The sequence below is a fragment of the Manis pentadactyla genome, chromosome 8, assembly GCF_030020395.1.
Source record: "Manis pentadactyla isolate mManPen7 chromosome 8, mManPen7.hap1, whole genome shotgun sequence".
Lineage (NCBI taxonomy): Eukaryota > Metazoa > Chordata > Mammalia > Pholidota > Manidae > Manis > Manis pentadactyla.
The window spans coordinates 114,445,694-114,589,872 of record NC_080026.1 but is presented as its reverse complement, the minus strand read 5'-3'; the positions used below and the strand labels follow the sequence as shown (position 1 = coordinate 114,589,872).

At 41.2% G+C, this 144,179-nt stretch overlaps 2 protein-coding genes and 2 pseudogenes across 5 annotated transcripts; 1 reads left to right on the top strand and 3 right to left on the bottom strand.

Moving 5' to 3' along the window:
* Window positions 1-7,086: 7,086 nt before the first annotated feature.
* Window positions 7,087-9,102, bottom strand: LOC130684632 (inositol 1,4,5-trisphosphate receptor-interacting protein-like; annotated as a pseudogene).
* A 46,666-nt stretch (window positions 9,103-55,768) lies between these two features.
* On the top strand, window positions 55,769-127,886 carry CFAP43 (cilia and flagella associated protein 43). 3 transcript variants are annotated; one of them, XM_057506285.1, is made up of 38 exons: window positions 55,769-55,972; window positions 57,329-57,582; window positions 59,232-59,328; window positions 64,429-64,596; window positions 65,586-65,736; window positions 69,878-70,037; window positions 73,205-73,272; window positions 74,191-74,322; window positions 78,712-78,828; window positions 79,525-79,605; window positions 82,594-82,742; window positions 85,577-85,680; window positions 87,806-87,946; window positions 88,742-88,914; window positions 90,386-90,535; window positions 92,560-92,690; window positions 94,618-94,765; window positions 96,843-96,944; window positions 97,724-97,801; window positions 98,986-99,111; window positions 102,641-102,745; window positions 103,770-103,886; window positions 104,830-105,057; window positions 106,292-106,498; window positions 108,131-108,220; window positions 108,495-108,575; window positions 109,190-109,315; window positions 111,668-111,787; window positions 114,789-114,896; window positions 116,443-116,529; window positions 117,205-117,293; window positions 118,869-119,082; window positions 120,203-120,315; window positions 121,412-121,445; window positions 124,859-125,023; window positions 126,631-126,711; window positions 127,387-127,540; window positions 127,708-127,886. In XM_057506285.1, the coding sequence occupies exons 1-38, from the start codon at window positions 55,908-55,910 to the stop codon at window positions 127,872-127,874; spliced, it is 4,881 nt and encodes a 1,626-aa protein (XP_057362268.1). In that variant the 5' UTR covers window positions 55,769-55,907; the 3' UTR covers window positions 127,875-127,886. The 3 variants fall into 3 exon arrangements, with proteins under 3 accessions (XP_057362268.1, XP_057362266.1, XP_057362269.1); XM_057506283.1 differs by having other exon boundaries at window positions 55,771-55,972; window positions 121,286-121,445; XM_057506286.1 differs by lacking the exons at window positions 55,769-55,972; window positions 57,329-57,582; window positions 59,232-59,328; ... (1 more) ...; window positions 65,586-65,736; window positions 73,205-73,272 and having other exon boundaries at window positions 69,885-70,037; window positions 121,286-121,445.
* Window positions 118,531-137,619, bottom strand: SFR1 (SWI5 dependent homologous recombination repair protein 1). 2 transcript variants are annotated; one of them, XM_057506287.1, is made up of 4 exons: window positions 137,486-137,619; window positions 136,558-136,679; window positions 135,632-136,036; window positions 118,531-118,609 (listed from the first exon to the last, which is right to left on the bottom strand). In XM_057506287.1, exons 2-4 carry the CDS (start codon window positions 136,651-136,653, stop codon window positions 118,544-118,546), a joined length of 567 nt encoding a protein of 188 aa, XP_057362270.1. In that variant the 5' UTR covers window positions 136,654-136,679; window positions 137,486-137,619; the 3' UTR covers window positions 118,531-118,543. The 2 variants fall into 2 exon arrangements, with proteins under 2 accessions (XP_057362270.1, XP_036768213.2); XM_036912318.2 differs by lacking the exon at window positions 118,531-118,609 and adding an exon at window positions 134,436-135,174.
* Window positions 129,700-131,216, bottom strand: LOC130684631 (double-stranded RNA-binding protein Staufen homolog 1-like; annotated as a pseudogene).
* Window positions 137,620-144,179: the final 6,560 nt, after the last annotated feature.

Below are 144,179 nucleotides of genomic sequence, written 5' to 3'. Positions count from 1 at the left end.
CCCCTTGGGAGATCTGATAAATACTCACTCACCAATCACTTTGAAGATATTTACCTTACCAAGCGTTGCCCTCCTAGCTTTCCCCCTACTGTCCTATAGTCACATTTTGACATGAGAATTATGGCCATTAAACGGATTTCATCATGGAGTCTTCAGGATGGTCCTGTAATCCTCAAATATTGACAAGTTGCATTCGAATATTCATAGGGAACTCTGGGTTGTGATTGGTGAGCAGCAGGAGAGGGCTTGTGCCGCAGACCCTACTTCTAAGGCTTCTTACTAGAGAAGAAATGGATTTGTATGGTTTGTTATATATCCTTGGTTTGTTTTATAGGAAATCGGTTCACCGTCGCTACCTCAAGCCTCAGCTATGGATCGGTGTAGCAGGGACCCGAAATTTGAAAACTTGAGAACCTCCCTTTATCTTTTAGGAACTCCAAAGAGCCTCCTAGGGGAGCGGCGGCGGGTGAGCCTCACCACAGCTGGCCACAAGGGCGCACCCTTCTGCTGATGCTCTAGCGTGCATCTGCTTTCCGCCCCCAGTGGGAGCCCAAGAGATCCTCCCAGAGGATGAAGGGGCCCTTCACCCAGGCTTTTCACGTCCAGGGTATAGAAATAGTGTCTCCTCCTCGTGCCAGATAGTCCCTCCCTCTTCTTTTGCATGCTCACTCCTTATCCCTTATCACATCCAAAAAAAGCAGGGGAAGGCTCTGTAGTCATTTTTCAGTGAACTGGAGAACAGAACATTTTAAAGATAGATTTTTCTAATAGTCCAGGACATCGAATAGCTTTTCCCACAATATCAATGCTTAAGCCTGAATGCAAGCTGTGTTAATACTTCTAGGAAACCTCAGGGCTAGAAGCTAGAGCCTCATTCCCCTCCCCTGCGGTGTGTGGCCTTGTGGGGGACGTCGGGGGCCTCCTCTCTATGCTGTTTTGCCTTGCTTGTTGATACCAAGGACGATGGTCCTGAAAGTGGGGGATTCCACTGTGCGAGCAGCTATTTGACATTAAGAATGGCCATCATTACATGTGGCTAGTGGGTGACAGAAAGAACTCAAAATTGAGTTTAAAAATGATGCTGGGTATTAACCACTAAGTGGGTGGAGGTATAACAGCAGCTTCCTATTCCATTTTGATGATAAAGCACTTAGTAAAGATAAAACTTTTGAAATTATGACTGTCAGTTTATTGTACTTCTGACTGTCCTAAAATCTTTCCAGTAGCTAATAGGCTGTAAGCAAAGGCCCTAGTCTGAGAACATGGAGAACTACTTTAGTGAAATTGCCTGAAGGCCTTCCTATCAATGGAATAAAAGAGGAAGCAGAGAATTTGCTAAGCCCTTTTACCATTATTGTGTCTCACCTCCCTGTTAGGTGCTCTGGCAGAGCCCCTGATTGAGAGAAAGGGAGAAAAGCAGACAGAGTTCTCACGGGGAAGCTCAGAGCTGGGCCAACCCTTGGCTGTAGAGCAGCAGAAGCGTTCAGAGTTTGCTGATTATAAGCTTTTGTCTGATACTTAAATTTAGAGAACAAGCAAAGAATTCAGAAGAGACTTCCGTGATTGAAGTCCTCATGCGTATGTATTTGAAGTTGAGTGACGCAAGGGCTCACACTACTCTGGTAATTAGGAGAATGGTGTTTTTGTCTTAGCTCTGGCACAACCAGAGCCCCTTTACGTCCCTGGGACCGAGTGCCCTGCTCCATAAAGTGAGTCTCTTGTGCTTCCATGAGAGAGACAGGGACCAGGTACCCAGCATGTTTTCCTCTCCACTTCACCTGCCAGGAAGCTCAAGTCAAACTCAAAGCTGTATTTAAGGAATTCTGCAGGACCCTTGGCTTGATATCTTGATGTTATTTTTCTTCCTGGTTTTGACCTTCTGTTCTTCTATTTTCCCTAATCTTAGCACTTTATTTCTTTTCATATTTAATATTTTATTGAACACTTTTTTTTTATGCTGCACTTGTAATCCTTTTGTGTAGTGATCATGGTGTAAATCAATAGCAAATGGGAGGGCAGTCATGCTAGATGAATTCCAGCCGCCCTCCCAGTACTGATGGCCTAGGATTCTAAGGGGATGAGTCAGTTCACAGGTCTGAAAGGTATCAGGTCTGCATCGCAGGGAGCTCTCCTACTGAGGGCCCTGAAGACTTCGATAAGCCTCTAAGGAGGTGTAACTAGGAAGTCCTCCTACATCCCTGGGATGTGTCTGTAAACAAGCCAGTGCTTTGTGCTGGTTTATAGGAAGACAGCTTTCTTACTGGAGTTTTAGACTTGACCTGTGAGGAATCTGGTAGATTAATATCTGTCTGAGGCAGGGCTCTAATCTGCTGTATCAAGAACTTTAAGGAATTTTGACGTCATACTTGGATTTAAGAAAGTCCATGGGAATGTGAACATGTATCTTGAAAGTGGGGAGAGGCTGGCAGAAGATAAGTGATGCTTCATCCATTTCATCCATATGCTACTCTTGACTTTATTGTACCAAGTAGACCCTCTTAGGGCTTGAATTACTTTATGAGTACTTATATAAAAGTTGCTCATACTCATAAACATCACATAAACTTAAAGACATTCTCCTACACTGAGTAAATGAAAAGCTTTAAAAACAGATTCTAAACATCAATTACTAAGCAGCTGTTTATTTTCAAAATACCTCATTACTTTCCCTAAGGACCCATCCTGGGTTCCCTTAAATGCCCATATATGACTTTGTTTTGATTCCCAAGAGGACCTCTGCTCTGTAAAGCAGAAGAGTTATATAGATGTTCCAGAGTTGATCCGTTGATTAGATACGGTTCTGATTTGTGCCATGAAGGCCAATCATAAGCTGGAAGTATGTATTTCTAAGCCAGTGATAAATGTTTGAGTAATTACGATCTATTCCTGAACATCAAGAAGGTTTGGGGCTATCTGGAATCCATAAAAACTGAACAATTCATTCCTTTACCCTTGTAGGTAAGATTTTATTTATACATGACTTAAAATAGCCTTTGGTTTGAATTTTCATTAGCCAGATTCTGCTGTTTTAGTACCATCCTATTAGTTTCTTCAAACAAAGTGATGCCATAGTCATTTTTTCAGAAGTCCAGGACACTAGTCGGGGGGGTTCACCTATGCCATACTGGGGTATAATGAAGTCTTAGACCTTAGGACAACAAGGTTTGCTTTCTTTTCCTCAGAGAAGGGTGGTGGGTGGGGGACACCATTGATCTTTCTGTCAGGGATGGATTTGCTTCTGCAGACTTGCTTTCTCGGATCTCCATGCCTTCTCCTCATGAGAGCTCACATTCATTCATGCGTGGCTATGCCACTCCTCACCATAACCTCTGAGGTTGGCACTAACACTGCCACCACTTCACAGATGAGAAAATTGAGGGTTGGTGGAGGAAGCGGGTAAGTTGCCCTGGGTTCCATGTTGAATGGAGCCCAGCATGGGGCCGGGTCTGCGGGCTCCAGAGCTCACCTTCTTAACTGCAATCCTACACTGCATGATACAGTGCACAAGCTGGTCAAGCCTGAGTGATAAAGATAGGAACATAGAAACCTAGATAAAGGGCTTGTGCTGCTCTAATCTCAGCCAGTCATGTAGGAATCTAGATCTATAGCTATAGGGGAGTCCTTAGTTGATTATGAGCTATATGGGATAAAGAGAGTCCTTTGCTTGATTTAACTAAGTAATTGGCACCATACTTTTCTCTTTGGGAAGATCTGGCCCAACCATAACTTCTGCTAAGCACTTTTTCTTTTAAAATTTTCAGTCTTTGGCTATCTATAAATGTATCTGTTTTCCTTTTATTTATTTTTAAAAATCTTTTATTAAGGTATGATTGATATACACTCTTATGAAGGTTTCACATGAAAAAGACCCCACCCATACCCTAATGCAGTCACTGTCCATCAGTACAGCAAGATGCCACAGATCCACTATGTGCCTTCTCTGTGCTACACTGTTCTCCCCATGATCCCCCACACCATGTGTACTAAACATAATACCCCTCAATCCCCTTCTCCCTCCCTCCCCATCCGCCCTCCTACACCCCTCCCCTTTGGTAACCACTAGTTCATTCTTGGAGTCTCTGAGTCTGCTGCTAGTTTGTTCCTTCAGTTTTGCTTCATTGTTACACTCTACAAATGAAGAAAATCATTTGGCACTTGTTTTTCTCTGCCGGGCTTATTTCACTGAGCATAATGTCCTCCAGCTCCATCCATGTTGTTGCAAATGGTAGGATTTGTTTCTTTCTTATGGCTGAATAGTACTCCATTTTGTATATGTACCACCTCTTCTTAATCCATTCATCTACTGATGGACACTTAGGTTGCTTCCATATCTTGGCTATTGTAAAAAGTGCTGCGATGAACATAGGAGTGCATATGTCTTTTTGCATCTGCTAAGTTGTTTTCTTTGGGTAAATTCCAAGGAGTGGAATTCCCGGATCAAATGGTATTTCTATTTTTAGTGTTTTAAGGAACCTCCCTATTGCTTTCCACAATGGTTGAACTAGTTTACATTCCCACCAGTAGTGTAGGAGGGTTCCCCTTTCTCCACATCCTTGCCAGCATTTGTTGTTCTTAGTCTTTTCGATGCTGGCCGTTCTAACTGGTATAAGGTGATATCTTATTGTGGTTTAAATTTGCATTTCCATGATGATTAGTGATGTGGAGCATCTTTTCATGTGCCTGTTGGCCATCTGAATTTCTCCTTTGGAGAACTGTCTCTTCATATCCTCTACCCATTTGTTAATCAGGTTATTTGCTTTTTGGGTGTTCAGGGTGTGTAAGTTCTTTATATATTTTGGATGTAAACCCCTTCTCAGATATGTCATTTACAAATATATTCTTCCATACTGTAGGATGCCTTTTTGTTCTGTTGATGGTATCTTTTGCTGTACAGAAATGTAACTGTTTTCTTTACAGTCCTTCTATTGGTGTTGATTTGTCCTGTTTGGGAATGAGAAATTTGTTCTAATGGAAAAAGTTGATAACGTTGAGTGGTCTTCAAGTGTGAAGTTCAGAGAGCTCAAATAAAAAAGTAAAATATGATAGACAGTGTTGGAATTTGAGGGAGCCCATTAAACAGCGCTGTTCTTTCCTGCTTTAGTTTGAATCAGTTGAGAACTCAGGCAAAAGAGGGAGCATGTGGAGACTGTGGTATCCCCTTTATTCCAGAGGAAGTGGATCCCAGAGAAGGGGGATCACAATTGCAACAGGTGGGCTTCCTTATGTGGCCTCCATCCTCCCCGTGATGGGCAGCGCTGGCCTGAAGCAGGACATCCCCCCTGCAGGGACTGAGCTCCTCCATGGAAAGCTTAGCACGTGGAGGAAACTCTTCTAGACTAAGAGCGAGGGGCTGCAGTCTCTTCCAGATTCTCTGATCCAGTGAGCCACAACTTTGCTGCAGTATGGAAAGGAGAGAGGGGCTGAGTGTGGCATGGAGGAGGACCCCCCAAAAAGGTGGAGGAGACCTCAGGAAAAGGGAAGAAACATGTGTTAACAAATCAGAAGGAGACTGAAAGCCTTAGCTCCCTCTTTGGGCTTAATTCAATATTTGTATTTAGCACTTATAAATATGTCAGCAGGTAAGTAAATTAACTGCTTTTGTTCTGTTTGAACTTTTAGATTCTTAGCTATCAGAACACCATCTCCTTGAAGTTAAAAAACAAACACTGCGACTAGTTTCTACTCCTTGGAAGAATTTAATTCATCCTTTAATATAAATAAGGCACCATGAAACACCAAGATCCCCACTGCTTTCTGATTCAGAAGACCCCAATTTCCCCACTGAGTTGTCCTCTCCAAGTAAACAAGAGGCCAGAAGATAATTTTTCAGCTCACTTTCTCCTGGAAGCAAAGAGGAAGCGGATGAAGACATAGGCTTGGTCTTGGCTTCTAGACGCTGGCTCTTGGCTGTGGGGCCTTCTCCAAGCACAACTTGCCTCATTGGAAAGTTGAAGATGAATGGGATGAGGAGGATGGGAAGGCACAGGTGATAATAAATAAGGAAATTCACCCCACTTCTGGAAGTGATCCTGACAGAATGGGGGGCTTGGGGCTTCAGTGGGAGACCATGTGGGCAGGCTCATTCTCTGGAGCTCAGTCTGACTCCAGCTCACATGCAAGGCTTCCTACAGGCTTCCATGCCAGCAGAGCCCAGCCTCCCGCTGTGAGTTAGCGCTGTCAGGCAGACTGTCCGTTTTCTAGAACACTCCGAGGCAGGCGAGAGCACCTCTGGAGTAGGATCCTTCTTCAGGCCCCGGTGAGCCTGACACCCCCTGTAAGTGAGCATGGCGTCTAGGAGGCATGGCCAGCTTGAACTCTGGCAGGAGAACGTAGTGCTGGTGCAGGTGCCCTCATTCTTGCTTCCTCCTTGGCCCTCACAAGGGTTACTGAGGTAACACCAAGAGAGGAACTCCCCATGGGCCAGTGATGCCACCAGTGGAGGGAGGGGCTTCCCAACCCCGCTGACCCAGGCTGGAGACGAGGCCAAGGCCCGCGGGCTGGGCCCTGAGGGCTGCCCTATGTGTTCCCAGTCAGCTGGCCCTTTTTTTCAGCTCTATGGGTCCTGGTCATCTATGTGGCTGGCAAGGTTCATCCAGAAAGGGGGGTTCTGTGTGGTGAGGGAGCCCCACTGGAGTGAACAGCTAGGGGCCTACAGATGGAGCCGGGTTTCCACAGTGGCTCTTGTTTCCAGGCATGCCCTGCTCTAGGATTAGGATCCTGAGGAAAACTCTGGGCTGCGGCTTCTCTCACCGCTCAGCTCTGCACTTTGTCTGATCCGGGCATCAGAGGCCAGACTGTGAGCTATATAACTCAGCACCCTGGGTACCAGGCTCTATCCTTTGCCCCAATCACCCTGTGTCTCTCAGCTTCTGCCTTTAGCACCTGCACCACCACTGGGTTCTCCTGAATTAGAGACATGAAAACATCCATTTGGGTATGATTCTTTTTACATCCCAGGTCAGCCTTTACTTGAATATCATAGAGGATCTACAGGAATGCAGACGGATCCATGTTAAGACCACACACCCTGATTTCCAATAACGCTTGGCCCTAGGCATCTGCAACCAAAGCACTAATAGGGACACATGTGGGGATTTCCAGCCTTCATTCATAGTCCACACAATAGGGGTCCCACTGTGGTTACTATTTTTTATACTATTTGGAGAGAGTCTCTAATTCAGTGTCCAGAGTGTTCTGTCACCATCCTGGCCATTCGTGGGGATCCAAAGCAAGCTGTAAGGATTGGTCTCCAAACCCAGACAAAGCCTCACCAGCAGACTCCCATGGCATGAAAGTAATCCAGCTTCTAGCTTGGAATTCTGTTTCCCCTGCACCATAGGGCCTGGCTTCTCTGGGAGCCGAGGCTCCCAGCAAAGCCTGCCATTCTCCCAGGACAGGGCCTGCTGATGCCCCCGAGGTGTGGACGTGGGTCCTGGATCCTGGATGTGCTATTAGACAGCAGCTTTTTGGGGCACGCTGGCATGGTCTGAGGGGATATGTAGGGAATACTCGCTAATGAGTGCTGGTGCATTCTTGAGCAGCTCATAGAACGAGTCCACCATCTTGCAGTAGAGACTTCGCTGCAGGACGAATGGCCGGAAGAGGTTGAGAGGCTGTGCCCTGCGAATGGCCTCGGGCAGTCCCACGGTGTCGGGCACCTTTCGGTTGCCAATAAAGAAGTGATGGAGCTTCTTCTCGAGCAGGCTCTTCTCCAGGAAGCAGAGCAGCTCATGCAGACGCACATCCAGCTGCCCAGCCTTCCAGTCAGTGGCCTGCCGGGAGAGCAGGAGGTGCAACAGGGCTGTTTTCACGTGGTAGCTGCCAAGTCTGCTGGGGCCGGTCAGGCGGCTCTGCTTGGAGAGCAGAAAGGAGGTGATCTGCAAGCAGGTGAGGTGGCAGGGACCTTCAGGCAGCCTCTTTGACATCATCCTAAGGAAGTGTCGCTCGTAGACAGCAAAGGACAAGAGCCAGTCAATGCTGGATGCTGGGGTCCCCCCAGAGGACTCCCTGGGAAGGTGGGAGACAAAGTACAGGTCCGAGTCATCACAGTGGATCACAGGAATCATGTTGAAGGGCATGAACTTGCCTGAGCGGAACCTGATCTTGAGGGACCCTGGGGTGTCCAGCTGGTTAAAGGCCAGGTCGAACTCGTATTTGCGGGCAATGCGGTGCCAGGCTCTGGTGAGGGCTGTCTGGAACCACTTCATGACCTGCACCGAGTCTAGATATGGGGAATCTCGGGCACACAGTGGGTCTTCTGCCTCACAGCCAAGCTGCACCAAGTTGTTTTTGCCGTGGAGGAGACACAGCATGTCCTCCCCAAGTTTGGTCTTGCCACAGATGCAGCCCAGCATATCCTCAGCCCAGACCACCTTAATCTGGCCATAACCCTGGCGATCCAAGGGCACGGAGTGGTTGGAGCACCAGAGCCCTGGATAGAAGTAGTAGGGCTCTGGGGGTGTGAAGGGCACAAAGAGTTTGCACAGCAGCAGCCTGTCCACCTGCCAGTTCTTATACATGCTGTCCACGCCAATGAAATCCTCCACCTCCATGTCTGTGTCCCGGTTGCAGAGGCTTCTCAGAGCTTCCAGCAAGTCATCCACGAAGCCTTCCACAAACTCGCGGGTACGAGTCGCATCGGCTGTGGCTCCCCGTATGCAACTCTCACGAAAGTGGTCGAGCATGGCCTTGTTGGGAGGGTGAGGCCCCGGAGGGGTGCACCCTTCAGGCCAGGCAGCTCATTCTTGGTGCCGCCCAGGCACCGGGTGAGGGCCCGTCCTGGTGGTCCTGCCGCCACAACTCGATCACCAGGAAGAGGATCATGCAGAGGGTGCTCCACAGGTCCCAGGTGATGCGGTTCTCATTCTGCTGCCGGCCCTCCTCCGCCACCTGCTCCAGGGCCTCCTTCTCGGCCGCCAGCCGTGCCATCTCCTCCTCCAGGCGTAGCTGCTCCAGCTGCAGCTCCTCCTGGTACGCCTGCATCTTGCGGATGATCTCCTCCTCATTCTCGGGCACGGTGGTGTTCTCCCGAGGGAACAGCAGAGGGTGGTTGACGATGGCTGTCACCACCACCAGACACACCCGGAAGAGCTCCAGTGCCATGCTGGGGCTTTCCTAGGGGGAGAGAGAGAGACAGACAGTCACACCAAGCTCCCAACAATGCCAAGTCTTCCCTAGACCTGCACACCGACCTCCACCTCCCCGAGCAGGTGAGTGTCTTAGAGCTCTGCTCCCACCGAACCCACTATCTCTTCTCCTGCTTAAGTCTAGTCCTGGGAACAAGAGCCCGAAGTTCTGCGCCACCGATCCTGGCTGAACAGCCACTGTGGTGGATCTCTGTTCTGTATGTCCAGACATTCCTCTTTCTGGTAGCAGTACCCCATTTTGCCTGGGAATCAGCCTTTTTCTACTCCCAGTCCTTATGGCTTGGGTGGGGATAACCTTGCCCCACCTCCAGGGACGAACATATGACTGTGGTCTAGGGTTTCCAAGGGAACAGGGAACAGCTGGTGGTGGCTCTGTAGCTGCCTCAAAGTAGGGGTCTGCCTGAGAAAGATGCCTACGTAGAGGAAAGCAGACTCCCAACCCCTGGATCCAGCTATGTCTGAAGCCATCACCTCTGAACTCTTTAGTCATACAAATCAGTAAATTCTCCTTTTTGTTTAAGTCAGTTTGAGTTATTTTTCCGTCATTTGAAACCAAAAACAGTCCTGAATAAGCCATTCCCTTCTTCTCCTAGTGAATGCCTTGTGGTGAACACATTTTCCTCAAGGTCTAGTGGAGAAGAACAGGAGGGCTGGATTCCAAAGTCAGCCCAGTCATTGACTAGCTGTGTGACCTTGGGCATATTAACTCACCTCTCTGAGACCGTTTCCTTACTGCAGCAGAGGAAAGCCACCGTACCCACAGGGTCACCACACTAATGGATGGATATCCACACAAACTGCATAGACAGCACACTGAACGGGGGACAGCATGTATTCAATGAATAACAACTTTGTGGAAGCAGTTTTGTGAACTGATCTTCCCCCACTGTAAACCTGTCCTTCTGATCTGGAAGTCTGTATCCCAAATTCAGACACTGACCTCCTGGGTCTTCATCCAGGACAATTTTGGAGACAACCAGGGTGACCAAGTCATTGGTTTCCCTCTCATGTGTCATCTGAACTTTAAATCTGATTTAATTGTGGAAGGAGACACTCCATTCCTCCAGGATAAAAGGATTTTTAGGTCTCAGGTGACTTCTGGGGAAGGGCTAACCCCTTATAATCCTTGCTGTTCAGACTGCACACCTGCAATGTCTCCTGGGAATTTGCTGGAAATGCAGAATCTCAGCCCCACTCCAGGCCTACTGATCCAGAATCTGCATTTTAATATCATCTTTAATACATTAAAGTCTCAGAGGCACCATCCTGTAGTATAAGCCTGACATTACACCCTCTCCTCTCCCTGGCAGGTACTGTGGGAAACAACAATTGGCTTTTTCCACACTTGTTCTGTCCTGTCTGGGACCGCAGCTAAGAGAGCAAATGGCCACATGAGACCCTGGCTGGACAATAAAGTACACGGGAGAGTTCCTCCCACTGCCCCACTGACGCATGCCAACACATGCTGTTAGGAGCTACTGTGTTTTTACCGAGCCCCATTCCCTGACCTTGAATTTGCACCCTAATAACCACCTGTTCTGATTTTTACCCTCATGGCACCAAGGAGCAGGTATTTGCCACCAGGTAGGGACCTCTGTAGATTCTACCCGGCAACGCCAGGATGCAGACGACCTGAGTGCCACACTTGGATAGAGCCTACTGCCGAGAAGCGGGTCCACACTGTACACAGCTGCATGCGTCAGGAGGAGCCAAGAGGGCTGGGTGGGAGGGATGTCCAGCAACAGCAGAATTCAGAAATATCCAGGCCTCAGAGGTGAACTCTGAGGCACTTTTGTGCTTCCACTTGAGGAGGAAACGGAGGACAGGAGAAAGTGGAGGAAGCCAGACTGGAAAGGGAGGGGGTGAGGAAAACGTGCAGGGGGCAGCCATCCAGCTTTTCTTCCCTGAGACAAGGAGCAGCTTGCTAGATAATTGCAGAAACAGGTCAGCCCTGGCTTCTACATTAGTGAAACATCAATGGAAAGTTTTGCCAGGGTGGTCCGCGGCAAACCGCCAAGGCCGGCTCATCAGCGTGGACCAGAACGTTAAGACACAGGTGTGGCACACTCATTCTAGAATACCAGTCAGCAGCCAGTCTGGAGATAACTTGTGGATTTTGAGACCTTTTGGAGCCCCCATGCCAAATGCAGCCACCTTCAGGCACAGCAGGTCCTGACAAGTCACATAATAGCTCTTGGGAACTCCCAGCCAGGAGGTCAGTTGCCATGTTAATTCCAGGTAGGATGACACCAACTGGGGTCAGTTGCCATTGCCAATCCCTATGCCTGGGGAGTCCCTCATCTCTCTGACAGCCTCCCTAGGGCCACCTGTGCTGGTGGATGAAGGGCTGTAAAGGCCTCCTTGTACTGGGGCAGGCAAGGCTCAGGACTTCAGACTCCAAACCAAATGCAGCAATCGACTGTGTGTGCAAGGGGCTAAGAGGACTCTGGAGGGGAGAGAAACTGGGTTGGAACCTAGCACGTGTACCTATGAGATATGTGACCTTGGAGAAACCACTCCACTACCCAGCACCTCAGTCTTTTCATCTGTAAAATGGGAATAAAACACCTGCTGTGGTAAAGCTTGAATGACGTAATGCATATAAAGTCGTTAGCACAATGCTTGCCCCTTGGGTATACTTTCTCATAAAAGGATAGCTGTCATGGGATGGGAATATGCAGATGAAGTTGCCTTCAGGGGTTGGTGACCGCCACACAGATAGCCCTATGAAGTACTCTGGAAAGATGCAGGAAGCTCCAGAAACACTGATAATAGTAGGGTTACAGACAAGACAATGGGGGCCTGAGGGAAACGAGGCCACATAGTGCAAGAGGCCTAGGCTGTGGGTGAGTCACTTAGCTTCCCTAGGGCTCCAGCGCTTTACCTGTGAGAGGGAGCTAACAGCAGGCCCTCCTTCACAGGAAGGCTGGCTTAGGGAGTAACCCCTGTCAGGTGCTGAGCTCAGAGCGCAGCCCCAGCAGGCACCCTACAAAACCAGCTCACTCACCAGAGCCTTATTCAGTGAATGTCACTGAGAGTTGTCTAACAGCAGCACACTTCTGTTTATCAAGCCTTCACGAGGATGTGCTGGGTATGTGGCCCTGTAACCTCAGCAGTGGGTGTTATCCCAGTTTCACAGATGCTCAAAAGACTAAGTAATTTTCCAGTCACACAACCAGAAAAGGCACAGCTGGGCTGAGAGTCATTCTGTTGTGTCTGCTTCCACCTGCCAAGCCCAGGTTCTTTCCACTGTGCTGGTGCTGCAGGGCCCAGAGATGAGTGCAGCTGATTCTCAGGAGGAAAAACACCATAGCCCCTGTGGGGAGGCAACAGGCCATGAAAATGCAGAGGAAGAGTTTCTTTTCTGTTCTTTGGGGACCCCTCATCTATAGACCGTCCCTGTGCCCACCTGATCGGGAGATCTGGGTGTGCAAGCCCTTGGTTCTATGTCTACCTCCTTCCAGACAGAATTCCCACCGCAAACCGGGAGCACTGTGAGCCTGTGTCCAGCCTCACAAAGTGTTCATCAACCCGCCTTCAGCTCTATCATCCACCTGCCCCCACCCAGGGCTGGCTCGGTGGCCTCCGCAGCAGGGGCACCCAGGACCCATTTCTCAGCAGCCCTGTAGGCCCCCTGGGACAGCAGTTCTCAAATGTTGTCCCCAACTCAACAGTACTAGCATCTTGGGAACTTGCTAGACATGCAAATTTTCACATGCAATCTCAGACCTGATCATCAGAAACTCCAGGACTGCGGCCCAACACCTGTGTGTTTAATGAGCCCACCAGGTGGTTCTAATGCACACTGAAGTCTGCGACCCACCCCTGCCCAAGCCAGGCAGGCTTCCAGGGAGGAGGAGGTGGGTTTCCCACAGTGTCGCTGCAGCCCAGATTCTGAAGCTTGCTGAAGGTTTGTCCCACACCCAGCCTGTCGGATGCCATTAGCTCTGCTCATTACAACAGCAAAAAGCAGCCCGGGCCCTGGCGTCATCTTCAGAATTAAAAGGAGCAGCTGATGTGTTTCCTTATGAAATGGAAAAAAGGAGGTGGGTCGGTGGCACTTGTAGTTCTGTCCCCATGGGGTTGCTGTGTCCCTTTCCCACTGCTTAGGTTCTGGGCCCTCTGAGAAAGAAGAGGCCAAGGGAGACCAAACTGTTGATAAGTTTCGGCTGAAGCCCGACTGTGCACCTGGCCTTGAGCTGGGGTTTCACAGTCCCAGCTAACACGGTATAGTTGTTTGGGGAAATAAAACCAGAAATTTAAAAAAGTCGGAGTTTAGAGCTGTACTAATCTAAGCCCCGTTTTTTACAGATGAGGAAGCAGACCTAAAGAGAAGACACGCTTGACTGGGAGAGTGGGTGGAAGCGATCCTGGAGGGCTGGACATGACCTGTGGACCCCCTCAGGGACTCCCACCCAGACGGAAGAGGAGTAGGGAAAGGTAAGCCATTTTCATTAGTAGTGGCGTTTACATTTACGAAGATAAGTTCTCTGTGTGTGTTTTGCCATTTAATTTTCAGAACATCAGTTCGGTATTTGCAATATCCCTCCCTGCTTTGTAAGGAGACTGATAAGGAAGTCCACTGGGTGGCTTCTCAAACTCCCTGTCTGCAGTGAGTGGGTTCTCCTCCCTCAGCTCTGCCAGGGGATGAGTGAGCCCTGCCAACTCTTCCTGCCTGGTCGCACCTCCCAGGCACCACTGCCCGGAGTGTCCACCAAAACCATTCAGGTCTGCTGTCCTCCAAGCTTTCTAGCCTTGGAGAAGCAGGACTATAAGAACGCAGAGTACGTGTCTGACCCTGAATCTTGGTGTTGGAGTTTGGGCCCCATGAACAGTCTGTCTGAAGCCCCGGTGCGGCCCTTCTCCCATGGTCTTGCCTATCTTGCCTAATCCCCGATTACACGCTTCTCGGTAGTGGAGACCGCAGCCTACCCTGGAGTCGGTCCAGCTTTCCCGCCCATCGTCATTCAGGTCCGGCTCCAAGGCCCCTCCTCTGTGGAGCCCGCCCCTTGTCTGCACTCCTGCAGGCCAGGCCACCTTCCTACTCTTTACTGTGTCAGGTCACCCACCAGTCCCTGCCTTCGCAGTCCCGGTTCCAGGGAGCTACAGAGGCTGAACATCTTCCTGCCTCCTCCAGGGCACCAGACTTGGGGCTGGCATGCTGCAGGAGCCCATAAGTCAGCAGGAGTTGACTTAGCACCCACTTGGGAGGAGATGGCCAGCTGTGGGAGTGATGTCTCCAGAAACGCCTTCCTCTTCACCTAACTCAGGGCCAGGGACAGGCAGACTCAGCTCAGATGGTTCAGTAAGGGCAGCTCTGAACACATTACCACTCGACATGATTGGCTCCCGCCCTTCTGGGATGGAGAAGGGCCCTGCAGAGCCGGCCCACGCCCCAGCCAGGGCAAGGCCGTAGTGCTACCACTGGGCGTCTCTGGCTGAGGTCTCCTTATCTGCACCCCAAACAGGGACAGGGAGGGGTCAGGGGGACTATGGCAGGCCTCAGGTCTGGGTAGGAGAGGGAGGGGCAGGCAAAAAAGGAAGAGAGGAAAGAGGAAGGAAGAGGAACAACAACAAATTGAGGAAGTGGGTAGGAGGTGTGGTTCCGGGCCCCCAGCCCCTCCTCCTTTAGCATCTCTGCAGCCGCCCCTCCCCCTGCCCAGTCACCTTCCAAACCACACCCACTGGGAAGAACCTGTACTGGGCTCCGTCCCATACCTTCTTTCAAGTCACGTCTCCTGGGGGCAGGGGTTGTAACGCCAAATGCCAGGGAGGGGAGCACCCCTGCAGAAAACGGGCAAGGCTGCAGGTGCTGGAGGTCCAAATGGTAGGGATGGGGTCAGCTGCGTCACACATGCTTTATCAAAGGGGCAGAGCCACCACATCACATGTTCTGTGCACCAAGAATAGCATCATCTTTTTTTCTATGAGAAGCCAGAAATCTAGATTATCAAAATCCCCCAATTTTACAATGTCACTGCTATTGTAAAAATTCTTTACAAATCATGTGAGCCAAAATAAAATATGTCAGTGTGCCACGTACAGCCTGCAGACCTGGTCTACGGCGCCCTCCCCATGTCTGCTCTCCAGTCCCTGCGGCTCCCCACCCCTCCAAGCATTCCTCAAGGCTGCCCTTGACCCTGGACCCTCCTCACTTGTCCCCCTTAGTGATACCGCTACTTGCTATTCCCGTTGCATCCACCTCTGAAACACCCCCACTCTGGCCTGACCCTTCTCCCCAGACCCAGTCCTGACTGCTCCAGTGTCTCCCAGTTGGTCCCAGTAGCCGCCCTCAGAATGATCATTGCCAGTATTATGAGGCCTGTGTGCCAGGCCTGTGCTAGGGGCTACATGAAAGCCCTCCCTGTGGCCTCTCTGCGGACTAAGAGACCTTGTAGTCTAATGGGTATTACAGCACCAGGGAGTACTCGGTATTACCGTCTAAGGTCCCAGGAATTGGGGAACCAGACCCCACTGCCCCTCCCTAACCCTGGGGAGACCCCAGACTGACAGAGTAGAGACCTGGGCTCAGCAGACCCAGGGTGGGAGGAAGGCAGAGAGAGAGCGTGCAGAGAGGAGACCCCTGCCCCATGCCCGGCTGAGGTGGAGCCTGTGGGAAAGTGCACACTGTGAGAGGAGTGGCCTCCACACTAAGGTGAGGTCCTGCAGCTCTGCTGTCACATGGCCACACCTGCCAGATTCACAGAGCACATCCGGTCACACCCCTGAAGGCATTAAATTTCCCCAGGCTCACTCTTGGAAGACGGAGTTTCCAAAATGTCACCAGAATGCCAACCCTGTCCTCTGGAGTGGGGTCATGCAGCTGGTCAGCCCAGATGCAGGAAGGACAGAGGCCAGGACTCTACCAGCAGGGGTGGGAGAGCCTACATCCTTCCTTTCCCAGCTCCTCCATCAGCAGCTCACGCATGTCCCTTGACAAGCAAGGGATGGAGAAGGCAGGGAAGCCATCAGTATCCCAGGAGGGACACAGCGTCCTTTTGTCCATGGTGCCTGACTTCCCCACTGCAGAGGCCCTGAGCTGCAGGGCCTAGAGGGAAATCAGTGTCTTGGGACAGAGAGACAGACATACTGAGGCCTGGTGTTGCAGAGGCTAAGGGACGACAAGAAGGCCTGAGCTCACAGAGACAAGGAAGGGCTCCCCTGAAAGCCCTGAGTCCTGGCCTACATCCCCTTTTCTCTTATTATTCTCCCTGGGCACCTCAAATCCAACCATCACTGCACGGTAAGTCCATGTGCTAATACCCAGGCCCTGTGAATGTGACCTTCTTTGGAAGGAAGCATCTTTACAGATGTAATTAAATTGAGGTCCTTGAGATGAGCTCAGCTGGCATTACCCAGTGGGCCCTTAATCCAGGTAAGTAACCTTATAGAGAGTCAGAAAAGGAAAAAATGGCAAAGAGGAGAAGGTGAGAGAAGCCGCAAGCAGAGGCTGGAGCGATACTACCACAGCCCGGGGATGGCTGGAGTCCTGGGAAGCTGGACAAGGAAAAGAAGTATTCTCCCGTAGAGCCTTAGGAGCGAGTATGGCCCTGTGGGTACGTTGAATTCAGGCTTCTGACCTCCAGAACTTTGCGGGGAGACATTTCCGTTGTGTTCTGGCAGCCCTGGCACACTAATGCAGTCTGAGAGTGAGATGCAACCTCCTGTCCTCACCCAGCTTCCCCACTGACTGTCCCATTTCTGCCCGGCATTGGCAGTCTCTGCAGCCTGGGGGTTCCATACTGACTGGGCTCCCCATCCTACTGGCAGTGGTATGGGCCTTTGGAATCAGCTCCTCTGAGCAGTCATAATTCCTGGCCACCGCAGGTAGCGTCCTCGGCCCTGGAGGTCTCCCTTCCGCATTTTAGTGGGTTTCTGTTCCCAAGGGACATAGGTCAGAGCCTTAAGCCTGATGTTCAAGGCCTGGCCCCAGCAAGCCACAGGGGACTCCTCAGTTCCCTTCCCACCTGCCTGGCCACTTCAGATTATCGAGCGTTCCCTGAACCCCTCATATACTCCCCCGCCATGTCACACCTCACATCTCTGAAACCAACACCCTACACCCAGGGGTCCTCACAGGGAGCACAAGAGCCTTCCCGACCCTTCCCCAACCCCCAACTCCTGAGACAAATGCTTCTTTCTTGAAAGGGACAGAAGAACAAAGGGAGGGAGATGGCATGTTTACTAAGCCCCTCTGAGCGCAGCATCTGGGGCCTTGTGCAGATGTGTGTCCAGACACAGCAGGCACCCTACAAAGGCTTACCCACCTCCCCATCCTTAGCTGCCGCACATGCGCAGCAGCCCAAGGCATTGAGGCCGAGCAGAAGCTCGAAGTCCCACCAGTAGGCAGAGAGCCGAGGAGCCACACGCACTTCTCGAAGCCCTTCCAGACCCACCAGTCCCCGGGCACCCGTGCTGCCCCTTCATCATAGTAGGCTGCCTGGGTCTGCTCTCACCCCACTGCCTTCCTGGGCGGTGAGCTCCTCCAGGGCCAGGGCGGGCTTGTCTGTCAGGACATCCCCAAAGCGTCTGATGGAGACCAAAAGCAGGGCTGCCCAGTCATTGCAGTGAGGCCCCACGAACGATGTGTTTCCTGCAGCGAGTATGCACCAGGGGGCCTCTCGTGACCCTGAGAGATTCCCACCTTGGGTTTCTAGACATGAAATCATGGGAGCATGTTAACTATACAAATGCAGCCTAACCATTTCCCACAGCGAAGCAGCCCTCACATGCAGTCTGATGTTGGCTTGGCTTGAGCTAGTATTTCTCCTAATTTCCAGCATCCCCAAGCTCCATGTCACCCTCAGAGCACTGGCAAGGAGGGAACATTAACATCCATCTCAGTTCAGGGTTACCAGGACTCCCCAAACCTGTCCCCATTCTTGCCCCACCACTGTGTTCTCTGACCCCTGCCTCTACACAGAGTAGCGAATACCAAGAACAGCCACACTTTCACTGTGGGGAGGGGAGGGCGGGAGGAAAGCAGGCTCCAGACAACAGCAAAAAGGGGCTTCATGGGGAGAGACTGGAGGGGGTGGAGTAGGAACCAGGGAGTAAATACAAAGGGAAACAAAGTGGAGACAAAGCGCTCCCTTGGCCACCCGCTTCCCCTCTCACAGATGAGCAGGGGATGGAAGGAATTAAACAGACTGCTGGCACCACCTTCCTTGTGACCCTTAGATGGGAACAAGAGACCAGGTCAGAAAGTCAACCTGGCCTCTCAGGCACAGGGAGGACGGCCCCCAGCGCTTTTCCACAGCCACAGCAAAAGGCCAGTTTCCCCACCGGCCCTCCAAACCCCACTGCCCACCCCCTACGTCTTACTCACGTCCTGGCTTAGAGGGTTGCTAGTCCCCAAACAGTGCAATCCTAGGCTCTCTCCCACTGTGGTCCCCTGAGGCTTGGGCAGTACCTGACACAAAGCCTGGGCCACAGCTGGGCTGGGGAGAGGGGGAGAGGGGTGGGGAGGAAGGGAAGCCCTCTGGGCCTCACACACACACACTCACTCACATACTCATGTTCTATGCCTGCAAATATCTAAAAACCCTTTCATCTTAATAAAGGCGGACAGCAAGAGACACAAAGGCAAGAGGGAGGCCAACCCAGCTGTAAAAAACGTCAGGGTTTGTGGCTGGCTTCTCTGCTTGTGTTCTGGGCTGCTTGGGCCACACAACAGAGCCAGGCGTCAGCCTGCACTCCCACACTGGGGTCCCATTGGTCAGAGCAAACCAGTTCTCTTTCTCCTTGGAAAGCAGAGCACCTAGACACAAGGCCAGGAACAGTCAGCAAAATTACCCCCAGGATCATCCATGAATGCAGTCACACTTCCTGTGGCTGCACAAAATAACAACCTACAATCACAAGGTTTTCCAGCCACGGGGGTGGAGTGATTCCTGTGCTCTGCCGAGGCTGCACCCGGCACACAGGAGGTGTCCCTAAACTACAGGTACACATGAGTAAGGCTGTGCAGCAAGCAACCCTGCCTGCCACCAAGTTCCAAGTTGCAGGATATAAGTCCTGTTCCAAAACCACCCAGAAGGAAACAGCCCAAAGGTCTTCCACTCAGAAGAGCTTAACACTTTGCAGAGGCTTAGCATACAGCAGGGAAGGAATGGGCCAAACTCTGCAATCAGAAGGCCTGAGTCTGAATCCTGATTGTCCCACTTGTGACAACAGTACCTACTTGATGGCATGGTAGTTGCATGGCCGTGCTCTGCACAGGATGTGACCGGCATTGGTATTAGTGACAAGGGCAGGTCTCTTTGATTTGTTAAATCCTGTTTGGGAGCATCACAGGGACTCCTCTGGGAAGAAGAGGTGACCAACATCCCTGCCCAGGTCCAGAAGCCCAGGGCTATTGCTAAATTGCCTCCTCCACCTGCCCATTTCCTCCTAAAGGCTCCAGGGGCTGCCACAGAGGGAAGCAGGAAACATGGCACCTGGGACGCTCACAGCTCCCTCCCTCCCATCTGGCCGCATCCACACTGACACCTGCACAATTTCTGAGCACCTAGAAGGAGGAACCAGTGTTCATCTCTGATGCCTGGCATTAAAGATGCAGGCGCTCCAAGAATACTTGCTGAATGAATGAATGAATGGAGTCAGGACTGGGAAAAGAACCTCCCCTCATTGCTTTTACTCCCAGAAGCAGGAATTTGAAATGGAAATGGAATGGAATTCTTAGATTATGTAACTTCTAAGCATTTTTTTTTTTTTTTCCTGGGAGGCATGTGGAAGTCAGACAAAGTGCTTACAGTGGCTGAGTTCCTTGGGAAATGTGAGCAAAAAGTCCTCCCAGACACAGCCCTTGGCCACTTTCGGTCTGGAGGGCCTTCATCTATCTGCAGACTGACTTACTAGCAATGTTACCAACTAAATGACCTGGGAATGATCCCTGACAGAAGTTTAACTCACCAACCCCACCCCTCCACCACCGCCTCTCCTCTTGACACCTACCTTCTTGCTTGGGAGTCTTACACAATCTGAAGATAAATGGAGGATTACAGGGCAAACTAAGAGAAGCAGCAGAGAAGCAGTTGGTAGAGTGATGAGCAATTCTCTCTTTCTGGAGAAAACCAGACAAGTCGCATGGCCCCAGCACCCCATGGGAGGGTTTAGTAAATAGCAAACAATGCACCTCATTTATTGAGATTTAAGCATTGTGCAAAATGCTTTACATGTATCATCCTCAAAGTAAACCTCTGAAAGAGGCACTGTCCTCATTTTACACATAAGGAAACTGTGTCACAGAGGAGTTGAGGCCACTTACTCAACATCACAGAGCCAGGATTTGAACCCAGGACTGTCCAACTTTCAAGCCTTTGGTCTTGCCATAATGCTGCGCTCAGTGACCTGGTATCTGTGAAACATCAGACGTGTGTCTATGGACTTCCCCTGGTATTGCTTAGGGAAAGGCAGGTGACAATTTAGGAGAAATATGGGCATGAAGCAGGGAAATGAGGTTTGAACTTGAGGCTCCTTCTGCCCAGAGGTTCTGGGAGTATGACCAGGGATATCTGAGATGGCTTTTTTGCTGACAGGACGGGGCAGCCTTCTCTGCAGTGGATTAGAGAAAGGGAGTGAGGGGTCTTCTGATACTGGCTGGTGCATTTTGGGGTGAGGCATCAGGGAGGATATAGTATGGATGCCCTGGGAGCATTTTGGGGTGGCACATAGTGGTGGGGCCAAGGCATCCCCACTCTCTCCCTTTCCAGCACACACATGCAGTCCTGTCTCCTCAGTGACCCTGGAACAAATCTCAGCAAAGGACCTTTTCATGAACTTCAGGCAGGTCCCCTAACTGCTAGTAAGAAGCCTACTGAAGCAGGTTCCCAGGAGAACAGTTTGTTAGGAGCATGTGGTTTTGCACCAACAAGCAGGGCCAAAATGATGACACCTTCCCTTTTGTTTGAGGCAGGCTGGTAGGAGACTGTCTTATGTCTGGTGCAGGGAAATGACCTGGAAGAAAGCAGGAGCATCCCAGGAGAGCTTCAAAGCTGAGCCCTCCTCCCACTCTGTTACTGATCGGGAAGTGAGACATTTGAGAATTATGGGCTTTGTGTTTTTTCTAGAGACTTCCACCTGAGGGTCTCAAAGTAGTCTGAATATTATCAGATACTGGCTGTTACTAAACCCAGTAAACAGAAGGGAATCTGAGCTCCAACTCCTGATATCACAGACTGACTCCAGCAGGAGGGCACCTGGCGGGAGTGACGGCTGATCGTTGTCCGCTCACGTCTGACACTCAGACTGGGGGATTCTTGTCTTTGATAGGACACAGTTGACACCCTTGGTTGTCCCCTCTACCACCACTCCCCAGATCTCGAGTATATCTCAAACACCTCCGAATTACTGCATGAACTACCTGGGAGGAAGGGATCCTGCAGGTTTAATTTAACCCACCTAGATGTCTAGGAGCCTGCTAGAGCTGGTGTGAGACCGTGCTTCCATTTCCAGTTGGTGCCTACTCTTGGGGCAGTGGATTCCGGGCATTCCTTCTCTTGGTGTGCATTCAAAACTCCACGAGGCCACCAGATTGCTAGCACAGCACCTTGCACATCATAGGTGCACAATAAATACTTGCTTCATTACAGAATGAAGGCTCTCTTTGACCCCCTGAACCTCTCCACCCATCCAGTAAGGACATGAGTATCCTTTTCTCACTTTCCTTCGAGGGTGAGGTTGAAAAAGGGAAAGCCCCTTTTCTGATCTCCCCATCACGGCTCCAGACTGCTCTTCGCCTACTCCCGTCACATTCAGGCTGTAGAAAGGAGGCTCAGAGCCATGGAAGCTGCCAGAGGCCCTGGAAGAAGCTGTGCTTTGTTCCAGGTCACAGCTCAGAGAACTAAACAAGACTGCAGCTGTCTGCACTGCACTGTACTGTATTCCCTGCGGCTGACCCCAAGGCCTGAAGACCCTCCATCTGCCCTCTTTCCCTTGCCACTCTCTGCCAGACACACCTGTGGTACTCCTCCTGTGCACCTTCCCTTCAATACGCGTCTTACAGTTGGGGTGCTTCTTGTTCCTCCCTGTCTACCTTCAGGTGAAGGATTCTTCTGGTTCCTCCCTGTCTACCTTGAGGTGAAGGGGTTGCCTTGGCAACAGTGATGTCCCTTGTGAGGTGCTTGCATTCCACTGATGTCACAGAGTAGGCCACACAGATGGAGGGGGGATGCACATTCTACAGGAAATATTCACAGACCCCGAAACTGCACATGAGGTTCTTACAGACCTCTTGGGCGCTCCAAAATGACCCTCCTTCCTCTTCTAGAAAACCTTCCCTCCTCTCTGTCCCCTCTGGCTGCCTGTGCAGGACATGCATCAAACCTGACTTTCCCTTTCCAAGAGTTGGCCAAAAAGTCAGGACAAGCAGCTTTGTCCTCCACTCTGAACAAACCAAGCGCAAGAGAACCGATAACTCCTTCCTTCTCACCATCTGGGGCAGTCTGGGTCCCCAGTGCCTTGCCCTTTCTCCAAGCTTTAGAGGAGGGAGCAGTGGCACTGATGGGGACGTTGGGGGCCCAATTCAGTAGACAATATAGATCCTTCATTGACCACTGTTGTCTTGAGACGCTACTGCTACCTGGATTATGGGTCTGTGCCGGGCACGGTGCTCAGCGCTACCTATGCATGTCCTACAAAGGGTTATTCCCATTTTACCAATGAGGAAACTGAGGCTTGGAATAGAACATTTGCCCAAATACAGAGAACATCCAACTACTGAGCAGGGAGTCAGGACGCAGCCCAAGTCTGCCGTACTTCAAAGCCCATGCGAGTGACACCTCCTTGGTTCTGAGGCTCCTGGAGACTGGCTTACTAGAGATGACCCATGAGGGGAGCCCTTAAAGCCCAAAGAGGCCATTTGGGCTGGCCAGCTGGCCTGAGGCAGCCAAAGCAAGCATGACCTTAGGATGGCTTCACTGCATTCGCATGCTGGGGCTGCAGTAAGTGGTCAGCCCCGGCCCTTCCACTTTCCCAAGCCTTTGCTCAGATAGGGACCACGTTTCCTTGCTCTGTGCTTGGCTTCCTGGTGACCCATCTGGGCCACCTAACCGTCTTCTTGATTTTCATGAGCATTAACCCCTGTGGCCTGGCCCACCAATCCTGAAACTGTATAGGAGTTACTCAACTTAGGCAAATGCAAGTGTGTGTAACTGGGAGATAATGCTTATAAAACACTAAACAAAATTAGTAAATAAAATAAAAATCACAAAATTATGAAAGAGGAAAAGGAGGAATGCTACCAAGTAAACCCTGCCCCTGAGGCACTGGCCAAAGGGATATACAGGCTAGACTGACTGGATTACTGGTCTACCTTGCCAGTATCTGTCCACTGGTTAGAGGACCACAGAAATGAACAAAGACCCCGCTATTGGACCTCATTCCCTGACTCCTCCTGCCCTGCTCCTGTGCTGCCTTTGCCAAGCATAAGCTGCCTTCTCATCTTTGGTTCCCATGTGGCTTGCCCAGGACGCAGGGAACATATCTCTTCTAGTCTGCATGATGTTCTAAAAGTCTTCTTGCAAATTAATAAATTAGCTTTGTTTTATACACCCACTTGTGTGAACTTGTTGAGGTGACTCAGTATCCCAAGTCCAAACTATCCTGAGAATACTGGAGGTAAAGTTTCTCTGAGTGGGCATTTTAATGAAGATATTTAGATTCAGCTAACTTCTGTTGAGCAGCCATTATGTGTTATATATCTTTTTTGGGACTTATATCCTGTCCTCTCCAGATTGTTATCAGCTTTAGCAGTTTATTCGAGTCAGGCTGTAGACTTTTTACGTTGTTTATCCCTAGTAGCTGGTCACTGGGCAAGTAATTTCATTTTTCTAAGGTTGCTTTCTATTTTATAAACTAGTAATCATACTAGTTGTCTAACTGAGTAGTTTGGGAATCAAATAAGGTAATCCATGGAAATCAGTCAGTGTGAGTGAGACATATACTTTTCTTTCCTTCTTTACCTGTCAAATCCTACAAAATCCATTTATTTACAAGCAGTTCCTCTTTCACCTCAATCCTGAAAAAGTTGAAATTATCTTTCCACCTGCTAAATTTTAGGACCTCAGCTGATCAGGGTCAGAGCAAAAGCCAGCTATCTCCTTTATCTCAAGTACTTGGAAATGCTATCCAAGCGGATCCTGAATTGCTAGGCCGTTGGCAATGTGACCTTAGAAACTGAAAGGGTTTTCTCTGCAATTTATGCTGGGGGTTGGAGAGAGCTTACAAATTTGTCTTTGCATCTAAGTATCTTGTTTCATCACCAATTTTTCAGAGCCAGAACTAGGGTGAGGCAAGTGAGGCAGTCACTGTCAGGACAGGGCAAGAGGTCAACACGGACAAGTTTTTCTTAACTGCTGTATCATGTAGAAGTGTGGCCTTATTAAGAAAAGCGAAAACAAAACAAAACCTTTCTCATTTTACAGACATGTGGAAGTGTCGTAGAAATACAGCAGGGAGGGCTTAGAATGCGAAAGAACATATTAGCATTACCCTGGTCAATTCTCATTAAACCTCCTTGAGATATGTGCTGGACTTTAAGTGCCCATTCTTAACAGATTTTTTATGTGGAGGTGACCCCCCGCCCCCGAATGCTCTACTAAAGAAGGGGTTTTCTTGCCCACTCTTCCTACTCTTTAGGCTTTCGAATAATCTAGGGTGATGCCTCTCTTGGTTAAGGTACCCTAGCTCTCGGCTCAGATCACGTCCCCTCTGCCCCCCAGAGCTCAGTGGCTCAGTAATTGAATTTGGGGCAGGAGGGGCGCGCTGGAGCGCAGCTGTCTCTGGGCCCTGGCGCGGCGGCGTTGGGCGCTGGGCGCTGCGCAGAGCCCAGGAGGCGTGGCTGAGGAAGCGAGCAGGACCCTGGGGAAAGGTGAGGCCTGCGGACAGCGGCCTGCGGGTGGGGAGCACTGCCAGGCTGGGGGATGCTGGCTCTGGATGGGGTGGACCGGCCTCGGCTCCCTTACCATCACGGCGGGGAGGAACTTGATGGGTTCCTCCGCGCAAAAGCCACCTGCGAAACGAAAGTGATGTCTCTGGGCCTCGGGAAGCGAAGCGCGTGCAGCCGGCTTGGGATCACTGGAGGAGGGTGAGCCTATCCAGCCACCGGGCTACATCCCTCCCTCTCCCCTCCCCCGCAGGACGCATACCCCCAGGGCCGGTGCCAGAGGGCCTGATCCGCAGCTATGGCACGAGGTTCTGCTCCTAAGCGCTCAGGACGTGCCTTGTCCTCGGGGCCAAAGGCATCCGGTGAGAAGCAGGGGGCCAAGTGCCCCACAGGGGCGGTTCAACATTAGGGGCACCCTGCTCAGATTCCAGAGGGCTCTCTGTTGCTTTCTTCTGAGGCAAAGTCAATAAATGGTTAGCAAAGTGTTCTTTAGCGGCCTTCCTGAGATAGAGAGCTTTTTCTTAGAGTTGTGTCTGTGCCTTAAACTTTTAGGACAACTCAGCATAAACTGAATGATGGTGCTGGTGAGTGGGTTCGGGTTCCCCACCCCATCCCTCCCTTAACCTGGTGAAGGAAGGACATAGCTGAGAACCCGGCTTTCTCTGACTTCACCATAGTGGGTACCCCCGCCCACATCTCAGGCACCTTTAGATCAGCTGTTCTCTTCATTTCGCTTTCCAGCTCCAGCATTTTCTTATTTGTTGATGACTTTCCTCACACCCAGCCCCACCTCTACACTCACCCCCACCTCACCACCACCCCACCCCCAATGGTAAGGTTTTAAGGTTAAGGACTTTCATCTCCTTTGCTCTTGGTCTAGAAGAGGGCCTGGCACATAGTAAGTGCTTAAAAATATTTTTTTAATGAACAAATACTTCCAAACAATGAAATAAAAGAGACTGCTATTTTCAGGTAGCTGCGTCTGGGGAGGTCGTTCCCTGAGCACTAGGTGAAACCTCAACCCAGGTCCGGGAGAGGTCTTTTCTCTGACTAAGAAAGACTTCTCGAGCAGGCCAGAGGAGTGTCGGTAAGGAAGGAATTACTAAAGTGAGACTTAGCAGCAAATGACAGCAGCTGTGCTGGCAGCAGAGCACAAGGAAGAGCAGAGGGAGGGAAGGGAAGCTCATTGCATTCCTGCTCCTCATAGGGCAGATCCCTTGCCCACTCCTGAAGCCAGGGTCCCCTTGAATCTGCACAGCGTGGGAACTGAGCTCCTACCACCCCAGGATATGGGGGAGCCGCAGAGCACTGGATGGAGTGAGATTATCTTCTGAGAACTTCCCAAAGGCAAAGAAAGGAGATCTGGGGGCAGGCTGCTAAAGAGCGTGATTGTACAGCTGCAGTCCCATCCTGATCACCCAGGTGATGGGAACTTGCAAGCCCAATTCAGAGATCTCAGCAGCCCTTCTCTACTTGTCTGAAGTAGGACAGAGAGAGAAGACTAGTGCTTAAGTCTAGAAAATTGAATGAAGTAGTGATACAAGAAAGACATTTACCACTGGAAGACCACAGAAACAAAATGCAGCAAGTTGAGCAGCAAGAAGTCTTTATTTAGGGCAAAGTACACACTTGAAGAAAGGGGATTATGTAAAACCAACCTCGGAGAGGAGGTGCGGCTAAGGCTTTGGATTCTGTCTTTTAAGGTTTTCAAAAATGGGGCAAAGGGCTGGAGCAGGGGTGTGGTTAGGCGTTACATGTTGCCTCATGATGTCTGTCTGGTCAGACATCCAGTCTGTCCTCTAGATATTCTGTCAGCTTAACTTAACACAAGGAATTTCTCGATCATGTTCTCCAAGATAGTGTTCCCCTCAAGCAGTGGGAAGATATCATTTAGGACTGCTTGCCCTGCCTTAAGATAGGGTAGGTTATTGGCAGATTACCAGAAAATATGTTAGGAATCTTACCTCCTACCTCCCTGGTTTTTAAAATGAAATGGAATCTTGGCCTTAAGATGGAGTCCCTGCTGTTCTTACTGTGCTACTTATATCTGAGCATTTTCATCATAGGCAGGAAAATTAATCATGATGCTTGTTCCATGTCTCTGCCCTACCTCACTATCAAGAGGTGCCTTGAAGGTTCTGACATAGAAATGGGTATATGTCCTTCCAGAAGGAATTTTGCAAGACCAGCTCCTGCAGGGAGTTCTGGATTTGGAAGGTAGAGCAACTTCCCTGGAATGCGGACTGTGTAATGCCGCTGGCCTCAAAGCCAGTGGGTTGAGAACGTGTTACTCCAGACTTTCGGCTCTTGTCTCGGCGAGTCCATCATCAGGAGATAACTTCAGAGTTTCAGATTCATGTCAGAGAAATACAGAGACATTTTACATAAAATTATGTAATTCTGTTGTGTGATGTGTATAGCATGTATGCCCTGATTCTTCCCTCTGGCTCAATTCTAGTTGACCCTAATGTTCTCTATTTGAAGTAACAATCGCTTGATGTTTTACCCAGAATGAGAAATTGGCAGCTTAGAAATTATTGTAAATATTTCTTTAGGGCAGAGTTTTTCAATGCTTTCACTATTGGCATTTGGGCCAGACAATTCTTTATTATGTGTTGGGGGTGTGGGGAGGTTTTCTGAGTGTTACTGGATATTTAGCGGTATCCCTGGTGTCTACCCTTAGGAGGTAGTTGAATCCCCTCTTCCTCCAGTTATCACAACCAAAAACATTATATCTCCAGACATTGCTATGTGTCCCTGGGGAATGGGACAAGATCACTCTTGGTTGAGAACCACTTTAGAATTTAAGACAATTACCTGAGCAAAGGATACACACACTTATTTCCTTTAACCTTTTTTAAACATATGTGAGCACCTCAATAAACTTTGTAGGCTTGAACCTCTAATAATAATTAAGAAGAAGAATTAAACAGTTACTGCATGCTTATATACTAGGCACTGTCCTAAGCACTTTATAAGTACTCACTTATTTGATCTTCACAACATGCCAAGAGGTGGATATAACTATTACCCCCAGTTTACAGTTAAGGGCACTGAGCACAGGGAGGTTAAGGAATTCAGCCAAGATCACAAGCTAGACTGTCCAGACCCCAGGCGGTTTGATGCCAGAATTCATGCCCATAACTGCTAACACTTAACCATATGCTGCGGTGAACTGTTAAAGTCAGAGTTGTACTTTTTTTTTTTTTTGAGAGGGCATCCCTCATATTTATTGATCGAATGGTTGTTAACAACAATAAAATTCTGTATAGGGGACTCAATGAACAATCATTAATCAACCCCAAGCCTAATTCTCAACAGTCTCCAATCTTCTGAAGCATAGTGAACAAGTTTTTACATGGTGAACAAGTTCTTACATAGTGAATAAGTTCTTACATGGTGAACAATGCAAGGGCAGTCATCACAGAAACTTTCGGTTTTGATCACGCATCGTGAACTATACACAATCAGGTCAATTATGATTATTCGTTTGGTTTTTATACTTGATTTATATGTGAATCCCCATTTTTCCCTTATTATTATTATTATTTTTATTTTTAATAAACTGCTGAAGTGGTAGGTAGATGCAAGATAAAGGTAGAAAACATAGTTTAGTGCTGTAAGAGGGCAAATGTAGATGATCAAGTGTGTGCCTATAGACTAAGTATTAATCCAAGCTAGTCAAGGGCAACAAAACATCCACGGATGCAGAAGATTTCTCTCAAAACAGGGGGGGGTGAGGTTCTAAGCCTCACCTCAAAGTTGTACTTTTGAGTTCTAAAAGCATGTGAGCTCTGAGTCAGACCTACTGGGCTCCCATTCTTGGCTCTGCTACTTCCTAGTGGTGATTTGGGGCAGGAGATTCAACCTCCCAGAGACAGGAATCACAAGGAGCACAGGAGACAAGGCACAGGCAACATTCAACACACACAACTGTAGGAAGGAAGACAATGATATGGCTGTGCATTTTTCTTTGTAAAAGACCTAGATGTTAAAAAACTTACTGCAAATTCAAATTTTATAAATCGATTGCTTCTGCCTGGGTAAGCCTCTCGTTTTTGTTCTGCCTTATTTTCCCTCTGCTTTCTAAGACATGAAGTTATCAACATTAACGTGAGAAACAAGCCTGAATGGTACTACACAAAGCACCCTTTTGGCCAAATTCCTGGCCTGGAGAACAGCCAATGTCACCTGATCTATGAATCAGTCGTCGCTTGTGAGTACCTGGATGGCACTTACCCGGGAGGAAGCAGTAGCCCCATGAGCCTTATAAGCGAGCTTGCCGGAAGATGTTATTGGAGCTATTCTATCAGGTATATCCAATGTTTAAAACAACTTACACTCTATTTGGATGTCTTTCCCAAATTTCAGTCCATTTTTAAAGCTAAACGATTGGTGAAATTGTTTTGTTTTAATACTATGTGTGCCTTAGGAGGATAAATGGCATAGAATCATAGTAGGTCTATCACCTGGCTTAACTGATAGACACTCTTCCATTTCAACTAGCAGTCTCAAGAGGTATGGTTGTGGTGTAGTTATGACTATGTGGCTTGAGATAGGAACATTGGACGGGCTGAAAACTGGTAGTGCCTGTATATATCTAAGGGACCTATCTAAGGTTTCAGGTAAAAAAAATAATGGGGTGTGAAGAAGGTAATGCACAGAAGGGGGTTGTCCTTTACGCAGAGCAAGAGTGTCAGCTCTTGGAAAATGTGGAGAAGAAAGACAAGGTGACACCTGTTGATAATGGGAAAAAAATGATGGAGAAATTTAAAAGTAGTTTTCTTTGAAAAGAAGTAAAAATAACTCAGTGATATTAATAGCTGACATGTATTGAGGACTTACGTTGTGCCAAACACTATCGTCACTACTTTATAAATGTGAACTCATGTGAGCCTCACTACTGCCCTTTAGGGTGAGTGCTATGATCGTATCCATTTTTCAGATGGGGACACTGAGGCGTAGAGAGATTAATTGCCCCGCCTAAGATTGTACAGCACGGAAGTAGCTGATGAAGTAAGAAAACTGGAGAACCCCTTTTAAAGGACCTTGTTTTATCATGGTGCTGTGGTAAGGGGATTCCTGGCACCACCGGGATGCCCCTCAGAGACAGCTGAGGAGCCTGGGTATGGGTGTCAGCCTGTTAATTAGGGTGACACAGTTTCGGTTGCATTTTAGGTGGAGCAGGAATGTGGAGTTCCCTCAGACTTCTCCACTGAGAGCCTCTGTCCTTTGATTAGGCCCCACATTTGACCAAGCAGTGGCTGGTACCATTGAGATGTGGGAGACAGTGTGCTGATCTGAAGCCAGCCCTGTGTCAGGAATTCAGCTCTCTTGAAGAGATACAAAAAGAGGCCCCTCTCCTGGTCAGATATAGTGGAAGAAGTGATGCAGCGTCCACAATCTGCTCCCCCAGACACCCACTGCTTTCACGCACTTATTCTTTCTGCCAAATTTTGATAAGTTTGGCTACTAATCATCTAATTTTAACTTGGGAATGTTTACTCTCTGCTAACTGGCTCTGGAATTATTCTTGAAAATCTGGCAAGGAGTTGGGAAGGATATGTGGTGAATTTCTTCCTTTCCTGGAGTCACCACATCTGTTAACCACATACAGAGATCTGCTAAGTATGTCTGTATGGCTTCCTTAGCTTCTGCCAATGGGGCCAAGGTTTGGCTGCTAGGAAAAGAGACCTAACTACTGTAAATTTATCTTATAAGGGTTTATTCTCTCACATAAAAAAGGTAGAGGTAGGACAGTTCAGGGCAATTTTGATGGCTTCTTCATGAAGTCACCAGGAACTGAGTAATTTTCTTTCTGCTCTGTCATCTTTAGTGCAAGGCTATTCATCCTCACAGTGAGAAGACAGCTGTTGGAGCTGCAGCCATCACATCTAAGTTTCAGGTTGCAGAAAGGAGAACAGAAAAGAAAAAAATGGCCAAAGGCCATGCCCCTTTAGAGGGTTTTGCCAGAAGTCCTACTCAATGACTACTTAACTATCATTGGCCAGGACTTAATTGTATGGTCATAACTATCTGCAGGAGAGCCTGGGGAAATTACTCTTTCTTCTTGGGACACCCTAAATAAAATCAGGGTACTATAATTAAGAAAGAAGGGGAAAGTAGCTATGGGTGAGCATGGAGCAATCTCTGCTAGCAGATCCTGCATTAACCTGGCAGTAATTGGGCTAGTTAACTCTTACCTCTAGAATAATCTGGGAGGTGGGTCTTTGACTTCCTTCATCTTTGTTCCAGAAACTGACATATTCCTTTTATGGTTGGGTTGTTACTCTGTGGGCAGCCAGACAATGCTGTTCTTATCTCCTTAAGGGAAAGCTGATATTAATACTCTTCCATTTGACCTTTGTCAAGTGGAAACAGATTGAATTATTTATACTTCCAGCTACCTTGGATTTGTACAGTTGCAACATTTATAGACGATAAACAGTCATGTGTAGTCAACCCTTGGTCCTGAGACCACAGACTGTGGTCTTGACTCTGGAGGCAGTATGATGTGGTGGAAAGAGTATGAGATCCTCGGCTGGCTTTACTGGATTCCAGAACCTTGGGCAAGCTTCTAGACCTCTCTCTGCTTGGTTTTCCACATTTATAGAGTGAAGGAGTGTTTTGAAAGGTGTATTTTCTGAGCCTCTAGGTTCTGCAAAGGAATGGCCCAGCAAGGGGAGGTCTGGTGGGTGGTTCAGATCCTGCTTCACCCAGAACAGCCCTGCTTTTAACATCTTGTTTAACATGACATCTAATAAGGTAGCATCTGGGGAAGGAAATTTGAAAGCTCTTATACATAGAGCATTTTTAAGGTCTTTATTTTAAAGATTAGCCGAACTGATTCCATCATGCCTGGTTAACCTTCTTACAGATAAATGCTGGGCCAGGGAAAGGAATTTTGAATTGAAACAAAACCCTCTGAATTCAAAGAAAATTGGAAACATATTTTGATCTGTCGCTCTCCTTCTGTATATTTGAATGATGGATGAACTCTGTAAATTGCAGATTGCTGCATAAATGTATAATGTGTTGGTTCTTTTGTTGGGGCTCTTCCAGGGAAAGAGAACCCATCTTTTTGTGCCATGCACTATGCTGCACGTGTTTGCATGCACCATCTCATTTAATCTTCCCAATAACCAGCTCAGGTAAATGGTACTGTGCCTACTTTACAGATGGGAGTAGCCTCTCTCTCTGCAGGCCCTGAGCTAGGTACTACATACCTAGGGATACAAAAAGTAAGCCAAGCTCTAAGAATACAAGAAGCTTGACTCTGGTCCTAGGACTGCAGAATGCAAAGACATTCACAGAGCTCAACGCCCCAAGTAGGGAGAGACAGACTGTTACACCCATTTAAAACTATGGTGTACGAAGTACTATGCTGCAGACATAGCTAAGAGAGAGACCTGGTGGTTTGCTGGGTGCAGACTAAGGCCTCTGTTGACTTCTCCAGGATGAAGCAGAGGCACAGAGCAGAAAGACTGGTGTGTCCAGCAAACAATAAGCAGAGAGAGGTTAGTGACCAGGGAGTTATTGGTAACAGAGAAATGTAGAGGTGGACCAGAGTCTGGTGCTAAAGGGCCTTTTCCACTGTGCCAAGGAAATTTGCGCTTTGTACCAAACTTGATGGAGAGTAACGAGGAATTATTAAGCAGGGAATGGCGTGCTCCCTCTTGCTTTTTCAAATGTTCAGCCCAGCAACCTACTGTATAAAGGTTGGATGAGAGGGGGCAATATGGGGGATGGTGGGGGATTTGGGGGACCACATCAAAGTGAATTGGAGAGGGGATTTGATTGGAAAGATTAACAGGGAGTGAAATGAGCAAGGTCTGCCAAGAGGTTAGCATTGTTGAGGATGGTTTCCAAGTTTCTGCTCAGGAAATGTGATGCTTTTCAGAGAGGTGGAGGGAGGATCCATTTTGTCCAGTGTGAGGTGCTGATTGGCTATTCATGTGGAAATACACTGAGGAAGGAAACCTGGGGGCTGTTCCAGACCTTCAGGAAGGTCCTACTGCCTAAGAGCTTGGCTCCTTACAGACCACGCCCTTCTTCACACATGCAGCTTGGCAACAGCAAGCAGGAATATCTGTTTTTGTTGAAGTCACGGCTAAGTGGGGGAGGCAAAACCACTGAACAGGGCCACAAAATGCATCCATCAGTCATAAGAACAAGAACTGAGACTCAGTGTTTAACCTTTGTGACTGCTGTTTAACCAGAGATATCAGGAATATAACCAATGGTGTGGTGATAAATGTTTGACAACAGACTGAGTAAAAGGGGGGGGAAAGCCCTGATATGTAGCATTCACTGATTTCATGGTGCAAAGACTCCCACTGAAGGCTGGTGCTAACCTACCAATGTGATGTCTTTAAACTCAGAGTTGGGAAGATAACTCTGGAAAAACACTGAGGGAGTGAGAATGTGTGCCTTCAGTAACCAAGGCCTTCAGCTTCCAGAGGCCACAGGACCCTTTATAATTCTTGGCATTCACTAAATTCACCTGTGGCACTTGACTTTTCATTTCCATGCAAAGTTTCACACATCACCAAATTTGATTACATGCCCCTTATGTGTAGCAGTTTGCAAGAAATCAAATTTGCATAAATGGTTCATTTTATCACCCAGGAGATTCTGTAGTTAAATATCTTCAAGATTCAAAATTTTCCCTATAATCTTAGTTTTTAATCTGTCCTTTCTCCTTCCCAAAATGAATACATTTTTGCCCAATTAGATTATACTGCCTTGGTTAAGTTTTGCTATTTTTCTTTCATAAGTTTTATTACTTTCAATAATAAAATTACTTATATATTGTTTAATTGTTTCTCCTTTGATGTCATCAGGATATGAATGAAAAAAAGTTTATATCTGGCTAATTGTTGACAGAAAATAATTTTCAGTAGTAGAGCAGACTATTTACAAGCTAAATTAATTTTATTTTTATATATAACAAAAATTTATTTCTCAGTTCTAGAGGCCTGGAAGTCCAAGATCAGGGTGTAGGCATGGTCACGTTCTGGCGAGAGTCCTCTTCCCAGTTCACAGCCTGTACCTTCTTCCTTACATGGTGGAAGGGGTAAGGGAGTCCTCTGGGGTCTTTCTCAAAATTTTATTTTGGTATCATGAATCTACAATTACATGAGGAACATTATGTTTACTAGACTCCCCCCATCACCAAGTTCCCCCCACATACCCCACTGCAGTCACTGTCCATCAGCGTAGTAAGATGTTGTAGAATCACTACCTGTCCTCTCCGTGCTGTACAGCCCTCCCCGTGCCCCCCCCACATTATGCATGCTAATCGTAATGCCCCCTTTCTCCCCCTCCACTCCCTATCCCTCCCTTCCCACCCATCCTCCCCATTCCCTTTCCCTTTGGTAACTGTTAGTCCATTCTTGGGTTCTGTGAGTCTGCTGCTGTTTTGCTCCTTCAGTTTTTCCTTTGTTCTTATACTCCACATATGAGTGAAATCATTTGGTACTTGTCTTTCTCCACCTGGCTTATTTCACTGAGCATAATACCCTCTAGCTCCATCCATGTTGTTGCAAATGGTAGGATTTGTTTTCTTCTTATGGCTGAATAATATTCCATTGTGTATATGTACGCTAAATTAATTTTTTATCAACTACATTTTTATCAACTAAATTCATTGTTACTTGCTATTTTCTATACCAGCTTTATTGGGATATAATTCAGATACTATAAAATTTACCCTTTTAAAGGGTCCAATTCACTGGTTTTAAATATGTTCATAGAATTGTGTAACCATCACTATCTTATTTCAGAACATTTCATCATCCTAAAAAGAAACCCTTAACAGTCACTCCCATTTCTTCCCAATCCTGCAGCCATGGGCAACCACTAATTTACTTTTTTTTGTCTATGGATTTACCTGTTCTTGTAAGTGGAATCATACAATGTTATGGAATCAAAAATGCTAGCCTTTCATGAGCTTCTTTTACTTAGCGTAGTGTTTTCAAGGGTCATCTTTTATTCCTTTTCATGGCTGAATAGTATTCCATTGAATAGATATACCAATTTTGTTTATGCATTCATTGGTGGATGGACACATGGGTTCCCACTTTTTGACTATTACCAATAATGCTGGTGTGAACATTTGTATACAAGTTTTTGGACATATGTTGCCAGTTCCTTTGGATTTGCTACCTACGTTAACTGTCTACCTACACGCCATATTTAGTTGAAACCACCATTCTTTCACATTAGGGAGCTGATTATTCTCTATTCATGTCGGCTAGTTGAGTGGTCTAAATGCTGTTGCTAGTTTGGTAACTTCATTTGTTGTTCAATTCTGACAGCTGCTTTCTAAATAAACCAATACTCTGTTTCTTTCAATAACCTTCAGCTCTACCATCTACCATCATGTAAGTAACAGAATAAGAATGATTATTATTTAGAAATTAATTTTACTCTTCTCCCATTATAATGTAATACTTTTTCACTAGAGAGGATTTGGAAAATACAGAAAAATTTAGTAACTGACAGAAAAACATCTATAATCCCACTACTCAGAAATAACTACTGTTGTTATTTTAGACTTTTTGTTTGTTTTCTGTCCTTTTATACAAAATATATTTTTGTATAGTTGAAATTATACTGTATGTAGAACTTGGTTACCATTGTGATGTAAGGATTTTCCCTGTATATTCATAAACTCTATAAATGCTTATATATATATACACACATATATATATGTGTATACATATAAGGGTGTTTATTAGAGCAACATTATTGTGATGGTGACAAGTTATAAACCTTACTGTACATCAGACAGGGAATGGTTAAATTATATTCATCCTGTGGGATTCCAGAGAGCAGTTAAAAATGAATGAGATAGACCTATGTGTACTGACCTAGAAATATTTAAGTGAATTACACAGTCTTACAGATGGTGTGAGCCCATTTTTATAGAAGAAAACAAGACTATGTATATGCACATATACATGTAAATAAATGCCTAGAAAAACGTCTAGAGAGGATCCACATCAAACTTCAAATAGTGGATCCTCCTGGGAAAGGAATTAGATTTGGGAAAGGAAAGGAAAGTGGTAAGGGCAGGGATGGGATGGGAGGGTCTTTGCCTTTTATGCTGCTTTCTGTGTTTGAATTTTTTAAGATAACGAGAGTGTATTTCTGTATTATATTTGTAATTTTTTAAAAATACAGAAAAAATCATTCTACATAACTTGCCATGTGTATAAACCATAGTTATTTATCCAGCACACTCATTAGGGGTGTTTAGATTATTCCCAGTCATTCACCACTGTGAATGGTGCGGCAGAGAATAACAGCTTCTTCGCATTAAAAAAGCACTTTCTTTATTTTAGAGTATGTCCATAAGCTAGACTTCCAGGAATGGAACTACCAGACCAGAGGGGATGAACACTTTGGAGGCCTCAGCTGTATGTTGCTAAATTGTTTCCCCAAAGACTTGGGCTGTTTGCCTTCCACCAGCAGTACATGAAAATGCTCTTTGCACTATCTCAGTGTTGGGAGATTTCATTTAAAAAGTTATTTGCCTGTTTTGGAGAGAAACATAGTTTCTCATTGTTGATTTTAATACATATTCCTTTGGTTGCTGTGCAACAGAAGATTTTCCTCGAAGTATACCATCTCTCTATGTTTATGAAAATGGCCTGTTATCCACCCGTATGTCAAGGACTTAACTGCTTTTCCTTGTTGATTTGTAAAAGTTCCTTTTAAAGAAGTTCCTATATATAAAGGATATTTGCCTGTTTTTTAAAGCATTTTTTGGGTTCTCTTCTGTTTTTCCTTTAAGTTTGGTGTATCTGTGTATCTTTTTTGTACATATAGAAATATAACATTTAAAAATACTGCCCTATAAAGTGTTCCTGTTGTGATTTCTTCCACAGCTTTTATGCGTGGCAAGTCCTCTCCCCCTTGGGAGATCTGATAAATACTCACTCACCAATCACTTTGAAGATATTTACCTTACCAAGCGTTGCCCTCCTAGCGTTCCCCCTACTGTCCTATAGGCACATTTTGACATGAGAATTATGGCCATTAAACGGATTTCATCATGGAGTTTTCAGGATGGTCCTTTAATCCTCAAATATTGACAAGTTGCGTTGGAATATTCATAGGGAACTCTGGGATGTGATTGGTCAGCAGCAGGAGAGGGCTTGTGCCGCAGACCCTACTTCTAAGGCTTCTTACTAGAGAAGAAATGGATTTGTATGGTTTGTTATATATCCTTGGTTTGTTTTATAGGAAATCGGTTCACCGTCGCTACCTCAAGCCTCAGCTATGGATCGGTGTAGCAGGGACCCGAAATTTGAAAACTTGAGAACCTCCCTTTATCTTTTAGGAACTCCGAAGAGCCTCCTAGGGGAGCGGCGGCGGGTGAGCCTCACCACAGCTGGCCACAAGGGGGAGCCCCGTGCGCCTCTTCCTTCTGCTGATGCTCTAGCGTGCATCTGCTTTCCGCCCCCAGGGGGAGCCCAAGAGATCCTCCCAGAGGATGAAGGGGCCCTTCACCCAGGCTTTTCACGTCCAGGGGATAGAAATAGTGTCTCCTCCTCGTGCCAGATAGTCCCTCCCTCTTCTTTTGCATGCTCACTCCTTATCCCTTATCACATCTAAAAAAAGCAGGGGAAGGCTCTGTAGTCATTTTTCAGTGAACTGGAGAACAGAACATTTTAAAGATAGATTTTTCTAATAGTCCAGGACATCGAATAGCTTTTCCCACAATATCAATGCTTAAGCCTGAATGCAAGCTGTGTTAATACTTCTAGGAAACCTCAGGGCTAGAAGCTAGAGCCTCATTCCCCTCCCCTGGTGGTGTGTGGCCTATTGGGGGACGTCGGGGGCCTCCTCTCTAAGCTGTTTTGCCTTGCTTGTTGATACCAAGGACGATGGTCCTGAAAGTGGGGGATTCCACTGTGAGAGCAGCTATTTGACAGTAAGAATGGCCATCATTACATGTGGCTAGTGGGTGACAGAAAGAACTCAAAATTGAGTTTAAAAATGATGCTGGGAATTAACCACTAGGTGGGTGGAGGTATAACAGCAGCTTCCTATTCCATTTTGATGATAAAACACTTAGTAAAGACAAGACTTTGGAAATTATGACTGTCAGTTTACTTTACTTCTGACTGTCCTAAAATCTTTCAAGTAGCTAATAGGCTGTAAGCAAAGGCCCTAGTCTGAGAACACGGAGAACTACTTTAGTGAAATTGCCTGAAGGCCTTCCTATCAATGGAATAAAAGAGGAAGCAGAGAATTTGCTAAGCCCTTTTACCATTATTGTGTCTCACCTCCCTGTTAGGTGCTCTGGCAGAGCCCCTGATTGAGAGAAAGGGAGAAAAGCAGACAGAGTTCTCACAGGGAAGCTCAGAGCTGGGCCAACCCTTGGCTGTAGAGCAGCAGAAGCGTTCAGAGTTTGTTGATTGTAAGCTTTTGTCTGATACTTAAATTTAAAGAACAAGCAAAGAATTCACAAGAGACTTCCGTGATTGAAGTCCTCGTGCGTATGTATTTGAAGTTGAGTGATGCAAGGGCTCACACTACTCTGGGAATTAGGAGAATGGTGTTTTTGTCTTAGCTCTGGCACAACCAGAGCCCCTTTACGTCCCTGGGACTGAGTGTCCTGCTCCATAAAGTGAGTCTCTTGTGCTTCCATGAGAGAGACAGGGACCAGGAACCCAACATGTTTTCCTCTCCACTTCAGCTGCCAGGAAGCTCAAGTCAAATTCAAAGCTGTATTTAAGGAATTCTGCAGGACCCTTGGCTTGATATCTTGATGTTATTTTTCTTCCTGGTTTTGACCTTCTGTTCTTCTATTTTCCCTAATCTTAGCACTTTATTACTTTTCATATTTAATATTTTGTTGTACACTTTTTTTTTTTTTACTGCACTTGTAATCCTTTTGTGTAGTGATCATGGTGTAGATCAATAGCAAATGGGAGGGCAGTCATGCTAGATGAGTTCCAGCCGCCCTCCCAGTACTGATGGCCTAGGATTCTAAGGGGATGAGTCAGTTCACAGGTCTGAAAGGTATCAGGTCTACATCGCAGGGAGCTCTCCTACTGAGGGCCCTGAAGACTTCGATAAGCCTCTAAGGAGGTCTAACTAAGAAGTCCTCATACATCCCCGGGATGTGTCTGTAAACAAGCCAGTGCTTTGTGCTGATTTATAGGAAGACAGCTTTTTTTTTTTCTCTTTTCCATCTTTTAGTACTCTTTATTTTTTCTATCCTTCAAGATCCCATAAACTTCATTCTGTATTCCTTAAGAGAACCTATTTATAAAGCATTTTCAGAATTCTTACAGTATTTAAAACATTTACAGTTTGAATAAAGATGAAGTGTAGTAGAAATTGTGGGTATTTTAAGGGTCAAGGAAGAATTCTTACTAATTTGTGTTGATACTGTGTTAGAGGTTGAGCTCCTAAAGATAGTTTAAGTAAAGAAACAATGGCTATGGGGCTTAGAAAAGGGAAGTTATATGTGTTTAGTTTAAACTGAAGTCAAAGATATGACAGTTGAATTGGAGGACCGTTCAATGATTCAGTCTTAACCATGCTATTTTATATGCTCGTTGGCTCAGAAACTATGCATAGCTCAACATTTTTGGAGGCATTAAATTTAAAAATTGGAGTTATCATACCTAAAAAGTTAGTTTTTTTTTTCTTGGTATCATTAATCTACAATTACATGAAGAACATTATGTTTACTAGGCTCCCCCCTAGTCCCCTTCAGCAAGTCCCCCCCACATACCCCTTCACAGTCATTGTCCATCAGCATAGTGAGATGCTGTAAAATCACTGCTTGTCTTCTCTGTGTTGTACAGCCCTCCCCGTATCCCCCACACACTATACATGCTAATCGTAAAGACCCCTTTCTTCTCCGCCCTTGTTCCTCCCTTCCCACCCATCCTCCCCAGTCCCTTTCCCTTTGATATCTATTAGTCCATACTTGGGTTCTGTTATTCTGCTGTTTTATTCCTTCAGTTTTCCTTTGTTCTTATATTCCACGTATGAGTTAAATCATTTCGTACTTGTCCTTCTCCGCCTGGCTTATTTCACTGAGCATAATATCCTCTAGCTCCATCCATGTTGTTGCAAATGGTAGGATCTGTTTTTTTCTTATGGCTGAGTAATATTCCATTGTGTATATGTACCACATCTTCTTTATCCATTCTTCTACTGATGGACATTTAGGTTGCTTCCATATCTTGGCTATTGTAAATAGTGCTGCGATAAATATACGGGCGCATCAGTCTTTTTCAATCTGGAGTGCTGCTTTCTTGGGGTAAATTCCTAGAAGTGGAATTCCTGGGTCAAATGGTATTTCTATTTTGAGCATTCTGAGGAACCTCCATACTGCTTTCCACAATGGTTGAACTAATTTACATTCCCACCAGCAGTGTTGGTTCCCCTTTTTCCACAACCTCACCAACATTTGTTGTTGTTTGTCTGTTCAATGATGGCGATCCTTACTGGTGCGAGGTGATATCTCATTGTGGTTTTAATTAGCATTTCTCTGATGACAAGTGATGTGGAGCATCTTTTCATGTGTCTGTTGGCCATCTGAATTTCTTCTTTAGAGAACTGTCTTTTCAGCTCCTCTGCCCATTTTTTAATTGGATTATTTGCTTTTTGTTTGATGAGGTGTGTGAGCTCTTTATATATTTTGGATGTAAACCCTTTATCAGACCTGTCATTTATAAATATATTCTCCCATACTGTAGGATACCTTTTTGTTCTATTGATGGTGTCCTTTGCTGTACAGAAGCTTTTTAGCTTGATACAGTCCCACTTGTTCATTTTTGCTTTTGTTTTCCTTACCCGGGGAGTTATGTTCATGAAGAAGTCACTCATGTTTATGTCCATGAGATTTTTGCCTATGTTTTTTTCTAAGAGTTTTATGGTTTCATGACTTACACTCAGGTCTTTGATCCATTTCGAATTTACTTTTGTGTATGGAGTTAGACTGATCCAGTTTCATTCTCTTACATGTAGCTGTCCAGTTTTGCCAATACCAGTTGTTGAAGAGGCTGCCATTTCCCCATTGTATGTCCATAGCTCCTTTATCATATATTAATTGACCATGTATGTTTGGGTTAATATCTGGAGTCTCTATTCTGTTCCACTGGTCTGTGGCTCTGTTCTTGTGCCAGTACCAAATTGTCTTGATTACTGTGGCTTTATAGTAGAGTTTGAAGTTGGGGAGTGGGATCCCCCCCGCTTTATTCTCCCTTCTCAGGATTGCTTTGGCTATTCAGGGTCTTTGGTGTTTCCATATGAATTTTTGAACTATTTGTTCCAGTTCATCGAAGAATGCTCTTGGTAATTTGATAGGGATTACATCGAATCTGTATACTGCTTTGCACAGGATGGCCATTTTGACGATATTAATTCTTCCTAAGAAGGAGCATGGGACAAGTTTCCGTTTTTTAGTGTCCTCTTTAATTTCTCTTAAGAGTGTCTTGTAGTTTTCAGGGTATAGGTCTTTCACTTCCTTGGTTAGGTTTATTCCTAGGTATTTTATTCTTTTTGATGCTATTGTGAATGGAACTGTTTTCCTGATTTCTCTTTCTATTAGTTCATTGTTAGTGTATAGGAAAGCCACAGATTTCTGTGTGTTAATTTTGTATCCTGCAACGTTGCTAAATTCTGATATTAGTTCTAGTAGTTTTGGAGTGGAGTTTTTAGGGTTTTTTCTGTACAATATCATGTCATCTGCAAATAGTGACAGTTTGACTTCTTCTTTACCAATCAGGATTCCTTGTATTTCTTTGTTTTGTCTAATTGCCGTGGCTAGGACCTCTAGTACTATGTTGAGTAACAGTGGGGAGAGTGGGCATCCCTGTCTTGTTCCCGATCTCAGAGGAAAAGCTTTCAGGCTCTCTCTGTTCAGTATAATGTTAGCTGTGGGTTTATCATATACGGCCTTTATTATGTTGAGGTACTTGCCCTCTATGCCCATTTTGTTGAGAGTTTTTATCATGAATGGATGTTGAAATTTGTCAAATGCTTTTTCAGCATCTATGGAGATGATCATGTGGTTTCTGTCCTTCTTTTTGTTGATGTGGTGGATGATGTTGATGGATTTTTGAATGTTGTACCATCCTTGCATCCCTGGGATGAATCCCACTTGGTCATGGTGTATGATCCTTTTGTTGTATTTTTTTTTTTTTTGTGAGAGCATCTCTCATATTTATTGATCAAATTGTTGTTAACGACAATAAAATTCTGTATAGGGGAGTCAGTGCTCAATGCACAATCATCAATCCACCCCAAGCCTAATTTTCGTCAGTCTCCAATCTTCTGAAGCATAACGAACAAGTTCTTACATGGAGAACAAATTCTTACATAGTGAATAAGTTACATGGTGAACATTACAAGGGCATTCATCACAGAAGCTTTCGGTTTTGCTTATGCATTATGAACTATAAACAGTTCAAATATGAATACTTATTTGATTTATACTTGATTTATATGTGGATACCACATTTCTCTCTTTATTATTATTATTTTTAATAAAATGCTGAAGTGGTAGGTAGATACAAGATAAAGGTAGAAAACATAGTTTAGTGTTGTAAGGGAGCAAATGTAGATGATCAGGTGTGTGCCTGTAGACTATGTGTTAATCCAAGCTAGACAAGGGCAATAAAACATCCACGTATGCAGAAGATTTCTCTCAGAACAGGGGGGGTGAGGTTCTAAGCCTCACCTCTGTTGATCCCCAATTTCTCACCTGATGGCCCCCCTGCAACTGTGCCTGTCTTAGGTTGTTCCTCCCTTGAGGAATCTTACCCGTCTCTGGCTAACCAGTCATCTTCCGGAGCCATACAGGGAAATTTAAAGTTGGTAAGTGAGAGAGAAGCCTTATTGTTTGAAAAGGTTAGCTTTTTACTTCTTTGCATATTTATGCCCTGTGGCTTCTATGCCCAGCATTTGTCTTGAGGTATCTTTACCACTTGGAAGAAATATGATACTCTGTAAATTTGATATGAGGCACCAATTCTATTTAAGGGTTGTAATTAGGAAGGAAGAAGAAAAGCTATAGAAGTAGCAGGCGGAATAAAACATGGGAAGATTGATTATTTCTTTGACATATCTTCTTGTAGAGTAACTTCAGCATGTATAGGTTTTAAACTACTAATTAAATTGCACACACACATTAACATAATAGGAGTATAGTTACATAACCAAAGCATACCTGTAATTACCATCCATCTCCAGTGGAACCAAGAAAACCAGTTAGGCACCTTAGGCATTTGTGAAAACTTATCTATGATATGGTGGATATAGTCCAGCTGAACTTGAACAGTCTGAGAGAAATCAGAGAAATTAAAACAACCCATTCCTGGGGAATGTTCACATCCCATATGTTCTTTTAACAGTAAATAGTCTGTAGTTGTAGGATTTGGAGCGCTACAATTTGCACTTCTCCTAATTCTTGGTTGATTTCCAACAGTATACATCCAGTCAAATTTGTTGTTTTACTGTATGCACAGGCCAGCTTCGATATCTCCCTCCTCATTCCCATGGCAAGTCCAGGAACTGGTGGGATGAGTGCATCTACAGCTGTAGCAGTGCGTGGATCTTTGTTGGGGTTTTTTGATGATCATCTTCTGGCATTAGTCATCCAGAGAGTGCTGCTGTTGGAAATTCTTTTTCATATTGTATCTTAGTTGAATTTCGGGGTAGCCAAATTATGCTTTGATCCTCTGTATAAACACAAACAGGCACTTTGCTTACACTTTTATATGCCCTTTATACCCTTATGTAGGACTCCTTGGAGGTCCCCACACAGGAACTGCCTTTTTTTTTTTTTTTGGTATCATTAATCTACACTTACATGACGAATATTATGTTTACTAGACTCTCCCCTATACCAGGTCCCCCCTATAAACCCCTTTACAATCACTGTCCATCAGCATAGCAAAATGTTGTAGAATCACTACTTGCCTTCTCTGTGTTGTACAGCCCTCCCCTTTCTCCCACCCCCCCATGCATGCAAATCTTAATATACCCCTTCTTCTTCCCCACCCCTTATCCCTCCCTACCCTCCCATCCTCCCCAGTCCCTTTCCCTTTGGTACCCGTTAGTCCATACTTGAGTTCTGTGATTCTGCCGCTGTTTTGTTCCTTCAGTTTTTCCTTAGTAGTTATATTTCACAGATGAGTGAAATCATTTGGTATTTCTCTTTCTCCGCTTGGCTCATTTCACTGAGCATAATACCCTCCAGCTCCATCCATGTTGCTGCAAATGGTAGGATTTGCCCTTTTCTTATGGCTGAGTAGTATTCCATTGTGTATATGTACCACAGCTTCTTTATCCATTCATCTATCGATGGACATTTAGGTTGCTTCCAATTCTTGGCTATTGTAAATAGTGCTGCGATAAACATAGGGGTGCATTGGTCTTTCCGAAACTTGATTGCTGCATTCTTAGGGTAAATTCCTAGGAGTGCAATTCCTGGGTCAAATGGTCACTCTGTTCTGAGCATTTTGATGTACCTCCATACTGCTTTCCACAATGGTTGAACTAATTTACATTCCACCAGCAGTGTAGGAGGGTTCCCCTTTCTCCAAAGCCCCGCCGACATTTGTTGTTGTTTGTCTTTTGGATGGTAGCCATCCTTACTGGTGTGAGGTGATACCTCATTGTAGTTTTAATTTGCATTTCTCTGATATTTAGCGATGTGGAGCATCTTTTCATGTGTCTGTTGGCCATTTGTATTTCTTTTTTGGAGAACTGTCTGTTCAGTTCCTCTGCCCATTTTTTAATTGGGTTATTTGTTTTTTGTTTGTTGAGGCGTGTGAGCTCTTTATATATTCTGGACGTCAAGCCTTTATTGGATGTGTCATTTTCAAATATATTCTCCCATACTGTAGGGTTCCTTTTTGTTCTATTGATGGTGTCTTTTGCTGTACAGAAGCTTTTCAGCTTAATATAGTCCCACTTGTTCATTTTTGCTGTTGTTTTCCTTGCCCGGGGAGATATGTTCAAGAAGAGGTCACTCATGTTTATGTCTAAGAGGTTTGTGCCTATGTTTTCTTCCAAGAGTTTAATGGTTTCGTGACTTACATTCAGGTCTTTGATCCATTTTGAGTTTACTTTTGTATATGGGGTTAGACAGTGGTCCAGTTTCATTCTCCTACATGTAGCTGTCCAGTTTTGCCAGCACCATCTGTTGAAGAGACTGTCATTTCGCCATTGTATGTCCATGCCTCCTTTATCAAATATTAATTGGCCATATATGTCTGTGTTAATGTCTGGATTCTCTAGTCTGTTCCATTGGTCTGTGGCTCTGCTCTTGTGCCAGTACCAAATTGTCTTGATTACTATGGCTTTATAGTAGAGCTTGAAGTTGGGGAGTGAGATCCCCCCTACTTTATTCTTCTTTCTCAGGATTGCTTTGGCTGTTCGGGGTCTTTGGTGGTTCCATATGAATTTTTGAATTATTTGTTCCAGTTCATTGAAGTATGTTGCTGGTAGTTTCATAGGGATTGCATCAAATCTGTATATTGCTTTGGGCAGGATGGCCATTTTGACGATATTAATTCTTCCTAGCCATGAGCATGGGATCCATTTCCATCTGTTAGTGTCTCCTTTAATTTCTTTTAAGAGTGACTTGTAGTTTTCAGAGTATAAGTCTTTCACTTCTTTGGTTAGGTTTATTCCTAGGTATTTTATTTTTTTTGATGCAATTGTGAATGGAGTGGTTTTCGTGATTTCTCTTTCTGTTGGTTCATTGTTAGTGTATAGGAAAGCCACAGATTTCTTTGTGTTGATTTTGTATCCTGCAACTTTGCTGTATTCCGATATCAGTTCTACTAGTTTTGGGGTGGAGTCTTTTGGGTGTTTTATGTACAGTATATTGTCATCTGCAAATAGTGACAGTTTAACTTCTCCTTTACCAATCTGGTTTCCTTGTATTTTTTTGTTTTGTCTGATTGCCAAGGCTAGGACCTCCAGTACTATGTTAAATAACAGTGGGGAGAGTGGGCATCCCTGTCTAGTTCCCGATCTCAGAGGAAATGCTTTCAGCTTCTTGCTGTTCAATATAATGTTGGCTATGGGTTTATGATATATGGCCGTTATTATGTTGAGGTACTTGCCCTCTATTCCCATTTTGCTGAGAGTTTTTATCATGAATGGATGTTGAAATTTGTCAAATGCTTTTTCAGCATCTATGGAGATGATCATGTGTTTTTTGTCTTTCTTTTTGTTGATGTGGTGGATGATGTTGATGGACTTTCGAATGTTGTACTATCCTTGCATCCCTGGGATGAATCCCACTTGGTCATGGTGTATGATCCTTTTGATGTATTTTTGAATTTGGTTTGCTAATATTTTGTTGAGTATTTTTGCATCTACGTTCATCAGGGATATTGGTCTGTAATTTTCTTTTTTGGTGGGGTCTTTGCCTGGTTTTGGTATTAGGGTGATGTTAGATTCTAAAATGAGTTTGGAAATATTCCCTGCTTTTCTATATTTTGGAAAACTTTAAGGAGAATGGGTATTATATCTTCTCTGTATGTCTGATAAAATTCCGAGGTGAATCCATCTGGCATTGGGGTTTTGTTCTTTGGTAGTTTTTTGATTACCGCTTCAATTTGTTTGCTGGTAATTGTTTAGATTTTCTGTTTCTTTCTGGGTCAGTCTTGGAAGGTTGTATTTTTTAGAAAGTTCTCCATTTCTCCTAGGTTTTCCAGCTTGTTAGCATATAGGTTTTCATAGTATTCTCTAATAATTCTTTGTATTTCTGTGGGGTCCGTCGTGATTTTTCCTTTCTCGTTTCTGATTCTGTTGATGTGTGTTGATTCTCTTTTCCTCTTAATAAGTCTGGCTAGAGGCTTATTTATTTGGTTTATTTTCTCAAAGAACCAGCTCTTGGTTTCATTGATTTTTTTCTATTGTTTTATTCTTTTCAATTTTGTTTATTTCTTCTCTGATCTTTATTATGTTCCTCCTTCTGCTGACTTTAGGTCTCCTTTGTTTTTTTTTTTTCCAATTTTGATAATTGTGACATTAGACTATTCATTTGGGATTGTTCCTCCTTCTTTAAATATGCCTGGTTTGCTATATTCTTTCCTCTTAAGACTGCTTTTGCTGTGTCCCACGGAAGTTGGGGCTTTGTGTTGTTGTTGTCATCTGTTTCCATATATTGCTTGATCTCTATTTTAATTTGGTCGTTGATCCATTGATTATTTAGGAGCATGTTGTTAAGTCTCCATGTGTTTGTGGGCCTTTTTGCTTTCTTTGTACAGTTTATTTCTAGTTTTATACCTTTGTTGTCTGAAAAGTTGGTTGGTAGAATTTCAATCTTTTTGAATTTACTGAGGCTCTTTTTGTTGCCTAGTATGTGGTCTATTCTGGAGAATGTTCCATGTGCACTTGAGAAGAATGTGTATCCTGCTGCTTTTGGATGTAGAGCTCTATAGATGTCTATTAGGTCCATCTGCTCTAGTGTGTTGTGCAGTGCCTCTGTGTCCTTACTTATTTTCTGTCTGGTGGATCTATCTTTTGGAGTGAGTGTTGTGCGAAGTCTTCTAAAATGAATGCATTTCATTCTATTTCCTCCCTTAATTCTGTTAGTATTTGTTTCATATATGCTGGTGCTCCTGTGTTGGGTGCATATATATTTATAATGGTAATATCCTCTTGTTGGACTGATGCCTTTATCATTGTGTAATGTCCTTCTTTATCTCTTGTTACTTTCTTTGTTTTGAAGTCTATTTTGTCTGATACTAGTACTGCCACACCTGCTTTTTTCTCCCTGTTGTTTGCATGAAATATCTTTTTCCATCCCTTGACTTTTAGTTTGTGCATGTCTTTGGGTTTGAGGTGAGTCTCTTGTAAGCAGCATATAGATGGGTCTTGCTTTTTTATCCATTCTATTACTCTGTGTCTTTTCACCCCATTTACATTTAGGGTGATTATTGAAAGATAGGTGCTTGTTGCCATTGCAGGCTTTAGGTTCATGGTTACCAAAGGTTCAAGGTTAGCTTCTTGACTATCTTACTATCTAACTTAACTTGCTTATTGAGCTATTATAAACACTGTCTGATGATTCTTTATTTCTCTCTCTTCTTATTCCTTCTCCATTCTTTATATGTTGGGTGTTTTATTCTGTGCTCTTTTGTGTTTCCTTTGCCTGCTTATGTTGGTAGTTGATTTTATGTTTTGTCTTTAGTTAGTGTTTGGTTGGTCTACTTTCTTTGCTGTGATTTTATTTTCTCTGCTGAAATCTGTTTAGCCTTAGGAATGCTCCCATCTAGAGCAGTCCCTCTAAAATACCCTGTAGAGGTGGTTTGTGGGAAGCAAATTCCCTCAACTTTTGCTTGTCTGGGAATTGTTTAATCCCTCCTTCATATTTAAATGATAATCGTGCTGGATACAGTATTCTTGGTTCAAGGCCCTTCTGTTTAATTTCATTCAATATATCATGCCATTCTCTTCTGGCCTGTAAGGTTTCTGTTGAGAAGTCTGATGATAGCCTGATGGGTTTTCCTTTGTAGGTGACCTTTTTTCTCTCTCTGGCTGCCTTTAATACTCTGTCCTTGTCATTGATCTTTGCCATTTTAATTATTATGTGTCTTGGTGTTGCCCTCCTTGGATCCCTTTTCATGGGAGTTCTGTGTCCCTCTGTGATCTGAGAGGCCATTTCTTCCCCTAGTTTGGGGAAGTTTTCAGCAATTATTTCTTCAAAGACACTTTCTATCCCTTTTTCTCTCTTCTTCTTCTTCTGGTACCCCTATAATGTGGATATTGTTCCTTTTGGATTGGTCACACATTTCTCTTAATATTGTTTCATTCCTGGAGATACTTTTATCTCTCTCTGCATCAGCTTCTATGCGTTCCTCTTCTCTGGTTTCTATTCCATTAACTGCCTCTTGCATCTCGTCCATTCTGCTTTTAAGTCCTTCCAGAGATTGTTTTATTTCTGTATTCTCCCTCCCTACTTTGTCCATTAGCTCTTGCATTTTTCTCTGCAGCTCCATCAGCATGGTTATGACCTTTACTTTGAATTCTTTTTCAGGAAGATTGGTTAGGTCTGTCTCCCCAAGCTACTTCTCAGGGATTTTCTCTTTTAGTCTGGTCTGGATGAAATTCTTCTGCCTTTTCATAGTGATAGAGGTAGTTGTGGGGAGTAGGCACGTGTGTCAGCTGGGAGATCGTCCCTTCTTGCTAGTTTGTGGCCTTCCTCTCCTGGAAGAACGGTGACCCCTAGCGACTTGTGTTGGGCAGCTGCGCACAGATGGGGTCTCTGATTCTTGCTCGGCTGCTGTGGAGTAAGCTCCGTGGCTGCTGTGGGCATGGCTGGCCTCAGGCTTCTGCTCTGCTATGTTGGGGCCACGCCGGAGGGGTAACGGGCGGGAAGCTGTTTAATCGCTGTGAGGGGCCTCAAAGCTGCGCTGCTGCCCAGGGGGTTAGCGCGCCCAAGTTCCCTGGGATTCCCAGCTGCTGGGCTAAGTGTCCCAAGATGTTTCCATCCAGCTGTGGGGTCCCTGTCCCTTTAAGACTTTCAAAGAGCACTCGCTTTTCTTTGTCCCAGGGGCACCGGCTGCGGGGACCCACTCAGAGATTTTACTGTCCTGTTTCCTTAGTATCCAGCGCACCATGCACTGTGTGTCTGTGCTCCGATGCGGATGGCTAGGGCTGGGTGTTTAGCAGTCCTGGGCTCCCTCTCCCTCCCCGCTCCGATTCCTCCCCTCCCGCTGGGAGCTGGGGTGATGGGCGCTCGGGCTCCGCCGGGCTGCGGCTTGTATCTCACCCTCTTCGCGAGGCGCTGGGTTCTCGCAGGTGTAGATGTAGCCTGGCTGTTGTCCTGTATCTTCTGGTCTCTCTTTTAGGGAGAGTTGTATTTGTCGTATTTTCAAAAATATATATGGTTTTGGGAGGAGATTTCCACTGCTCTTCTCATGCTGCCGTCTTGGCTCCTCCCTCTAAAATTACAATTTTTATATAAAATTATTTTAGAAGATTTAATTAAAATAAAAATGAAATATAAATTTTAGCTGTATTTAACCAACTCTGATTTTAATTTTCAATTTTCATTGTTGTATTTTGACTTTTGAATTCTAATAAATCATTTAAAATAGTTAGATAAATGGCATATAGGTCTCTGTTTATATCCTTGTCTTAGAATTAGGGGTGAGCTTCATTTGACAATCTTCCCTCCCCACTTTGAACTAACTTTCTCAGTGTCCTTTTTCAAAGCAGTATCTAAAGCTGGTATGTTTAGTGTGTTATTTGCTGGGATGTTGGTTACAAACCCTTTCCTTGTTTCAATCTAGTGTAGTTATTTCAGCAACAAGATCCAAGTAAGCAACTTGGGACAAGAAATGTAATCATAAAGTAGTGCTCCACATACACAATAAAAATATTTGGAATATGAAAATAAAGTCTGAATCTGTTACTTAAATGCACAAAATAATAACATTCATCCACTTTTACTATCTGGCCCAGAATCTCCATAAAAATGGAACCTCTTTCCGCATTATTTATTCTAAAACTCCTGGGAATTATGACTCCCTATTTTTCCTCTTTCAGAAAAATGCTCACTTCAAGTTAAATGCCCAATTCAACTTAAAATTCCAAGCTTTCACATCTCCTGAAAAGAAGGGTTCTTTAAGACAATTACAACTAACTAGCTGAGTTGAAATCTGCTTGAAAGTTGCAAGACTCTGGGCAAAACCTTAACTTTTCTGAGATTCAATTTTCCTGTTCATGCAAGAGGGATAAAATAATTCGTGTGTCATAAGTGTAAGATGCCAGGCACAGACTTAGCAGCTTAATATTAGTTAGCTATTATTAGAGCAGAAAGGAAATCTGTGCAGAACATACAGACTTCAGAGGAAGGTGGACCCAGGTTTGAATCCAACTCTGCCACTAACTGAATGTGTGAATTTTAGTCACATACTTCACGTCTCTGAGTCCCAGTTTCCTCTGTAGCATGGTCATCAGGAGGATCCAGATTTAATAGTTCTTAACACATAGTAGGAGCTCAATAAATTGTGGTGAATTGCCCTCACTACTGTAAAAGGGGTCAATTACACCAGAGAATAAGTATATGTTCCCTATTGCAAACAGTTATTCTTGTACCTTAAAAAATGTTTCTTTCTACCCAGAGAAACTGCTCCCTTCTTATTCCAACTTTTCTTAAAAACTTTGCTACCGTTCAACAAAAAGAAAACAATTAGCTAATACAGAGGAGGTCATTTATTCATCTACATAATGGAAGAATTTCTAGTATGCTATATAACCTCTGTTCATATTTAAATGATCTTAGAAAACCTAGTTGATGGGTGAAAATTCATCTTTCAGATATCATGGGGTTTGGCTGGAACCCAGGAGAAGCCAGGAGTAAAATGATTCCTTAGTGTTTTTTTGTCTGTTTATGGTTGTGTATGGGTTTGTGTTTTAGGGCTCAATGAACTTGAACTGGCCACTGTTCTTTCGGCCTTTAAGACAAGCTGAATTCTACATAGGTATAAAAAAAAATCTCATAAAAATTGAGAATTAGGTTTATTGTGTCCAGGACTGATCTAGTGGTGGTAGGGTGGACATATGCAAGGAAAGATGTAGTTGAGAGGGTTAGGGCAGGTTTAGCATGTTGGGCACTTCCTAAAAATGATGGAACGTACTGGTTATCACCTTAGGAAACTCCTTGGGTCACTGATTATAAAAATCATCTGTAGGTCTTAAATTTTATTTCTAATAACGGTGAATCATTCAGAGCAAGAACTGCAACAGACTAATCCCTCCCGGCTCATTCTCTGGGATGCTCTATACTTCCTCTCCTGAGAAAGACCACTCACATGGGTAATAATAACTTAAGCCTTCTAGGAAAAGAATGCCAACAAAGAAATAGTTTCCCTACTTTATTTACATGAGTCTCTGTTTTGAGACGAGGAGAGGAAGTGGAGTTTGCATTTTGCACCTTTTTAAAAAAATTTTTTTGTCATACTAAGCTCTGTAACCAGCAGGGTGTAGAGGTCAGGGCATGTCCTGAATATCAGCCACAGATATCCCCAGACACCCAGCTGGAGTGTCCCTTTTCATCTGAACTCCAAAGTCAGGGTTACATGGAGTAAGGGATCCACATGCTTTTTCAATTAGACTTTGTCCACTTCCTCTCTTGCTTCAGCACAGGGCAAGTTCAGCTTTCCGGGTCAGGGCTGATTCCAGCCCCAGTCAGCCTCTCTGCCCACCTTACATCCTCTACCTACCATTCACTGGGAGCAGTGGCACGACTTGCCCCATCACATTCTTCTTTGGTGTTGGCTTTAAAATGCTCCGGTTGTGGTTAAATATATGTTGGAGGGGGAGGGGAAAGGGCTTGGTCAAAACACACACAGGCCGACTAGTGAGAGAGAGGCCGCAGAACCTGCGCAGCGCTTAGGAAGTACTAAGAGGGGCAAAGCCTGACTTTTCTCCAAGCCATTTCTCCCTGTGACTCAGAAATGTGGAATCATGTCAGTTTTGTGCAGTTCTTTAACATTTAGCACTGCATGTGTTTGACACCCACGTCTCAGCAAAGAAACTCTTTAGGACAGAAACACATCTCCATTTCTTCCTCACCCCATCTCAGCAAAGGACACCATCATCTCTGACTGTGGTAATCATAAATCTAGGAGTGTCCTTGACTCTTCCTTCCTTCTTACCCCTTTTTATCAATCCATCATCAAATCCTATAGATTTATACCTTCTAAAATAATTTTTCAATACATTGACTCATCAGTAGTTTCAGCTGGGGGTGATTTTATCCATATGTTGTCCAGCAGCTGTCTCTGGGGAGGTCTCTCCCTGCACACTAGGTGAAACCTCAGCCTAGACAGAGGAGGGTTCTTGATGCTGATGATAAAAAAAGAATTTTCAAACAGGTCAGAGGAGTAGAGGTAAGGAAGAAATTAATTAAAGCTAGGGTAGCAGCAAATAGCAGCAGTGCAGGCAGCAGAGCACAAGGACGAGCAGAGGGGGAAAAAGGAAGCTCATTGCATTCCTGCTCAGCATAGGGCAGATCCCTTGCCAACTTCTGAAGCCACGGTCACCTGGCATCTGGTGTCTGCTTGAATCTTCCGGGTGTGGGTACTAAGCCCCTACCACCCAAGGATTTGGGGGAGCCATAGAGCACTGGATGGAGTGAGATTATGTTCTGAGAACTTCCCAAAGGCAAAGAAAGTAGATTTGGGGGCAGGCTACCAAAGAGCATGATCTTACAGCTGCAGTCCTATCTGAGTAACCCACGTGACAGTGAGATAGGGAGGCAGCAGGGAGTAACTCTGCCCAGTTAGAGTATAGTGTGGACCCTGAAAAAAGACAAAGTCTTGCTGAGGCTTCAGAAATGTAGAGGAAGAACAGGGTGCTTGAGATTGAAACAATGTAACAATGTACACCCCATCGGGACCCAGTGATATGGAAAAGCTTGCTGGCAATAGTCACAGTAGGCCCATTAGTTTACATTAGGGCATCCGGGTAACCTTTACAGAGATAGGATAAAACATAACTAGCATTCTGCTAAACCTATAGAAAACTAACAGCTCCCACTGTAACAAGCATAAAACCCTAGACACTGAGACCCCAAGCGGCAGCCTTGCCCCTCCCTGCACCTGTGGGGAGTTCCAAACTTTCTCTTATCCTGAATAAAACTCTCTGTAAATCTCCTACCTTGCTCATTCATGAAGTTCATTCTTCAACTCTGTGAACAAGAACCCCAGTATCAACAGGAACTTGCAAGCCCATATCAGAGATCCCTGCAGCCCTTCCATCCTTGTCTGAAATAGAACAGAGAGAGTAAAGACTTGTGCTTAAGTCTAGAAAACTGAATGAAATAGCAAAATAACAAAGATGCTTACCATTGGAAGAGTGAAGAGACAAAATGCAGTAAGTTGAGCAGCAAGAAGTCTTCATTTAAGGCAAAGTACAGACTTGAAGACAGGGCAGTGTGGGCAACCTCAGAGAGAAGGCGCACTTAAGGGCTTAGGGTTCTGTCTTTTAAGGCTCTCAAGAATGGGGCAAAGGGCCAGGGGGAAGCATAGGTTTGACATGTAGTCTCATGATGTCTGTCTCCCGTAAGAGACATTATGTCACCATCCATAGTAAGTCCTCTAGATATTCTGTAAGATAAAGTTAACACAAGGAATTTCTTGCTCCTGTTGTTCCCAAGACAGTGGTTACCCTCAAGCAGTGGGCATATACCATTTAGGACTACTTGCCCTGACGTAAGACAGGGTTAGTTATTGGTTGATTATCATATAGAAAGCTTACCTGTCAAGTCCCAGGTTTTTAAAATGGAATCTAAGCCTTAAAATGGAGTCTCTCCTTTTCTTCCTTTTCATCATAGGCAGGAAAAATTAATCCTGACGCTTGTCTCATTTCCCTGCCCTACCTCACATAGACATTTTGGTTGTCCCATCTGGAGAAGTGCTCCTGGCACCCCCGAACCCCTCTTCCAACCCCAAATGCCAGTAGTGCTGGGCTTGAAAACCCTGCTTTGCTTTGCTTCCCTTGTTAGGACCATGAAATAGGCTCCTAAAAGATCTTCCTATTTCTATTCTCCCCACTCTCCTACCCAATTGATAACCGTCTTGCAGCCAGAATGATCTTTTATAAACATAGATCTGATCATATCATTCTTCCCCTTAAAACCATTTAATGTCTTTCCATGGCTTTTAGGATAAAGGCCAGAATTCTCAGCCTAACCTTTACCTGGCCCTTGGCTGCTTCTCCAGGCCCATCATCTCCCACTGCTCCAATCACACCGCTTTTCCCAGTTCATCCAATCTGTTGTTCTGCCTTAATACCTTTACAAAAACTCTCAGCCCATTTCCCCCTTCCCCCTTGCTGTGCCTCCAGCAATCACTCCTCTTCCTTCTGAGCACGTGCGCAGACAGACCATCTGTCACTGCCCATCCAATTAGGTGAGGACCCTAACAAAAGCGCTCATGATATCAATTGCCTTTTCTACTTACTTCAGTCTATAAATTCTATATTTGTATAATGAAGTGGGTGTCTATTCTCCTCCCTGTAACTAGTTTCTAAGTTCCAAGAAGAAAGGAATTTTATCTGTTTTGTTCGTTATTTGTTCTAAGTGACTAGCACAATGCATGGGACGTACTCAGTAAATATTTGTGAATGGAATGAAGGCAAGCAGGTGGCTAAACAGCCAGAAGAGACCTAAAGAAGGAAAGAGGACTGGAAGGGAGGAAAGAAGGAGAGAGAGAGCACGGGAGCGTCTGAGAGGGAAGGGAAGAAACAAGGACACGCAGCCCCTTCGATCAGGTTACTTCCAGAAGTGGTCTGCCTCCTTGAAGTGATGGATGGTCTATTTCAAAGGGTAATGTAGCAATTAAAGCCTTGGAGCCCTAGATTTGGATTAGACCTGGCTTGAAATCCACTCTGATTATAGCCTAGGGCAATTTACGTCTCCCATTCGCACTTCACCTTCCTTATCTGTGAAATGGGGCTGGTGAGGGATTGGAAGATTAAATGAAATAGTGTCTGCATGGCGTTTGAAACAACGTCTGGCACAGTCAGCACTCATTATTAATCTCTTCCGCTGGTGTCTATTAATTTTGTAATTATTTGCCCTGGTCTGGGCTACTCGGCACCCACCCGGAGGGCCCGCCCTCGCTTCGTTTTCCACTCGCCCATTGGCCGAGACAACAGCAGCGCTTCCGCCAACCCGCTTGGCTTGAGAGGGAGGCGACCGACAGGGCGGAGCCAACGGGAGCCGGGCTTGCGTTCTCCTGGATACGGTGTCAACAGCGGCGGCAGCGCGGGCTCGGCTGCCGGGGGCCGCGGAGTAACCGCTGCGGACCCCAGCCGGGATCCGGCGTTCGCTGCCCGCGGTCGGGCTGAGAGACACCTGGCCGATGGCGCAAGGCCGGGAGCGAGATGAGTTCGTCTACGCAACCAGCCGCTCAGCCCTGTCCGTGAGGTCGGCGTCCACCGCCCTGCGACTGACTGCGGTCTCGAGGAAACCCTTTCTTCCGACCTGCATCCCCTTCCTGCCTTCTTCCTCCTACCATTCTTTAGATCTGCTCTTCCGGAAACTTCGACGTCTTCTCCTTCAACCCCGACGCCTTCCTACGAGCTCCTTCCCTGTGTGATCTTTTTGCTCCACCCGCTCATCCCTTATCCGACGACCACATGCCCCGCAGTCTACCCCCGCCCTGTTTCTGCGACCCCACCCCTAGCTCGCTGACCCAGTAGTGCTTTCCTCCACTTTTCATTTCTGCCTCCTCTTTCTGGCTCAGTGTTCCCTTCGGTGACTTGCTGCCCCCCGACCTTTCATACATATCCCCAGCCCATGCTTGTCCCACAGTCTTCCCCCACAGGGCCATCAATTCCTGCCTTCTAACTCCTATCCACTAGTTTTGGATTTACTTGCATTTATAGTGGCCTTTGGAAAGCATAAAGTGCAGCACAGATAAAAGGGGGTATTTCCTTACACATTCTAGACTGTTACATGCACTCTGTTCCATACAGCATCGCCCTTCTGTCCTGGCTGTATACACTCAGTTTCTTGAAGTTTCTCACCAAACGGGTGTCCGTCTCTTGCCTTCTCCCCCATTTTTGAGCATAGCTTTAATATTTAAAAGTAGAATCTCCCTTCATCTCAGATTCTCATTCCTTGTAGAATACACCCACAACACACTCCTTATTTAAAAGTATGTTCCTCTTGTGTTCTAACTTTTCCATTCATGTTGACTTAATTCCTTTTATTTCTGCATTTATCTGTATTTTTAGATCTAAAATATAGCTACACATGCTTCATCTCTGTAAAGATGCAGTTTTCTACCCAACTCACAACCACGAAGCAGGGCTGCCCTATTCAAAGTTATTTTTTAAAGTTTATTTTTAAAATCAAAACAAATGATGAAAGAAAAGCCTAGGATATAACCATTTTCTATTAGGATCAAGCTCTTCTTTCACTCTGTTGTTCTCCCTTTTTCTTTTCCAAGTATACAAGACCCCACAATGCTTTCTGAGACTTTCTCAAGTTTGTTCAGAGGATTTGCTTCACTGAAAAAGTTCTCTGAAGGTGGCTCTTGAGACTTATGGAACTTTAGATCTACTTTTAAATTTCTGTAGTGCCTGGACTAAAACTGTCTCACAGCCAATATGTGTTCTTTTATGTTTTTTCTTTTTCATCTTAGAGATTGTTTTGGGCAGAGAGGGGGTGAAAACCAGATAGATGTGTTTCAGAGAACTTGATGACCTTTTGTTTGCTTTGTTAAAAAAAAGAAAAAGTATTTGAAATGTATTGATGGTGAACTATCTTTTCCCAAAGATGGGTGCAAGGATTCCCTAAGCAGAATGTTCATTTTGTCAACGACAGCACCATTTGCTATCCTTGTGGGAATTTCATAATATTTATTAATATTGAAACCAAGAAAAAGACTGTCCTTCAGTGTATGAATGGAGTTGTGGGCGTCGTGGCAACTAATCCTCCTTATGAAGTTGTGGCTTTTTCTGACCGGAAGCTAAGACCTATCATCTATATATACAACTTCCCTGGTTTGACCAGAAGGACCAAATTAAAAGGTATCCTGCAAGCCCCTTCCTCTGCCATAACTGAAAGATTTTGTTATAAGATGTGACCAGATCTAGTTCTTATCAATGAAGGGTTTTGGGGGAAGGGTTTTATAATATACATTTTTAAAGAAGGAATCAGGCTGATCATGGAGGATTTAATCACATGGGCTACAGCCTTTCTACTCAAAGTGTGGTCTGCTTACCTTCAACATGGCATCACCTAGGATGGTACACATACAGAAACTGTCCCATCCCAGACCCAGTGAATCAGAATCTGCATTTTAACAAGATTCTCCAGGTAATTCATATGCACATGAAACTTGAGAAGCACTGGCTCAGAAGACTATCACAGCACTTAAAGCAGTTTGAAAACCTTTTTCAGAACATTTTTTTTCTTTCCTGATGATTTATTGAAAATCTTGGTGAATTGATACTGTGTAACTTCTAAAGATAAGTCTCCGAGCCTCAATTTCCTTATCTGTGAATGGGATAATAGTAGTATCTACTGTTAAGTCTGTGTTAATTATAAGTGAAATTATATGGATATATGTATATACATACAATTTCATTTATGTAATGTGTCAATCAGTGTTACCTATTGCTTAAATTATTGCTGAATCCTTATAGAAACAGCTGACCCAGACCGGACAGCTGCATATCTACTGGAGTCTTCATCTGATTCCCTCACTTAACACATTAGGGCAGAAAGCTCCAGGGAGCTTGAGGCTGGTCCTAGTTATGTAGCCTTACAGGTCAAATACGTGTTTGGGTCAAGCCAGGGAATTCCACTATAATTAATAGCATCTTATTTGTGGAGAATTAAGTTTTCCTCATTAATCAGACTACACTAAATAAATTCAGCAAATAACAAAGTTTAGTGTTATATTATGCTCAGTTAAAGTGAGAAGAGTAAAAAAAAAACAGAACCATTAAAAATAAACAGAACTTGCAATAAAGATACAAACGTAAAAAAAGACAGATGTAGAGAAGTCAAAGCTCGTACCTGTCTGTGGAAGCACACTGAAGAACAGCAGAGAGGAAGACCAGAGCCCCACACTGGCAGGCAGAAGCACACACCTCCTTGTCTTAGCATCCTCATAATGCACATTTTAAATACAGTGTTGCTAAGACTTAAAGTCATGTTTCATTTCTTCAACTACAGGTACAAACGAGAGTAGAACTTTGTATAGTTCTTCCAAGAACTGGAAGATATTAAGTAAAGTGCCAGATATCGCCTAAGGTACAGAGATATGGAAGTAAGCTAAAATGATTACAACTCCCCAACTATTTAAAGTTGTTTGAATAACTTTTCTAATTACAGAGTTTCATAAGTTTATGGAATATTTTATGGTTCTTAGGTCATTTCAACTCACACTGGGACATACACACTGCAGTATGCTCAGTCCTGCATGGAAGTCTCCAGACAGTGACCTAATGGTCTTAATTTACTCTTAATATTTTTTAAAAGCAGATCTTAACTTTGCTCCTAGTTTTCTATTCCTAGTCTTAAAAATCAGCCCCAGGAGATCACTTTTTCCAAGAGCTAAATGCCTTTGAATTATGTGAAAATCTTTAGATAAAGGAAATAAACTCTGGTCTGGGCTTAAACTTAATCTGAGCATGATAATTAAATCCTTGTAATGGATTTTGTATTTCAGGCAATGTTCTTCTGGACTACACTTTGCTTTCATTCAGTTACTGTGGCACCTACCTGGCTAGTTACTCCTCTCTTCCAGAATTTGAACTGGCCCTCTGGTAAGTTGCAGCATCCTGCAGATATTCTTTCACTGAGTTAACATTTTAACCTTGTCCTTCTGGGTGTTATCAAAGGATGAAGACATGAAAAGTCTGTAACAAAGAAAAATGGAAGGAATCAAAGCCCTAATCATAAGGTTTAATATAGTTGCTACTTTCAGGCATAAAGTTTGGCAGGGCAAAAGCTATATGAGACTTAAATTGCTTACTGTCCTCCTCTTTTTATTAATATGTTGTATTTCCTTTGTCAGGTAAAGAATACATTAATAGATACATAAAAGTTTCATCTTCAAATAAATAGTAACTGAGTTGTTTGCATATTTTCCACTAATGTTGAAATTAAGGTAGTCTCTATATAGAGCTCAATTTGAAGTAATTGTTTTTAGACACATCGAAACAATTATATGTCCAGAGAGTGGAACATTCTACCACATTTGGCAGCTGCATAGGAAATACCTGTGGGCAAGTATTGTGTCTTTGCTGGATCATTTCATGTGACCAACTTCAAAGCTGCACTTACCCTTCCATCCATAATATAAGCTTCTTCAGGCAGAAATATGTCTTTTAAGAAGTACAAAATGTTCCAGCAATAATTGAGGATACACGTTACATACCAACATTTCTCATACAAAAATGTAATAATCTAGATTCAGAGAGCCACATTTAGTTTATGCAGTTTCTTCTAAAAAGTTTTATTCAGGTACAACTAATATTAATAAACTGCTCATATATAAATTATGCAATTTAGTAAATTTTGACTTGTGTATACACCCCTGAAACCATCACCATAATCAAAATAATAAATATATCCATCACCCCAAGAATTTCCCTGTGCCCCTCACTGGCCTTCCTTATTGGCCCTTGCCACACATGCCCCTCCCCCACTGATGCCACTCCCCAACCCCCAGCCCCCAGATAACCACTGGTGTGCTTTCTGATGTCCTCTGCATTAGTTTAGTTTGCATTTTCTAGAATTTCATATACAGGGAGTCACACATTATATACTCTTTTTTTGTCTATCTTTCATGTGGCGGCATTATTTGGAAATTCTCTTATGTTGCTGTGTGTATCAGTAGTTCATCCCATTCCATTCCCTGGTATGGATATACCACAGCTTGTTTATCCACTCACCTGTTGGTAGATATATTATTAGTTTGCTAGGACTGCTGTTAACAAAGTACCACAAACTTAGCGCCTTAAACAACAGAAATATACTGTCTCAGTTCTGGAGGCCGGAAGTCTGAGATCAAGGTGTCAGCAGGATTGGTTCCTTCCGGGTTATGAGGGAGAATCTATTCCAGGCCTTGCTCCTTGGCTTGGAAATAGTTTTTAGAGACATTAAACATGTCTTCATCAACATATCTTCATGTTCACATGACGTTCTCATGCACGGTTATCGGTCTCTCTGTTTCCCCCTTCGATAAGGATACTAGACGTACTGAGTAAGGCCACACTAAATGACCTCATTTAATTTAGGAAAGACTCTATTTCCAAATAAGGTCACATTTTGAGATGTTGACAATTAGGACATCAACATATTAATGTGCCTGTGGGCAAGTAAATGGGGGGGATACACAATTCAACTCATAGAAGTACTTATGAGTAGGAATCAGCCTCTGAAGAGCAGAAGGAAGATGATTCCAAGCAGAGAAAGGCATTTGCAAAGGCCATGAGGTCAGAGATAATATGGCAATTTTGAAGATTTAATTAAGAGGTCATAAATGGAACAAGTGCTTGGCCATGAGAGGCAAGCCTGAAGGGACAGTCTGAGGCCCACTCATGAGCAACCTTGTAAATGAATAACCATGTAGTTTTATCATCCAAATCAGGATACTTGTGGAAGTGACAAGGGCTGTTATTAATTAATATAGAAGGATACTTTCCCTATCTACGAGCCATGCTAATGAGCACATCCTTTATCCTAAGGGCGATATTAAAGGGTTTTAAGTAGGAATGTGACATGCTCAGATCTGTGGGTAGGAAGACCCCTAGCCATACCGTGAAGGTATACTGGAGGGGATTAGTGAGAACATGAATTAGAAGGCTGTGGTGGTCCAGGTGAGAGATGATAGCAGCACAGACTAGGGCTGTGGGAGTAGGGATGGAGGGCAGTGGGGATCCTGGGAGTGTTGAGGAGGCAGCACCATGGCACTTGATTACTTGGCTGTATGTTGGGTGTGGTGCTGAGGGAGAGGAACAGTCAAGGGTCATACCCAGAGTTGTGATGGGCAACCTGGGGACATTATGGTGCTATTTAGAAAGATATCCCAGAGGGAAGTTGGGAGAGGCAGTCAGGGAAGATGAGTCAAGACAAGCTGAGTTGAAGGTGCCTGCGACAATAAACAGATGTGATCACCCTACAGAAGTGGCTTAAACAAGACAAAAGTTTCTTTCATGTGCCTAAGTCTGGGTATGAGCAGCCCATGGCTGGTATGGTGTTCCCTGGTGTCAGGGACCAGTCACCCATTATCTTGTTGCTCTCCCACGCTTAATGTGTTGCCCTCGTCTCTAGTTTAAAGTGGCCACTGCCCAAGTAGTTTTGGGAGCCAGCGGGAAGGGAAAGGGATAAGGGAAAGGGCACAAACCTTTCTTGGAATGCATAGCCTGGAAGTTGCACACATCACTGCCACATGGTTCCCACTGGCCAGCTTAGAAGCAGGCCTTGTTGAGCTACAAGGCTGGCTGGGAAACATGGCCCTCACCATGGGTGACCATGTGGCTGGCTAAAAACCAGGGGTTCTGTGACTTGGAGGGAGAAATGGAGGATAAATGTTGAGGGCCACACTAGCCTCTGCCACAGATATCCAGGGCTGGAGCTCGGCAGAGAGGGCTGGAGACAAACATTTGGGAGTTGTTAAATCAGACTGGTAATCAAAGTGCTAAAAGTGGTTAAGAACATCTAAAGGGTGGAACCAAGAGGAAAACTAATAAAAGGGACTGAAAGAGGACAGGGAACCTAATATGAGATTCAGGAGGAGCAGTTGTGGATGGAAGATGGACACTAGGCACAAGGGTTCCAGAATATGGCTGTGTTCTGTGAAAGCAGAGCCTGAGGCAGCAGCTCGGGAACCCCACGTTTAGTTGGGGTTCCCCAGGAAGGAGGAAAGGAGGAGAGCTCAACATAATGAGGGCTCGTTATTTTGCTGGCCACCACTTAGCACCAATTGACGGCTTCATCTCCCAGGTGGTCTTCTGAGAGGCTGTATGAACTACGTGAACAGGGACAGTCCTCAGACAGTGGGCTGGGAAGGGCAGAGGAAGAGGTAAGAATTTACCAGTTCCTGCTGTCCCACCAGTCAGAAGTTCACTGCACAGGGTGGTAACTGCTGCATTTTCAGGTTTAGTGAGACCTTCTGTGTGTCATGCCCAGGGGCCATGCCACTAGGCATATGGAGCAGGCATGAGGGGAGGCACATGTACCCACGTGAAGTCAGTCGGAGCCTACCCAGTTGGACAGCCCCTGAGTCAGCGAGGCAGAACAGGCTCCAGAAACTGTGGAAGCTGAGAGGTTTGAGATGTCCTGTAAGAGGTGTGTGCCAGCGAGGCATTCCAAGAGTCATTCCAGAGGCAGTAGTGGTGAGCTGCATCAGATCCCACAGACGTGAAGTCAGACAAGGACCAAGAAGAGCCTGCTGGAATTAGAATGAAGCCAGATACTGCATTTGGAGAGGCTGTGTCAGTGGAATGGTGGTGGGTCCTGGGACAGGAAGAGATGGGGAGCAAGGAAGAGGAGGCAGCGAGCTTAGGACAACCCCGTCAAGAAATTAGGCTCGAGGGAAAGGGAGAAAGACATGGAAGGGTAAATTTGAAGGAGGCTTTTTTACAGTTGGTACAGATGAGCACTCAAGTGTTGACAGGAAGGAGTCAGGAAAGAGTCTAAAGATGCACAAGTGAAGGAATAACGGATGAACTAATGCTCCTAAGAAGGTGAGACCCAGCACCCAGAGCACAGGCAGTGCGAGTGGCCTTAGGTAGGACATGCCTTCCACTGTGGTGGGAAAGGACAAGGAAAGAATGATACAGGGCCTCACAGGTTGTTATGCTTGGTAGCAGAAATTTGGGGAATCATCAGCTGACGGCCTCTATCTTCTTCATGGGACCCAAGGCCATTTAGTGGGAGTAAGAAGGAAGTGGAGGAGTTAGAGGCTTTGGGAAAATGGGCAATATTGAAAATGGCTGCTTTTGAGAATGGGAGAGAGAACTGACCAGAGAAGTAGCAGGACCAGAGGTCGTACTGAGGGTCCAGTGGAGTGATAACCGTGAATGTATAATGTCACTAACTCGTGGTCCTGTGATCTTTGTTCCTCTCTCTCCAGCAGCCTGGGCTCCCAGTGGTATGTCTCCAGGGCTGATGGGTTTTACCAGGCATCTGAGGCAGAAAGTCAAAAGATTCTGGGAATCAGCAACGCTGGTTGCTGGCTGATAAGATGGACAGGACACTTGTGATGGGGATGCAAGGACAGGAGAGCCAGAAGGGAGCTGAAAGACAGGGCAAGCTCAGTAAGCAGCAGTGCCAGGTTCTTAGTCACAACTCTGAATGGAGTGCTGGTTCCTTGCATGAGGGGGCAGCTCACATTTATTTTTTCCTCCCATTTCATTTAGCAAAAGATCTTGCCTGTGGAAGGAGTTCAGGATATTCTCTTCAATGGGTAAATGAATGAATCCATGTTAAAGTACTAATACTGTGATTTAAAGTCAGGAAATGATCAGTTGGTATCAATGTGTATAGTACACCTAGATCCACACAGAGTATTCGTATTTAGTAATTAGAGATTTAGACACCCACAATTGTTTCTCAGCAAATGCGATGATACATTCCACTTTCTAGATGTGGATGGATTAAATCCACATTTAATAAAGAGGATAAAATAGTGTTAGTAGCATATGATAAGAGTGTTATTTTTAAAACACTCAGTTATTTTGCTTTTTTAGAAGGGTATACTATAATTATTTATAAATTTGATATTAATATGGAGTAAATAAATTGCATCATAAGTTAAGTCTCAATCTATGTAAATTATTTTCAAATAATTAAGTAAATGTCCTCAAGATATGAAATTCAAATGAATTATTTTTCACCAAATGCAATTTTCCTCTAAGGAACTGGGAATCAAGTGTTATTTTGTGCAAGAAGTCACAACCTGGTGTAGATATCAGCCAGATGACTTTTAACCCCATGAACTGGCACCAGCTGTGCTTGTCAAGTCCAAGTACAGTTACTGTGTGGACCATTGAAAGAAGTAACCAGGATCATTATCTCAAATCCAAGTAAGAGACTTCGTTACACACAACAGAGTTGTGGTCTTCATTTGCATTCATGTGATGTGACTGGATGCCGTGTGTGTGTGTGTGTGTGTGTGTGTGTGTGTGTGTGTGTGTGTGTGTGTGTGAGAGAGAGAGTGAGATACGTGATAGATCCTCTCCTGTGATGCTGGGCAGAGGCAGCCAGCTGCAGCTCCCGACCAGCCAGGTGATCCCACAGGTAAACGACCCATACAATTACAACCATTCCGTACCTGTACAGCCATTCTGTTTTCACTTTCAGTACAGTGAAATATTAAATACTTTATTGTAAAATAGGTGTTGTGTGAGGTAAGTCTGCCCAACTAAGTCCAATGTAAACGTTCTGAGCACCTTTAAGGTGGGCCAGGCTAAGCTATGATGTTTGGTAGGTTGTGTATTAAATGCATTTTTGACTTACAGTGTTTTCAGTTTATGATGGGTTTATCAGGAGGTAACCCCATTGTAAGTTGAGGAATATCTGTATATATATTTTACTCAGTGTTTTCAAACTTGCATTAATTGTCAACATTTAATATTTGGTAAGATTTCTCATAAATATCCAGATTACGATATTCTCTTGAAATTATGGAACCAAAATTCTCATGTCAATAGACCCTCTTGACTCGAACTGAGTGCCACCTACCACCTTTAGGAGGGAAGACACTTTCCTGTTTGCCACAGTCCTCACCTGGCCACACACATCACTTGCCTGACCTGTCAGTGCTCAAATTTACATTTCCTGCTTTCGATATTCACTTTGAACATTTCTGAAAATCTCTGTGTACTTAATGTATAACTGCATTACTCATCCTTTGGTGATCTAATATATATTTTAAAATGTACTCTTTGGCTTTTATCTGTCTTTTTTCATAAATTATAACACTTTCGTACCTTGCTTACCACCCATAAGCAGCAATTACATCAGTGACTGGTTTCTGTTAATCTGATTATTCTGATGTCTCTTATTTCTACAGGTTGGTAAAACTACCTATGGAAGATGGGACATTTTTTAATGAAACAGATGTAATTTTCCCCCAGTCATTGCCCAAGGATCTTATCTATGGACCTGTGCTCCCACTGTCAGCCATGGCCGGGCTAGTAGGCGAAGAAGCAGAAACTTTCAGGGTAATCACCCGTCGCCTCTCCCAGTTTGCTTACAGTTCTCATAGTCATCCTATGAGACATGCAGGATAGACAGGATCATCTTGGTTTAGCCCTGGACACCACAGAGAGGAAGGCTCTGGAGATTTGAGTTTGGACCTGGGCGGATGATGGCGCTGACAGCAGAAACAGGGAGCCCAGATGTGATACCCGTTTTGGACACACTGAATTTGTTGGGAAGGCCTGGTGGGAACTGGCCAAGCGGACCTAGCACTGGGGAGAAGGCAGGGCTGGAGACGCAGAGGTCAGAGTCATTCCCACGGACAGGCTGATGAGAGGGCTGGGGAGGGGACCTGTTTCGACGGAGAGGAGAGAAAGGGCATCAGGGAAGAGAGCCGGAGAGGAAACTGACTGCCAAGAGCTGGGAGGAAGAAGACGAGCCTGAGGAGGAGCAGTCACAGAAGCAGGAGCAGGTCTGGAGAGAAGAAAAAGGCCATGGAAAATACGGCCTTGAAGAAAGTTTCAAAGAGAATTTGTCAACTCTCATTCATTCGTCCAGCGTATTTTTCAGGCTCCTCCTATGCAGCAGGCACTGTTTTAGGCACTGTGGTCACGTGGTGACCAGCCAGGCATAATCCCTACGCCTTGGAGCTTCACTCTATCAGGGAGACAGAGCAACACTACCACCACCACCAAGAGTAAAAAGATCCATTAAATCATTGCAAAATGCGATGGTTATAACCTGATAACTGGGGAGGGCAGGAGGTGGAGGTGAGGATGAGGTTAATATATGGTCAATGGGGAGATGACACCTATGCTACAGGCAGGGTAAAGAACGTTCAGGCAGAGGGAACTGCATGTGCAAGAGCCCTGGGGGAAGAAAAGAACTCTATTGTTTGAGAAGCTGAAAAAAGACCCATGTGGCTGCAGCAAGTAAATGAGGGGACGTGCAGAGCAGGCTGGATCAGAGAATAGCACATTCAGGGCCTTTGCAATGAACCTAAGGAGTTTGATTTAGCTAAGCTCCAAACTGCAGTATACTAATGTTTGTGTTTGAGCTCTAAAACACCAATAATGGAAGTAGAGGCTCCCAAATATCTTTGACCACTGCAGAGAAGGAAGCTATAGATATTAAAAATAAATCAGTGTGGTAAATTAGTTGATTAAAAAATCTCTGGCAAGCAAGAGAATAGGTGGTATGCTCTTAGTATTTCCTCTAAAGGATGACAACTATTCACTTTTAAAATTACAGAATATGCCTAATTCCTTCTAATAGCACAGGTCTTAACCTTGAAATACAGCCACACTCAGCCACAGAGGGGCAGCCAAGTAAAAAATAGATCAGTCATCAAGGTTTACAACTTGAAAAAAAAGTTTCTATGTTTATTATTTGATGCCTAGGAACCCACATTTCCAACTATTGCAGGTCTTTTTTCCTGCAGTAAATTTCTGTAGGAGTCCTCATCTTTCACATTTTGCACCAACATGATCAACTCTGCATAAAATATTTAAAATTCAGGCATTTGTCCTTGTCATTTGAAAAATGCTATGAAATTCCTGCTTTAAATAAGTGGAGTTATCTTTTTTTTTAATGCTCATAATAAACAGGCGTCTTTATTTCCTAGGACTTTCGCACTTAGGGTATTTTAAACTTTTTCTGAAAACAGAAATTTAACGTTAAAGTTTGACATCTCTAAATCATATGTGGAATATTAATGAAGTGACATAATTTAAATCTACATTAGAAATTAATTTTCCCAGTACTTTTTCATGGGATGGGTAAATAAGGTGAGAAAAATGACTAAAATGTTGATTTATGTCTGAACAATGAGTGAAATCATAACCAAAAACAGATCTCAATGTCTCAAGTCTGTTCTTGCAAATGACAGTTCTCATGACCTGGGTAAAATGGCAAAGAAATCAGTAATGACTTGATCTATGTAAGAGTCTTAAAAAATGTCAAGCTGTGGACTTTTACAAAATTACAAATATTAAATACTCCTATTCTCTCTCTTGTAACTAACACTAGAAAGGTACATTATAGGCCTTTAAATAGGCCTGCATCACATTATACAACTAATTTAAGGCCTTAGAAATGGTATCCAGTAATAGCATGGGGGAATCAAAGACAGATGTTATCTGAGCAGAAACTGGATCCAAGATAATGAATTTAATCTCAAGTGTCCACTTTTCTTTTTCTATCTACCTTTTTTTTTTTTCAAACAGTTGCTAAATAGGAATTCCTTTTATAAACTCAGGTATTCTGAGACATATTCAGATGCTTACAATTTTTACAGCAATATTAAGTTAGACTTAGATTTTTCATTTTTGGTGTTCAACTGATCAAAATGTTTGATTTATGATTCCAGAGGACTGAACAAGGAGGTGGTGTTACCAACAAATATTTTTAAACACTATTGAAATCTTTTAAAGTTCTCAGAATTAAAAACAGTTTGTTTATATAATCCATAATATCACATTCATTTTTAAATTGCACAGAACATGTTTATTGATGAAGGGAAATAATAGAACAGGTTTCTTTTAAAGTAAGAAAAGCCACACACAATACTACTTTAACGTACTAAGGCCAGAAAATTCCAAGTTTTAATCCTCACCTTCTGTTGCACACACACACACATTCACTGGTGGTGTAAGAACCATATACATGTGCTTTTTAAGCATTTTTTTTAGCCCATTGCCATACCAGGTAAGAGTATGTCTTTTTGTGATTTATACTATAAGACTAGATGGCATCAAGACAACTCAAGAAACTTTTAAATAATGGTATATAATTAAATAATGGCATTTAGAGGGTAACTCTTTTCCCTTAGAGTCAAATCTCAGACACACAAATGTCATCAATCAACAGCACTTTAATCCTCTTGGGTGGTCTCACCCTTTACCCACTGGGTGATGAAACTGTTACTCATGTATTTATTTTCTGACCATCCAAGTCTGTGAGGGCATGAAATAGACCAATCACACACCTCAAGTCAATGTGTCCTCCTAAAAGCTTATCATGACGAGTACTCCTATGCAATGCTCCTGTGGGATTTCTGCCTTAGTCATATTTCAAGGTCCATCCCAAATGATAATTCTCTTTCTCCACACTTCCTGTAGTCCACGGAGAACCAATTGCTTTCTCATCAGTGCTCACATAATATTTAAACACCCTTCTACTAAAACTTACTATGCTTCCCGATTCTGATATTTGTTGATACTATTTCTTCCCTCAATAGGTAAAATAATTACTTTGGCAAAGCCACACCTGTTCTGTGCTAACAGAAAGGGGGATGGCCCCTCCCTTCCTGGACATGAGGCTGCAGAGGGCATAACATTGAAGTATAACTGTTTAATAAGGCAGAGATCAATGAACTATGACCTGTTTTTGTATGGTCCCAAGCTAAGAATGGTTTTTACACTTTTTAAAGGGTTGTAAAAAAAAAAAAAAAAAAAAAGGGATGTGTGACAGAGACCTATGTGGTTCACAAAGCCTAAAATATTCACTATCTGGTCCTCTATAGGAAAATTTTGCCTTAAGTCCTTAGTCCATGTTATGTTTAGACTCCAGAGCCAACTTTTATTCTAGGTACCTCTCATAGATTTTGTACACTTCTTTTTGAGTTTTCCATGGAATTAAAGTTACATAGGATGTTTCATGAACCTCACTAGGGAGGCCACCAGAATCAGGCAAGGGATCCTCTTCTCATCCCCAGTGAAAGTTAACTAAGCAGAGGATGTAGGCCAGCCTCTCAGTAACTACTCAAGGAAAACTGCATCCATGCCCTCTGAGGAACCAGGAGGAAGATGTGGATGCAGGTCTTCCTCCAAAAGGGCGATTTTAGCTAGACAATGGCTTTCTTAGAGATGCCAAAAAAGTCCACCAAGAAAGAGTACAGAAGTTATTACTCAAAACTTTCACAAAAATCTGTGACATTTGAACTCTTGTTCTAGAATGCCTCATTTTTTCGTGGTGATTTAAAATGTAGCGAGAGAAATGGAGCCAGGAAGTTCACTTAACTGTTGGCAAATGACAGGACCAGTGACTGTATATAGGTCCATATGCATTTGTTCCTTTTTGGAAACTGTTTTGATGGGTATTATTTATCTGGCTCTTAAACCATGACTGTTGTCTTAACACAAGGTTTCTAATCCTTCCCTGAAGCCTAAAGATGATGTATATCCGTTGCTCCACCCGACTATGCATTGCTGGACTCCAACAAGTGACCTTTACATTGGCTGTGAAGAGGGTCACCTTCTGATGACTAATGGAGATACCTTGAAGGTGACAGTGCTTAGTAAAACAGAAGATGGACCACCAATGGGTGAGAAACGGCTTTGCTTCGTATCCCCTTAAGTGCAACTACTTCTGGTGTTGGTTTTGCACTCAAAGATGGATGTTTTGTTCCCTGTTTTTCTCTTTCTTAGAGACAACTTTGATTCTTCATTCTCCTTTATCTGCTCATTAAGTTACCAGGTTCTGTGGGTATTCCTTGCAGCTATCTGATGTTTATTCAGTGTTCTATGCTCTAGGCATTCTGCTACCATTCTATTTGCATATTTCATATAATCCTCAAGACAACTTTATAGGAGATACATTTTTATCTCCATGATACAGATGAAGAATGGAAGTACTGTGAGGTTCTGAAACATGCCCATAGTCACATAAGTAGTAAACTGTGGAGCTGACACCTGGACCCAAGCAATAAGACTTCAGAGTCCAAGTTCTTGGCTACTATGCTGTATCCTTTCCCATACATATGCCTGTTCTGTTTAATAAGCTGATTATGCCTATTCCTGCTCTCCAACCCTTCAACTCCTTTTCTCACAATGACCTTCTCTTTTAAGACTATCCACCATCTTTTTACATTTGCCATCAAATTACCCTTTACATTGCTTGGTGAGAATTTTTAAGAAAATCTGATCTATTCTGCTTAGATCTGGTGTCCATTCCTGGTCCCATCTGCTGTGGCCAGGGTTGTGCGTGGGTCACCGGAGCCAATGTCCACCCAATAGGGGCTACGTGGAAATCCTTTGAGAAGGGAGCCTCACTAGGGCAATCTCCCCAAACCTGTGCAATGCATTCTCAATTCCATTTCCTGTTTTTATTTCACGCTTTGATTTCCACAGCAACCTTAGGACCCATTGCACTGGCCTTCAGCTCAGCTGACCCAAACCAGGCATGTCATCCCTGCCAAACTGCCCTCTTGAAGACTGCAACTCATGGACAGCTCTGCATGATTTCAAGCCCTCTCTAATCTGATCCTACCTGCTCCATTAGTATTATTTCCTACCATTCTCCAGTATGAATGTTTGTGCAGCCGGTCATTGCTACCCATCATTTCAGACATCCCTCCAAGCTCATTCCCTCACTTTATTCTCTGAATCCTCAGGTTCCCTGCTCCAATCCCGGCTCCTGCTGCAGTGCCCCTCATTTGCTCCCTCTCCTATTTTCTGACTCTCACTTCACTGATAAACCTGAGGCCGTTAGGTTCAACTGGCCTGCCCAGCCCCTCTTGTCCCTTTGTCATCACCCGTGCTGTCTGCTTTGGTTCGCTCCAATCTTGCATCCATCCACAATGCCATCCCACAGCTGGCTAGAAAGTAAGCCTCGTTGCTGGCCTACCTTTCCAGTTTCAGCTCCTCCCATGTGGGCCTTTTACAAGTTCTCATCATTCCTGCGCTCGTTCCAAATTCTGCCTGCCTACATCTGCCGCTCCCTTTGTCTAGGTAGCTACCTGTCTCTAGGCAGCTCTAGGATGCTTTTCTCCACCTTCTCTATCTGGTGAAACTGTCATCTGTGGAGCCTTGCCTGTCCTCACCCCAACCTTCAGGCAAAATTAGCTGCCTCTGTCTGGGGTTCTGTCATGCTCGTTCCTTTGTCAGAGTCTTGCCCTGGGCTATTACAATGCTCCATGTGCACGTCTGTCTTTCTCATCTGTCACCAAGTCTTTCAAGTCAGGAACTGTTTTACTCATCCTTTGGCTCCAAAGCTGAATCCCAGAGATTGCTACAGAGTAACTCAGCACCTATATGTGTTCATAAAATGAATTATAAAACAGTATTTCTCATTTCTAAACTACTGTCCCACTCATAGAATGTAATGTACAATTTTGGACTTACTCATGTGTAGTTTTATATTGTTCACTATTTCCTTCCTGTATACTGTTTCTAATCATTTTCGTGATATATTATACATGCTTTCAAATTAATATTTATCTAGCCTCTACAATGTGTAAGGCACTAAACAAGGTGCCTCAGAATTGCCATGGATAACAAACACAGAATCTCATAATCTCCACCCTTAAGGGATTTATATTTTATTAAAGAGAGTAAGATCAGTAGATAAATAATTACAGCTGGGTAGATTAACATAATATCATTAAGGAAGAATGTCACAAAGTGCTACAGACTTCAGGTGAGGGAAACAGACCAAGTGAAGTCATTTGGAAGGTGGCATTTGAAATGGACCTTGAAGGATAGGCTCACAGGCAGAGATGAAGGTAAGTGGATTTTTTGGGTGATGATAACTGCATAGACAAGAAAACACAGGAAAGGTTGAGATGCACAAAGTGGTCCAGTTTGGAACATGAAGTATTACAAAGGGATAGTGGGGAATGAAGGGACATCTCTGCCATGTGATCTTGAATGCCTAGCTAAGATGTTTATACTTAATTGAGCTAACAGTGGGAAGACATCAAAAACTTCTGGATGGGGATGTACCCCAAGTGGAACTGTGCTTGGGGAGATTAATTTAGCCATCATTCAGGAAAGAACAATCCCAGAGCAGGTGGCTATAAGCAGCAGGCACCTAGACTAGACAGACAAGAACTTGGACTCCAGCGGCTGTTGGATTAGAAAAGAGGCTGCTGGGAGATGAGCAGTCTTTTAAGGGAAGAACAGAATGCCTCTTAGCATCTGGCAAAATGCCAACCATGTGTGCGGTAAACAATTGGAAAGATGCTGTCTGAGCCTTTGATCTTGTAGTTCTCATGTTTTATTTACATAAAAGGTAGGATGCTTTTGTTAGTTTTCCCCAAAGACAATTTTTATTAGTACCACATGTCCTTACAGCACACTTTCTCCTCTTATTTTCTTGTTGTCCACTGTTCATTATTTACTTAAGTATAGAATTTACAAATCATAAAATATACAAATCTTACATATGCAGCTTGATAATAATATAGGTTTAAGGGTTTGTTTTTGTTTGTTTGTTGCTGGCCTCTTAAAATCTCTGACAATGTCTTCCTTAAAAGGAAAATATATTTACTATATAGTTCTACAATATTAGTTACATAGATCTGATGACAGAGAACTTTAAAAATTTCATGTGATTTTTATCAATAATCATTGCTAGGCAGCTTTTATTATGCAGTGTTTGGGAGGCATCATAGAACATAATTCTGACATGAAGTTGGTTTTTTGAAAGAGGATTATAAAGAAATGAATAGTCCAAGGAAAGCAAATCAGAATTATTTCTTTTTTCCAAAAGATGGAAGAAATCTCATCAGTCCAGTCACCATGGCATATCAGAAGGGAGGCGTACTTGCTTCTGGAATTGTAATGTATTTTTTTCTTAAAAATTAATTGCTTTCAAGAAATGTATAATTTCCTTTTGCTGCCAGTTACTCTTATGAGCCATAACTTGGGATGTCAGTTTCTTTCTAATAACCTTATAATTAAAGTTGTTTGCTTTCTGGATGGTATTGTAAACTTTTTATATGAAGAATTTCAAATATTATTACAAAAGTAGAGAACAATATAATGATGTAAATATACTATGTTATTACAAACAAGCAAAAACAGAATTAACCCCCTTGCCAAAAAAAGGGAAAAACAAAAATCTAATATCTGTACAACCAATACCATGTCTGTTTGTGCTTTTAATAAATTAGGTTATCAGACACAAGTGGAACCTTTTGTCTAAGCATCAGTTTAGCTTCTTGTGCACATTTAGGTTACATGTATCATATTGTTATTGCTAATATTAAAGTTAGTATTAAGGAGGATACAAAGGAAATAAACAGCATGCTCCTTACCTTTGGGTTATTTAGGGAGGTAAGAAATGCACATAATAATGATCAACATACATTACAGCTAGTGTCCTTTGAAGTAAGGAGACTGCTCTACACAAGCCACACAATAAACTGCCTTATTTGCCGTACCTTCTATATAATGAAGAATGTGGTAAGTAGATGCTAGAGATGTGAAAAAAAAAGAGAAATCAGTAAAATTTTAGGTGACTGAAAAATGTGTCACAAAAGAGATAAAGCTGAAACTCAACCAGGAAACATGGTCAAAAGTTACCTAAATAAGATAATAAGACAGGACACTCAAGATAATGTAAACATGGATGATGATTCCAAAAATTAAGAGTAGATGATAATCAATGAGACTTAGCTTGTCTGATAAGGAAAGTACACTATGCATTGACTGAGACTGATTTTCTATCTTTATCTCATTGTTTTTGGTCTCTAGGATGGCTTTGTTTATTCTGTTATTATTAAAGATTCAAGTTACAAAGTAGAGGATTTTCTTGAGGTTGAAGGGCCTGTGGAACATATGATGTTTTCTCCCAGTTACAAAATGTTGCTGATTCAAACAGACAAGGTATGCTAGCTAGATGGTGATATCTTGATATACAATTTTCAAATATTATTATCATCATTTCATGACAGGAATGAAGGACAGAGTGGGCTGCATAATGATATTCTACTCTTCAGGACTCTTCAGGTTGCAAATGAAAAGTACCCAATTTAAAAGGCCTAAATAACAAAGAGATTTTTTGTTTGTTTTTATGCACGTAAGTAAAAGGGCAAGGAGTTTATCTGGATCCAGGAGCACACATGTTGCCACTGGTCTTGCTTTTCTGCCATCGCTTAGCTCTGTTTCCTCTCTGCTGCCTCCCTTTCCATGCAAACTCTCTCCCCTATGATGTCAAGAGAACCTCCCACAACTCTAGTTTATATTTCTATCCTCCTGATGATCCTGGTAGAAACATACCAGCTTGAAAAGATGTCCTGGAATCTAGACCCATTGTACTTACTTGGGTTACCTCTCTACCCCTGGGTCCATTAGTATGTCCAGGAGGATTCTAAGCTCCAACTGGCCAGGCCTAAGTCTCATGCCTATCCTTGGACTCTGGGTAGAATCAACCAGCCCAAACATGGACTGAGATTGGGATCATGGGTGGTTCTCTAAGGAAAATACAGGTTCTGAAAGAGAAGAAGGGGAAGAAATAAATGCAGGATAAAACCAAATACCCACTTCAATTATACTGTTAGGAGGACCCCTAGTTCATGGAATGACCCTCAGAGGTCAGGTTTGCAGCAGTCTATATCGTTAGGGAATGATTTTGGATACAAATAAAGTTAAATGATTTTCTCCCTAAAAGAAATTTAAATGTAAATATGGAAAGACTTCATGTTCTAATAATTATCAATAGTCAAAACAACTGTGCTATGTTTTAATAAATGATAAGTAAAATGACAAACTTAAGGTATCTATAGAGAACAGGAAACCATAAAAGAATGTAACATAACAGAAGGGAAAAAGTACAAGAAAGCACCTCTAAAGAAGAAAAATATATTAACAAAGTAAAAGTTAAATGAATATGTCTGACAGATATTGGGTACAGCCAAAGAGAGAATTAATAAACTCGAAGATGGATTAGAAGTTATTCAGAATGTAGCCCAGAGATGCAAAAGGATAGTGAATACAGAAAGCAGGATAAGAGACATGAATGATGTGGTGAAAAGATCTAACATACAATCCCAGAGAGGAGAAAGAGTCAGGGAGAGACAATGTTTAAAGAGCTATTTTCCAGAACTGATTAAAGATACGAATTTACATATTAAAGAGGCTCAATGAATCCCAAACAGAAAGATACCCACAAAAAGTTACCTACAGAACGATTACACAAAAATATATCCACTCTTAGACTTAACAAAGTGAAATTGTTGAATACTAAAGACAAAGAGAAAATCTTAATAGCAGTCGGAGAGGAAAACAGATTATTTCAAAGGAATTTAAATTAGACTAACAGCTGCTGTGGCAATAATGTAAAAAATAGCAGAACGATCTTCCATGTAGTGCAAGGGTCAGCAAACTATGCCCCATGGGCCAAAACCAGCTTACTGCTATTTTTGTAAATAAAGTTTCATTGGATCACAGTCACACTCATTCATTTATGTATTGCCAATGGCGGCTTTCACACTGCATGGTAGAATTAAGTAGTTGTGAGAGACCACATGGCCTGCAAAGCCTAATATTGTTACTATCTGCTCATTTATAGAAAAAGTTTGCTGACCCTGTTGTTGTGAAATAAGTTAACTACCACCTGAAATTCCATACCCAGTGAAAACATTTTTTCAGTATAAGAGTAAAAAAAGACATTTTTTAGACACTCCAGAACAGATTTTTGTCAGCAGCAGTTCATCATTAGAGAAAATTCTAATGAATGTACTTCAGGCAGAAGGAAGATTATCCTTGATAGAAAGACTGGGATGCAAGAAGAATAAAGAGCAGTGGTGAGTGTATGGAGACATGTAAGTATCACTTGTATAAAACAGCAAAAATAACAGGAAGTTGGGTTAAAAATAACATAGAATTAAAATCCAAGACAATAATAATGTAAGTTGGAGGGGGAGAAGTAAATGGAATAAAGCATTCCAAGTTATTTATATAGCCCAGGAGGGAAGTAGAGGTTTTAAGTAACTTTGTGATATTTATAAATGAAATATCCATGTTGTAATTTCTAAGATAACCACTAAAAGAACTGAAACAGAAAATGAAATCTCTACACTATAGGGGGGAAAGTGATATGTTAAAAAAAACGAAACACCCAAAACAAGGTAAGAAAAGAGAGAAGGAGAAACACAAAATAAGTGAGAAAAAAGCATAATTAAAATGCAATGTTTACATTAAAATATATTACTAATTATAATCAAAATAAAACAGACTAAGCTAGTTAAAAGGCAGAGATTGCCATACTAGTCAAAAAAAAAAAAGGCAAGCCCAACTATGCTGTTTACAAGTGACCTATCTAAAGATTGAAAGAAAACAAAAATAAAAAATACAGTAACACTGAATGTAAATGTAAAAATTGACAGTAAATAAAAAGATGGAAAAAGATAAATCATGCAAACATTAATCAAAAGAAAGCCAGGTATAGTAATATTAGACAAAATAGACTTTAAGGGAAAACAAAGATAAATGGGCTTATTTCTAAATAGTAAAAGGTTAAATTCACCAGGAATATATAAACATTTAAAATGTATATGTACTAAATAAAATAGTCTCAAAATACATAAAACAAAACATAGTAGATGACAAGGAGAAACAAAGTCATGATCTCCATGGGAAATTTTAATGATAAAATAAATTATGTACCCTCAATACAGCAGCCTAAGTGAGCAAAGCATTTCTTTTTACTAGTCATAGTCCTCCAGATTTCCTCTGTTATTCGGAGCAAAAGTCAAAATACTCACTATGCTTTACAAATTCTCACCCTTCATAGTGTGGACTCCAGTCTTCACGCTGGCCTTGTTTCCTGTTATTCTGCTTCCGGGTCACCCTGCTCCAGTCATGCTGGACATCGTGCTGTTGTCTTGAACTCATCAGTCATGCTCCTCCCCATTCTTTGCAGTGGTAGTTCCTTATGTCGGGAATACTATTCCCACAGACTCCACATGAGTTCTTTCCTCATTTCCTTCAACTCTTTTCTCTAAAGTCACCTCCTCTGTAAAGCCTTTCTTGGACACTCAGTTTAACATTTCACCCTCTTTTTTTTGTCACATCATATCCTCTTTTACTGCTTTATTTTTTTCTCCTTAAAATTATTGCTCTTTAGCTTACAATATATCTTATTTGTTATCTGAATCCCCCAGTAGAATGTAAGTTCCATAAGAGCAGAGAATATCTTTTTTTTATTGAAGTATCATCGATATACAGTCTTACACTGGTTTCAAGTATACAACAGAGTGGTTCAACAGTGACCCATACTATTAGATCCTCACCCCCACCAGGGCAGTTACTCTCTGTCAACACAGGAAGATGTTACAGAATCATTGGCTATACTCTCCAAGCTGCACTACCGTCCCTGTGACCAACTTATCTTACAAGTGAGAATTTTTGTGCCCCTTTATCCTTCCCAACTATCTCAGCCCTTCCCCCATGGTAACTACCAGTCACTTCTCACTGTCTGTGAGTTTAGAGGGCAGGGAATTTTTATCTGTTTTATCCTCTGATGTAGCCCCAGCCTCCAGAGCAGTTCCTGGCAATATATGTTGAAGGAATGAATGAAAGGTAAAATAAGTAAGTACTTAAAAGTTGTAAATTTTATGTAGTTGTATGTTTTAAACGAGCAAAAATGTTTGTGTTTAGCTCAAATAAATTGAAGCACTTAGTATCAGTTGAAGGCAGACTTCTTATTCCTAGTTAAGTGGCTACACCATATTACAGTTACTTTGCAGAGATATATAACTTACAAGGTATTTTTTTTTGAGAGGTGACTTTGGGAGCTGAGAATTATAGATATGTCATAAAGTAACAGCTTCAGCCACACCTCCACAATTTCCACAAAGGCTGACGTAGTTTTCATTAGTGCCACCATGGTCTAGTATGTAATAGGATTTAGTTCATCTTAACAACTTTACTGGTTTCTACATTTTATAAATTTTCTACATAAATAGACATTATTTTTGAAGTCAGGAAAAAGTGTTTTATTACATTTTGTTACTTTAAAAATGCATGGAATTTGAGAAAAGAAGAAAGTCCTATTTACTGATTATTTTAAATGAATGAATGACTCAATCAATTCAGCAGCTAGATTTTAAGCTTCTCAAGGTCAGAGCCTTACTGAGTTGCTCTCTAATTTTCCATTACCTTTTCCCACACAGTGCCTTGCTTACAGGCATTTAATACATATTTGTTGAACTCAGGGTTGCATTACTTTTGCATTACTTTTCTTTCTTTTTTCTTTTTGGGTATATTTAACAGGGATCTGTTTATATTTACACTTTTGGTGAGGAGCCAACATTTGAAAGAGTCCTAGAATCTCGTGATGGGAAATTTCAGGCAATTGATTTGATCACACCTGGTAATGAATACTGCATGGTAAGGAATATTTTATCATTTTACAGCAGGATTTAAAAATGAGATTTTGGAAGTTTGTGTGTGACCTGATACAAACAGGAGGCACAGGGTATTCTTGAAGATGTAGAAATGCTAGCCACTTCCATCATCAAATCTATTGCCCATTTAGAATGACATCATATTGTGTCTTCATAATATTAAGTCTCTGAAAATGGCCCAAGCAGTTGAAATCTTAGGAGTCATCCTGCTTGTATTCACCATCCAAGCTTTCCAAGCCAGGTCTTTAAACACAGTCATTGCTAATGAGTTGTGAACACTCATTAAACTATTAATATTTACCATCTTTCAGAGTGATGAAGTCCCATCTGAAGATGAAAATGAAATAGTTGCCAAGCATAAAACATGAACTCAGTCTATAGAAAGGAAACACACCCTCTACATTTAGAAAGTAAACTGTTTTTCTGGTGCTTAACTGTTCACCTGTTGTTGATCTCAAGAAACGTATTTCATTTTTCATATGTTTTATCAACAAATCCATTAAGATTTTGGGAATTCTAGCCAGAAAAAAATATGTAGACTATGGAATAGTTAACATGTAAAGTATTTCCCAGCCTTGAGGTTCTGATTATATGATTTTTCTTCCAGGCCTTCTCTGATTAAGATTTATGTCTATTCTTACGGTTGTTTCAATGTGATATTTTTCTTTCTTTTATATAGACGCTCACACATTCAGGAGAAATTAGTGTTTGGTGTATAGAAGATGGTGCTTGTGTTAGCAGGGTTTATCTGAATACCCCAGTAAGTGTGCCTTGTAAAGGCATTTTTAAAAAATACTGTATCCTAATCTAGTCTACTCATTCAAATCCACGTCAATAGCCCACAGAAATACTTGTTATAGATGTGTTATTGCATTTTACCTTATATAGTAAGAGTAATTCTTGTGTATAAAGTATATTCTATAGCCCAGAGGATAGAAAATAAGGTATTATATTGGTGTATAGAGAGGACAAATTTTTCTGTGGTAGTGATTATTTCTGAAATCCCAGCGGTTTATATCTCACTCATGCTATAAGTTCATTGTGGTCTGGCAGGGTATGTGCTCCACATGGTCTTTCAGGAAGCCAGGCTGATGGAGGCTCTACCCAACAAGAGCTCCTCGGTGCACTGGTATGGGAAGAGAGGGCTGGAGGGTCTTAAATGAGCAATTAAGTGCTTTTACGCAAAAATGAAACATCCTCTTGGCCATAATTAGTTAAATGGCCCCATCTAACATCAAGGGATCTGTTAGAAATGAAAGAAAATTGCTCTCTAAGCAGCTTGAGCCAAAAATAAGAAATGGGAGTTATTGCCTTAATCAACTATAAAGTATAGAACTTGTCTGGCCTCAGGTATAACTTGATCCAGCAACTCAAATCCTACCAAGGATCTTGTCTTTCTGTCTGTCTGTATACCATGTCTTCAGTTTCATCTTAGGCTTAATTTAGTGATACCAAGTGCCACAGGTGCCAACCTCCTGCCAGGCCATCAGGGAATAAAGCCTTCTACAGTGAGAGGAGAAAAGAAGTTTCTCCTTTCCAGAAGACTTAGTAAACGTCTTCTAATGCCTTAATAACATCCCTGAACTAATGTCTGTGGACAGGGGAATGAGAAATGCTAACTGGCTTAAGCTTAGCCTGGAAATGGGTCAGATCTATTTCACTCAACCCTGGAAACAGGAGAGAGACAGTGTTTCCATGGATATTAAAGAAATTTTCCAGAAGGAGGGTGTGTGGATGCTGGGGGTGGCAAACCAGAATTGTTCACAACACTTGCCACAAAGTGATACCATTATTTCCACCATGTTCACAGTGGATTTTATGTAAGATAATATTTTAAAAACACAAAAGTAATAAGAAACTATGATAATGCTATTTTTCTCTTAAATTATCATTTGCTGTATTACACAGTTCTAAATGAGACATGGATCTTGGTAGTAGCTAAGGAAGTTACAATCCTTGCCTTTTATAAAATTAAAATCTCAGTTACAAAACAAGATGAAGCATCATTCCTTACATAAGAGGATTCCAAGATGTAAAAGGTACATGATTCAGTGGATAAATAAAACTTACCCCAAAAGGGAAAGATTAAAAATTCTTACCTAAAAGACTGTGAAATATAGGTAGACTCCTGTGTGAAAAGGCTTTTATGTACTCATTTCTATTAGAATTACTAGAACTAGAAGAGATCTTAAAGTTCATCTCATCGAATCTCCTTTACAGATGAAAGACATACAGACATTAAACAACCCACTGCGGGGCCTGTATAATCAGGACTTACTACTTTGTTCTTCTTGGCTAAGGAGAGAAAGAGGCACCATCAGAAGGTCTGCTCTCTGCTTTAGATATATTCCCAACACCTACCAGAGAGGAGAGATTAAGACAACTTTCACAGTTAGCTCAACAAACCTTTTCTGAGCTCCTAACCAGGCATGGTGCACTCATGTACTTCAGCCCAGGTTGGGGAGAACTGGTGGTTTTTCCTCGCTGGAGGATACCACTCCCCTGTGGGGAATCAGTAAATGGACTGACACAGCCATGCTGAGGCCAGATCTTCCTGCCATACCCAAGACTGTGTCCCCATGAACACTTAGGCAGTGGTCCTCAGAGAACCCGGCCCAGCACCATGATGGCAGGAGACCTGGACACTGCAGCTGTGTGTGACGGCGCCTGCTAAGGCACGTCAGACCCCTCCAGACACTGCTGCACATTTATAGCTCAGGCCATGATTACGCTGGAATGGGTGATAATTTCAACTGATTATTCTGAGAATACATACACATACACAAATGTACACCCAACACACAAGCAAAGCTCCCATAAAAGATTTCAGTTAAAAAAAAAAAAACCTTACCATTCCACTTCCAGTTTCACACTGAGCTATTGATAAAGGTTCAACCTGTTTAAGCCTTGGAAAATTCACTTTTAAAAATAAAATAAAAATCTGCTCAGTTGGGAAGCTGTGCATTCTAATGAGGCAGGACACCTGATTTCTCATCTAAGCTTTGTCACCAGGTACAGAATCCTGGGGCAAAATGCTGCACTTTTCTTTTTTCTGTTTTGCAGAATGATTTCTATTTTGCCTCCATTTTATATTCTGAAAAACAATTATCTCTTAAGATCTTTTCTGTTTTTAATGTTCTGATTTTATTCAAAACAACCTACAAAGTGTAATTATGGAAGAATGAATCCGATTCCTTTTCTTAGACATCATATTTTGTAAATGATTATGAGATAAGCAAGAATCTGTGATGTATTTCTTTGGTTACTGAATATATGGTCCAGTGATATGGTTATTTTCTGAAGTCTTCCTCAGTCATACCAGCATCCCAGGATCTACTGTTACCCAGCAGATGAATGATAACTTCTAAAATTCACTAACATTCTAAAAAGTTTTCCAAAAGATGCTAGAAATGTGTTTTAAATTTCTTATTTTATTTTTCATTGTTAGTGGTATAATCATTTCATGACCAATTAGGGATGAAAATGAAGCATGGCTTAAACAAATTTTAACGTATTTTTATTATTCTAATTTTAAGTTAAGACAATAAAATGTACAGATTCCTGTGACTTTTTATGCAATCAGTTAGCTTAGGAATATTGAGTATAGAATTTTTAATACCACACAACGCTTGCCACTCTTCTTATTCAGCAGGCTTTTCAAATAAATTCTAGAATTCTTATGTGTAGGAAAGCTGGCTTTGTTTTCTGGCACAGTGAAGTTAAGAATCTGGGGGTTTGCTTTAAACAGGCAACAGCTCTGGCTTGTTCTCCCTCCTCCCTCTCTGCAGCCGTGGGGACTGTGGATGGCTCTGTCCATTTCCTCGATGTCCGAGATGCCGAGTCCCCGCAGGCAGTTCACAAAGCCTTTCTCTCCGAAATGTCCGTGCAGCACCTCCTGTAAGTACCGCCTGCTTCTGGCAGCAAGGTTGTCAGGCTTGTCTCTTGAGAATTTCAGGAAAGCCATAATTTTTTACCCAGAGATATTCTGTCCATAAACAAGCAAAAAAATGAGTACTTCTTAATTACACAAATAATTCTCAAGCGCTTAGTGTGTGCCAGGCACTTCTGTTGTATTAACTTTACCAGATAGATACTCTTATTGTCTCCATTTTACAGTTGAGAAAGATGAGGCACAAAGAGTGTAAATAACTTGCTTAATATTACGCAGGTAGTAAATGGCAAACGTTGAGATTTGAACCTAGGCAGTTGGGGTCCAGAGTCACTGCCTTTGCTCCTAAAGGATAGCAACCATATACAATGTTCTGCACCTCATTTTTTGTTTTGTTTTTTTCACATAATGCTGTATGTTGGAGAATGTTTTCTGTTTACACATAAAGACCTTTCTCATTCTTTTTTACATCTACATAGTATTCCATTATATGAATATACCATCATTCTTTAATGGAAAAATTACATGTATTAGGTTTTTCTGTCACTTGTACAGACAGGACAACTGTTGATACCCATTTTTAAATTATTTGATTGAAGTATTGCTGATATACAGTCTTTTATTGGTTTTAAATATAAAACACAGTGACTCAACAGTTACCCATATTATTAAGTCCTCACCCCCACTAGTGCAGTTAGTCTCTGTCAACATAGGAAGATGTTACAGAATCATTGGCTATATTCTCCATGCTGTACTACTGTCCCTGTGGCCAACTGGTATTATGATTGAGAATTTTTATGCTCCTTAATCCCTCTCTTCCCACCCATCCACCCCAACCCCTCCTCCATGGTAACTACTAGTCACTTCTCAGTGTCTGAGTCTACTGCTGTTTTGTTCATTGTTTTGCTTTGTTTTTAGATTTCACAAATACAAAAGTATTTGTATTTCTCCACCTGGCTTATTTCACTGAGCATACTCCTCTCTTGGTCCATCCATGTTGTCACAATGGCAGGATTTCTCTTTTTTATAGCTGAAAAATATTCCACTGTATATATGTACCACATCTTCTTCAACTGATAATCTATTGATAGACACTTAGGTTACTAAACATAGGGGTGCATGTATCTTTTCTAATCAGGGCTTTTGTTTTCTTTGGGTAGATTCCCAGAAGTGGAATTACTGAGTTGAATGGTATTTCTATTTTTTGTTTTTGAGGAACCTCCATACTGCTTTCCACAGGGGCGGCACCAATTTACATTCCCACCAACAGTGTAGGAGGACTCCCATTTCTCCATATCTTTGCCAACACTTGTTATATCTTATCTTTTGGATGGTGGCCATTCTAACTGGTGTGAGGTGATATCTCATTATGGTTCGATTTGCATTTCCCTGAGATCAGCAGTGTGGAGCATCTTTTCATGTGCCTGTTGGTCATCTGTATTTCTTCTCTGGAGAAATGTCTGTTCAGGTCCTTCATCCATTTATTAATCAGGTTATTTGTTTTCTGTGTGTGTTGAGGTATATGAGTTCTTTATATATTTTGGATGTTAACCCCTTATTGGGTAAATCATTTATGAATATATTCTGCCATACAATAGGTTGCCTTTTTGTTCTACTGATGGTGTCCTTTGCTGTACGGAAGCTTTTTAGTTTGATGTAGTCCCACTTACTCATCTTTCATTTTGTTTCCCTTACCCAAGGAGACGTGTCTAGGAGAAAACGGCTCATGCTTATGTTCAAGAGATTTTTGCCTATGTTTTCTTCTAAGAGTTTTGTGGTTTCATGTCTTACATTCAGGTCTTTGATCCATTTCAAGTTTGCTTTTGTGTATGGAGTTAGACAGTAATCCAGTTTCATTCCCTTGCATGAAGCTGTCCAGTTTTCCCAACACCAGTTACTGGAGAGGCTGTCTTTTGTCCATTGTAAGATATACCATCATTTTTAAAAGACAGTAAATTGATGAGCATTTAGAATGATTTCAAATCTTTTGAGCAATACTTTTAAGAAGACAGCATAGAGACATTGGACTTATAATAGTTAGTATATAGTTATTATTAGTCTTTCTTTTGTTAATTTATGGTAATAGTATTAATAAGAACTAACATTTGTGCCCTGCTTTAGAGCTTGAGGTGCTGTCACACACTGTGGCTATTGAATGTGAATGTGTCAGACAGGTATTGTTTGTCCCTCTTCCACACAGAGAATTCAGATCCAGAGAGCTTAAGAAAAGCGTTTTCCCAGTCGCCTGGAGGAGCTGGGTTTCTGCGGTCTGTGCTGTTCCTAAAAGCTCAGCTGCCGCCACTCAGTGGGAAGGGTCTGTAACTTGCCTCCATGTACACCCTGTTCCTCCATACCATATTTTTTGATTCCTCTTCTTTCCTAGATCCTTTTTTCTTATCCTAATGTGCATTTTCCCATTTTTTTCTAATTTGGGGAAAGTGTAGAAACCTTTCGCTACATTCTTCCTCCTCCTGCCAGATAGTCGTCCTGAAGGATACTGAAATGTCACACCCATCACTAATTCAAGAATTGCTTATTTCCACTTGCAGTATCAAGAAAGCGCTACTGTAATATTACATTCACTTACAATGAAGTAATTGCCCATCTTTGGTGAATCTTCTTGACTGGATACTATAACTTGCAATTTGAAAATATCATTAGCCTAGAATGTAATGATTACATTTGCATGTAATAGCTTAGCTTTTATAAGGTCTGATAGTATTAAAAAATCACAAATGATAAAATGACTGGTTTTGAATGTATTGCCATTCTGTCAGTCAATAGGTTTACCATTTATTAGTGAAATAGGTAAAATCTGATAATCATATTTTTTCTTTTCCAGTTATGACCAGCGAGGAATGTATCTATTAGTTGGAACACTGGAAGGATACATCTTTGTTATCAATGCCAACCCCTCAAGCTTATTTCAGATTCTTGGATTCATAGGTACTACATAGAATGTTTATTCATCTAAAATATTGGTCACTTTATTCCAAAGAATTTAAGGTTGTGAAAATTGGCTTATAGTGAAACAATTATTTTCTAAGAGAGAAACATTTAAATAACTGTTAAAAGTTACTTGGGAGAATTCCTAAAGTTTTAGTAGGTTTTGGGAAACATCTGGTGGTCCACAGTTGGTACATGTTGGTACATAGTTGATGTTAAATAAAGTTTCTTGAATTAGTTTAATGAATTAATGAAATGGCTAAATATTCCTAATGTTATTACAAAGGGAAGTTGGGTTGATTATCTTTGAAATGTATTTTAAAATAATATTTGATCTCTATTTAACAAAGATATCGAAAGAAAGTTTTATTACATGTATCTTTAATGCTTCCTCTTTAAACCAAATGATGTCCAGACTTTTCAGTAATGTTCATCCACATGCCCAGCAAAACCACAGGTCTGGTAGATGAGGTAGCACTTGTGTGATAGACAGTAAGAACTAATACTTTTCTCTCTGGCTTTAAGTACCAAATATATGTGTATGTTTTTACCCTAAATATATTTCTAAATCCATTCATTGATTTTTTAAAAAATTACTGAGTGCCTATTAGGTATAATATGTTGAACTTAGGCCTCGTGGGGGCATGGAAAGGTCAAGGAGACAACTTAGTGAAGGAAGAATAAGTAGAATGCTGTGTAGGCTTAGAGGAAGAAGCAGTTGTGCCAGGTGTGAGGAAAGGAGTGGAGGCAAAGGCAGGGGGCACAGACAAAGGGGGGTATAGGGCTGGGGAGGGTTCGCTGACAGTTTAAAGTAGTGGAGGATGGGCACCTTAGTATTCCAGCTCAAGAGAAAAGTCTGAACAAAGGCACTTGGAATGGAGAGGTGTCTGGTGTCGATGATCATGGCAGTGGAGCCTGAAAGAAAACAGCAGGTTTTGAATATCATTCCAAGTCTGGATTTTTTTCATGGTTAATAAGTTACCATCAGAGGTTTTCAAGATGGGACTGGCATAATTTGAGTTGTTTTTTAGAGGACAATGCTGGCATGAGTGTGAAGAATGGAGCAGAGAGGCAAGAGAATAGAATAAACATGATGAGTCAGGAAACCATTATAGTATTCCAGGCAAGAGGTGATATTAATCATAACAATAGCTGACAAGCTCTGTAGATTTGAAGCCAGTAAGTTCTTTATTTGAGGATAGACAGCATATGTTTGGAAATAGAGATTTGAGTTCAAGGCTTTAACAGAATTCTGACCTTGAAATCGTGCAAGCTGATGAGATGGCTTAAGACAGAGTAGAAGCAAACCCAATTGCTTAATGATGCCAAAGAGGTAACCTATGTAAATTAGATGACCTGGAGTGTGGTAGGACCTATGGCTGGCCTCAGAGTGGATGCAAGTCCTGCCTAAGGTAGGATGGGAACAGACAGAGGAAAAATACAATGAGTAGGGATAAGAAAGCTGAAGTCCAGCTTGGGTCAGATGTCCTAAGTCTTCAGAGAAAAGATCATCCACTGACCACCTGAAGGCAGAGGCTGATATTGAGGGCCTGAGAAAGTAGACACATGCTGAACAGCCCCCATGGAGAGTGGGAGTAGTGACTGTGGAAAGAATCAAGGTGGGTCCCAGGCATGACACCTTGCAAAGGTCAGGCTACCTGGATTCTAGAGGAGCAAACTCATTAAGTCATGTGTATATCCACCACACCCACAATACCTTGACTACAGATGCAAAGAACAGATGCCTGACTTGATGCCCGACTTTATCCTGTTATCAGGAGTGGGCACACTGGCTGGAGTAGACATTCAAGGGGCAAAAGCGGGCAGTGCTACTGAGTTGGGTGGAATGGCAGCCCTCCTTTGCTGGGCCTCCCTTGCTGGGAGAGAAGCTGAGCCCAGCTGAGCTGGGTTGAATATGCCAACCCAGACATCTAATCAGGAGAAACCCCCATCCCTTCATCAAAAATGGCCCTATCATTTATGTTTAAAGGTCACTTTAAATGTAAATAAATTTGGATGTAAAGATTTAGTTAAGGCAGGTTTATGTGATATCTTACTTGGGAAGATAAAAGATTCTTTAAACTTATCAGTGACCATTGTGGTGCTGATTTCTGTTTGCTTTCAGAGGTGAGCAAAGGCATTTTACAAATATCCACGGTGTCTCTTTTGGAAACAGACATAGTGGAAGTGATGGTTCTTTCCCCACTTCCAGAAACAGGAAGAAGCAGGCTGGAGATATTTACTCTGCCTAAAATACTACCACAAGGTAAAGAAAAAATAAGAAACCAATTCTAATCTGGGCCCAGATGAATAGTTGCTATAGTTTTTTTTTTCCCCTTGGTGACAGCAATTTTTTCCTCTTAACATATGAAGAGGTAAAATGGTCATGTTTTATGCATCTTACAAAGTGAATCTGTTGTGGCTGAGAAACAATGTGAAATGTGGAGTTTCCTCTAGATATTCATTCATATGAGTCTGTCATATCAGAGGAAAGAAACAGGATTGACTGGCACTTTTGTTCAACTGATTTGTCATTTTCTGATGTCTTTTGTTTTGTAGCTTTAAGTATACATAGTTAAATTCAGACAGGTTAGTTTGTGGTTGTTTTCACTGATAAAACTGTAAAGAAAGCTCTCTGGATAAAGAGGTCTGATAAACTCTTTGTTTAGATAACAAATATACCTGGGTAGCTATTTTGCAAATATATAGAGTATAAATAAGAGAGCTGAAAACCTCAAAGAACTTTTATGTTTAAATTAAGAATCTCTAGACCATTTATAAGTTTCTCTTAGTGATGTCTCTACTTAACTGAAGAAATTAACCAAAGCCTTATAGGAGATATGTTACTCACTATTAGTCATTTAATACTCAAGTAGTTCTTATGGTTCTAACAGCTCTAATTTAAAGTTGTTTTAAATCATTTTTATCTCCTAAATAGCCTCTGCATTATTTATTGAGCATTCAGATTTTTTATTTTGCTTTTCATAGTTGCTCATAATGATTTAAAAAAGAAAATCAATATATGGTGCAAGTAATCTTTCCTTTACCCCAAATCTTATAGTTTCTGCAAAGTTTTCTGATGAAAGAGGAAGGCTGAATGATGAATTCATTCATAAGATCCTGTATGAGATAGAGCATACTCTGTCCTCTGCGGTGTTGGACTTTAAAAGTAACCAAATATATGGCTTCTGTAATCAAGTGCCATACATCTGCAGCTATCTTCTTCCTGAAAAAGTATGCCAAAACTTAAGGGTGTTATTATTTATCTTAGCAAAAAGATTGACAAGTTGTATTAATTAGACATGATGTATGCTTTAACATTATAGTCCAGTTAACAAATGGCCTTATTACAGTAACTTAATTTCCTTGAATTAGATATATATTAGCATCATTTGTTAACCCATCATAAAATACATTTGAACAACTTCATATTTGTGCCACAACACATCATACTTGTCAGATAAAGATACATAAGACACAATATTAGTTTACTGTCTTTGAAAACAGTCTATCATTAGGAATTTAATCCACAGATGTCAGGGATTATGGGATTAGTGATTTTCATTGCAACATTGCACCTGGACACATGTAAGTCCAGGGAGAGGAAATTCCGGGGCAAAATACCTCTAAAAACCGAAATCAGTCAAAGGGAGAAATAAAGCTTAAAATCCGTTTATTGTTTACAAACTGCAGTCCAGGCCCTTGTCTTTCCTGCTCCAGCAGAAGCAAAACCTGCCTCCCCTCACCTCTCAGGTACAGATAAGCCCTCTTCACCCAGGTAATTGCCCATTGATATGGAGATGAACTTCTCTCCACCCCTGAGGAATGATGCAAATGCACTAAAGGCATACTTGTCTCCGCCCTTGAGCGCCTATTGATATGCAGATGTACAAAAGCCAGGAGAGATATTCTGGAAATGTTACAGTTTCACCCACAACACAACATTGCACAAAACAGTTAAACAATGTTCTGCCATCCTTTTATCCACACTCTATTCAAACATTTCCCATTGTGCGTCACTCCTTCTACATACACTGACCAGATTATCTACCACTCTTCCTCTCTAAACCCTTCAATTGAAGCCCTTCTCTCCCAGAGCAGCCAGTGTCAGCACAGTGTGAAGGAGAAATTCAGAGAAGGAAGAAATGGTTTATGGAAAGGAAGATTCAAGGAAAGTTTAATGAAGGAAGTTATATTTGAAATGGTCTCTGAAGAATAGGTCAGATTTAGACATGGAGAAGTACTCTGTACAATCTTGGTAGGTGGGGGTGGGAGGTTGCTGAGATAGGGAGGAGACAAAATAGGTGGGGATGAGGTGGGGATGCGCATTCCAGACAAAAGTCATACAATGTGCAGAGGCTTGTATGTGGAAATACAAAGGGGATTATTGACTGAGGTATTTTGACATGAGCATGGAGATAAATGAAAAGGATTAATAAAAAATAGACTGTCGGTATAGGCTGAGATCTTTAATGGGAGCTAAATATAAAGAAGACTTTTCTTAGTTGCCAAAACAAATTTTTATTTGTAAACAAAGATGAAAAATGTGGTGTAAATGCAGGTCCCCACTTTATCATATATCAGTTTATTTCCATTGGAAGTATTTGTGGATTTGAATCTGACCATATGTGCATAATTGTAAACCCTAAGGTGCCTCTCCCCTAACCTTTTCTATAATTTGGTCTGTTTTTTTTTTGATTGGCAGGCACATAGTGGTATTTGCATTCTTAAGCTGTACAAAAAAGTGCAGAGTGGACATTATGGATCTGGAATGCTCTCTTTGTCTCCACATGGATTGTGGCTCATAACAACAGCTAAATGTGGCATTCTGTGTATCCGAGATGTTCATACTTTGGTAAAAAAAGATTTTTTTTTTTATCTTGGGATGTATATCTTGATCTCATACAAGGAACAAAAGCCCTTAGGAAAGGAATTAGAATTCTTTCTTAGGTAAATTGACCCATAACTTATTTATCACTGATTATCAAGTCAACATTTTGTGGGTGTTTTTATGTGCTACGGTTTGAGTCTCTAAAGGAGGAAACACCAACCAGTAGACTAAGATCTGTAAATAAAGAGCACAGGCAGGGATATGAAGGGGAGCTCCAAACCAGCTCCATCATCACTTAGTTGTGTGTCTTGGAAACTCACTGAGCTTCACTGAGCTTTGGATGGTCATCTGTAATATCAAGGAAACCTTGATCGCTCTCAGTCTGTGGGATTCTGTGAGAGACAGTATGTAACATTGCTCTGGAAGAAGTGAATTGCTGTGCAAACCTAGGAATTACTGCTGTTATCTCCTTGGACTGGAGGGCCTCTGGGCTGGCTGCTGCCCCCCACCTAGCGCTCAGTGCTGGAAGAGCATAAGGGAGAAAGATGTGGTCCTTAGTGAGTCCTCCTCCATCACTTGCAGACCTCAACATCACCACTACCACCACCATTTCTGATTTCCATTGTTTCAGACCTCTGAGCAAGTGAAAATAGTTTCTTCTCCCAAAAAAGTGGAGGATATTTTTCTAGGTTTTAGACCAGGTTATACTGGTTTTCAGATAGTGCTGTCAGCAATTCTTACTCAGAGTTCTGCCCCACCTACCCGAAGCATCACAATCACCCATATGACACACGTCCTGAGATCCACAGATGAACTGGGCTCTGTGCAGATCTAGGTCTCCTTGCTCACCTGTGCAAGAAAGTATGTTTGGAATACAACAGGGCAAAAGTGGTATTATTATACAGGAAAATCTCAAATTTTTTAGAAATTATTTTGAAGTGAACAATTTGCAAACTCTACTGTACTCATTCAAATTATTTGTGATGTATGTTACAACTTACAGAGGCATGACATGACAAGACATCAAAGTTTTTCTGGGTGATTCTATGCAAAGCACCTCATATGTGAGGTTCTTCATGGCAGCAGTATTTGTAAAAGCAACTTAATGTTCATCAACAGAGGACTTGATAAATAAATTCTGGTACATAAACAGTGCATAAATAAAATATGGAATATTAGGCAGCTGTAATACAGAATGAGGAAATCGAAAGCAATAATATGGAAAGAACCCCAAGACATAGTCCTAAGGAGGAAAAGCAAGGTGCATAATATACATATTATGCTATAGTTTGTGTTAAAAATTATGTTTGTATAAAAACTTGTTTAAATGAATAAAAAAAATCTGAAAGGATATTATATTGAAGTTACTAATTACATTATTGCCTTTAGGAGGAAATTGAGTAATAGAGAGAGGAAGGAAATTCCACTGCATACTCTTCTATAGTTTTGAATTTTGAACTATATGAATGCATTACCTATTCAAAAAGTTAAAAATTTTAAAAAGGCATCATGGTTGAGAACCAGTGTGACCTAGAAATCCAAATTTTTAGTCGAAGAGGTTCAACTGTTGCCCTATGTACCAAATTAGAGCTCTGTTTCATTTAGATTCTAATTAAACTAGTGTAAGTAGCGCCTCCATGTGGGGCATGTCACCCTCATTCTTCACAGTGCCCATCACCTCTCATCACACTCATAAATGGGGCCTGATTCTGAAGGCCTCTGAATTTGCCATCTGTTCTTGCTCAAGACCCCTCCCCTAACTTCATAGCCTTCAGCAACTGTACACACTTCTGTGTCTGATTTTCTGATTATAAATTAGTGATAATCCCTCTCCTTCCATACTACAAAAATCAGGATTGGTAACGTCTTTAGAACTAGGGATTGTCAGTGTTATGTATTACCTAAAGTCTACTTCCATACCAACTAAAATGCTTTTAACAAACAGAAAAAGATTTAGCCACAAGCAAAAGTACATATAACCCCCTGAGAAAAGCCACATGGTAGAATTGCATGTGTAAGTTCTACACTTTGTTTCTAAAACTATTTAGGAAACATTTGCTCAGTGTCGGAGTCATTCTCACCAGGCACACGGGATTCAATCAGTGAGAATTTCAATGGATGGACAAAACATTCTGGTGAATGGGAAAGGTGATGACACCCTTGTTTACCTAAGATGGAGGTATGCACAATATACAATAAGCAACCCCATGAGGTATGGTGTTTTAAAATAAAGATTTTGTTATTTAGGTATAGCAAGGCCAACATAACAGGACAGAACTGCCATTGAAAAGGTTGTTATCCCCACGCTACCAAGATGAGGGGATATGCCGTGGTGCGGGGACGCCATCTGGGGAAGCATCCGGGTGAGAAAGGATGCAGAGGAAACAGGGAAAATGTGGGCAAGGGCCTCTACTGTGCAAGGGAAGGAGCAGACAGGCCTCGGGGTGGCTAGTTGGGATCATTTCAGCGTGTTCTGTGGCAGAGGGGCTGCCCTAGTTGTCCGTCACTTGGCCCAGGGGTGATTAGGGCAGGGAAGTAGTGGTCCTGAGCAGGAAAGCCCAATAGAGGAGACAGTTGAGGGTGCGGGCTGGACTGGTGGGTTTGCTTTTGAAAAGTGGGCTCCAGGGTTACTTGTTCACTATCTCCAGCAATTGGCTGGTCCTGGCAGTCCTTCCAGGGTAAGCAAGGTCTCAGATGTCAAGGCCTCAAAATACAAAAACTACAAAGACAAAGTTAATACATGTTAGATGACCAGCCCTAACTTTTGTAACACCTGTTGGAGGAACATAATGAACAAGGACAATTCTGAACAGTAGAAACTTTAAAACTTAAAAGCTCCTATTTATCTGTAAAAAGCCTGATACACACAGACAGATTTACTTTCCTAATTAGACTTTTTTAGACAATATTAAATTATTTAGACTTTGCTTAGATTAACAAAATTCTAAATAAACAAATGTTACCCAGTCATAGAGATGAGGACCAAGGGGTACAGAGCATGAAGATGACAGCCTAGAGTTGAAAGGTCACCTTGTTTGATATGCTGACGGACATCAGTAGTCATTGTACAATTCATTTCCATGAAAATAATATCTCATGGTGCCTCCTGTGATCAAAACAATCATAAAGCCTGGCCTTTCTCAATGACCTTGTGAAATATTTAATATTTGTAAATGGTAAATAAATATAAATGGAGATTTTGTATCATAGCAATTTTGTGGCCACTTATTTCAAAAACATTTGAAGACTGCATTGTCATGCCCATTTATACATGGAATAACATAAAATACAAATTTGTATCTCATATACAAGTCCTAATACATCTTTTACGGTAAGTGAACAAATAGCATATCAGGCAACAGCAAACAAGTGCTGGAACCTCATTTATGGAAGTAACATTTTTATCCATTCGTAGTTAATCACAAGTGGATTTCTGACTCTAAAACAAAGTCAAGTTTGAACCTTGGTCCAGGACTAATTAGCTTGTGATCTTACGCAAGTGGCAACCCGTCTAAATCACCATTGAATAACGATGTGATTCAGGGTGGGGTCTGCAGGAACTGTGAACTTGTTAGAAATGCACTTTCTGAATCAGAATCTCTGTGGGGGGCCCAGGAATCTGTTTTTGACAAACCTGCCAGGCAGTGCTAATGTGCCTAAAGTTTGAGATGCCCTGATATACTGAGTGGAGGTAATAATACTTCCTCAGTGGAGGGTGGGAATTATGAGGACTGAATGTGATAGTGTGATTATGTATGTGAAACAGCATGACACCTACTTACTACATTATAAGGGCTCTACCAGAGTGGTGGCCCTTTTGTACAGTGACCAAGTCAGGTGAGTACAGAGGATATGTAGGGTAAGGTTGTGGGGACAGTGTGAGGAGACATTAGCCCAGAGAGGTCAAGAGGCTTATCGATGTCCTGGAGCCCATGAAAGGGCTCTCCCCTAAGACGTAGAGTCCTAATAACTACAGGGCACTGTGGAGCGGTGCCCACGTATCTCTTTGTGTAGAAATAGTTAGGTATCTGGAAATAATACTGCTAAATGTGACTTTTTAAAATTATGATTTTTGTAGCCTGTGTGTTTTCTTTTTATTAATGTAGGCAGTTTGGAGGAAACTCAGCCAATGAAATTCCTGAATATTGCCAACAACTTTTAACTTATTTAAACAACACCATGGATGAGGAGAATAATTATTTAAATATAACCCAAGGAGATGGCTCGGATTTGGGATCAGAATCTGAACACACAGTTGAGTTTCAATAGTGTTTATTCCTCCTCCTTCTCTTTCTCTCTTTCTCATTCTTTCTCTCTAAATAATATCATTTTCAATTTGTGGTTTTCTTTGAGCAGATAAGTAGTAATATTCCCCTTTATCCAGGTGTCCCATGATTTTCAAAAAGAGCATAAGCTACATCTGAAAGAGCCTTTCTCAAAACCATCCCAAATATTACATCTTAGATCTTATTTAACTCATGGTACAAGATCTGGGCTTTCCTTAGAAAGATTTTTACTATCAATTTCGGTGCTTGATCAAACCAATATCTCTATATTTTATATCACATACTTTATTTAGGAAGTGTCTAGCCAAAGAACAACATTCATTCATTCAATCATTCATTCAGTCATGTAACACATATTTATAGAAAACCTACAAAGAGCCAGGCTGTGGGGAATATAGGCATAAACAAGATACAAAAGTTTCTACTTCCATGGAGCTTACATTCTAACTGGGGGTTGGGAGTGAGCAGAAAGAGATAGATAAATCAGGAAAGATTAGATAGTAACAAGATCTATTTAGCAAATAAATATGTGTTGGTATGATAGTGTTTGGCTGGAATAGCCTCTATTTAATAAATAAGGAGAAAACATTTTAAGCTGAGAAATGAACAAGAAGAGGGTGCCACCATGCAAAGGCGGGGGCAGGGGGCAAGAGTGCCCAAGGCAGAGGAGAAAAGAGCTTGGCATGTTTGAGGACCTAAAGGAGGCCTGTGCGGTTGAAGTGAGCAGGGCTGAGAGTGGTAGGAGATGAGATCTTCAAGGCAGGAAAAGACCAGGTAAATATGGGTTTGTAAACCAGGTAAAGAGTTTGGATTTTATGTTGTGTGTGATGAGAACCTATTAACGTGTTCTGAGCAGAGGATTTAGATCTTGTTTACATTTTGTGAATATTTACTTGTCACTGTGTAGAGAATACTTCCTGTAGGGGGCAAGAGTGGAAGCAGGGAGATTAGTTAGGAGGCTATGGCAGAGGTCCAGGGAACAATGATGGAGGTGGGGGAGTGCTGTGGAAAGGAAGTCGTAGATTCCAAGTAGGTTTCAGTAGTAGAGTTGAGAGAACGCCCTGATACATTGGACATAGAGGGAGAGAGGAAAAAGGACTCAAGGATCACTCCTAAGATTTTTACTTGAACAACTGTGTAGAAGGTGGTACCTTTCACAGAGACGGGGAAGACTGTAGGGAGGGAGAAAGAAGGGAATCTGGAATCAGCTACCTATGCTGAGCTTGAGAAGCCGGTTGGACATCCAAGCAGAGATACCAAGCAGGTCACTGGATAGCTGAGCCTTGAGATCTGGGGAGAGGCCAGGACTGGAGATGTTGATTTGAGAGTCAAGGGCATATGGTTGGGATTTAAAGCCATGAAACTAAGTAAGGTCATCATGGAAAAACAGATGGTGAGAAACAGAAGGGGACCAGGACAGAGAACTAGAGAAGTTCTTCCAGGAGCAGAGCTCAGGAAGGCAAAGGAAACTGAGAAGGGGGCTGGGGGCCAGTGAGGTCACAGGAGGGCCAGGAGAGTGTGCCGTCCTTAACTCTTTGAAGACATTTTGCTACAAAGGAGAGCACAGAAAGGGGGTGGTGCCTAAAAGGGAATGTGGTGGACAATGGAGAGTACAGGAGATACTAGAGCATGTTTGAGAAAGAGTCAGTAGAAGGGAGAAATGGATGATGTAGAAGGGCGATGGGATTTTTATAAAAAGTGTAAAGGCCTTGAGAAGGAGGAAAAGATTAAGATCCTGAGTACAAATAACATGGCAGGCCTTGACAGGCAGGAACATTCTGTCCACAGTCACAGGAAGAAGACAGAGACCAATTGGGTGACCCGTCTGATCATTTCTGCTTCTCAGTGAAAAGTATGGCTTATATAAATAAGGACAGATTGGTGGGAATTAAGTTAACAAAACATCACATCTTGGGCAGGCAAAATATTTGGTATTATTTCAAAAAATGCAACAAGTGCAAAGGGATTCAACGCAGGTATGTGAAGTAGAGTGGGCATACAAGAACTTTGTGAATTTAAAACTTAAGCATCTGTCTTCTTTTAAGATAAATAAGAATATGAGGTCAAGCATTGACTCATCGCAAGAAGAGTTAGTTCAAGTTGATAATACAAAGACAATTTCATGGATACAACAAAAAGGCCAAGAGGTATTTGTAAGACATGGGAGAGGTTTAAAATAACATTCTATAAGTGTACCGAATCAAGCAATTTTCTTTGAAAACTCATTGGAAAGTTAGAAAGTAGAATGAGATACTACTTGGCAGAGCATCCCATCGTACAAGCATAACTTTCCTTAAACAAACAAATACCCTACACATAGCCCAATCTTTTAGAGTAAGTTGCCTGAGCTTTAAGAACTGTATTTAAGCTAATATGAAACCAACAAAAGTGTCCAGGCAAGCTAGAGCCAGGAATGAACTGTGGTACTCGTGCTGGAGTGGGTGTTGGGGAATGCTGCAGGGCCGACTTAATGAGCAGGGGTGGGCTGGGAACAGAAGGCTCGTCGTGGCTGCAGATGTGCAGGAAGGTGACAGTGGTAGTAGCTCACGCCTGGATTTTGCTTCTTATCTAGTCTCACTCAAGTTCGCAATAAAATAGAAATAGCAAACTGGTTTTCCTTTGTCAACTGTTCTCTATTTAATTTTTCACTCACTATTTTCTTTCCATTGGCCTTATAATTGCCATCAGTTCCCAGTTGCTTCAGTAGTCGCCTACATAGGAGCAGGTGACTTAAGGTTTTGCAGTGGTGTTATTTCATGTATACTTTATATCATTACTCTTTACTTTTCTTTTCCTGCTTCTAGAGAAGTGCTATCTACATGTCTACATAGCTATGTATGTATGTGTGTATGTGTGTATCTGTCTATATATCATATAAGGTATCATATCTCTTGCCTGTTAAAGTGATACGCTTGTTCTATTTCAGGCCATCAAAAAGGAGGTCAAATTGTTTTCTGAGAAAAGGAAAGAGATTAAAAAAGGAATCAAAGCCCTTGCTAAAACTGTAAGTGTTGTGATTTCATATATGCATACATTTCGTCCTCAGGCTACAATTACTTTTGAACTTTATTTTGTTCAACACAGCATGAGGAACTATACCTATTTTGTCCTCTGCCTGTAAGCTCAGTGTTCTGGGGTACTTAACAGGGTAGAATTTGGGCCATACCATACTATATAAAAACAGGTGTTTTTTCTCTGTCTTCCTCAAATACTGAGTGTTGTTTTTTAGTATTTATTTTTATCAAAGTAATATGTTTACATTTTTACAAATTCAATAACAAGTTACACAATTAAAAATAATGTTTTTAAAGCCACAGCACTGCTGTGCTTTGTTCCTGCATTCCTGTGGTAACTGTTTTCAATTCTTTCAGCTTTTTTGTTGGGATATTTACTCCTTCTTTCTAAATAGTCCTTTTAATACTGCTATTTCTTTATATTTCTATTTTGACACTATCTATGGGCTTCCTGGTATGGAAGATGAATGTGTAGGTTCTTTTATACTACCTCCTCCCACTACAACTTACACAAAAATCCATAATCAGTATGCACACTGAGTATTTTACAGTTACGTAACTATTCTTCAAAGCTAAGCCACATGGTACGTGATGATTACATTTCCATTTTTATAACTTTTATTTGTTGCAATATGTAACCTTTGCCTCTGAGTTTTTTAAGTCATAAACTTTTAAAGATAATTTTTATTATAGAAATGCTCAAATATATATAAGAGGAGAGAGGATGATAATATAATATAATGTATGCAGTGGCCAATATTGTTTCACCTCTATCCCTATCCATTATCCCTTCTGATTATTTTGAAGTAAATCCCAAATATCATACCATTTCATCTTTAATTATTTAAGAATGTATCTCCAAAAGATAAGAATTCTTAAAACAGATAACCACAATATCATTAACACACCTAAATATCAATCATTTGTTAATATCATTCAGTGAAGTAATGAATTTACACATTTTTGTTGTTACTTTTAGATAAATGAAATTCTAAGGATTAAGCCTTAAAACTTAAATATAACCACAATAAGCCCATAACCAAATTCTTTGATAGTTACATTTAGATAAACAGAATGTATTTTTTATTCATTGCTATCTAAAGACAATCAGAAAACCATGCCTTTAAAGCTTACTTCTTTACTTTACACCATCCTTTCCTATTTGAAAATTCAGGTTCTGAATATGATTGAAGAAAATGAAGCAGTACATCCTACTGCGAAACTAGAGCAACAGGAATTTGGCCTGGATCTTGAGGAACTAGAAAGGCTCCACGATGAAAGTGAGGAAGAAGTGGCAAAGGTGTGGGAAAATCTAATGTCAGCACCATAAAGCTACAAAGAAAATAGGAAAGAGAACTTTCCCAGGATAAGAATAAAACAAAAACTTTTGCAGCACAATGTTTACAAAGCAACCCTAGTGCACATAAATGGAATGAGTCGGGGAATGACTGAATCTGGGGGTTTGGGGAGAAAAGTATGTGGAAGCCAGACAGCTGATGTTTGTCTCTCCTTGGTGACATTCATGCCAACCACCTTCCCCCTGAGTTTAAACAGCTTTAGAAATTCCCTTAGTGACCTTTGGACCTTATGCCAACTTTGGATACTTCCATTTAGTAGGCCCTTTCTTAATCAGAGTTGAAATTTTTCTCTCTACTTGCTGATTCTTCTGTTCTTTGAACACCATCTAAGGTCACTCATGTTTAGAGATTAGCAATTACCACATTCCCTACGTATCTTCCCTTGTCTAGGTTGACTATCCCAGCTCCTATGACCATCATATAGTGTACTTTCAGTAGCTTCATCATCATCGTGCAGTTTTCCTCTGATTTCATTATTTGGTTATAGCACCCACAAAAGCATTCCAGTCATCAGCTGTCCAGTTTAGAGAAAAGCATGAACTGAAACCTCCATTTTTCTAGATTCAGCCTCTGTATCTTTGTGGGGGGGGGATGGGGAGGTTTCGTCTTTTGTGGCAGTCACATCACATTGTTTACTCATATGGATTTTATTTTAGGTAAAACCCTAATTGTGTTTTACACAGGATGTTGTTAAGCTGCCTATTTCTCAACCTACACAGTACATTTGATTTTTTGAGTGTGCAAGTATAAAAATATCTTTTCCTTTCAACAAGAGCATGAAATATATACCTGGACTCAAGATTATAGTTTGTTAAACAAATACACCAAAAAAAGGCTGATTATTTTTGATGTCTCTAGGAAAGAAGTTTCTAATCATGTGCTCCAGGACTCTGTCCTGTTAGACATGTGTATTAATGACTGGGGTAAAGATATAGAAATGAAGCGTATTTGTCAAATTGCGAATGACATGAAGCTGAGAATGAAAGGAAATATATTGGATAATAAAATTAGGACCAAAAGCCTCCTTGATCCTCCTGACTCAAGGATGATCATCCATCCATCCATTCATCTGTTCCACAACATTTATTTAACACCTATTATGTGCCAGGCACTATTGCAGGTGCTGGGGATACATGAATAAGACAGATAGATCCCAAGCTAATCTGGCAGAGAAGATAGACCATAACAAATCTGTCTGTTATAAGATGGAAATAAACTCGATGCTGTGATTGATGTGGGGGATCTACTTCTTGGTCAAAGACTATTTTAAAGGGGTGACATTTCATTGGGAACTAAGAGAAGAGAAGGAGCTGGCTAAGCAAAGATCTGGGGGAAGAGAATACCAGGCAAAGGGAGCAGCAAGAGCAAAGGCCCTGAGGCAGAAATGGCTCAGAGTATTCTGGGAACAGAGAGGCAGAGAGGCTGTAGCACAGTGTGCAAGGGAGAGCCCATGGAATGAGGTGGAGGAGGTAGGCAGAGGCCAGCTCTGAAGACCTTATACATCACGGTTAAGAATTTGGCTTTTGTTATTCTATTTGCAATAGAAATCTGTTAGAAATAATCCCATTTTCTTATTATAACAAATAGGCTTTTTGAGCGCTGTATATTTTGACCATCACAACAATCTAAAAACATAGGTTATTGTTCTCCCCACTTGAGGAAACTGAGGCTTCAGAGCTAGAGTCACTTGGCGAAGCTCCCACAATTCATGTAAGAGCCAGGAAGTGCTCCCTGTCTGCCCAAGGCTTCAGGCTCTTCTTCCTTGGCTCTGGCTTCATTCAGGCCTTGAATGCCCTCTCCTGTTCTGACACTAGGTAGGCTCTCCCAGACCATTCAGCTTGACCACTCTGCAGTGAGCTTGTGTTGGGTGCCTGCCCCCACACTAATTCCAACTGTTGCTTGTCTCTTCCAGCCCATGTCTGACCTTTCAGCCCCCAGAAACCTACTCCTCTGGCCTGTGACCTAGTGACCACTGACGAACCCACCCAGCTCACCTCACCCCTACCCTGTGCCTCTGCCCCCGATGCCCCCTGCTGCTTATCCAAGTCCTGTGCATTCCTTAAGAAGCCTCCTTGATCCTCCAAGGCAGGTTGCAGTGCAGAAAAAGACTCTTCACATGCCCGTTTCCTCCATATTATTTATTTTTCCTGAGCTCAGGGCTTCTGAAAAGATATCAGCCCCAGACTGGGTGTGAAAGTGGAACTGGATGGTCCATAACAGAACAATATGAGCAGATGACACCTAAACCTAGCTGGCTTCAGCCCATTAGGGAGAATACTAGCCCCTGGCAAGAGTTAGTGGCACCTACCAGTCAAGGATCCTAGTCCTAAAGGGACCAGGCTACTAGCCAGCCTCAGCCAGGATCTCAACAATAGGGAAAAGACCTAAATACTGAAATGACAATCTGGACACATTATTAGGGACCAAGTCTGGAGGGGTTGATCAAATAGCCTAAGCAGTGGAGAGGGGAGGCTCAGGTGGGGTGGGAATCAGGCAGTTCTGACAAAACAGCTGTTTACTTAAGAAAAATCATTTAAGACTGTATTAGACATTTTATCCATTGGCATCTTGATGGATAAAGAAAATGCAAATTAAACAAAGCTATTTGATCACATAATCATAAACATAAATAAATGAATGAATAGGATATTTTCTAATCTGGGGTACATTATTTTTAGCTAGTTTTCTAATAATTCTGCCAACAAAGTGAAATGCAAAAAAAAGGTTTTGAAGAGGATCCTAAGGACTAAAGACTGTTCGGCTCACTTTCATATCAGGTCTTTCAGCAAACTCTATTAAAGTAAAATAACTATCATGTGACTATTAAGTACAGATACTTAAGCAGATAAAACTAATTTAGGTAACACATATGTTTCTAAATGGAAAAACGTAAATTATGTGATTCCCAAGAGTAGTAGAACATTCATTTTATGGTGGGCATAAATAATAGAATTAAGTGCAGTTAAAGACTCCAAGACAGAGGTCACAAACTAGCATTTCAAATATGCGTTGACAAGAATTAAGACAACATTTAGATCCCCTGCAGTTTCATAAAAACACAAATTTCAAACTTCTCTAATAAAACAGGAAGACTCGGCACAGTGAGCTCACTTCCCTGCCCTGCACCAACCTACCAAATCTGTGATAATGTGTGTCTTAGCTATCCAGCCCACCATGGCTCTGCACCAGTCCTCACACCTACAAGGGCTGGTGTGTAGACCTGCCTCCCCTTGGAGGAGTTTGTGTTAATACCCTCATCCCCAGAAAGGAAATCCAAAGCCTCTAAACTTCAGGAAAGGCCCTCCAAGAAAGGGTGACGCATCTCAGTGCAGGGCAGCTCACCATGCGGGGAAAAGATCAAACTCTAAGTGTGTAGTCATAACTGGTTGTCAAATTTACAATTGAGATCTTTTTTTTTTTCACAAGCCATATTTTAACTTTTATTTCTTCCCTTAATCTATGTTCTTCAAGATAAGAAAGGATATAGAGATGCATAACCTAGCCAAGAGATATTTAGCTCAACTTATTAAAGAAGAATGCTGGAATTCAATGGCTGTGAAGGGTAGAGCTCTTAAGGTAATGGGTACAACTCCAGCTATAACATCTTTGCTAATGAGGATTTTCATTGAAAGGTCTCATGGCAGAAAATGTTTACAAAGAACATTTGTAATTTTAAGAAAGTCCATATATAGAAAAGCATTCAAATCATGCTGTGCCTTTCCTGTACTTTCACCTTGCTATGTTATTTTCTCTTGTCTCATTCTTCCCTCTATGCTCAGTATCCCTGTGCTTCCAAGTCGGCATCTCTTAAGATTTGTCTCAGCACCTCTTTCCCTCTTTCTGCTAAGACACTACCTGCATCCAGGTCTTACAATCTGTCTATTCCAAAAGGTACCTCGCTCCCATTTCTCAGATTGAAAACTACATGTAAAATTGTTCATATTTCTACCTGTACCTGCCTTCACATTCTCCAAAGGGGTGTTTTTCATTGAGACTCCTTCCAACACAATTTCCTTCTTTGTGTAGGGTGACCAGAAGTCGGTTCATGCCTGTGGTCCTAGAGTAACTATTAACAGTACCTTTTCACTTTCAAATATGACCCCCATCTGGATAATGAACTACATGGTCACCCTACATTTATGTGATCATTGCTTGGATTTCTCAACAGTGGCACATTTTGGGCTGGATAATTCTTTGTTGTGTATTGTAGTATGCTTTGTAACATTCCTGGCCTCTATCTACTAGACCCCAGTAGCATACAATACCCCCATTAGTGAAAATCAAAAATGTCTCCAGACATTACCAAATGTCCCTGAGGGTTGGGAAGGAGGGGGTCAGAGCTAGCAAAATCACCCTAGTTCAGAATCCCTACTATAGAAATAAATCCTTTACAAAAGCACTGTATTTCATGCAAGGTTTATACCAATATTAATGGCAAACATTGTTTTATTTTGAAGAAAGTTTCCATTGTCAATTTCACTCATGTATGATAACCTATGAATTAATTTTAATCAGGGAAAACACCCTCCGACACACTTCACCCCATATATACACAATTGTCCTAAAAATGGGTTTATTTCATCTTGCTTTTTTTTTCAAGTGCTTTCACATCCCCTGTGTGGTTGAGAACTTCCCAATGAAAGAACGCACAGGTGAAGAGTTGAAAGAATTGAAGAGAGTTTTGCAGCAAAAGAAGATCGAAACAGAGTGTCGTAAAGTACGATTATGTGTGTGTGTGTGTGTGTGTGTGTGTGTGTGTGTGTGTGTGTGTGTTTACATAAGTGATGTGCTTTATTTCAGAGTCTCCTTCATACAGATTTGAACTGGGATACAACTTAAGTTTAGATACTGTTTGTATTTATACTTGAAATCCTTGTTAATTTGTAGAATATATTCTAATGGACATAAGAGCTAAATCCACAATAAGTCAAGAAGCCTATATCCTGCATGACACTGGCTAGCCATCAAATATGAGGATACACTTTAAAAATGAGATTTGACGTTTGTTCTTGTCCTGGTCAGAAATTGTCTTCATCAACCCATTCTTTTTTTTATCTTTTCTTATCAATTAGGGATTATTTTCTAAGATAATTGACCAAAAATGAACTGGTATCTTTTTTGATGGAATTATGGTTTTCCTAGAGCAGTTCCAGGTTTTGCTTTTCTAAACAGCAATCCCTATTAAACTAGTAAAAAAAAAACAAAACACTGCCCCATTAGTGTAAGATTGTTTTGGTGAGAACTTTGCATCCATTCTTTTTCTGAAATCTAAAATGAAGGCATACTTAGTTCTTCTTAACCTACACCCACCAGTCCTATGTGAATAAGTTCCTTTGCAAAATATGAAGAGAGGTTATTTTTTAATGCTTAAGTACCAAGAAAGATTTGAAATATTTACAGGCAGCTGTCATCCTGACAGAAAAATATAAATTACATATTATCTAGAATAATTTTCACTTTTGATTTATCTACAGTTTATCAGTTTCCAAAGCTTTAATCTCTTCTCCAGCAGTTTCTAGGATCTGTCCATCATTTTTAATTCAGTTGTTGGCAACACAATTTAACATCTTAAAATGATTGTTAAAATAATTGTCACAAAATTGCCCTTTAGAGAATTCTTAGTGTTGCATAACTTCCATGCTATCTTTTTCTATACTTAGCTACAGAAGGAAATTGTAGAGGTTCAGTCCACTATTACCTTGGTTAAAAAGCATCATGAAGAAGAGGAAGAAGAGGAAGAGGAAGATGTGGTAGTAAAAGATACCAACTTGCCTAATTACCTGCTTGGTAGTCTGAGTACTGATTTTGGGATACATGCCTCTTTGTTGTCAAGTCAGTTGGAACTTCATGCCAGAGAGGAGAAAATCAACCAAATTATATTACTGAAAGTAGGTGAATTTTTCTTTATCCTTGAAAGTCTCTATGACTCCCTATGAGGCATTTACAAAGGCTAAAATTGCAATCTAATGTCAACCAAATGACGCCTTTAAAGTGCATAGAGAAGTATCCACATGGCTAGCATCCATGGTCTTTAAACAGAGCTTGTGTACAAGAGTACGTCATCCATTCGGACCGTGTTCTGTGATGACAGGTTTTGTAAAGAACACCCCACACTGGCTAACACCACAAACCATTCTTCCACTTAGATCTTCAGTAAGCCCCATGATGAAAGAAATCCTTGAATGCTGTCTTCTAGGTAATGCAGATGTTGGTTAGGACGTCCTTGTACAATCAAGATGTGATTGCTTACCTATTCCTTTAAACTGGGGAAGTAGAATTTCCTCTCCAAGATTCCTGTAAATTCTGGGCCTCAGAGATTAGGTATAGCATCCCTTAGGCTCTAAGCTCCTATTCCTTACTTTCCACCTAACAAGCCAGTCTCAGAACATATCCTCACATGCCTGCTGAAGGTTTTGAAAATTCAGTGACTGAGTGCACCAATGAGGATGGTTTGAAATTTAATGTTGGCTATTCCTGTTCCTGAAAGTCCCTTAGTCATTTATTTCACTCTGAAGGTAAAATAAAGGCTATATTGAGGTGACCCATTGTTCTACTCATCAGCAGAAGTGGGGGCAATCCAGTTGGACCCAGTGTCACTTTAGTAATTCTTAGATGAGAATGACCTGACTACACAGAGGAAGAATATTGTGTGCATTGCGCTTCTCTTGGGAGATGCTCTGTCGGTCAAACAACCTCTTCCTCACCACATTTCCCCAAACCTGGTTCCAAAGAAAAGACATTTCCTGATCTAAATATTGCATATTACTTTTTAAATATTTTATGATGGATTTTTTAAGAACACATACATAATAGACTAGTCCAAAGCATGTCCAAGTATCCATCACCTACTTCAGCTTTTATCAACATACTTGCATTTTGAGTTACAACTTACACTTTGGGAAGAAGGTTGTGGTATAGCAGTTAATGCTGTTGCCTTAATCCTACTTGTGGTGGGTGCCACTGTAGATTGTTGAGCTAAGAAACAATATAAACAGTATTTTAGAAAGATTATTTTACTGATAATTTGTAAAATGATTTTGGAGGGGAAGTAAAACTGTGGGATCATGTTACCAGTAATGGTAAAATATATGATGTGTTTTCAGTAACATATTGATATTTCAGGATATCATTTACAAGGTGAAAACTGTTTTTAATAATGAGTTTGATGCTGCATATAAACAAAAAGAGTTTGAAATTGCACATGTGAAGGAAAGAAATATAAGAATTCAAGAAATTATTTTATATCTGGACTTGAACGAATCAGTCTGGCTACCAGAATTTGATGACTGTGAAAAGCCAGAGAGAACCCTTGTTGTGGAAGACAGTGAGGTACCAGCCAGCTATGTAATCCCTTCTTTCTCATGACATTTCCCAAGCACTTATTTATTCATCTTGTTTGCATTACTGGAAGTGACTGTTAGGTAGCATTCCTGGTTACAAGTAATAAAAACAGTTGACAGAGCATCAGGGATAATGAGAATTTCTTTTATGAATCCCATGGAGTCCAGAGAAGATTTGGACATCAAGCCTAGAAAGAAGCAAGATCAAAGACTAGAGCTTTGTGGGGAGTCCAGAAGTCCTGTCTCTTTATCCCTTAGCTCACTTCCCTCTGCATTTCAGCTTCCTCTAGCAGTTTTTATTTTGTATCTCCTACACTCAAAACAGCAGCTGGTTGAACTGAAATATCTTAGTCCCAATTCCACATTTACCTGGGAAGGGGCTCCTTGGCCCAGCTTGGGTCCAGTGCTAGGAAGTTTGGGTCACACTGTGGAAGTTAAGGTGACAGAGCTCCACTATTTCTCTAGGTCATCCCAGCAGCATGGGTCTGAAAGGTCATATAGCTTTCTTAAAAGATAGTTTGTCACAGAGATGGTTACAAGTAAATGTGGAAAGAAAACAATTAATATTTCATTCCTGAAAAGTAAAAAATGCTAGAGAATACTCAAAGAATACCCTTTGCTCACATGAAACCACTTAATTACTTTGGGGCAAAAAAGCAATAGCATTGCTTAGAAGTAATAGCAAACAGTTATACAGTCCTTGTTAAAAGCGCCTTAGATACTGAAACTAACTTATCACTATAAGACCTTATAAAGCAGGTACTAATATTACCTTCATTTTACAGATGAGTAAAATGAGGCACAGAGAGGCTAGTAGCTTAACCACAGTTACAAAGCCAGTTAGCAACAGAGTTGGGGTTTGAACCCAAACCATTATGCTTCAGAATACATCCTCTTTACCTCTTCTCTGTACTGTCTTATTTAAGGAAGCCATATTTCTCAGACCCAGACTCTTCTATGTAACCTAAGACTCTGGAGGATGGTAATAACAAAAACTCAGTCTGCCACTCTCACCCATGTCCTGCTCTGGGCGGCCAATTTGTATGTGCAAAATTAACCACACCATGCTTGCTTCTCTTACCTCTTCTACAGGCAGGAGAGCGACTTTGTTATAAGCCAAACTTACTGTGTTCTTCTGCTTAGACCCCTGCACTGGCTGCTCATTTTACTTAGGGTAACACACCCAAGCCCCTTCTGACCACCCACCCCAGGCCCCTTCCTCTCAGTTGCTCTCCCTGTCTTACTCTGTTTCAGCCACACTTGCATTATCTCAATTCCTTGAATGCCCCAAGCTACTGACCTCTCAGGACCCCTATTCTGCGGAATTTGGCTTAGATGACACTTCTTTGAACCCCTTCCCCATCACCCTAATCTAAATCAGGTCCTCTGTTATAATTTCTTTAATGATGGAAACAGACTTTGAGAGCTAATAGAGAAGTAATTATTTTTCCAGCCCTCTCATTTTAGACCTCCTCTTTATTCCAAGATAGGGAATTGGTTGCAAAATCTGGATAGTCCTTTTACCCTCTTGATATCTTCTAATCTCCTTCTGGTATGTGCGAAGAAAGTTTGGTTTGAATTTTGTAAGAATAACAATAGAAAACTACATTTCTTCTTTTAGATTACAGCTCACAAACACGTTAATCCATGGCAAAAAGCCAGAGAAGAATTGATTGAGACGCATAAAATAGAGCAATGGCTTCTGACACAGGTACGCAGTTTTGCTCCAACAATACTCAAGACCCTTTTTCCTTTAGGGATGATTGTTCCTACTTTGGTTGAACAGCCTTGTACTCCTCTACAGAAATATGTCAAGACGTATGTAATGATCAGAGGTTACTGGGTCACCTCTTCCCTCCATGCTCTGCCCATCCTCCCCTATCCTAAATGCAGACATTCTAACATTGGGTAGATGGTGGACCCTGGTGCCCCCAGAGTGTCAGATCTCTGTTTCAGCTATCCTGCTTGACCCGACTTTTTCCCAGATCCCTGAAACGAGACGTAGAGCCCTGATGGACATGATGGGAGGAGTTCTAGAAGTCAAGAGGGAAGACATTTTGAAAATGGTGAGATTTCTGGACATTCCTTTGGAAGGTGGAATGGGGAGTACTTAAGTTTGACCATTTTTATCATATTTGACCACCCACGCTTTAGAAATTCTACAGCAACAAATATATAACCTCCTAATAACTTATAAACATACCACATAAGGCAAATAAGAAATTTGAAACCTCAGAATTGCCTTCCAATCTGACAAAAAGCAAATTAACAAAAATGAGCAACCATAATGGTTTTGGTCTCAACAGAAATCAGGGATAAACCTGCACCTGTAATTCTCCAGATACACCAGAAAACATTACCTTTGATACCTGACATAGTGTCCCTGGAGTTCAGGTGTAGTTCTATTAAGATATCAACACACACCTCCCAACCTGTCACCTAAGAGCCTGGGTACATCCCAAACTGCCCACTTTGCTTAAGTCACAAAAAAAGAGTTCTAACATTTTTTTCACATCCTTTGGTCAAAGTGTCAGGTCATTGTCTTGTCTTGCCAATGTGAAGAACTATACACTTTTAAAGCCCTTTTTTTTTTAAACTGTAATGATAACTTTAAACTTTTACTAACACAGCTATATTTATATTTGAACTACAGTATATATGCTTTCCTTTATGTCTTCAGGCAATTCCTCAACCTGCTTTCATGGCCAAACCTGATACTTTATGGTCTGAAGAGGAAAGGAAACAATTCAAAGATTATGAGAAAAAAGTCAAGGAGTTAAATGAAGAAAGAGATAAGTATAGAAAGGTCAGAAAAGCAAAAATTAAAATACCCTACTATATCTAGCATTTTATTTCAATATCTTTTCAAACTAAGTGTTCTTTATTTTCTCAGTGTTTTTAGTAGCTTAAAGGATGTTTCAGCTTAAATTCTCAAGGGAATTTGGGGAAGTAGATGGAGATAAATTTAAAGAGTTGGAACAATTCAAAACAAAAAGAACATACTGTGATTTTTTTTTTTAATTCTCACTGATCTCAACATTTCTCACATCATTACAATTCATTTGGTCCTCCAATTATTCTTCAAATGTTTAATGAACACCTATTAAAGTATGTTCAAGGCACTGCTCTAAATTATCCGCATCTATTCGAGTTCAGTGATTCTCTTGCTTGGTTTGTTCTCCATCTCAAGGAAAAAGGACTTGAGAGAAGAATGACACAATTGATGCGGCATATACTTAAGGTTCTGATACAAGATTTTTTACCATGCAGTTCTGTGTTTATCTCCTTACATTGCAAAGAAACATTCCCACATTAGAATTGCTTTCAATTAAAATAGAGATATAAAAGTTGATGGCATTCAACCAAATAATAATTATTCCTCTGTGAAGAAAGTAAGATCATACCATCATTTGAAGCAGGACAGTTTGTCAGCTTTATGGTGGCTACATCTCATGAACAACTTCTTGGGACCTGTTCTTGGCTGGTTTCTGTTTTTCTTCACTGCAGTCCTCTAACAGTGCCCTTCTAATTCGTCCTAAGGTGGTACTTACCTAAAGGCCAAAATGAGCAGTCTTGAATGCTCCAGAGATTTCAGGGAGTTAGGGACTATAGATGCCTAAGGTGGTGCCATTTACTCCATGGTCTTGTGTTGTAAATTAGTCTGCTGCCTGCACCCTCACCTCTCTGCTCCTTGTTCATACTCACCTGGTCAAAATCAGCCTCAATTAAACCCATACTTGTCCTCCTCCACACTTGCACTATGCAGCAGGTAATGAAAAAACTAACTGGTTTCACTCTGATGGCCTTAATCTTTACTGGGTCCTTAGAGTTGCTCAGCTCTAATAGCTGCTCTATTACTCCATTTTCCCCCTAGCTTAGTCCATGTCATCAAGGCCATCTTGTTAAAAATGCAGACTTGCAGTCTGTCATTCTGAGGAAACAAGGATCCTGAGAGTTTTAACAAGCAACCAGGCAGTGCAGCTGCTGCTGGTCGGTGGACCACACTTTAATTAGAAAGATCTGAGAGGACCACTTCACAAATTCTCCTCTGTTCTCAAACTTCTAACACCTTACCTTCTCAACTCACTGTCACCTTATTTTCTATTTCATTGGGAGGAGAGAAGCAACTAGAAGAGACTTTCCTTACTCTTCTTACACCACATCTGTCACCCACCTGCACAGAATCTATACAATCTCCCTGCCTTTCTGATTCTTATGGAGGAAATGGTCTTGCATCCATCCATGCCTGATCCTCCACTTAGGCACTGGATCCCATCCTATCTTGCCCATTCAACATTGTTACTCCAGCAATATGGCCCTTTTTCCTGCATCAAGAATTTTTCCCTCTACTGGATTTTTCCCACCAGCATAGACATGCTGTAATCTTATATACTGTATTCATATCTCACCTTGTACAAAAGAAGAAAAAAGTCTCCTTTGAATTGAATTCTTTAGTTCTACTATTCTTGTATTTTTGAGTTAGTCTGAACTTATTTCAAAAGGAAAAGTCAAAAGAAAAAAAATTCCCTTGACCAGACCACTTTTCTCTCAATCCACTGCTAAATGTCAAAAAAATCCTTAAAAAATCTATGTTCACTGTCTCCAGTTATGCTCTTCTTCTTTTAAAAAACCCATGTATTATGGAAAGTGTCAAACATATATAAATAAAAGAGAGAGTAGCATAATGACCCCATCATCCAGCTTTAACAATTATTGACTAATTGTTGTCTCTGCCAACTTCTTTACCCCCTGGCCTATGTCTATCCATCTGTACCTAATATACCTGTACCATATACGTATATACCTATACTCATCAATTTTTAATTTTGCCATATTAGTTTTTTAGCTTTTTCTCCTAAGTTATTGGTGCTGAGACATTATAACATTCCCAAATACTACAGCATAAAAATCTCTTAGGAACAAAGACATTCTCCTACAATAGCCATAATTGAACTATTACACACAAAAAGTTTAATATTAATATAATGCCTGCATCATTAGCCATGATCAGTGATTTCTAACTTTTTTTTTCCCAGTATAATCTTTTTAAAGCAAGGCCTGCCCTCCACCTGCCTCACCTGTGTGTCAGAATGTAAACACCACTTCCTCAGAATGTGTGATGTCCTTAAATATTAACTTTGCTATTGACTTCTTTCAGTCATTAGAAGCAGAAATGAAGAAACTTCAAAACTCTATTCACGAAAGTACACAGAATTTTGATGAACACTTAAAAAGACTCTTTGAAAGGAGAGTGAAGGCTGAGATGGTTGTCAACCAGGTAAATAAAAAGCTTTACTTATGTGACTTTTCTTTTAAAGAGTCTCCAGGGCTGCTCATTGTTCTGAGGATGAAGACCAAGACCCTTTCTGAAACCAAGGCCCTGCGTTCACTGGCCTGGCTCCTGCTCCAGCCTCATCCGTGCCCCCCTCCCCCTCACCTGCCACACTCCCTCGTCTGGTGCTTCAAACACACCAGTGTCCTCCTTTTTCCCGACTCTGCCAGTAATGCTCTCTGCCAACTTCTTTACCCCCTGGCCTATGTCTATTCATCTGTCAGGTCCCAGCTTCAAAGCCAGTTCCTCAGACTAGGTCAAATCTTCCTATTACATGCTCTGTTCTTTTACTTTCTATCACCTACTGCAAATGAATTTAAATTTATGTGAGACCACTTTTTAATGCTCCCAAGACTATAAAAACTCCATGAAGGACTGAGTCTGTCTTGTTCATACCTATATCTCCAGCAACTAGCAAAGGGCTGGGCTCAAACTATATGTTGAGTCAGTGAATAATTTACATGCCCCAAAAGACCAGATGAAAAATCTGGCTTAATTTGATTCAGCAGTGAAAATATAAATGCAGTGTCAGTAACTAGAAGTAAGAAGACCAAGGAGTAAAGCCTTTAAATTCTTAGGAAAAATTATTCCTAACATTGGATTCTGTACCTGGCCAAGCTATCAGTTGAGTGTAAAAGGAGAATAATGATATATTGAGAAATGCAGAGTCTTACAAATGTATATGCACCCATTTTCAGGGAGCTATTAGAAGATGTGTCTCACAAAAAGAGATGGTCAATCAAAAAGATGAGGGGAGATAAGGGAACCCCCAGGAGGATGTCTGTATCCTCAGGTCCCAAAAGGAATGGTTACATTTAAGAGAGTTTAATGCAGGTACTCTTTGCTGAAGTATGGACAGGGTTAAGGTAAAACAGCAAAGAATAGTGAAACACCCAGACCCTAGAAATAGTGGGAAAGTGGTATCTTTAGAACTAATAAGGCAAAGGAAGGGACCCAGCAAGACCTGTGGCTGTGGGAGAGGGACTTCTTGCCTCATGGCCATAATTAGACAAACATAATCACTGGCCCAGCAGGGAGGGAGTGTATGTATATGGCAGTCAGGCTGGGGGGAGATTGGGAATGAATGCCCCAGCATTAGCCATAATAGCACTGTTAGTCGTAATGGTCAAAAGGTAGAAGCAACCCAGATGTCCAACAGCTATGAATGGATAAACAAAATATGGTTTCTCCATATAATGGAATATTATTCAACAATAAAAGGTACAAATACATGCTACAATATGTATGAACCTTGAAAACATGCTAAGTGAAAGAAACCAGGCACCAAAGGCCACATACTGACTGATTCTATTTATGTGAAATGTCCAGAATGAGCATATCTATAGAGACAGAAAGTAATTAGTTTCTGTAATTAGTAATCACCACAAGTGATTGCCTTGTGGATGGGCCTCTGCGAGGCATGGAGACAAATGGGAAATGACTGCCAAAGGATTTCTTTTTGGAATGATGCAATATTCAAAAATTGATTGTGGCGATGGTTGCTCAACTCTGAATATACCAAAACCATTGAATTACACACTTCAAATGAGTCAGCTGTATGGATTGTGAAATACATCTTAATAAAGCTGCAATTTTAAAAGATATGCTTAGAACATTTTTTCGTACAAGATGAGGAAACTATCGTAGACTACTAGGTAATATCAAAAGGAGTCAGGAGCCAACTTTACAGGCTCCCTTAAATGGGACAATTTAAGATTCATCAGTGATATTGTAATTAACTGAAACCCATCAAATTTGTTTAAATTCATGAATTTGTGATATTTTAAAAAGAAAAATGCCAATCATTCACCTTCAGAGGATAACAAACAATTCATTATTTAAAAACTAATAAAGAAAAAGCATCAGGTATTCATTCTGCCATCCTATATGAATTGTACCACTAGGTAACCAAATAGCAGATAAGGTGAAGCATCTCTTTCTAAAAGAATTTCAATTATAAGTGAAAAAGGAATGATAGAAATAGAACATAACTATTTTTCAACTCTCAATGGATTAATGGACCTGGGCATTGAGCATCTATAGCTGCTAACATCACAAAAAGAAAGACAACCTGATATTAGGTCCTCCTGATCAAAGAGAATAGTATCACCTTTGGACTTGCAAAAAGGATCAAACATGGTCTGATCAGGCCTCTGATCCAGCCTCCATTTTTCAGGAAGTACATGGGATGAAGGACCCTAATGAACTCACTGTAAGTACGCAGTGAGTAAAACCCAGACTAGGTGAAACTACAAATAAATGTAAAGAAAAGACAAGGATAGAAGAGAACCTGTGGATTACAAGACATAAAACATGTGGCAGGTTTTTTTTACTACTTCTTTTATTAAGGTATCATTGATATACAATCTTATGAAGGTTTCACATAAATGAGCAACATTGTGGTTACTACATTCACCCATATTATCAAGTTCCTTCTGATACCCCACTGCAGTCACTGTCCATCAGCATAGTAAGAATGCAACAGTTTTTTTAAATGGACAAGTTATACTATAATGCCTAGCGATACATACTTGGGTAATAAAAGTAAAAGAAACACAAGGAAGTGATTATTATAGTCAGGGTGGTGGTTGTTATTGGGGTTGAGAATGTGATGGGGACATGCGGAAAGGGCATTTGAACAGTGGCAAAGTTCTATTTCTTGAACTGGGTGGTAATTACAAAGGTGTTTTACTGTTATAACTCATTAAACTATACACTTATGTATTTTTCTGTTTTCTCTTTTATCTTACGTTGAAAAGATTAAAAAGGCAAAATAACTGAGTAGTTATGGCAAAAGTTTATATTCCCTTTTATTTAAAAACAATTTCCCTTACTTGTATGTCATAAACTTGCCTGATGAGTACCAAGTCTATGACCCTTGAAAGAAAATCCTTTCCCAGGTAGGAGTGTATTGATCATTTTCCTCCCTTTTTAAATATTTCTACAGGAGGAACTGAAAATAAATAACCTTGTTTATTCTTTACTGTTGGATGAAGAAATAAGCTCCAGAGAAGCATTCCTAAACAACTACCTTGTGAGAAAGCAGGAGGAGAAAGTAAGTATAGTTATCTGATAGCTGAGTACAAGCATTTTCTGACAGCCCTGCTCCTTGTTTGTCAAGAGCTCGCACGCCTACCTTTCCCTTCCACATTCCTACTCAGCTCTGTGTGTTCCCTGGCTCCATGCCTGGGTGTTTGCTCTGGGATCAGGTGAGAGCATGCACTCCAGTCTGTTCAGAAAGTTATGTGATTCTGCATGTGCAATCATTTAGTCAAAAGAACCATGCAACTTTCATATGATATTCAGTTTATAAAATGAGGCCATATAACTTCATAATTAAAAGGACCCACTTTTATCCACTGGTTGTGGGACATTGAACAAGACATACAATCGTTTAAGGTTTTGCAAGCTCTTCTCTAGGGAATATTGTTCTCTCTGGACCATTTGGCACCCTAAGTTTTACTAAGTTATAATAGGTTAGCTTATAGAATGAAAAGCTGTCATAGTCTGAAAAACTTGATTTAATAAATAGCATGAATAGATGTTATATTAAAGAGACTACGAGTGCAAAATGCCTGTCACATAAAAATTTCAAAAGATGTCAGCTTTTATTACTAATATTAGTAAAGGACATTAATGAATCATTTAAAGTCTTGTATATTACTTACTTTTTGCTAAGAGTCTTTTAAACAGCATAAGTAAGCAAAGCGTCTTCTAAACCCGATTCATAACAATCCTGCAGGGTACTGGATTTCTTTCACAGATGAGGAGACCGTCTCCAGGAGGCTGGTAACATGCCAAAGTTACCCACTAGTATGTCACATAGCAGGAATGGGAACTGTGGAAATAAATGAAGACCATACAAATGAGAACAAGCAGAGTATTTATTCAGAGCTTGGTATAGTAAGTGAATCAGTCACCATCACTTGCGTTTGGCAGGCAGGGTGATAGGAACGCATTTTAATGAAAAGAAGAGAGGGCTTCAGAGTGCCCCCTGATTGGAAGCTGCTGGCGAAGCCGCTGGCATGCGGGGGCGAGGGTCACGTTAATTAGAAGCCAGGAAACCTGTGTGACTGATTTGGGAAGGATATTTGGTTTTTTCTCATTGGTCCCAAGTTGAAAATAATCACAAAATTAGGAAAGCTGAACGTTATTGACCAAGTCTGACAATCTGGGGCCAATCGCTGTGGTTTAACTTCCTAGCTGGTTGCTGCAGAGGTCGTAGGTCAGAGTTCTGTTTTTATATGTGGTCTGGCCATTGCCCAGTTTGTATTTACAGTCTCTCAGAAACCAGGTCCATGTGACTTCCAAGCCTGTGCAATTTCATCATCCATTGTGCCCTGCCAAGAATGTAGTGTGCTCCACAGTCACTTACACACTCACATACAGAGCTGGCTATACTGAGAAACAGGTGATTGGATGTTTTTTCTTTCAAAGTCTCCAGTTTGTTTTCTTCTTCTATAAATGTTATTTGTAATGGAGACTTCACTGACACATTTATCTTGTACTAGGAAACACCTTGTCTTTTTTAGTATCTCCAATATTTTTGTTTATCCTGAAAAATCTCCACTTCCAACTGGCTATTCCTGATGTTATTATAGAGCCGGACTTCAGAGGCTATCCGGAAGTCTAGAGAAGACCTCGATGTATACAAGGAACACTATGACAACTTACTGGCAGAAGACAAAGTGAGAGCTGTTGTGTTACCCATTCCACCAATACAATAGAGTTGCTGCTGCCTGGATTTGGGGAAGATTTAAAGGGATATAATTTAACTTCCTCATAGATTTTTCTCCTACTATAATTCTCAGTTATGGGTGAACTTCACTCTGTGCCATTGTATATTTCTAAAAATCACTGTGTAAAATAAATGTTTGTAAACTTCTCTGGTTTAAGCTTTCTCTTGTACAACTGAGAGACAGATCATCTAGACTTTAGGGCTTTTCAAACTTCAGATTGCAGACTTCATTAGTTGGCCATGAAATCAATTTACTAGGCCATGGCCAGCAGTTTTATAACAGAAAAGAACAGGATAGAAAAACATAAAGAATAGAATGGGATGGAATGTAATAGAGTACCCTGCACTTAGGTAAATATTATTTTGTGAAACTTTAGTTTTGAATGCTTTCTGAGACCTGCTATATGTGAGATACTTTTCATTCACTGAGGTGTTTCCTATTAAGAAAAATCTTTGAGAAATCCTTGCAGATTGAGTGGTCATCTTCTAACAACTCTACTCTATGAACCAAATTTTTATGGATTTTTAAAATCAAAGTGATACAACCCTATATTTTGAAGAGTATTATCAAAAAGTAAAGGGGCTCTGAACAACACTGCAATCCGGGCAATATGTTTGTCCTTAGGTTCTGGATCGCAGCTTTAAGAAGGAATTTTCTGAAATTCCAAGTCATCAAGTGGATATACTCTACAAACTATTTAAGCGGCGACCAAGGTTTGTTTATCCTTTGCTGTCATGTTTCTGAGAAAAAGAGTTTGTAAATGAACAGGAATGTTATTATATTTCAGCTTTTTCTCCCAGTTAGATGGAATACTCAGTGTAACATCTTTTATGTGATAATATTCAAGTGTCTTGATCATAACTCAGTTTCTTTTTTTAGATTCTTCTTACATCTTAAGGTAGGCAATGAAGAATAAAGATTTTTCGTTATTTAAAAATAGTTACCTAGGTAAGCATAATGCTATTATAGGTTCTATTTTATACATGAAAGTAGTTCCTTTTAAGTCATAGATGGCATAGAGATTTATAAGCAGTTTTCCCAAGATGTGTTTGAGCAAGGTGAGTCCCTTGTGGTATGAATTGGAGTTACATGTAAAAGGCTTCCAGGACAAAATAAGTTTGGGGAAATACTGGGTTAAAAAAACATTAAACAGTTTTCTTGACTGAAGAATTTCTCAGAACTTGTTTTTGGCCTTTGGATCTCCAAGTATAAGAAATAGAGTAAGGAAGGCTTTCCAAACTCATTTGACCACGAATCCCTTTTCCTCAAGAGCATCTCATGTGATTCTGTTCAAGACAAAGTTTGAAAAATGCTCATATAAATTACTGAAAATAACCATTATCCATTCTAAAGTACCTGATTTTTATACTGAGAATAGCAGTAGAATTATATTTCACAAATTTCCAAACTTTTGTAAATTCAAATACCCATAATTTTTAATCAGACAATCTTGAAATCATGGACTTTGTCACAAAGGTATAGGCTTTGTGTCTGAGATACAAACTCGTTTCTCTCTCTTTTGATGGGTTAAATGCAACATGGGGAGTTCAACCTAGAACATGCCTCATATCTTGGTTTACGTACTTTTAAAGGAGCAAGTTATAATAAGCCTTGTGAAGAAAGTGAGACCTCCTGTATATTGGAAGGCAGCAATGGAAAAAGCATAAGCTTTATTGTCAAACAGAATTACCTTTAAGTCCTAATTCCACCATCTATCAGAACTGTGTCCCGATAGCTTCTCTCAGAGCCTCACTTTCCTCATCTAGAGAAAGAGAGCAACAATACTAACTTACTGTAAAGCATCTTGAATAGTAAGCTGCTGGCCCAAACCTTTGTACCTGTCTTCCTTTCCCCCCACACCCCAAGAAAACAAAACTCATCTATTAATATAGATAAAAAGAGGTACTTCTCCAGTTGCACATATATCTGAACATATTCCAGGCTACTCACCTGCAAAAAGATGTCAGCAGAGTATGTATGGGACGGAGTCAGGGAACATCCACATTTCTCTTGGGCATTTATTTGTCTGCTTAAAATACACAAAGAGAGACGTTTTTTAGGGCAGATGAAGCTGCCAGTGCTGACAACAGGAATGTCTATAATCCAGCCAAGGTTATGTCTGGGGAATCCAGAGTATGCAAGGTCAAAGTGGATACTTTGCTCTTTGGAATCCACAAGCCTCCAAATGCCAAAGGAGAGTGTCATGCTATGTCATAGGGTTGTATATTTAGCATTTATTTTTTGTGTGTGAGAATGTGAAAGGTTGATGTGCTTTTATTGAATACCAGGATTCACAAACAGAAAGTGCACTCAGATACGGCCAGTATTATTCCTTTTGGAGAGCGACCAGGATCTGGCAAATTGAATAAGGATGCCTTTGCCCAGTTAATGAAAACCATGGATGACTTGGACAATATTAATAACATGCCAGAAGGCTTGGACTCCTTGGTCTGGGATCGTTTCTGCACGACCAGACGAGCAAAAGTGGAAAATGAACAGAAAGTATATAAAAAAATTTTATTTCAATTTCATTTCATTTAGTGTACTAATATCAAATATATAGTTTATGGTGGGCAGTGCTTCCAGAAAAGCTAATTATATAGGTTTTCCTGCTAGGGTAGGAATTAGTAATATTAATAATAATAATAATGAAATAAAATATTAACCTCAGTGTTATGGAGGGTTAACTATAGACTGTACTTGTAGACCTATGCTGCTCAAAATGGTGGCACTAGCCACATGTAGGTTGTCTACTTGAAATAAATGTAGCCAGTCCTAGCTGAGACATGCTGTTAAGTGGAAACTACACACAGACTTAAAAGAATTAGTATGAAAAAAAATGAAAGATGTCTCAATATTTTTATATTCATTCCAGATTGAAATAATGTTTTGGATCTACTGTGTTAAGTAAAATACATTAGCAAAATTAATTTCACCTATTTGATTTCACTTTTTATAATGTGGCTACTACTAAACTTAAAATTACATAAGTGGCTCATATTTATGGCTCAAATTATATTTCTCTGGGACAGCACAGTTTTAGATATAACTTCCCTTCTCCTCTCTGCCCTAGTCTGGAGTAGTCCTCATTTCTTTTTGCATAGATTTGAATTATTTTTCACCAGAACCAACTTTATAGTTTTGCTAGAATTTTTTTTTTTTATTATAGCAAAGGATAACAATTTGAGAGTGTGTTTAATTGGAAAGAGAATCCTTCCTTTGTTGCTTCTTGACCAAACCCTGCCTCCCCTTCCCCAAATTCCCTAAATTCAGAGCCACGTGCATCAGGCTGGCATATTCTTGCTAAAGTATATATGATTTTATAATTTTACTTAAGATGATGCGAACAAATTTTAAAGTAAGACATAAGAAAAATTCCTGTGTCTACATACTTGATTTTCAGTGAGAAGCAAATTTGATACTTTTCAAATCATTCATGGAATGTACCATGTTTTAGGCATCTTATGTTACCTAATGGCAGGGATTTAAATCTTTATTAATCTCTTAGAAAGATGGGCTTGTGAAAGTTTTACAACAAAGTTAAATGTTTTCTTAAGTTCTTTAAAATTACTTTGCTTTTAGTTTCTCTAGTTCTGAGATGTTTGTGGTTTGGTTTCCTCAGGTAAAGCAGAAAGCAGCTGGCTTAATGGAAATGTCAGCTTTCCTCCGGAGGAGAGTTGAGGATGATGAGAAGGTGCAACAGGAAATTGAAAAAGTGTTTCATGAACTCATCCTGTAATTTGAACCTTTCATTCATGTTCATTATTTAAAGTTTAAGCTAGCGCTAAATTAGATTGTTATCACAGAGGGAGAATGTGTACTCACTGGTTTATGTCTGGCACAGACCTTATCTGACTGGGCTTTATAAAAATTAATCTTTGAAAAGATGCATTTTGTTACATAAGACCTTATTTCAGAATGGAACTTACCCACATGTTCCATTGCTCTTATTAGAAATAGGCAAATTTGGGGAAAATCTTAGTACTTTTTAATCTACTCCTCCCACATGAAAATACAAAGAACTTGTTTCTGCTAGTGAGTACTTTCGGGCTTAAGCCACACAAACAAACTGTGTGGAAAATTAAGCAGATATTCAAGAAATTTCCACATAGACACCTAACCAGCTAATATCTTTAGCTTTAGGGGATCTTAACATATTTGGCTGTTTGGGATATTGATTTAGGTCCTTGCTTCACTTCTGGCCATACTTACAGCCACATTGATAAATACTTCCCTGATGTTCCCAAATTCATTATTACAAATGATGTTCAGATCTAGGCTATAAGGAGGAATATTAACTACCCAGAAATAGATTTGATAAGTAGCATACAGAAACATTTTAAATATAATACCAGAAGTCAATATATAAAATCAGAAACTTGACACAGACTTGTTATTTGGTAGTACCTCTATTTTCTCCCACTTATAATTGAAATTATATTAATCTTTTCTTAATCATAAAGTAAAACTTTATGATTGTATTTCTGTCCATACCATTCTTTGAGCAGTGCAAGTATAATTCCATATCAATAAGAAGAGGTATCATAGAGATATCTAATAAAGCTCACAACTGGACAAATATTTTCCATATTAGTCTCCAGCATGTTTTCATTCACCTTAAGGAATTTTATATTCTCAGATAATATGTGACATTTGAAATATAAACAAATTATAACTACTTATTTTGAATACCTTTTCAATTTAGGTTACAGGAAGAGAAAGGGAAATTCCAGCTGAATTTGACAGTCCAAATTCTTCTTAAACAAGGACAAGTTGAACTGGAGAATTTCCAGTTATTGCTAGAGTATTCTGATGCAATTCTCATCAACAGGAACATAATTGAAGACTTGAATTCTGTGATTCGGGTAATTATCATTTTTTATGGAGAAGAAAACACTGTATCACATGCTGTACCAAATATTTTTTATTATTCTCCCATTCCCATGATAAATCATTTTCATTTGGTTAACTCAGTGGTTCTAAACTCTGTACATTAGAATCACCTGAAGAACTTTACAAATGTGTTCAGGTCCCACCCCTAAGCATGGTTATAATTTAAAAGCTTCCCAGATAATTCTAAGAAGTTCGGGACCACAGAGTTAAATGTTTATTCTAATATGCCATTGTTATGTTAGGTTCAATCTACTCACTAATACTAATCTTAGATAAGCTTAGGTAATTGATTTTAGATTTTGTTTCTTTATATAAACATTTAATTTTATAAATTTTGTTGTAAGCACTATTTTAGCTGCATTCTGCAAATTTTGATATTTTGTTTTGATTTCTTTCCATTTAACATGTTTTCTAATTTCCTTCGTAACTTCTATTTGACTCATGGATATTTAGAAGGGTGTTATTTAACTTCTACACTTTTGAGGATTATGTGCTAATGTTGCCATACATTTTACTTTTACAAATGCTCTAAACCCACAATATATTGTTATTTTTGCTTTAGATAGTCAATTGTTTTTTACAATGAAGAAAAATAAGAAAAAAGTGTTTTCCATTTCATTTCTACTAGATTTTTGTGTGAAGTTTCCACCTCATATATACCTCCAACTTAAAGAACTTCTTTTAACTTCGCTGAATTGAAAGTCTGCCTGTAATGAACTCTCTGTTTTTCTTTGTCTGAAATTATCTTTGATTCACCTTTCTTGTTCAAAGATAGTTTGCTGGGTTCCTGGATTGTCAGGTTTAATCTCCACCTCTTTCTTTCTTTGATTCTTTTCACTTTAAAGGTGTTCATTTTTTGCTGGCTTACAGAGTTTCTGACATGAGGCCTACTATATTTTTTTAAATCTTTTACTTTCATTTTCCTTTCCTTTCACTTTCATGCTAACTTGTGTCCTTGAATCTACCTACAAGTGTTTCCTCTAGACAGAATATCATTGGTTCATTTTTTAAAAAATCTATTGTGCCTATCTCTGCCTTTTAATTGTATAGTTTAATCCACTGACATTTAAGGTAATTACTGATAATGATCTTACCTTACCATTTTGATATTTGTTTTCTGCACATCCTATTTTTTGGTTCTTCAATCCACTCATTACTGCCTTTTGTACATAGTTGATTTTTTGCAGAGTACCCTTTTGATGATCCCCTTCTCTTCCTTTTCTATATAAATTTTAGTTGTTTTCTTAGTGGTTACCCTGGGGATTACAACTGACATCCTAATTTTATAACAAACTAACACTAACTTAGTTTCAGTAGTATACAAAACACTGCTCTTATATAACTCTGTTCCTTCCCCTTTTTGTCACAAATTACATCTTTATAAATTATGTCTGTTAACATTTATAATTATTGTTTCATGCATTTTTACTTTAAATCATATAGAAAAAAAGCACAAACCAAACTACAGTAATACTTTAATATTTATCTATGTAGTTACATTCTAAATTGTCTTCTTGTCTTTGAGTTACTGTCTAGTGCTTTTTCATTTCAGCTTGAAGGACTCTCTTTAGCATTTCTTGTAAAGTAGGTCTGCTAATGGTGGACTCTCTCAGCTTTTGTTTATCTCAGCTGTCTGAAATTCTCCTTCGTTTTTCTGTTGTTAGGGTAGAACCAACAAGCATTATCAGATTTGCTGATGGATTGAATGTCATGGGTGAAGAGAGGTATCAAATATAAATCCTCAGTTTTGAGCAACTGAATAGATGATGGTGTCATTAATTGACATGAGAAAGACTGGGGAGCTGTAGCTTTGCTGGAACATAGAATGAAGAGTTTTGGCTTTTGTTGAATTTAAGATGCCGATAAAATATGCCAATGGAAAAATTAAGTAGTCAGTCAGAATTCAGGGGTGAGATACAAATTTAGGAGTGCTCTATATATATAATATATAGAAATATAAATAACTACATATGGATTGTTATACACAGGTATCTACATATAGATAACTTAAGCTATGAGATTGCTTGAGACCACAGAGGAAGTGGCAGAGATATAAGAAGAGGGAGTTTGGCCCAAAGCCCAAAGCCCAACTCTGAAAGATCTAGCAGAGAAGGAGGCAAGTTAAGGAGACTGAGAAGGAGTTGCCAGTGAAATAGAAGGAAACTTAAAAACTGAAAGAAAGGGTTCTAAGAAGGAGGGACTCACACTATGTCAATTACCTGGCAAGAGCAGTCTCAGTGAGGGTTGGTGGGAGCTCAATTAGTGTGGCTCAAGAAATAATGTTGAGGAAGTAGAGAATATGACTACAAATAAATCTTGCAAAAAGTTGACTGAAAGGAAAGGAAAAAGGAGATGCAGTAGCTCTACAGCAGTGTTTCTCAACCTTGGCACTACTGACATTTTGGGCCAAATGAGTATTTGTTGTGAAGAGATGTCCTGTTTTGTGTAAAGTTTAGATACCTGTTAGATGCCAACAGCAACCTCCTTCTCGTGTGTCAGGCATAAGTGTTTTCAAACATAATCTAATTTTCCCTGGTGAGGCAATATTTCCTCCATTTGGGAAACACTGCTCTAGAGAAAAACTTAAACTTAAGATTTTAGAGCTGGTGATGACAAGATCAAGCATATGATCAGAGAAGTTGGGTGGCTGAGCGAGATGGAGAAAATATCACTGAAAGTGGGAAATTCAAGGAATTGAGAAGCCAAGCAGTGATAAAATGAAAATAACTTTTAAAAAAGGAGTAGCAGGTAGTATAGTGTAGTGGCATGAACTTTAGAAAGCTAAGTTCTTGAAGGAGAATAGAGAGAAAATGTAAAAATGTTCACTGATGAAATTCTTCTATGAATTTATTTTAGAGACATAGTAGTTTCACCATTAGCAATCCGGGAGAACATGAAAATATTCCTGAGAACATAAAAATATCCCTGAACTTCATGGAGGCAAGCTGAAGTGAAGTGCAAAACATCTAGGTGTCTAAATATACTTAACCCATTCAATCTCTTGCTTTTCCACAATCTACGAACTAGATACTGCTGTATCTAGGTGCATTAAACTAATCCTTTGTTACAGCATCAGGAAGCAGGGCTGAGAGGAGGGGTACAAACGCATACAGATTGGTAGTCGGTGATGGCCGGAGTTCCTGTCTAATCATTGACATACAAAGCAAATGGACTATGCCATTCAAATGTAATTTACAATCCCCTCTGTTTAGTGATTATCAGCCTTTTTAGTGACCAGATTTTGCCCAAGAAGTAGTTTTTAACACCTGCCACATTTCTAAAAAATTTATCTTTGTTATCTAAGTCTATAAGAATAACATTCAGCTTCAAATATTCTATATTCTGTATGCAGAATGGTATTATATTGTACCCCTTTTTTTTTAAGACTCAAGGACAAAAGAAAGTTGCTAGCATGATGGAAAGTAAAGACGTCCACAAAGGAATATTTCAGATTGAGTGGGAACATAAGAAAATGGAAATGGAAATGGAAGATTTAAATCAGAAGGCTTGGGATATTCAGATGCTCTTTTTTTCAAGAGATCGTCAAAAGGTAAATTCTCCCTGCCCCGTTATATAATTAAATTTCACTCATTAATGTATTTACTCATCCAGCCAGTATTTAATAAGAGGCCTCTGTGACACCAAGCATATTCTAAGCCAGTAGTATTTCATAACGTGTCTATGAATTTTCTTCCAGTAGTTTATACTTGCTGCCTCTGATACTACATGACCCATTCAGTACTACAGTCCTGTCTTGCAATTCATCAGGGATTTCCTAATTGCCAAATCCAGAGGTCCCCTTCCCAGTCATCACCATCCCTCAACTCTGTAGCATTTGTCCATCTTAACTGCCATTCCTTTGGCTTTTATCATTCCTGTTTTCTCCTGTTTTAGTCTAACGCGTCAGATCATTCTGCCTCTTTACTCATTTCTTTTGCTTCTAACTCTGAAATATATCTATTTTTTAAGATTCTGCCCTTAGCTCTGTTTGTTTCCTCCCATTCCTCTCCTTTGAGGATCTCCTTTTTTTCTAACTTCAGTGATCACTTCTAAGAAAAACCTAAACTCTCAGGATTCCAATTCAATTCCAATTGCAGTCAAGCTCTCTGGCCCTGACCTCCCTCAAATGCTATTTCTGTATTTCCCACCTCTTAATAGCAGCTCTTCTTAATTTGCTTATTTCTCTTCTTTTCAGCCACTCACTCAGGCTTAAAGTTGTAGTCATCTTTGATTCCCCACTTTCTCTTGACTTCCAAGTTTTGTCTAGTTCATCTATTTATTCCCTCATCCTCTATCCCCACTGCCTTTACAATGGCTTGGTTCTGATCCTTTTCAATGATTTAGACTATTTTATAACAACCTCCTAATTGGTATCGTGACCCTAGGTCTTTCTCTTACCTATACTACATACTGTTGTGCAGTTAACATTCCTATTCAGCTCTAATAACATATTACTCTGCTCAAGCATTTTCAGCTGTTACCTTCTTACCTGGCAAATGAATTATGAAATCCTAAGGTGAGTGTTTAGTGTCCTTCAATCTAACTTCAAACTAATTCCCACTGTCCTCATACATCAGTATTCTCAAACCAAACTGATTATTTTCTAGGATTTTACTGTAGTGCCTTTGGTCATTACTGGTTTTTCTACCAGGAATATCTTTTCTTTATTTTTGTTTCACATTCCAAATCTATTTTTCAACGTCTAGTTTAAATGCCACCTCATCTATAAAGCCTTTCAATTCCACAGTCCATATCAAATTTCAAACCACCTTTGAATTTGCATGTCACTTTGCACAATTTCTGGCAACTAATCATATCTACCTGTTCTTTTTTTCTTAAAGACTAAGTCACGTTATCTATTTTTGTATTTCTCTGTTAATATGGGATTCAAATGAGACATAATAAATATTTGGTCAGTTGAATAAATGAATGAATCAAAGAGAAAACAAATTCTAGGCATTTGTAACTATTAGTATGTAGGTGAGCATATCAGTGGCTAAATACAAGTTGATATTATGGCACTAAAGTCAACTCAATCTTAAATTAGATAATATTTATGGAAACAGTAACTTTCAAAACTAAGATAATCTTTATAAAGTTATCTACTGAGAGAAATAGAGAAAATAACCTTATGTATGTGTTTTTTTTCTCTCAAAGTACTTAAATGAACAAAACTATGAGAAGTCAGTTGCCCTTCAGATTGGAATAATGGAGCAAACCATTGATGTTTTAGATAAGGTAGGTCTCAGAGATATTCATCATTATAATCCCAACAGTTGTGAATCATTTGAACAGTGTTCCAAATCAAGAATTCAAACAGAATCCACAAAATCTTGGTCCTTTACTGATATTCAGGATCTAATTAGAGATCCCTGAATAGTATCTTTGCAATCTTACAAGTGTGGTAGACTGAAACACTTCTTTTAGTATTAGAATTAACCCCTTGGGAGATACCTAAGTATCTAGTTCATAGATATTTAGATTTCATAGATCTATTTCATACTCAGATACCTGGGTATGAATTTCCTATTCAACATTAGGTTATGATTTATGTAACAGAAGTGTTGAGAGTCTTTTCTTGGCATTGTGAAGGCTTTGTTTCTTCATAACTACTTAATGCTGTTTTGCATAGCATATATAAGATGGAAACAAAGTAATTTCAAAGCTATGTTTTTTTTATCTTCTCTCATTTTTAAGAATATACCAGGATTTTTCCCAAGATGTGGTATTAACATACCATTCTATCTTTCAACAAATAATTTAGGTACCTACTATATGCAGGCCTTATGCGAGGCACTAGGGATATGGTGATGTTATCTTAATGATGATAATGAACTTAAATTTTAAGAATGTCTTTGTAAATATACTTGTTCAAAACTATTTTTGTGGGATGTTATGGGAACAAAATTTCAGACCCACAAAAAGAATGTGGAGAACTGCAAAAAACTACTAAAAAAACTGGGAAAGTCCAGCAATCAAAAAGATGTAGCAAATTATTCTCTAAGCTGCAATTTACGAGAAGAGTTGGTGGCTGTCTCAGAAAGAAAAGACATCTGTAATGCAATGGGTAAGCACTTTTTTCTTCATCTTTAAAAGTAATCAGTATTCCTGAAATATGTACAGTAGTTATAAAGCTACCACCATTTCTTTCATGTTTGATTCTGAGAACTGTTTCTATATTTGAAATTACAGATAACAATCCAATAATTCCTTTCTTCTTCTTTTTCGGGATAGAGTCTAAACTGACTTGTGAAAAGATTGCCAAAGAACGATATGAAAACATGATGCAACAACGAAAGTTAATAAATATTTCAAAAGAACAAGCTGAACAGATTTCAATACTGCAGGCTGAGGTGGAAAGACTAAGGATGAAAACATTTCCTTCCCTTGCTCAAATGTAAAAACGCTGGTGGGAAACACAGGCCAAATCAATCATTTAAAAAATAACTTGATTAAAATGACCTCTTTTTCTCTCATATCTGGAAAATTTAAGTAGGACCTTTTCTTAGTTGCATATTTTTAATAGCAAATTATTTAATTTTAGCCTTAATCATTATAAAAATGTCCTTCCTGAATGTGTAAAATATGAATTTTGAACAAGATTTTAACTCAGAAAATATTCCAGATCTGTTTTATTCATTTAGCCTTAATTTTTTGTTTTCATGGTAATAGTATAGAAAGTCTTAAATACAAAAAAAATTATTCTTAGCTACTACTGGCATTTCTCATTTTATAAAATTACCAGAAAAGTTTTGAGATTATAGATGATTTTTTTTCATTAGTAGCTGTTTATTGATGACTAGTTTGATATAGTTATTTTAGATCTTAAGAATTTTGCCCAAATGGAATCACAAGCATTACAAAGTTGTTTTTTCTTAAAAATAAAAAAAGGTAGGAGACAGGTTGGGAGGGGACCAACCTAGCCATAGTGGCATTTGAGAATAAATTAACAAAAGAAATTTAGTATTACCATTTATTGGTGACAGACACTAAGTTTTACTTACGTTCCATGGGGAGAAAAAATTCCAGCGTAAACAATGAATCAAAGCAATACTTAACTCACAAGGCTACCACGCATCCATTGGGGCCATGTGCAGGACCTCACTGCATATGTTTCTGTGCACAGTAACACAACACAAAAAGCAACGCAGTTTGAGAGAAACAGGTCATTATTTTCAGCCCTACATGGAGATGTAATCAACAGTATAAAGCACTCAAGGAAAGTCAATCTGCAGTTTGATATGTACTACATGAAGATCATATCCTGTAGTGTAGTGAGAGCTGTGTCCTCAGACATATGTATACATACACAACCTTTCTTAATCTTTAAAACAAAGATCAAAGATCATTTAAATCCTGTTGCATTAACAAAAATAAAATAGAAAAGAAACCAAATGAGCATTTAAAGTTTAAAATTTCTATATTGCCCAATTTACACAACTATGGGAAGCTTCATCAAGGTTTCTGAGAAGGCCAGGACTGTTCACACCCTATGCATCACTGCAATGTCCTGGGTTAGTCCAATACAACAAAAATGTGTAAGCACACACACATGGATGTGATCTTTGCCGGTTAGACTAATGATAAAGTCAGTCTCAAATTTCTAAGCTGTGCTGTGTAACTAGATACAACTGAGAAAGTCTCAAATAAAAATTTATATCGTGTCATTTCAATCAAAAGAAAATAATAAAACTAAGAATACATATCTCTTTCGGAAGAGAGAGCAGTGGTGGGTGTGGGTGCCACAGGAGGTGGTGGGCCGTAGCACACTGGGAAGGCTAGTTTGTGCTGAGTAGGACGCGTCTGATTTTCTCTGGTGCTTTCACCTCTAAGGGCCAGTCTAAGGCCTGTCTCCCCGGCCAGGGGTCCAGGGTTTGTCCCAAAGTGTCTGGGTAAGCCAGTTTGAGAAGGGGTCGTGCTTTCTGTTTTCTGTTTCTTCTTTCACATAGCCAAAACGTAAAACAAACAAGATGGCACAACCTAGCACTGAGGTGCCCAGGGCATGGACCTGCTGGTTTCCCAGTTGAGCCAGGGCCACTTGGCAGCAGCTGCAGCTGTGTAACGACAAACCACAGCACGTGTGTACACAGCCACGGCTGCCTCTGTTCCCACCCTCATCCCCACTGCCATCTCCAGTTCTTTACCCATCACGCCTCTCAGCCCACTGGAGGTATCAGAAATTCCCAATTTTCAAAGTAGTTTCAGTATTTTCAGTATGTATGTTGGGATTTTATCATGGTTCATGGCCAGAAAAGGTTCAGCACCTCCCACACACAGACATTGGTCCATTTCCTGTTCTTGGCATCTCTGTACTCTGTTGGTCCAACTCAGACACCAACTTTAAAATGTTCAGTGCAGGCATATCGCGGCAGGACTCCACATCCTTTCCAATACCGTGGCTGATCAGAGATGGCTGAGAGGAGCAATTGATAAGAGTCACAAATTCGTTCTTGTTGTTTCTGGGAAAGTATTTGTATTCAACCTGGAATCCCTGGACTCTGGAAAGATAGTCCAGCTGCTCAGAGGGTCTCATTAGAGGTCCGTGGGTTACGTGGCCTGAAGAGATGTTATTCTTTAAAATGGTCTCAGCTGTGGGCGAGGTGCCCCCATACAATTCACGAACTATCATGGCAGTTACCGTGGCCTTGGCAGGATTTGGAGCTGCCCTGGTGAAGTCTGGTGTGATGTCCTTGACTGACTCCTACAGCCTGCGCGACCTCAGGCACCATGGGAAGAATTCCAGCAGGCAGCTGCTGATGACTAAGATAAGGCATCCTAAACTCATCCTCTTTATTGCCAGTCCCATTTTCATCCCCAGAGCCAGGTTCAAAAACGTTAACTTTTCTTCCGTCCCTTAGTTTCTTTACTGGTGTCTTCTCTTCTGATTTGAGGGCTGGTTTCGTGGGCTGAGCCTGCAGGACTCTGAAACCAAGGATCTCCAGCATGTTCTCGGCTGCACTGGGTTTGGCCACCTTCTTACTGGTGTCTGCTCCTTCTGTGGTATGCATCACAAACTCCCTGCAGCATGAGAGGCCTCGCTGTGAGGAGCATGTATTCTGGCTCCTTCTCCTTCTTTGCCTACTGGATCTGGGCCAGTCTGCTAATCGGGTTCATCGCCATATTCTGGGTTGCTCCTGACTGGATTTTTTCTTTTTGATTCTGGGCTTCACTCGCTCAACTGTAGGCAGCAGCGGCAACTTCTTCAGCTCCTCTAGAACAGCTATAGCAATCTTCTTGCTCTTCCCTTCGCTTTCCCCAAACTCCCCAGCTGACACCTTAGTTACGAAGTTCTTCATGTCGAGAGGGCCACTCTCCCGGGCAACCTCAAAATTCACAGGCAAGTTCCCTTTAAGTGCAATTTCAAACACTTGACTTATTTCAGATTTATTGAGATTTTTTTCTTCCGATTCTCTTCCATTCGCCTCCAGCCTGTCTGTCAGATGGGGACTCGTGCAGGATCCTCAAAGCTTTCGCAGCACCATCGTGTTTGGCAGCTTGTCTCATCTTTCCTTTCTCATTAAATTGCTGACCTCCCACAGAAAGTTCAAACTGATAAAGTAAAGGTGGTACTGGAAATGGGTAAAAGTACCTTGGGGAATAAGCACCTCCTCTCGTGTTGTAATTATAGGTGGACTGAAGCCGGGAGTAAGGGTCGACAGGCTTATACATTGTTTTTTTCCCAAGTTTCATGCACAGTGCACTGAGCTCTACAGTAGGGGTCACACTTCCTTAAGAAGAGGTGCTCCAGGAACTATGTTTTGGTTCAGTTCTGAGAGGTTACGTGGCTAGGAAACTCCTGGCTGCTGCCCCAAGCTCGTCCCCGGCCGGCGGTCTGAGAAGTGGCGGCGAGGAGGGAAAGGAGGAAAGAGGACACAGACGGAAGGGACGACGGGAGGGAAGGCGGAAGGGAAGAGGCGGAGTACCGCGGGGAAGGCTGGCGCCGCCGGGCGGGTGGGGGGGTCAAAGAAAAGGGGGAGGAGCCCAGCCTGGAGCGGCAACCGCCCGCGCATAAGCTGAACAGCCGCTCCGGCGCCCGCAGCCCGGCCGGAAGTGACGGGGGAGGGGCCTGCGCCCCTATGGATAATTTTTACACTTTTCTAGATTTCCAAAGTTTTCTTCAGTACACACTTCCTTAATAATTGTAACAAAATTTACCAGAACATTTAAGATGATTCCGTTCTAACAACGGGAACAAGGTGAACTGTTTCTTTTTCCCAAGCCTTAAACCATTTGTAAATTACAACATTATTTTCTTCTACATAAATATAACAATCTTCTACATTTCATATTCATTGTAAGAGAACTCAATTTTGTGCCCTGCCCAACAGGGTTTATTTAGCAAACAGCAAAATGTTCACTCATTTTCGTGAGAGTCATCACTATATTCTTGTAGAGGATAATAATTAGATTAGCTGGTCATAAACCTGCTTTGCCCTTCCGTTGCCTGTGGACTGCCGCATTCCAAGATGACACCACAGGGATCACTGACCACAATCTCCGGCTGATGTCAGTGTTCCACTGTTCTGCAATTAGTGAACTTAATTTAATCTGCAACACTATATCCAATGTACACTGGTATAGGTAAAGCAAAAGAGCTATTATAAAAGCTTCTATTTAGAAAACAATCTTTGGGAGATTTAAAATCTTCTATTCATTAACTGCCAGGAGAGTACCATATATATACTGGTACCATGATCATCCACATATTGACTGTTGCTGGATGGAATGGTAAGAGAGATAACAGGACCAACACATTTTGATGACTCCCTCCTTAGTACTACGACTCCTGAAATAGTTTGGCTGATTCAGCAGGGCAGTACCCCAACGATAGCACCATTTCTTACATCTAGGGTCTTTCAAAATTATCTCTGAGATGGGGATTGTTGGGGGCTGAGAGGCTGGACCCAAAGGTGAGGAGTACAAACACTTTGTACTTAATGATGGGACTGTCAGTTCTCTGTTCTGTTGGTTTGATTAAATCATGGATATACTAGGCTTTTTTTTCCCTCTGGTTATACAAATTCTATTTCACCTATATTAGCTGCCTAGAGGCTCCATTTGCTCATAAGCAATGCTGCATATTTCACTGGATAATGCTCGGTGGGTTCCCAGATCTTAACAAACCAAACAACTGTGTACTTTCTATTTCTTAGTGGTCATCCTGGGTGACTCTGGCAATGCTCCTTGCTTGAATGCCTCAGCTCTGAGGCATGGATAGAGTGGAAGTTAACAGGACCCTCTTACCCCCAGCCTGTGCAGCACTTTTCAACAGGAGGTATCTTCTGGTTTGGGGGGTTGGCTTTGGAAGGGCACATGATCATGTACCCAACCCACTCTTGATAACTGTCCATGGTACTGATTCCTCTCAGCTTCAGAACAATAATTATATTCATATTTTTAAAGCCCTTTAAAATATTATCTATATTTAGTAATAATATAATTAATTAGGTCAAACATAGCACACCTTTAAGGATAGGACTTAGGAGTAGGGCTCTTTTGCTGAGTTGCCTGGTTTCAAATCCTAGCTCTGCCACTTCAGTTTTAAATAACTACTTAATTTTTAAATAACCACTTTATCTTAAATCTCATCTTTAAAATTGGAATGTTGATCATTGTAATACTAAAATGTTTTTGAACTGGCACAGAGTAAGCGCTAAGTGATAGCTATAGCTCCTATTTTTATGAATAGAAGTGTGGTATTCAGTGTTTTTTAATAAATTTATCCCTTTAAAGGGGGGGGAAATTCAACAGAAATGATAAAAAGGGGACTGCCTCATGAGCATCATTCCTTGGCTCCAAACGCTCCTGAAAGTCTCACCCATATTTCATGACCCACTTCCTGTTGTGGGGTGTCCACTGTGCTGTTGGAGCCCTCAGCACCCAGCCAATGCCTTTCAACTACCCATTACATTACCATGCCACATGGGTTCTCCTCAACTTTCCCAGAACCAGAGTCCCACTGATGCTGGTTCCCCCAAGTGGACGTGTAACAGTGACTCCAGGGGATGTGCCAGTCAACAGTGGGTAGATGCAGCCAAAGCCGGCACCATCAAAAGAAAAACCACTTTCCCTGCCACATGTAGGCTCTATGGTTGAGCAGCTAGCAGTGAAAGAGGCTGGTAGGCACAAGACAGCACAGCTCCTCAGGGATGCCCATCTAAGAATCCTAGGGCCAGGGGAGGCACTTGTGAAGCCTAGGCCAGGCCAGTCCTCGGTTCAGAGAAACCATGAAAAACGGCAGTGTTTAGAAAGTGGGAATTTGGCATGTATGTGTGTGGGGGGAATGTTACTGGCATGGGCATTAACAATTAGAATGGACGAAGGACTAGGGTCCTGAGGTCTCCTACTATGCAAAATATTAAGTTTGTTAGATCTTGGAGAGGGACTGGGATGAAAGTGGGGTATATTCAGGGGACAGGGTGCACAAGGTAAGCTGTTTACCTATCAGTAGGGAAGCACTTTTTCTTTTTAAGATTTTTTTTAAACTAAGTAAAGTTGTTTTAGCCCTTAAAAGGACCCAAAAGCAGAAATCCAGAAAGCCCCTCAGGAACGTCTGGAAAATAGATCCAGAAAACCACTGATCTACAAAGTTCTCTATCATCTCTGCCTTTCTTTGTAAGGACACTCACTATTCTTAGTACACCAGCTTTTTCTGCTTCCAAGTTTACATACTACAGTTTCAGCCACAAAAAGAAATGGGGTTTTTCTTCCCCAGCAAAATTCCAAATTCTCAGATTGGGCCAGCTTGGGTCATATTTCTATATATGGCCAGGATGACAGGTAACATTGTACAACATGGCAGCCAGAAACACAACCCTATGAAGGTCAGTTTCTGGCTGAGGAGTCACTGTGCACTGAGTACACACTCTTAATCTATTTTACAGATGAAGCTAAAAAGTTGGATGAATGTGAAAGACCTTGCATATGCCATGATGCCTTGAATTGGGAGATGAGGATATGTGGTTTTGTAAAAGATAAATGTTCATTTCACTAAATAAGATGAGGAATACAAAAAACTTTTGAAGATACAGGGATGTAATTTTGGACATAGGAGTTTAATTAATTACCCACTAGACCATCCCCATGGAAACGTGGTAAATAGATGGAAACAAGGTTCATAAACTTAGGAGAGAGGCAGGCATTTTTAGATCAGTTTCGCTTTAGACAATCACCAGACTGGACTACTTTTTAACATTTAAAATAAAACTTTTTTTTACCACAATAAACAAAACAATGTATTAAAACTGACTTCCAGAATTGCCCAAATTATTTTTTTAAACATGATTTAAACTTTTTTTCTACATTACTTTAAATGTAAAGTTTTCTTTTGCAAATTTTTCCAAAATACCAAATTTTCAATTTAGAAATTATTTATATTTTTATGAGGCCCTAAATTGATGTTCATTAAGATACCTTTCTCTAAGCCCTAATAGTTTATACCTTCCATTTAAAATATATAAGTATCTTTAAAGTTGTCATTCTCAAAGACATTCTTGAAAAAATTATGAATTAAACACCTATAAATTCTTCTTCACTTCTGTTAAAGTGTAGCAGTTTATCATCTAATCCATACTGGTCTATCAACTGAGTGAGGCTGAGTTTCTTGTTTTCCTCAGATATAACTGACTGCAACTCATAAAGCAACAGCTGGCTACAGCTTCTCCACTTCTTTATTAACAACTGTAACTGAGACAGGTCATTCTGAAACAGGAAAAAAAACATAAATGTATGTCAATAACTAGATAGGCATCCTATTTTAACTTATGTAATGAAAGTTGATGAGTAGGTTTAAAGGGTAACACACTTGGTAATGAATGGGACTTCTACGTAGGAAATTTAGGATGTTCTTAAATAGAATGTTTACAACTCTCACTTGAGTTCTATGGCTATTTTATTTGGTCCAAGCTCCAACTGAACATTAAATGAGCTGGGCTCTTAAAAAGTTATCTGGTGTCTAAAAGCAGCCTTAGGCTTCTTCTACTTTAATCTAAACCTATGACTTATATTTGAGTTAAGGTTGTTGGAAGCCATTTTCTGGGTACTTGGCTCATTGATTATTATGCTAAAATAACTTTTATTCCCCTTTTTGAAATTACTTTCCTATCATTTATCTAAAAATAAAATAATAATTATGCAATGGTTCTGAAATTATTCTCACCTTCGATCTATACATTTTGACTAGTTTTAGCCTCCGAAGAAGGTCTTCTTTCTCCTGAATCTGCTTCACCAATTTTGCTTTTTCTTCATTTAATTCTTTTTTTGGAAGATTTTCATTCACAAAGTCATCCTGGAGATCAGTACATGACCCACTATCAAGTGACTTGGATTCACATACATTGATATTCTTGAAGGTATTTTTTAAATATGTATTTTCTTCAGATTCATCGTCTATGTGTTTAATACTTTCTCGAAATTCCAAACAGTTTTCTTCTGTTGGAGATGGTTTTTCTGAAAAGGTCTTATTTTCTTCATTTTCTACTTTAAGACGTTTTACCACACTGGAACAGGAATTAAATGAAGATCTAGTTTTCCTTAGTCGTTCTCTAAGTGTTGCACTCATAGGCTGAAAAAAGCACAAAAAAATTAATAATGTTAGTAATAAAAAAAAGTTCTTGTAAATGTATCTACTAGAAATAAAGACCTTACACTTTTATAGTAGATACCACTAGATGGCTGTCTCCATGTATCTAAAGACACCATCACAAAATGTAATTCTTCGAAGCTTCATTAGTTTTATTCTTTTATTTTAGCAAAGTCAGCACTCTTCAAAAACAGTGTTGAGACACTTAGCCCAGTAATCACAAACATTTGGTCAGCAGCTAGCGCATGCCTAATGCTAGCTACTCTAGGCGTTTCAGAGTTACAAATTAAGGAAAAGATCTAGATACTGCCACTAAAGACCTTCATGACACTGCAGATTCAAATGTTCTCAGTCTAGAATGTTGTGACCTTATCTTATTTAATAGCTAATAAAATACTTCTTAATGTACACATTATATTAATTAACACTCTTCAGCAGACTTATAAACCACCACTGCCACCACATTTAGAACAGATCCATTGGAATAACTAAGATTTTCATACTTGTTTTCTTGAACTACTTGTACAGGGAGATGGTAGACTGTCGCAGGCCTGTGGAGTGCTAGGTAAAATCACAGCTGAGTCGGATGGACTTTCCATCTTGAAAATGAAATCTTGGTTTACGTCTAAAAACAAAAAACAATCACAAAATGGAAATCAAATTAACCCACACCTCTTACTCAATTTTTATCAAATAATTTTTCATTGTTATGCACAACATCCACAAGCAAGCCAGCAACCACTCCTTTCACTTAGTTGCAATTCATTTTTGCTTTTTTTTGCAGTCTTCCATTTACCACCCTAAGTAAGACTGTGTTGGTCTTATTTAGCAGTCCACATGGTGACTACTAGTTTTTTCATGGCAAATTAACTAGCTAACATCTCAAATGAGCAAGCCTCTCCATTTGTTTTCGTCTATCAAAATATTCAAAATCTGCCGTGGGGGATAGGGGTGGGGAAGAGTAACAACTTTGGATAGGCAGGAATTCTTTTATTTCGTTATGCCAGCTTTCTAATTAAATATAACCGAAATGTTTACTCAAAAAACATAATCACACCTGTCATACTATCCCAAACCCTAAAAGTTGTGTGACTAGAACCAAGGACCCTCCAGGCCTGAGGAATAAGCAAATCGAGCGCAGATAAATTTACGCCTGTCGGCATATTTTTAGTTCAAGTAGCAAAAGCAGAAAAGGAGAGTTGACTCAAGTCTGTTTCCCTCAAAGGCATCAACTTCACGGGGAAAACGCCAGAGGGAGTTCTCCCTTCCCTCCCATCCACGCAGAAAACCCACACTAGCCCTCGACAGACTGCAGGCCTGTGGTGGGGCTGAGAGTTCCCCTGACCGCGGAAAGACGCCTCTACTCGACTCCACACCCGACCCCCAGAGGGGTCCAGCTCTAGGCCGTCCCCTCGCCGCCCCACACGATACCTCCCTACGGCATTCCCAGTGTAGAACACGCGCGCAGCCGAAGCCATGAGCGGGTCCGGCTCAGGGGCGGGGCCACGCTGGGGGCGGACGAGACACAGGATTGGCCGGATTGACTGACGCAGGCTTCTTCGCGCCGCTCCCCGCCTGAAGCACGCGGGACTGCGCGTGCGCGTCCTCAAGCCTCCGCTAGGGGACGAAGGCCGGGCAGCGCACGAGGGAGGCAGCAGAGATGCATGATTGGCCGGATTGACCGACGCGCGCGGCTCTGCTCCGCCCAGCGCCGAGGAGCTGTGGGACTTAGAGCGCGCGGCCGCGAACTTCTTCTGGCGTCTCCCGGGGGCTGAGCTGAGCTTACGAACAACTAGAGCCCCTGGCGGGGTCGCGCCTGTTTTCTCTGCCTCCCCTCCCTGCTCTTGCTGTGTATCGGCGCCTGTCCTGCTTCTGGGTTTTGTGTGTGGGAAGTACGCCTGAGAGAACCCCCTCCTCCCGTTCTCCTGGCTCTTGTCAGTCAGCTCTCTCGGCCCACCACAGCGGAGCCCCTTCTCAAACCCGACAGAGGCAAAAGCCGCAGGGCCGTCTGTGTGTTAAATGCACAGCTTGTAAACTCCAAACGCAGAGGCGAAAGAGCAGCTCTGTGTTAAATGGCCTACGGGGACTTGAACACGTTAGAAATCTCCCAGGAGCCCGGGCGCACGCGGTTGAGCTGATTTCTAGCCTTCGCTGACGCAAAGTCGGCGGTTCCATCAGTTTTACTACTATATTTACCTCAAGAGTGAGATTGCTTAGCTTGGCCTTCAATCTTTTAGTCAAATCTGAGAGAAAATGTAGTTACTGAAATTTGTGGTGCAATACAGGAAACAAAACAATCACTAAATAAGATTGTGATGGCCCAGAATTCATATGTTTGAGGCCGATATGGCCTTTGCTGAATACTGGGCAGCAGCATCCTTAGTCCAAAATAATCCTCTTCGTTTCCTGTGGGGCGACGTTCTATTGCTGTGCAACCATAAAGTTAACTTAATTGGGTGGAGCACTGGGTTTAGCGAAAGAGACGGTTCTGAGTAATTTCCGAGTCACGTGAAAGTTGGGAATTTTAGGAGCCAGTGTTCAGTCTTGGTGAATGGCCATTTTAAACGATGGCACTGCCTCTTCACTAATAAATCTGATAAAAATGGCTTAGAAGTAGCCAGGACGCAGGAGGAATTAACTGAGTCCTAAGCAGCAGAATATAAATACTGAACCTGAAGACAATCGAATATAGCGATTGAAATTGTTAGCGTCAAATTGCCTTGATTCAAATCCTGCACCATTATTTTATGTGCTTTGTGATGTAGTATCTGTGCCTAGGTTTTCTCATCTGTGAAATGGGCATAAGAGTTGACCTCTTAGCGATTGGAGAATTAAATGAGAATTCACAGGCAGAACAGCGGTAGGTATCTAGGAAACACTTAATAGTTACTATTTTATATATACAACTATATTCACCATCCCTAGTTTATTTAAAGGAATACATCACAATTCTCTCATCCCTTCACTTATCTCCCAAAAAAAGATCACAGATTTATTTTTTAAAGATGTGATCTGTATGCATCCTCACAATTTAAGCCATGAGTAGCAGAAAACTTGAGAGTCTCCACATACAATTAATAATATGTATTTCACTTACACATTTTTCAAAAATTACAAAACCTCAAGGAATTTCCAGAATGGAAGAGAGAACTCACGATTTTGTGATGCAGCTGTTATTCACCTCACCAAGCCATAGGTCTCAGTCTATACATTTATTTCTCGCTTTACTCATTCATGGGCATCAGTTACTCACACTGAAAAAGCAGAATGATTTGTCTTGACACTAGACGCACAATGCAGACGCTGCATATTCTTTATACCTTGGGGCATAAGGTTGGGTTGTTTTTATAATTCCCTAAAATAATCTCTAAAATCCTTTTATCATTACAGCCTAAGCTTAGAGCTCTTGTTTTTGCTGGCTGCATAAAGGAAAACAACATTTCGCCTTGCAAATGTTCTGACTTATTTATTATGTGAACTAGTATATTAAATGGATTGTTTTGGCCAGATTTTCAATGTACTTTTAGAATAAGTACTTAGAAAAACATGTATTTCAGAAATGTGCATTTGTTGACCTTCATGTATGACTTCCATGTGTTGTAAGAATTGCATGATCTTTCCATATAAAAGTATGTTTTACTTACTTGCATCACTTCCCCAAATGTAAACATACCTTCCACTCTTGATTAATGTAAGAGATCTGGAATATAGCCCTTATAGTTTTCATTGTACCTTTAGATAAAGCCTAGCAAACATTTCCGTGTCCTTGGAAGCCTGAAATCTATTGGCCTGTAAGGAGTTTATTTTTTCTGACACAGGACTCTGTATATTTCATATGAAACTTTTAAGTCAGGGAAAATACTGCTCCAGAGAATCACAAGGCAAGAACTCCTTACTCTACCATAGACAATTTTTTGAGCAATAGAATTTAGTGATAATAGTAATTAGTGTCAACCTAAGGCAGTCTTTCTCTGTGTGTTTTTAAATTTCTTCAATACCCAAGGCTACTGTTAACCACTTTGTTATTCATCAGGGAGTGGTAAAATGCTCCAGTTCCTGTCTGTGATTATTGTTAGTGGGATGATGTCATAGACCTAAAATTCTTTATGAGGTTTTTAATTTTTTTTAATAGCAAGAAGAGAACAGTGAATAGTGTCTCTATCTCCAAACAAATACGTGTATACATAAACACACACATATACAGTTCTGAGCCACAATTTAAAATTTAATTTCAATAGATGTATTTTTTTAAATCCTTGGCTTTAGCATTATTTTTTAAATCTTAACAGTAATTTGAGAATGACCTATATTCCATTCCACTGAATTTTCTATATTGACAAAAAGTTTTGTATCATGTAGACATATATATATATATATTCATAGGTATTTTTTAAGCAAAAATATAAATATACACTTTTAAAACTAGGTTTAAAATCCACTTAGCTGAGGATGTAAAATCCACAGGATTAAGTTGATTTATAATGTCTATTAGGGCAAGTTAAGTGAACTGAATTTAATACAAATTTATGACACACACAGAAAGTCTACTAAATTCTCTCCCCTGGCTTTCAATATTTCTTGGGAAATTTGTATGTAAGTTGAAAACTGCCTTCAAAAAGTGCTCCGCTAGATTTCTGTGGCCATGAATTCAAGTCTCATCTTATAGACCTATCCATGGCAAAGATGTGTTTTATTGCTCTGTTATCCCATAAATTTTCCTTTGAGTAATGGACAAACTATTTCTTTTATTTTTCTCTTATTACCTAAAGATCTCTTATGGAATTCTATAATGTATAATTGACACACTTATAAAGACTGTTAAGACTTTATTATCAAAGGGTGACCTTTGTGGGCAAACTGTTTAATATTCTTTAGCCAACTTATGAAAGAAAGGATTATTTTCAACCTCAAGATGAAAGAGCCCTTGACTTAACTATTAGGCATGCCTGAGAGGTTGCCTTACTGAACAGGATGGCTACTTAGAGCACGGGGGGAGATACAGGGAGCGTCAATAGCATTCGTGTGATAAAAACCTGTCCGCCACCAAACAACTAGAAAACTCATCTGGTAACTAATACTGAACAAGAACCTAAAGAACTTCCTCTTTTGGTTCCTGTCCAAAAGGAGAAATCCTGAAGTTGTTGTCCCTTTATTCTATCAAATCTGGCATTTTGTCAAGTCCATTAAAGACTAGTGAAGCAAGAGTGCCTATGATTCACTGCTATTACTGGGGTGTGTTCTCTTGGAGAAGAATAGAGTGATTCAAGTTAGATGAGGAAGGGCTAGGGTGTGGGTGGGTGGGAGCGTTATGGCAAAAAAGTTAGATTGTGGAAAGATAGTAGTAAGTAATGCTCAAGGATACATCTTTCCTAGATCCTTTATTAACTCAGAAATGTAACCCCTGCATTCATTTGGAGGAAAAAGGTCATTAAATGTCAGCAAATCCTTAAGTAGCCGAAGTGTTTTATGTTTGTTTTTAACTACTTGAAGTTTGAAAGATAACAACTCCCAAGATAATTTCACAGTATTGAAATCTGAAATGCTGACAAAGGAAGTCAGGTAGTTTTCTATGCTTGCCTCTCATTATTGTTTCAGTTTTGAAAATATAAAATGTTTCTTTTTGGTGATGGTTTTAAATGGAAGAGCAAGAGTGTCTAAGGGTACCAGGAAAATAAGGAGTTAAGAAACCACTGTACCATGTTCCAGGACACTGTTGATCCTTTTGATTTTGCACTTCTACCCTTCGACAAACACTGATGATAAATATAGTCCAGAAAAAATCTAGAAGTTAGCCCATAACCAGGAATTTTCTGGCCTAGCTCAGGATCTGAGAACTAGACTGAAACTTCATCCCTTTCCCACAGTTCCCAAAGGCAACATAAAATATCTTACATATTCATCATGGACCTTTGATGAGCAGTACCAAACCTACTGAATGCAGAGCTCCTAAGAGGTCTGAATCCCCAGACCCCTAAATCTGAATCCCCAGAATCCACTGGATTAACATACATGACCAAAAATGGGGAAGGTGGCCTGAGCAAAGGCATCTCTTCTTTGACCCTCTCCCTTCCACCTCCAAGATTATGCCTTGCGCTCATGTCCCCTACATGTCTCTAAAGAACATGACTTGTCAGTGACACCAAAATTACCCAACTCTCTACCTCTGTCACACCTCTGTGGCTACCAAAACATAATTTGTGAATTTTCACGATGATGCTGGTGACCCTCAATTGGCAAATGATATCAGTATTTTTTATAGTGAAAATATGTCTTTCTTCCAGAGAGGATCTTGGAAAAGAAGCATACAATACAACTACATTAACCCTGACATGGTCCTCCAAGACCTCACCCAGCTATTTAGACTTTATTAAACATAAGATTAAGACAGATAATACTTTTCCTTCAATGATGTGCACTTTTAACTCAAACTATTCCCAACTTTCCCACCTCCCAAAATTTCCCCTTCAGTACCACTCAGGTTATTATTACAGCTGTTATTAAGTGCCTACATCATCTCAGTTCTTTTCCACTTGATGTAAGTGACTACCTCTGCGTCAAATTATCCTTTTTCTAATAGCCACTTACAAACTTTTCGTTTATCTTTTTTTAATCAAGAAAACGTTACTTAATTGTTTTCCAATAGTCCATAATACATGGGAATGATAGCTTAGTCTATCTCCATTGTTCTGTTTACTCTCTTCCTTACTATCTACTATAACTGGTGAATCTATGCCCTCTTATGAATGCTGCATATTGAAAACTCAGCTTCTGTTTTCTGTGTTGCTGAAGTTCTACAGTGAGTGGAAATCATACCAAGTGTAGGGATAATACTCACCAGCAAAGATAGTTTCTCAGACTTTTGAAAGCCTGTTATTTGGCAGACAGCATCCCATGATAGCAAAGAAAACACAGGCTCGGGTTTGGGAAGGCAGGCAACTAATCCCATCCACATTATTTAAGCCAATTCCTATGAAACTATAAATTATAAGATGCCTATAAGTTTAAAAAAAAACAAGCATTACTACAGGTTGACATTATCTGAAATGCTTTCGTAGCCTAACTCTGGGCCATTGAAATAGAGTATTTTAAACCTGCATGTACAAGTTTCAGATTTTTGTAAAGCTGCCAAATCTTTAATATAACAATAATTAGCATAAAGCTTGTGCAATTAAGCTGCCCCAAAAGGAATGAGTGTGGATCTCAGGCAAAATGTTCCTCTTTTTAAAAAAGCAGTTTCTCCAATACATATTCTTTTCACTCAGAGCTGTTTTCCTCAAGTTTTGAAGGTATGTAAAGCTGCTTTTTTTCATTTTAATAATTGTCTACAGGGACAGCAATTTATTTTCAGTCACTAGTTTTCAGAATGAACCAATCAACCGATTTTATCTAACACAACCCACAAATTCTTTATAGTTTGAAAGAACCAGACTTATTGCTCTCCTCAACCTAGTAGAATTCTGAACTCAGAATGGGATTAAGTCCCCAAAATAAACTCTAGGAAGAGAATTAATTTCAGAAAAAAAAGTTCATGGACATCAATCAGTGGATGCAGGAGCCAGTACCCAAAGTAGCTTGACTTTGAGAATTGAAAATAGCATGTTATCACAGATTTGAAAGACTGTAGATTTTTGGTGGCTCCTGGTGGGGTTGTGTCCCAATAAACGAAGCATGAGTTGAAAACATCATAAGTCAAAAATGTATTTAATATACCTAACCTACCAAACATCATAACTTAGTCTTAAACATTTCAGAACACTTACATTAGCCTTCAGTTAGGCAAACTCATCTAACACAAAGCCTATTTTATAGTAAAGTGTGAAATATCTCAGGTAATTTATTGAATATTGTACTAAAAGTGAAAAACAGTATGGTTGTGTGGGTACAGAAAGGTTGTAAGTTTATCTGTTGTTTACCTTGGTCATCAGCTGGCTGACTGGTAGCAGCTGCCCAGCATCATGAGAGACTATTGTTCAGCACATCACTAGCCCAGGAAATCATAAAATTTGAAATTCACAGTATGGTTTCTGCTGATGTGTATCGCTTTTGCACTATCTAAAACTGATCCATTACAAATCTGGGACCATCTGTATTTACGAGGGCTGACATTGAACGTTTGCATACTAAT

Excerpts from the sequence above, each read along its gene's own strand:
- SFR1 (XM_036912318.2), bottom strand. The coding sequence starts at position 136,653 with ATGGAAAGTCCATCCGACTCAGCTGTGATTTTACCTAGCACTCCACAG. Across the intron at positions 136,037-136,557 it reads CAAGTAGTTCAAGAAAACAA|CCTATGAGTGCAACACTTAG; the intron begins GTATGAAAATCT and ends TGCTTTTTTCAG. Across the intron at positions 135,175-135,631 it reads TCAAAATGTATAGATCGAAG|AATGACCTGTCTCAGTTACA; the intron begins GTGAGAATAATT and ends TTCCTGTTTCAG.
- CFAP43 (XM_057506283.1), top strand. The coding sequence starts at position 55,908 with ATGGCGCAAGGCCGGGAGCGAGATGAGTTCGTCTACGCAACCAGCCGC. Across the intron at positions 108,221-108,494 it reads AGCAATGGCTTCTGACACAG|ATCCCTGAAACGAGACGTAG; the intron begins GTACGCAGTTTT and ends ACTTTTTCCCAG. Across the intron at positions 111,788-114,788 it reads CTGAGATGGTTGTCAACCAG|GAGGAACTGAAAATAAATAA; the intron begins GTAAATAAAAAG and ends ATATTTCTACAG.